The sequence below is a fragment of the Lichenostomus cassidix genome, chromosome Z (assembly GCF_008360975.1).
Source record: "Lichenostomus cassidix isolate B80296 chromosome Z, HeHo_3.0, whole genome shotgun sequence".
Lineage (NCBI taxonomy): Eukaryota > Metazoa > Chordata > Aves > Passeriformes > Meliphagidae > Lichenostomus > Lichenostomus cassidix.
Genome location: NC_139511.1, coordinates 18,820,722 through 18,957,064, shown reverse-complemented (window position 1 = coordinate 18,957,064; position 136,343 = coordinate 18,820,722). Strand labels below are relative to the sequence as shown.

The following is a 136,343-nucleotide window of genomic DNA, read 5'->3' as shown; positions in this document are numbered from 1 at the left end:
GAAGTATTAGATCTTCATTTTGGTACTGCTTGTTCAGTTTTGAAACTGTCATCTTCAATATCTTACAAAACTGTAAAGAAAAAAAGGATTCAAATCCAAGGCATGAAAACCGCCAAGAACTCTTTCACAGAGGATATAAATATTTCCTGGGAGAAAAATACCCAACAAATGAATTGTTCATGTTTCATATTTTGTGACTTCCATGTTAATTCTAAACTTGGTTTAGTTTTGACTTTTAATTTTTGGGGCTTCAACTTAAGTGTGATCACTGCATTCTTTTTTAGGAAGTTACATTTCATAAGGACCATAAAGGCATTTTAAATTTGGGAAATAGTGACTGTTATAAGGCCACTTTGCATAATAATATGCTAAATAAAATAATTGAATTGGAAGAAATGAAAAGTTTCATAAAAGAAGGAAAAATTAGTAGACTTGCTGTCCAATTATAGATTGCCCAGTGGTCTGATGATGGGAAGGAGAGTGGAAATTAAACTACAATGCAAATCATTAACTGAATGTATCAGCTTTTAGTTTTATAATATTTGGAGAAATCTAGTAAGAAAAATATCTACAAATAGCTTCATTCCTTCCTAAAACAAGTGATCTAATTTTGGCCGAATGTGCATTTTATTCACTGATAACAAGAAGGGGGAGATGGACCTGAAAATTCCCCAAACCCTTTTATAGATACTAAATATACAAAAAATAAGAAAAATGATCATGTTTTATGTAAATCAGAAAAGTGATATCTTACTTGGAGTGTGAAATTGATGGGTATAGAATTATATAAATATTGGTGGAATACTTTATCCCTCAATATATCTGGGCATTTGCCAATGGAGTGCTTTGAGAATCTCACTAGTGCCCCCTGAAGATGGCAATTGGTTGCCTGTCTATTGCAAATATTTGGCAATAGCCCCCCTAAGAGCCTTTCCCAAGAGAGAGCCAACAGGACTAAATTAACTGAGCAGAGAGGGAAGTGTGTCCCTTCTCATTCATTACCACTGTCAAATATGTGAGCCCTCTGCCTAAGATGCTTGGGACACTAAATTTATTCACAGGTGCCCTTATTAAGATCTAAGTATTTACAAACTTACCTTCTAGTGCTTTTCTGACAGGCGCCACTGCAGCAGCAGGCAGCTGCATAACCTGCCTGTCATATATGTTCAGGCTCATCTGCAGTTCCTTTTTTTGCTTCTTTCAATCTCCTTACAAATGTGCCTCGGGCACGGGAGAAATCTGGTTGTCTGTAGACTGAGACAAACCAGATTATTTTGCAGTTTGCTCTCCATTAAAAGCTGCCTTTTAACACTTCCATACCTCTGCATAAAGGAGTGCAAGGCACACGTTGAACATCTGAAGGTCATGTAAATACATGCCCCCAGTAATATGATTGCTCATTCGTACACTTCTCTGACTTTGCAGTGCACACATCACACAACAAAATTTCTACTTCAGTGTAGTAAACAAGCTGTGAGCAAATCAAGGTAACCTGAGGACAAACCCTTACAATCTACCTGTGGATTCATCACCTTTGTTCATATTGTACACACTTTTTCATATAGAGGTGGTTTTCATAATTTTACACCTGAGAAGGACACACAAAATTGACACACTACTGCTTTTTCTCTGCTTCATATGGTGGTAGCACCGTAACAAAGACCTTTGCTGCGCATAATCACACAGATACTCAACAGAAAAAACAGTGTCAGATGCAGCTCACGCCACATAAAATTCTGAAATGTGCAACTTTGTGTAATATTGTGCAGCCAAAAGCCATACTAATTGCAGTATCTGTGTCATTTGGCTGTTAAGTGGCTCTTCTTTCAGCATTGAATAGACAGAGTGCTGCTGCTTTCGTTGTTTGTTTTTTTTTCTTTTCATGAGGATGTCACCTTAGCTGGCCTGAACCTGCATGAGATATATTCCTTCCAGCCTATTTCCCACTTTTCACTGAAGTGAGCACTGATTTTTTTACTGTTCTCCGTAGGAAGACCATTGAGCCATCTTTTCCTATTATCTCACAGCAGTTCTCGTAGTCTGTGGGCTGCAGTGTTGCAACATGGGACTTTAAATTCCTCTATGCTTCAGACCATACATGTCATAGGAAAAGATAGGGTGTGATTATTTTAGCTCTGCTCAGCAAGGTGCTTCCAAGTCCTCAAATACATGTTGTGCTGGTTTCAGCAGTTAATCCATGACACAAGTTTATATATACACAGAATTAATACTATTACAAAAATACAGCTTTCTATGTTACTTTTATACATTGGATTCTCTCTTTTTTGCCCCACTGAATTTTCAGTCTTTACAAGAGGAATATAGGGGTCTTTCAAGTTCCTTAAGGGAGCCTGCCCATAGCTGACCTCTCAGTTCACATGGGACTGCTCACTCTACAGCAGGTGGGACAGACTCTCTGGAGGTGACCCAGGGAAGATGTGCCATGGGCTCCCAGCTCCATGCTCCGGTGCTGCCTGCAGTGGCTGGTGCACTGAGGTTGGTTCAGCCTGGACAAGGGAGCACCTGACAGCAGCTTTCAATACCTATGAGGCACTGTCAGCAGCTGGGATCTTCTCAGTGGGGCAGAGTGGGCAGGTGAGGGGCAGGAGAGACTGAGACTGGCCATTTAGAAAACTTTTCCCAGGAGAACAGAGGATCAGCAGCTCAGGCTGCCCGAGGGATGTGCAGGCTACCTCCCTCCCTGAGCAACCTGGTCTGACCCCACGGCTGACACTGCTAGGAACAATGCCTTGCACCAGGCACTGCCTGAGCTCTCTGCTCATCTGGATTATCCTGTGGCACCATGGTCCTTTGAACCTAGCTCTTGTTCACTCCTGATGAGGGTGAGCCTCTCCTTGACACTAAGACAAAGATATTTAACCTTGCATTTTCACATTACAATCTTTTATATTGCAAGAATTTTCAATATTAACCAACTTGAGGGTGCTGAGGAACTCTCTCAATATTTGTTTGGTGGAATAGATCTCTAAGAGGCATTTCATTCTCCTTTTTGCTTGCTGCAGCTGCTGACTCCTTTTCCCATGTGAGAGCTGGTAGAAACAGATTTCTACACCTGTTCCACTTACTGTTTACTTTGCTGTTACATGTTCTTCCTTCATCTCACCAATGAAGGACAAGGAGGAAATGGCAGGTTTTCCCTGAAACACTGTAATTAAAAAGCTTGTGTTTCACAGGAATATGAGTGGGTTCCTCAGTAGCAATACTGCGTGCAGTTGTGCATATATGTGTCATCTTAATGTTTTTCATTCACTTGGGTCAATTATGTTTTTTGCTGTCTTTGTTAAAGAAATCTTTCTGGCTACTATTTGATGTTAATTAACAGCTCTCCTAGGGATGGTCTATATTTCAAGGCACTGTTCAGCATACCCAAGCTGGGATCTCTTGTCCAAGGCTAAACTAAAGGGAAAACCTGTTTGCTCTTTTAGGATTGCACTTCCCAATAAACAGTGCAGTGGAGAGTATCTGGGAATGTATGTTTCCCAATTAACTATTTAAATCTCCACTTTTTTTTTTTTTTTAATCATGATCACCTACGATGAGCTGTTGGTAGGCACATGTATTATATGTATATTTTATCTATGAAAAATATAGATTTATTATACACTGTGACATGATTCACTATCAGAGTCTCTGCTAATGTGATTTCATCCTAAAGATACAATAGCATAACATCAGATTTTCTGGAATGTATACACTTTAAGGTTTGGCTTCTACATGTCCAAAACTGCGCTTGTCCACTTTACTAATCTTTACAGGTCTCATACTTCATATATTTTTCTTCTCTCTTTTACAAATTTCATACTTCATATATTTTTCTTCTCTCTTTTACAGTTGGTTATACCATGTGAGCTCCACATATTTTTATGAAGCCTGCAATAATACTTTCACTGACATAATTGTATTACCTTGAGTAGTAAGTCATCAGTGATATGTATCTCTGAATGAAGCTGGTAGTAAGGGGCTCAGCGTGTACATTCCTGGCTGCCTTACTGGGATGGACTTAATGAGTTTCTGCAATGACTTACCTTTTGCTGCAAATTTATTCCTCATTCTTTCTGAGACTGGATGATCAACAGAAATTACTTGGGTGTAAAAACCTATCATTTTCAAATACAATTGTCAAACAATTTTCAAAGCACTCATCAGATGCCTCATCAATCTTTATTTCCATGTTTGTATCCTTTTAATGAATCATACAGTAATATCTGGGGAGAAAAGACCCAGTCACTATAATTTGGGAGGCCTACCCAATTATTCCAGCCTTCCAATGGATGTTGTGAATTTCTAATTTGCTTCTGTCACAAAGAAAATCTCAAAAGGAATGTCATGTATTGGATTATCCCCAAGAACCACAGTGTACTTACTGTAGTTGTTATATCTTTTCTCTCTAACCTTTTATTTCCTGCCAATTACTTTATTTCAGCTAAGACACCAAGAAAATTTAATAAATGTTAGTCTGTATTTTCTACCAGTCTTTTCCACACTCTGTATCCTTGATTTCAATTATGCAAAAATATCAAGTATATATAATTAATAAAAATATGAATAATATAATGAAGTATGTTCGAATAATTATTTAAAATTCAGTTTAAAAAATTTTGCAGAGAATTCCCCTCCTTGCAGAAGTCTGGTGTGAAGTCTGCATTTTTTTCAAAAGAAGGTTTTCCCTGGAATGTAATGTACAACCCATCACGCCATTTAGCCTCTGCACAGCTTGCTGGCCTTACAGAGACTGTGTCAGGAAGAAATCAATCCACCATTCTTTTAAGAAAATCCCTGTTGCAACTTGTTGCAAAGGGAGTTTTGTAGACTAATAGAAGTCATGTTGAGGTTGCAAATGAAAGATAATACAAATGCCATGTCCTTGTCTGGGGACTGCCCTAGGAAGTACATTGCAGGGCCATTATGTCTACATTACGTCAAGGTTTCTACCGACATAATTATGTTAGGCATTGATCTTGCCTACTACATTATCTATCAAGCAGATGGTAGAGTAATACAAATATATCGACACTACCACAGCAATTTACTGTGCAAGGCCTCTCTGTCCAACTACAGATTCAGGTTATTTAGCTCTGTTCAAAACTTTCACTAGAAAGTCATTTTTTTTGGGAAAAAATGAATTCAGTTCAGTCTAAGGAAGAATTTGGTCAGGGTCTGGCAAAGCATTAAAATCAGGGTATTAAAAAGGAAACTGTCTGCTCAGCAAAAAATAAGTTTCCTAAAATTAATAAGGCAGTTTATTTTTACTTCCTCTGATTTGCCAGCTACTGGACAAAAGAGTATGTTTTGCCTGAAAGTATTTTTTATTATGTAAAACAACTCTTTGTAGGGGATACAAATCCATGAACTTCAATTTAACATCTTTACATGCCTGATGCCTTTAAGGATATTCCTAGCATTATGAAGGATTAGCAAGTATATGCCAGAGTAAGCAGAATGATGAGAACCAAAGCAAAAACGAAATCCCAGATCCCAAGATGCAGAGGTAACTTAGAGGGATAGTAATATGTCATGCACTGTTGCTAACATTTTGTCTAAAAATTATCCTAGTTGTTTATATGCATCCATTTAACAATGCAGGCTCAACCATTAGAATAAATATAACTAAAGATATGTCTGTGATAGCTGCAGTGTGTCTCAGAGTGTAAGACAGGGACCAGAAACCTAATGGCACCACATTTGGGACATCTACGTTGTTAGATGCAAAGCAAGAGAGCTCATCTGCCCTGTGACAGTGAGCTGGAAGCATTCAAGAGAGGTCCTGTGCAAGACCAGGAAGCACCCTGAATCAATGCACTTACTGCACCCTTGCTAGCACAGAGGTAAAAAAATCTCCTGTGCTGTATGCTTTGCTGTCTAAGGCACAGTTTTGTTCAAAGTTCCTTCTGCTGGAAGTATGCGTCTCATTTATGCACCTTTTTTCCATGTCACATGCAATTGTCGTCTCTCTCCCTACACAGGATGAACTTTTGTTTCCATAATTGTCCCCTCACATTTTACTGTGATCTGTATTCAAACTACAGTCTAGTCCTACAGTAGCATGGCAGATATCCAGATACACTGTTTAATACTGGTCTAGTGTTTGATCTATAAATCCAGGGCAATTGCGCTGCATGAATGCTGCTCTGGAAGAAGAGAGCTCTTCTGACTTATTGTATGCTTTCATATCTGTCAATAATTCTTATTAAGAGTCTAGAGACGAAACTTGAAATGTTCACATTTTACAGATTAATTTTCTTACTTGATTTTTACAGCTGAATCTCCTGTGTTATTGCTTTGACTTGAGATTTTTACTGCATTTGATGTAGTCTTGTCTGGAAAGCTGCATTTCCAGAACCAGAACAAGCAAATCCTATAGAATATATAGTGCATCCAGTCTCTGAAACTGGCCAAACTAAGAAATGGCAAGATATTACAAAGCCCATGGACATGAGTAAAGTTGTCCTGACATTTCCCCTTTGCATTGTCATGTTTTCCAAATGACCAAAACATACTGGATTTAAAGAGAGAGGTACTTCTCCTTTTCAGAGTGCAATTTTTTAGCCAGTAAATCGTCCCTGTTAGTTGCATAAATCTTTCTGATAGAAGACACAGAGCACAAGCTGAATGTTACATTGCAAGAGAAGTATAGTTTGGACTTCTTTCACCCACTCTTAAAGCTTTTTGCTTCGTTGTTTGTTAAGAGCAGAAGTTATTCAGTTACATGTATCGTGGGAGTTAATAACAGGCAACAGTTTACAGACATGTGGAACCTGCCTCCTTTGACCACCTAGGGTAGGGCATACCATTACTGACACTGGAGCAAGAAACACTAAAAAAATACTGTAATTATGCTGTTTGACCAGCTTTCCAACAGAGTTCTGTGAAAATTCACACTCAGGTCATAATTTTCTTATGGTTTTGAAATGACTTGCTGAATGCAAAGCTTCTAAATTGAGTGGAAAAAGTGGTTGGTTCTGACATCCCAAAATGCCCTGTAAAGGTAAAGCTGATTGGAACATTGACTTCTAGAGGCCTTTAACAAAAACTCACAGTTAGAGATTTCCATCAGTATTCTAAATTGTGCACCTTTTTTTCTCCTGGTAACAAGCCACATCTACATCAGCAGTACAAGTTGATAAAAATGAATTCTCTGCTGACATGCTCGTCAGCTTCCAAGAGGCATGTAACATACAGAAGTCTCCACTAGGTAGTCCAGGAAACAGAAACTTCATGGGTTAGCACTAACACTGTAAAACTGTGGAGGACATATTGACCCTTGCCTACAGTATTTTAGCAGATACCACTTCAAAGGCTATCTCTCAGCTACTTATTTTGATTTCCGTTACTGAATTTCACCTGTTTTTTTTTACACCCGCTCTTTGTATTTTCAACTGCATTTTATAGTTACAAAATGACATACATAGCATACCAAGCTTATACAACCAACTATGCTTGCCTCTATACAGTGCATAGATTTTGATTTTTGAATCTGGCTTTTAGTCAAGTGTTTTGAAATTAGCACGAAGGTCTCAGTCATCTATTACTGTAATGTGCTCCAAGTCATCAGAGTTGCAATCACAGGCTGCAATTATAGCTTAGTGATTGGGATTACCTCCTATTAGCCCAGTATTATAAATGAAGCCATGATGCCATCAGAAGCCATCAGTAGTTACCAAACTTTCAAATAAGGGATGAAATGGCTGTGTTTGCAAATATGTTTACACCTTACAAATGTTCACTTTTTTCTTCTATGAGAGAAGCAAAAGAATGTGAGTCCTCTGTCACAGGATATATTTCACTTACCTCAGATGTTAAGTCTAAGCTGTTTCAAAAAGGAGATGACATTTACATGTGACCTCCTAGAATAACTTTATGAAGCCCCACACGACTTTCTTATGCAACATGAGAGATCTACTTTCAACAGATAAAGCCAAAAGCGACTGAGAAGGCAGTTAGCTTTTCACTAGCATAAAAGCAATCAGACTCATGAACTGCATTAGTCAATGAAACTATACTTCAGTGTATTTTTCCAGGCTATGATCTCTTCACATGTTTTGCCACCAACCCATAACAGTGGAACAAAGAATTGAGTGCACAGAGATTTTCTATATCAGTGAAGCTGCGTAAGGAAGCCCAGCCCATGCAGCAGCTGGCAGGTTGTTTCACAGCACACCATGGCACGGGCAAGATGAACACTGCAGCAGCAGAGCAGCAGGAAGGGAAGAGTGGCAGTTTGCAAAAGAAAGGGTGACAGGAAAAAAACACAAGTGAAGCTGCCATGAACAGTTATTTTTATCCTGCAATACTTGCACATGTTGCCATATGCCATTCCAGTACATTATGACTGTACTCTGCACGGGGCTGGCCCACACCAAGACAGCAACTGCTGACCAAGGCCAAGCTCTGCAGGCAGCAGCACATGCCTAGGAAAGCAGTTTTTTTCCCCCAGCATTTGCATTTTTACTGGTCTTTCACTTTTTCACTGATGCTAGAAATATGAATGGAAAGCTGGGCATTTTTCTCCTCCTCCTTCTTCCCATCAGCGCAGTTATGCCAGCATAAGTGTCTGGCTGGCCACAGGCTAAACTCAGCTGGTCTGTCTGATTGGAAATAGAGAAAGAAATATGCAGGGTGGCTGTGTGGACACATGGGGACTTGCATTAGCACCAGACAATATGGGGAGTGTGGGAAGGCAGGCAAGACCATCACCTTCACCAGCTCTAACAACTTATGTGCACCTTCAAATTATTTGTTGCATTTAGAAATAAGCCTCAATTTTTAAAGATTGCTGCATATATGTAGGCTTAAACAAGAAGCTCTTTTGAGCTTGATGGAATTGGCTGGAGGCAGCCTGCAGCAGCATCGTCTAACACCTGCTACCCTGCCAGCACTCACCAGTTTCTGAACTGGAACAAGCAAACATTGTTTCATGAGAGTCCAATACGTGCATGCTTGTTTACAGTTCTCATTAGGAGAAGGAATTGCTAATCCAGCATTAAAAGTGACTGTTTTATCAGGAACAGATACCTGCAGAGCCATTGGCATCTGCCCACCAAATGCAGAGTGCTGAACTCCCAGCACAGATAGACTGAAAACAGCCATACAAGCACTGAAGCTTTTATTAAATAATTTGCAAACAGTAATCTTTCTGCATAACTAGGAGTATTTTATAGTAACAAAAGCAATCAAAATATTCAAGAACTGTCTCTTAATAATGTCTGCTGGTATAATTGTATCTATGCCAGAGGCTTAGGGCTCTGTTAGCTTACCTGTGTGAGATAAAATGTATTTGCAAGTGATGAACGGCACAAATGTGCCATTGCAGCTTGTTGCAACCTTTGGACTCCTTAGGGCTTCTTTCTTCAAAGTGAGGCTAATATAAGCCACTTAGGCTAACCTAGGTGAGACTTCAAAACCAAAGCTCCATTCTGCACCAATATTTGTCCTATCCCAGTACTTCCCATATTTCTGAAAAACATTACCACGTAAGTACCTTTACATAATGTTTTAAAATTAATGCCAAGGCAGACTCACTCAAAGGTTTCACTGTTTTAAGACCGAGTAAAGAAAAAAGGTTCTACCCACAGCATCATTGCCTTCACTATTATTTTTTCAAAATGGCTTGTAAATATCTTGAAGTGAAAGGAGAAGGAGAAAGAGACAGAACACTTGCTGGTATTAACAGTGTGTGAAAACATGCAAACCAATAGTTTTGAGATGCAGTAGTTACCTTAAAACATCAAACCCTGATTATTTCATTGTAACTCATTTGTGTAATTATGCCAAAAATAAAAGTGTATATACAGGACATAGCATGAGACAGTTGGGATGGAATGTTATTTTGAGATATTTCCTCACATGAAAATAGTTCCTAATAGGGTATTCTTACAGGGTATCTGCAAGCTGTGGGGAAAGATTTTGAATGGACAACCATTATTGTCCCTCAAATCCTGTGATTCTGGGAAGTAAACAATTCTATGTAAAGTATATATTTTTTTTGGAAAATACGTAGAAGAGAGGTGCTAAAGAACAAGCTCTGCAGAAGACTTTTCATCAGGCAGAATAATGGCATAATCACTGTTGCAAAGCATTTGGGACACAATTGCACAAATTTCAGTTCTTAGGTCAACAAAAAAATAATCACAACTGAAGATTAAGCGATAAACTGTGCGTTTCTATTGCTGCTGCTGTTTCTCTAGTTTATGTAAAGGACATTTCCAAGCTCTCAAAGGTAACTAAAATATGAGAAATGAATTTTGCATTTTTCAAGTCACTTGCTGTCAGTGTTTACAAAGCAGTGAGTTATCATGAGTGACAGACAGATCCAAAGACTTTAAATATAACGAGTAATGTCTGAAGCCCACAGGTTTAACAGATTGGGAGACAACATTATGCACTGAAAATAATTGTTACACAGTTTCTACCATTCAATCAGATTTTCAGTGCTGCATGGCTAAATCCTTGCCACTGGTTTTTTTCATTTGTTTGTTTTGTTCCATTTTTTTGTGTTTTTTTGTTTTTTTTGGTTTTTTTGTTTGTTTTGCTTTAGTTTCTCTTTTTGTTTTTTCCTTGAAATGTAATCCTTGGCTGCCTCAGGAAACAAATAAGATAGGGTGTTTTACTCCCATCCTTTGTGTTGCAAATCTGTTCTAGTATAGCACCTTCTAGCATAAAGACAGTCACAAGCAGTTTTTGCCCTTAAATCTCACAGTATCTCTGTGCATGTGGAAAAATACAGTGCCTCCAGCAATAGTCACCAAGTTCTTGGTGGGGAGTTGGACATGGGCAGCTATCTGGTCTCACTGAAACATTCATTTTTCTTTCAAAAAGACCTGTATTGAGAAACAAGTGGGCTGACAAATCAGGTCAGTACATGCTTCGGTCAAACAGAAAGCAAGCTCTTCCCCAGAACTCAACAGTTCCTAATTTTGAGTTCAGACGCCCCCACACTTCTCCTGCACTATTTCCACCCTGAGTGGTATTTACCAACATTGCTCTGGAGCTCCCTTGTCTAATATACTGGCTTCCATATTGCATGTGGACTTCTTTTCTCACACGTTGCCAGCTTAGAAGGTGCTTTGTTGATAGCATTCTGCTGTACAAACACCAAGATGTCTGTCTGTCTTCTGCTGTGAGGCAGTGAGGCAGAACCACACAACAAACAAAGCATCATCCTCCTTTTTCGTGGCAGCCTTTGTATGAGCATCTCCCAGCTCACCTGTCTCCAACCTTGCTGCCCTTGGCTTGTGTTTCTCAGTGCCAGTCAGTTCTCCAGGCTCATCCGTGGTGCCCTGAGGCAGCAGCTTAGACCAGCATGGCCTCGAAGCTCCCAGCTCCCACTGCACTTATGCAGTCTGTATCTCTTGCTAACACCAGTGACTGTGCATTATGACAGCTCGGGCAGCTCCTCCAGCTTAACTGCTGGCTTCTGGATCAATCACCTGAATGCATGGACAAGTATGGGGATGGACAGGAAACATGAACCATAGCTAGCCTGAATTCAACATTTGTGAAATGCCATGACGGAACCTGCCTGATGAGGATACGGCTTTTACAGAGAAAACAAAAGAAAAAGATATTATCCAGCAGGATTTCAAATTAGTTATGCTGGTATTTGAAATTGTGAGTCACCCAGGCAGTAGAAACATGGGACTTGGAATTAAACCAGCTATAGTTGCCAGGAAACTACACCTGCTGTTTGAATATGTTTCTTTGAAAACTGTCATCCTGACAGATTTTTCACATCTCTTACAAAAAATGTATATTAAAGTTGAACTTCTTGGCAAGAAAGGGCTTTTTTGGTGACTTTTAACAGCAGGAAATGTAACTTGTTCTTACTCAGTAAGGGCTAAACCTAGAATAAAACAAATAGTAAATCCTAGAACAAAGGGAAATGGTTTATATAAGGATGCAGAAGAGATTGGACGTGCAAAAGAATGGTGCTTTCCATAAAATTTAACAGACTTTCCATACTACAGTGAGTCTACAGCTAGTCACTAAACATGTGACCATTTATGATCCTGAAAAGGGAACAATGCATTACATCAAATGTATTAAATATGAGCAAGAAGATCGCAGTCACCCCATCATTTAGGTCTGTAAATTTACAAATTGGAAACACTGGTCCAAAGAGATGCTGTGAATTCCTCACGTTTCTAATATGATGGTAGAGGTGTTAATTTGGGTTCAAGCATGCACATCAAATACTCAAGATAATCATGCACTAAAAAGATAGTGCAAACATAAATACCTATTAGCCTGCAAAAGATAATCAAGATCTGCCATAAAATATATTTTACTTTGTGTCTCAAACTTCAATATTCAGGCATTTTCCCTCTTAAACAAGACTTTTTGGCCTAAAAATAAGGCTTCCAATTTTTAAAAATGGGTATTTAGTGTCAGATTTGTAGTATTTTGGCCTTCAGTGAGAGAAGTTTCTGGTCTGTTTGGCTTTGGAACAGCATAGGCACAGCAAACACTACCTCTGTTAAAAAAATATAAAAATGCTAGGGTTCAGCTGGATTTTAGTCCCTTCTGCTTTTGTTGGTAGTCCAGACCAGCAATGTTCTGCTAAAAGGAACCCTCTGTCCTCAAGTCTAGCTTTTAGTCATGGTCAGGTTATCCTAACCTCATCTTGTGCTTCCACTTTCCTTCAGTTTCAGCTGACTCACTTTGCTCTTCAGATGTACGCACACAGAGAACAGCATTCTCTCCCTGTTGAGCCTCTAGGTATTCACTGCCGCATTCACTGATTTCCTTGGCAACAAAATTACTTCAGGTCAAGTTATTGTTACATTTATTTTAGCCATTAGATCTGCAGATCTATTTTCTTCCTTTGCGCAGTCAGACCACAACGGTTTAGAATGGTTTACTTTCTTTTAGGCTGATGGCTGAAGCTGATTATACTCAGCAAAGCAGATGAAAACTCAAGTCTTCAATGACTTGTGTAAAGCTGTGAAGGCATGTCCAGGCTGCTGTTAGTAGCCCTCCATGGGGACTCTTCTCAGTAAGGTGGAAGTAGCAAAGTGACCCTGGACTAAGTCATCAATACTCCTTGTCCTGTCCACTACAACTCTGCTCCTTCTAAAAATGGGCCTAAATAAGCTGCTTGTAGATTATAACAACTTACCTTGTGATGAGGCTTTTGGAGTAGAAAAAAAGTTTCAGCTTTCCCTCTTCCCCATATGAGTCTCCCTGTCCTAAATTAGGTGGCCTGTAATACTTGCAATAGATAATTTCATAATTTAGAATTTGCATAGTGGTATTTTCCTTTTTACCTCCTTCTTTTTCTTATTCTTTTTTTATTTTACACTAAATAGTGTGTAAATACATAGCCAGCTTCGGAATCAGTGGTCTTTCTTTTTTTTTTAAATCTCGTGACTAAAATGAATGGCTATGCAAGAAAATTAATGCGTTTGTAGCTTGAGCTACATATACAAAAGAATAGTACAAAAATACAGAACCTAAAAGAAAAAAAACATGTTAATATTGTGTATGAATCTAATACCAGAAGCCTGAATTACATCAAATGGCTCTGATGATTGTAAATATATAAACACAATACAGTTTATTCTGGCTGCAGAACAGAAAACAGGAAATAACACAACTGGCCAACTCATCTGCAGCTGCTAATTTCAGGAGAGGATCTCGTGTGTGGAAATTTACTGACTGCTTTATTTCAGCAGAATTCTAATGTAAATGCAACAACTTTGTAATTGAATTTAATTGTATTGAACAGTGGACTCCAATAGAATCAGCTTATTAACATATCTGCTTTAATGGCCACAGTTTAACTTGCATTTATCCTGTGCTGCAGGAACTCTCCTAGAGTTATGTGAGCCCAGGAGGGAGAAAGGAGATCTACGGGCGTGGAAGTCCTAAACTCCTGCTCTGCAGCACTGGGAATAAAGTATCAATTAAAGCGGCCAGATACTTATTTAACGACTGGAAGACTGTGATTTAAAGAAAACAGTATCAGAAGTTCAATGTTCCACCGGAGCGTCACTGTAGCGCCAGGAGCTGTTATCCGCGCTGAGCGGGGCGCTGTCAGCCGCGGGCCTGGGCTGTTTTGTGGCTGTCTCTCGGCGGCGCGGGCGGTGTCGGTGCCGGGCAGGGGTTCCCGGTTCCAGGCTCCCGTCTCCCGTCTCCCGGGCCTCACGGCTCTCCCTGCAGCTCCGGGCAGCTCGGGGCAGCTCCCTGCAGCTCCGGGCAGCTCCCTGCAGCTCCGGGCAGCTCCCTGCAGCTCCCGGCAGCTCCCGGCAGCTCCGGGCAGCTCCGGGCAGCTCCCTGCAGCTCCGGGCAGCTCCCTGCAGCTCCCGGCAGCTCCCTGCAGCTCCCGGCAGCTCCGGGCAGCTCCGGGCAGCTCCGGGCAGCTCCCTGCAGCTCCGGGCAGCTCCCTGCAGCTCCCTGCAGCTCCGGGCAGCGCCCGGCCAGGCCCAGCGCCTCCCCGCCACGGCCGCGTGCCGACAGCGCCCCCTGCCGCCCGCGCCCCGCAGGGCAGAGCCGGCTGCTCCCATTGGCTCCACCCTGCTGGGCGGGGCTCCGCCGGCGCTCCGAGCGCTTCTATTGGGCGAGCCCCGGGAAGGGGCGGTACCGCCTCCTCACGTGAGCGCAGGTGGCGCGCTCTCCGGCCCGGCGGCGCCCCCTGGCGGTCGGCGGCCTCGCTACCGGAGGGGACCTGGCCGGCATGGAGGGGAGCGGCGGCGGGGCGGACCCGGGCCCGGCCACGGCCCCGGGCGGGGAGGGCGAGGGCTGCGAGGGGCTGTGGGAGCTGCCGGTGGAGCGCTGCGAGAGGCGGCCCGTGTGCGGGCGCTGCAGGTGACGCGGGCGCGGGGCCGCGGAGGTGCGGCGGGGCCGGTGGGCTCCGCCCCGCTCGCCGTGAGGCGGCGCTGAGGGCCTGGGCGGGTGCGGTGGGAGGCTCGGCGGGACGCAGTCGCCCTCAGGGTCAGCCGCACCGAGCGGGTCGGCGAGCGTGCGTCTCACTGGCCCTTCACCGCACAGTGACGGAACGGGTCAGGCTGGGAGGGACCGCACGGTCATCCGGCCCAACCTCCCTGCTCCGGCAGGGCCATCCCAAAGCACATGGCACGGGACTGTGTCCAGGTGGCTCTTGGGATGTCCCCAGTGAGGGACGCTCCGTAAGCTCTCTGGAAAATCTGGTCCAGGCACAGTAAAGAAGTTTTCCCTCATGTTTAGGTGGAACTTCCTGTGCATCAGTTTCTGCTTGCTGCCTCTTGTCCAGGAGGCATCATGTCCCAAAGGCATCATGTCCTAAAGGCATGTGCACACTTCTTGTGTAGAAATACCATGACATGAGTTAAATTTGTTGTCCAAGGAGTGGGTAAATGCGGTGGGCAATACGCTCAACAGACTGAGCGTGCTACACTTTTTCTCTGTATGCATACTTCTGAAAAGCAGAGGTGAACATGTGTCTCTCAGTGCCATGCAGTGTGGTACGTGAGGCTTCAGTACGCTGGGGCAGCCTTTGGCACTTCATCAAAAGAAAATGAGAAACAAGTTTTATCTAGCACCGTTACAGCTAATTTTGAAATCTATTCAAGCACTGGTTAATACAACTTGCTGTGAACTCAGGTATCTTTTTAAAGCAGACAATGACATGTGGTCTTACAGAAATACCTCAAAACCTGATTTTATGTTTCTGTATTATGTCTTTTTGGTAAAGTGAGTGCAGGTTGTCACGATCCTGAACTGAAATGCTTGAGCATAACTGCCAAAGAAAAAACGGTTCCCAGCCACTGTACTGATTGATCTATTCCTGTTCATTGGTAAAACAAGTGGAAAGGGCACACAGTTTTGCTAACAGTGTAGTTGTAGTCTCTTTTCAAGTGTCAGAGTTCAGAAGCCTCTTCCTGGTGAGCTTCCTGTTGTATTAAAAAATATGTAACATACCAGTCATAGTGTTTGTAAGTGTTCTCTGTTAAAAAAAGTAGTCATAGCAATAGTTGATGCTCAAAGATGAGAACCAAGCAGGTGAGTGACACTCGCCTTTTGCTGCCCTCTTTTTCTCCAATGACTTATAGTTCAAAGAGCCAATGACCTATAGATCAAAGAACTTCTTGAGCTGCATGTGGTTTCATATCTAATATTCCCCAGTAAATATTGGGTTTTTTTCTAATCTGAATTTCTGTGTAAATTTAATGTATCAACGGCATCTGGCTGGCAAGAAGACACCACAGGCCTACAAGCCACAGTGGGGGAGGAATTACCTTTTCATGTATTTTGACTGTGGCTTCCATCTGCCTTTATTGCACGTAGTATTCCAGGTGTGAGCAAGTCAGCCAGAGATTTATGCCTTGGGTGGTGTGTTTTGTTTATATTTGTAAGGACCTTTCCTCATGCTATGGCTAAGGTCCTTTTTGGACAACCTTTTGGGATGTCTTTTGGAAAGCCAAAGTTGATTTTTGTCAACTACAGCACCCTTACCCCTGTATTTACTGACTCTGTCAGAGATCTTAAATAGTTCTGAAAAGCAGGGTTTCCTTTTGCAAAAGCCATGCCAATTCTTTTAATGTAAATAATGTAATTTTTTGAGAGTCCAGTAACCATATTTTTATCTGTAGTTTCTGCTCACATTAACAGTCTTATTTGTTGAAGATTTCTTTTAGTTATTTGCTGCTCTACATTTCTAGTCCTGAAATGCCAAGGAATTGCTGAGTGAGAGTTAACCCACTGTCATTCCTTATGGAGCAGTTTGACCTTGAGTTCTTTTAAAGTACCTGTAGAGTACTGCTATTTATTTTGTCAGTGTGTTTCACAGAATTTACTCTAATTCCTTCAATTTTGAGTAGACTTTATGGTGAGTCACGTAGGAAAATGGTTTCTGGAACAGGGATTTCTGTTTTCTTTCACAGTAAACGTGATGCAATTTAGTCAGCTCCTGTTTACCATATAGTATTAAAGTATTAGCTTCCTGAAGAGTTGTGGATGAATGACTTTTTGATGAATCTGCTTTTGAGGAGCATGGGTGCAGTGAGTGCAGACACTGAAAGAAAGGTAGGGGCAGAGAAGCCAAGGAGAATGAAAAAGCTACAGAGCTGCTTACTTTTTAAGAAAAAAGGAAAGTCACAATTTTTTATTGTGACAATCATGCAAGACTGAACTGTGCATTCAGTGTATTTTCACAGTGTATCCTCTCCATCCTGTTTTTCAGGATTGTAGCTAAATTGTGCTTTTCATTGATCATGAGATTCTGTGTCTTCACTTGGAGTTGAAGTGGGTAAGGCTGTAATTTAGGGTGCCTCATGGGAAGAAATATTACCCTGAACATTATCATGCTGATTTGGGCCAGGTATGTTTAATTAAATTCCTCAGTTTTCTGAACTCTAGATTTTTATTGTAATGTACCTTAATGAATGTGATTTAGGTCCGAATTCAGTACAAAAGCATGGCAGAACAGATTCTCTTTAGCATCATCTGGTAATTCCTCAGGGGAGCTGATTTCAGGTTCTTTTTTTTTAGATATGGCAAGAAGCTGATTGACAACTTGCTAACAAGTGCTCAGTCAGTCAAGATGTGAAATAGAAACGTGGGAGTAAGGTAGATAAGTTTTCATGTCAGATAATGTGAATGTCACTTGAGTGTCCTGATGGAACAGGATGTTTTTAAGTGTTATGTGTTTGAGACTTTCTATTGCCCATGGTGGTGGTGGGAAAAATATTAGTATTTGCAATAGCTTGTGGTGGAGAATTTGAATGAAGTAATGTAATGTAAATTTACATTTTGAAGATTTTTGTGTGTTTAAGTGCCAGATAAGAAAAAAAAGTCTAAAATTACTCTGCTTGTAGTTGGTGTTTGAGATGGCAAGCAGCTGATGCAAATGAAGTATGTGCAGTTGACTGTTTTATTCTTGAGGTGAGAATTTAATACATAGGCTATCTGCCAAACTCAAAAGGTCAGTGGTGATAAACTTTGAATTGATAACTTCTTAAGGCTTTCATAGCTAACTTAAGTGTTCTACTTGCTTTCAGAAGTTGAAGCCCCCCATCAGAATATTTCAATAGGAGAATAAGCTTAATATAGTTTCCAAGTTGCTTTAGCTTGAAAAACAAAATGAGCAGGCCCAACAACTGAGGTAATGTAGAACTACAATTTGATTTTTGTGGTGTGACACTGATAGCAATTTAACATTTTGAAATAATGTCCTTCTGTGGGTCAAATTTCATTGTTCTGTAGATATATGGTGCTTTGTTAGGGAAAAAGCCTTTTGATAGTACAAGAGCCATGAATACACAATTGACTTCTTGCCACAAATCTTAACTGTACATTTGGAGAATGTCATTGTTGTAGGAGAACTTCTGAGGAAGAATTCTTCTCATGAAGAATTTGCAGGAGAAACTAAGATTTTAAACTCTGAGTATCATTTATTGTCTCTTGTAGGCCATCACAAATACCCACTGGTAACAGTCCTCTGTGTTTGCAGGACCCATTTATGTTGTAAAGTTAGGTTAACAACAATTTCTGTTTTCTCAGTTCTGCTATGGTATATGCTGCTATGCTGAATATATATTTCAGGGGTGGGGGGAAGAAAAGGAGTAATGTCAATCCTTTAATATAAATATGCCTTTTGCCTATATGTAAAATATTACAGATACTCTACTGAATTTGGGTGCTGTGAGGGTTCTTGATAGCATTGATAAATTGATAATGATTTGTGATGACATGGTGCTGCTGCATATTTTTAGGAAAAACGTAATGTTCTTACATAAGTATCACATATTTGTTAATAATTCGATCTGCAGCTCCTGGAGAACCCCACACCAGAGCAGGTGGATGCACAAAGGAGGCTATGGTCCTGTGGGAAGCATGGATGGAACATGCTCCTGGCAGGACCTGTGGACCTGTGGGGCAAGGAGCCCACATGGGAGCAGGTTTGTTGACAGGACTTGTGACCCCATGGAAGGGACCCAAACTGATGAAGCTCATGAAAAACTGCAGCCAGGGGAAGGAGTCGTGTTGGAGAAGTTCATGGAGGACTGTCTCTTGTGGGAGGGGACACTAATCACACTGTTGGGGAAGAGTAGGTAGAGGAACTGGGAACTGATGTTTGCGTAGTAATTGGTGAGTGATCTCTCCCTGTCCTTATCTCACCCCATGAGCCTTTCATTATATTTTCTGCCCCAATTCAGCTGAGGAGGGAAGTGAGAGAGGCTTCGGTGGACATGTGGCACCTGTCCAGGGTCAACCCACCAATGATAGTAAGGAGACAATGGCAAATGTGAGATCTGTCAGAAGATCACAAGTAGCTGGTAATAAAATTTAATTCTGAGATGAGACAGAAACTGCTAGAAATAGTAATCTTTTGTAAATATGAATCTGGCCCTCCAGTTTTTGACTACGACTTAATTGCAGTCAGAGGTTACATTATGAAGATGCTACGTACTGTAGTTTACATGACTATCTCTACAGCATCAGCATTTGCTGAGAAAGCTGTTTTGGTAGGTAAAATATTCAGTATTTTGCAGATAATATCTAAGAGAGCGTGTGTGAAAAGCGATTATGTTGACAAAATTACCTCTTAATTTTGCCTTTTGATTTTTGTAGAAGGACTTTGTAAGTGGCACAACTTCAGTCTGAGGTTAAGGAAGAGGGGAGTGCTTTGAAGGGAAGCACTGGAGAGAGGAACTAGGATTTTTAAAGGGGTTGTCTTCAGTTGTTGCTGTTAATAGAAGAGTGGGTATATTGTTCTATGTGTTGGGGTGTAACTGAAGGATTCAAATTATTTATCTCTAAGTAGATTTTTGGCCTATGGAACTGAATTTCTGTCCTTAATAATTTTCATTTATTACTTTTCAAAAAATATGATGCATTTGCAATTCTGTGTTGCAAACCTTGTGTTGACCCCATAATTGCTTGCAGAGGTTTTCCGAAGTGTTGTCCTGACCTGGGGACATAATTGCCTTAACTGGAATGACACTTTTGTAAGCTAATTTCAACACAGATAAGCCTGATAAAATGTTTGCAGGCCTTTTCACCTGTAGATTGTATTTCTTCAAAAAATAGCTAGAAGGATTTGACAAAGGTTTCTTATCTCCTTAATATGAATATAAAGTAAGTGTTTATTCCCAACATTCAGTGATTTTTATTTGAATAAGGTAATACATAACAGTAGATATGCAAACATATCTTGGTTTTTGTAAGTGTAGGTATATAGGCAGCTGAGAAAGTCAGAGACCGTGGTGTCAATCAGGTGTCTGACCCTTCGCTGGGGCTTTGTCAGCCCTGTAGCAAAAGTGAAGTGAGAAGGGCTGTGTTGCCATGACTGTATCCTTTTTGTCTGCTGATTTATGCATTCTTAGCCAGCTTGGGGAAATGTGTATTCACACAGAGAGATCAGAAGCAGTGCACTCAGAAGGCTAGAAGGTGAGTAAAGCTCTTAGGCAAGAAGGTGCTAAGTGGCCTCTTGCCCTAGACTTGGAGTTGGTTGTACTTCCCTGGCCAGCAGAGAATCCAGCCACAAGACTGCAGAACAAATTATTATTTTGACTTTTACACTGGAACACATTAAGAGAAGAACATTCCCAAATGATTTACAGCAGAATGCAGAATACTTTTAACAATAAGTGCATATTTTTGCAACAACCAAAAGTTATTCTACAAACTGAATTTTTTTTTCAGCATTAAGTGGCTATGTTGATTTTTCTGCCAGTGGGGAAGCAGAGATTTATACAGTAATATGTCAGCTCTTCCAAAAAGGCTAAGAAATTTTAATAGGGCTGGGGGCATGAAAAGCATGAATGTACAAATGGAAAGTCTCTTCCATTCAAGAACTACCCTTTCTTGATAGACACAAATGTCTTTTAGGTTTTGAATTTATTTTCAATAGAAGATTGTCAGGGAGTTTTGAGGAATGTTAAGAGGGTGTCTTGAAATTGTGTACTTGACAGTAAAAAAGATGTAGAATTTAGTAACTACAGATTTAGATGTAAACGGTTTGAAATTGATGAACTACAGTATATGTAATCTGTACCACATTTTAAGAATAGCTAAAGGTCAGGGGAAAAATTATCAAGCCTTAGTTTTGAAGTTCAGTACCTTTTATAATCTTAACATGCTTCTGGTAATGTTGCTTTAAAAGATTGTAGTTTGCTCACTAAATTCTGTATCTTCTATTGGATAGAATTGCAAATATCAAGCTGAACATGATTTATTTTTGTTCTCTTTTTAGCAGTTACTGTATGTGCCACAGTTTCTCATGCTGTTTCTTTTGTCCATATTAGTAATAATGAGGGTGCCAGAGCTGTTGGTGAATTAAAGGTTTTATGACTTCACTGTTACTTATTTCTGCTGTGCTAAATTTAAAAGGCAATTATTAGTTTCATATTATATTGGGATCAGATTAATGAGTAGGGACCTTTTCAGGCTTGTTTTGTGCCTCAGCTGATTTGGTTAGCATGCTTCTTGATCTGCTGGCATTAAAAAAAGGAAAAAGAATATGTTAGGCTGGCCGCTTGTGGACTGTGGGTAACTGTAGGCTAATAGGAGCACCAAAGACAAGAACTGCAGCAGAGAATAATCTTGTTAATTAAAACAACTGTAGTACCTTTGATTGGCTTCTGTTCTGTAATTACACCAAGTACAACTTTTCCTTGGGGATGGTAGTGTGTTGTGAAAGAGGTCAAAATGCTTCAACATTGATCAAGCCTTCCCAGTTTAATTGTAAGGAGTACTAAAATAGCAATGATTATTTTTCAAGATTTGCTTTTGATTTTTATAAACACAGCATAAAGCAAAACCTAAAAACAGGTTGAATTTTACTTTCCATTCTGTGGGAGTTACAGAAAGCGGTGACAGCTGAAGACTGTTACCCATATATCTAAATAAGAGTTGGTTTAAGTTCAGCAAATCCAGTGATTTTTCATGTAAATTCTGGGGCTTACATCTGACACTGGCATAGGTGAATTTCACCTGCGGTGCTATCTCGTTTTGAGGAGACCCAGCCCTGACATATCCCCCAGCTGTTTATGATGTAATGTACTATAGAGCTAGTCTGAGCATCCTGTGACTAATTGGTCTCAGTCAGATTCTTTTCAGTTACCTGTTTTTTTGGTTTTTTTAAATTTTTTAGTTTTCCCCTCTGTTTGAGTTTAATTTTTAAAAAAGAAGCTTTCCTGTCACTTCAGGTGCATCACTCAAACCTTCTTCCCTTCTTGAAAGTATGCCTAGAATTTCTGACTTTTTCCAGCTATTTTTTGTATGTCTTTCATTTGTGATTTTTGTTTTTGTTTTCCCTTTCAGCTGTGGTGTTTTTTGGAGTCTTCTCTCTTCCTTTTAGTGACTGTATGTCGTTCCACCGCCTGATGTCCCATCCACACTTGTTCGTTGCAATACACCTGTGTGTCCCTTTCCCATTTTTTTAAAGTCAAATGGTGCTCTGAGCACTGCATTCAGTTTTCAATTGGCACTTTTGTAACTTTACGAGGGTTGTACTTTTGCTTCACAAACTCTGCTGAAGTGTTTTTCAGGAAGTCCGTAATGCTTTTTGCTTGAAATAAATAATCCAGACTCCTGGATGTGTCAACTTAGTTATTGTCTGTGTTGTTACTAGAAGCATGCCTCTCCTTTGGTTTTTAAGACATAGTCAACAGCAATTTTTTTTTCTCCATCTTTCTACATACATTTTCTGAGTTACACAATTATGCCTATAATTTGTGGTAAGAATTTATTTTTAAGTTCTTGTACTCAGTTCCTAAATATATTGAGCATGTCAATATTGAAGACTGCAAACTGTCTCTAACAGATGATTTTTGTTTAATCTCAAATTTACTTTAATATAAATGTTCAGGTGTACTAGTTACATGAAGGGGAATGTGTCCTTTCTGTATGTAATTTTTGTCTTCCTGTGAACTATGTAAAGAAAATGGACCAAGTGAGTCCTGGAAACCTTGTCCTATGGCTCTTCTGGCACAAAATAGTAGATAGTAGATGATCTATGTTGTAAAGTTAACATGAATTTGTTTTTTATCTAATGAGTAGTCAGATACTTACTGTGGCTTATCTTTATTTCATTCAACATGTTTTCCTTAGTTTTTATATATTAATAATTGATAATACAATTTTCTGACAGTTTTCTTTCCCTTTTCCCCCCTTTTTTTTTAACAGTCAATCAACTATTGTCCAAAAGGCTAGAAATATTAAATAAAATTGAGTGTGCATGCATCCTACATTTGGAAGGAGCACTTTCAAATGCACACTTTTTGTGTGAATTGACAATATCAGCTTATACAACCTTGCAATATTTATTATAAAATGCTTCTATTTTCTTACGGTGTCATGGAATTGGCATTCTTGCCTATATGTCTGTTTAGCACTTCAACATTTCTATTTATTCCAGAAGTCCAGTTAATTGAAATTGAAAATAGGTGAATTGTGCACTAGGGAGAGAATAAATGAATCAAATTGGAATGAATGTGAAATGTTCAGGAATTCAATATTTTGATGCTTCTGTCAGACAGTGGAAAGAAAACACTTCTTCTCTAAAAAGCACGTACAGTTTATGGGTTTATTAAGGAAGCCAAATAGTCTGAGGAAATCTACTGCCTGAAAAGTTAATCAGAGACAAGGCTAGTTTTATTAACAATGGATTATATTCGTAACAGCTATAAAATGGTAAATAAAGACAGTGGTTTTTTATAAAAAAGGATGATCCAAAAAAAGGTAATTTGTGGGTTCTTGTAGTTTGCTTTGTGTATGATGACAACAGTGGTAGTCTAATTCAGTTTTATAATATATGGAACTTGTTTTTCCTGATAGTTCTGAATTCAGTATTACACTTAAGCAATTTAGGAGTTAGCCCCCGCCTCACTTTTCTTTTTCCCTTGGTTTATTAGAATTATTGGTTAGAATCTTTAGAAATTCTCTTTGGTAGAGTTTCTATCAGATGAAGTCTTGAGGCGGTAAAATCATTAGAGTTTGAATTTATTTTTTAGTGTTTAAATTTATTCTGTTGTCTTTAATAGAAGAGCTTGTTAATTGTACCTTCTAATGGAATTTTCTTCATTAAAATACCAAAGAAAGAGCAATGAAATCCAATTGTGCTAATTCTTTTGGAGACCTAAGTCAAATTCTCCTTGACCATCTAAGTTCTTTTTAAAACCCTAATGTATTAAAAGTAGGCAGCTAATACAGTGCATTAAGTAGATTGTAAGTGCCTTTTAGAATATGTCATCTCCAAGTAGATTAAAAGGTAACCCATAGTGTACAGTAAGCTTACTTACGTGTGTAGCCACTTCATGCCTTACAAAGTTGGAACAGGGATGCTGATAAGTATATGTTTTAAACTTAAGTAGGTTTAAAGGTATCTAGGCACCCAAGTATCTTGAAGCTTCAGTCTTTAAGTCTGCTGCAGTAATGTCTTTGACATTTATAATGGTACAGTGGATATAATCTGTCAGACTCTATTAAGTTAGTTATGCTTTAATATAATTCTGTTATGAGCCACTGCTTTCATTTTGTATTCTGTTCCTGTTTGCAAATGCAGATTTTGTAGCTGTTTAGAGAGGGACTGGGGAGAAATTTAGTAAGGGCACTATCAGATGACTAATGAAGTCATGTACCGCTAAAACAAGTGTGGGTAGGGGACAAATGGAAGAACAGCATGCCCACCTTCTTTGACAGACTGGTTAATGGATTTAACAGTATCCGCCCAGGATGAGGGGCTCTGGAGTAGGGGTGGTTACCTTTGTCTGAGGAGATAAGAGTACTAAGGGAGCATTTGAGAGCTTTCTGCAAAAGTCAAGCTGGGAAGATACAGACTAGTGGAATTGGTCTACAATATAAACTAAGAGAGTGTCCTGGGCTGTGGAGCTCAAACAATTGACATTTCAAAGCAGGAGAGGTTTTTGTGGGGGCTTATGCTGCATGCAGAACTGTTGAACATGCTCCCAGTGCCCAGGTGGGTGGGGTGAAAGGCATGCACAGCCAGCTTGCAGGTGACAGCCAGGTGGAGGGAGAAATTGCTGTACTGCAGGAGGTTAGAGCTGCCATTCAGAGAGACACTGACAGCTGTCTAGTTATGAGGAACCTCACAAAATTCAGCACATTTAGCCCTTAGTGCACAGGGCTAAACAAGCCAGATATCACGGTCAGGCTGCATACTGGCCTGCAAGGGAACCACCTGCAGCAGGGTGGGCAGCAGGGTAAGTGTGGGCCAGCAGCATCCCCTGGTGGTAGAAGAGGCCCTGTCCCATCTTAATCAGAGTGTAGATGGATTTTCAGTTTCAGAAAAAACGAATTACACTTTGTGAGAGCAGTTAAATGCTAGAGCGGTTTGCCTGGTGAGACTCTGGCAGGCTGAGATCAGTTGGCTCGAGGCCTTTGGAGTTATGCCTGCTTTGAGTCCAAAGCTGTCCAGGTCTGAATTATTTTATGAGTCGGTTTATAGCTTTGCTCTGTTTAAGTTAATACCAGCGGCCTCTCAGACCAAGCAATAATACGTTTATGAGTGCAAAATCTTAACTATGGTAGTTCACTTATTCCTGTCAGTCTCTTAATGAGGTACTCAAGTGCAGTCTAACCTTCTTTTTGTTAACTTTTATAAACATGCTTGCTAAAAAAGTACTACATCAGTTATAAAACTAGTGTTTCCAAGTTACACAAGAAAGTTTCATCTACGCAACAGACTTCTAACTTTCTTATTTAAAAGAGCATTGTTGTAAGGAATTTTTTCCCAAGACATGAAGCCTGCAAAGCACCTTGAGTGGTAAAAATCAGTGTGGTTCTGAGGTTTGATGTGGTGACTGCTATATTAAGCATTTAAAAAGCACTTGTACTGCACTGATCGTTTACCTTAAAAGCAGCATCTTCTGGTATCCCAAAAAGGCTTTAAAATGGCTTGATGAGCTTGATGCCTGGTTAAATAAAGTAAATATTCTGTATTCAGTAAAAATCAACATATTTTAAAGAAATACCTTTAAATAACAGGTGTACTGTTTTAAAGTACATTAATTTGTTGCATTATATCAGAAAACTGACTGCTTTTTAATAACATTGCCGCAAGATCAGAATCAGTGTCTTTGACAGAAGTGCTGCTATGCAGAAAAAGGACACTAGAGCGCAGTGTAACATTTAAAGTGCTCCTACAGCTAAGTGGCATCCGGAAGTCTGAACAGAACATTGCTTGCGTAGTGCCTTTTTTGTATGGTTTTATAATGTTGAGTTATACTGAAGTTTTCTAAGTGTATAAACGCAACTTCATTCTGCTACCATCTATGGCAAAAATGAATGCTATACTACAATACTTTAATTGAAGATTATTTTCCATATTTAACCATTTTCCTAATACATGTTATTCATCATATGAAGCTCCATTAACTCTTTTTTTTACTTGTATTCAGTTGAAGATAAACTACAGAGAATGGTAGATCTTTCTTTTAGCAGGAGTGTTTATTCTTTAACATTATAAAAGATACTATTCTTTATGTCTTTGTCTGATAGAACTTATCTACTTTTGTGTTAATGCCGAATATAGTTTAGAAAGGGAATGCTCTTGTATGCTGTTTTACCATAATAAATTATAATAATACCTTCATTTCACAGATATTTTTTAATTTTTGAAAGGAAGAAGGGTAAATTCATAGCTGGAAGTGACAGGATATAGCATCGTGAGGATATAGCATTCTTGAGAGACACAAGAACTTAACTCTTCTGAAAGGTGTGTGGGTACTGAGCCTGCATTCATTAACAATCAATGGCAGAATTCCCTTGAGTTCATTTGCTGCAGAAGTGAGCTTTTAATGTAACTCCCTTTTCTCATCTGCTTGTTTCTAACTAGGAAGCAGGCTTGCTTTTGTTATTAAAAAATAAGTATACATTTCAATAGGTTCTATGTTTAAAATACTATATTAGATAAGATGAAGTTGCATAGGAGACCTAAACTTCAAATGTCAAAAGACCTATTGCTTTTGTGGAGATAGAAGGGTTGTTTTACTGAAACTTGGTCAGTGTTTTTTGAATAGACTGTCATGCATGTAATTCAAACATAAAACTGAAAAAAACCAATAAACTGGGATATAGAAATTTAGTGTTAGAAGTTTTTATTCTTGCTTGCATAGATTTTTGCAATGTTACCCCTAATGACAAATTGTAATCTTTTTTTTTTTTTTTTTAATCAGGAAACAAGCAGTAGCAAAACAACAGTGCAGGAAACTTCTAGGTAGTTTAACTTTAGATTTGTAGACTGCATTTACACAGCTTCAGTTGCTGTTTGAACCCCTCACTGCACCTGAAATGTGTTCTCAGTAGCTCCTGTTAGCAGCGTCTTGATCTCAGCTTTCCTGTCTCACTGCAGTGTTAACTGTGAACCTTTCTTGTACATGGGGTACTAAAGAGCCTGTGTTCCCTCACACCAAGCTACCAGAGTGAGAACAAGAGGGGGAGAATGACTGGTTAGCCACATGGAAAGGCTCTTTGTGCAGGCATGCAACGGGCTACCCAGCCTACCAGACCCAAGATGCTGATGCTGTATTGTTGGAAATTTTTCTTTTTTTTTTCTTTTTTTTTCTTTTTTTTTTTTTTTTCTCCTTTTCTCCTTTCTTGCTTAGATTGGTAGGTTCCTCTCTTCCCTGGAAAATTCTGAATGTTTTCATGAGGCGTTTTGGTTACACAATTTTCCTGCTTTGTCTTTTCTTGTGATAGCATCTAAACTTGTGAAACTGATTGGGTATTATAAGATGGCAATGTAATACTTGAGCTTAGCTTCTTAATGTCTCAGTGGCTCACTTTAAATGCCATTACTGCTTCACCTTCTTCAACAAATTTAAAGCTCTGCTAGCTGTCTGGCATCAAGCTTGTCAGGGTGCCAGCTATTTTGCCAGACTATAGAGCCAAGATGCATGAAAATGTCAACAATCTCAGGCTCATTAGTTTTTGGCTTTCCTGGCCTTTCTGTAATGACTGCAGTGCTGCATAAGCTAAATGCTATTTTATTTATTTACTCCTATTAGTTCCAGTGAAAACCACAGCCAACTTTAATGTAAACAGTTAAGCTGTTGAAAGAATGTTCTTCTATTGATTTGTTAATTTAAGTTATTTACAAGGAAAGCTGCCTGCCAAAGTCTGCTTACATGTAATAAGTTCAGAAAATTATGCAGTGTGGATATTTTGTTATTTTCTTCTTCGTACCTTTGCTCTTTTAAAGCACTAGAAGATATTTGTTGTTTTGGATATGTTCTGATTAGATTTGTAAAGCTGCCATGAACATTCCAGGCTGAAAGAAAAAATCCCCAAACTATCTTGTTTGTCCTTTATTTATGATTTAATTGGTCAGGCAGAAAGGTTATTTGCTTTGGGAAATGGACACATGAGAACACTGCACAACTTAAAAGCCTTTAATAACGTCCATGCTGCCTTTGTCCTCATTTTTGAAATATATTGATTTTTGTCTGTATACTTTCAGCATGAAAATATGCGAAAGATCACTCATTAAGGATAGCATACTCTTACAGCATTCATATACATGCTGTACTGAAGAATCTACTAATTTTGTTGAGTAACCTGTTGCTTTCTATTGTAGTGTCAAAGTCTAAAGGAAATGTCCAAATTAATTCAAAGTTCTTCTAATATAATTGTCTGTCACTGTAGTGTTACAAACTTCTACATAAAAGCCACCTTACCTGTAATTGTTAATTCTCTAGATACTATGTCTTCAATATGTGCTGCTACTACTATTGATGATGAGGATAAAATCTCTTACACTATTTACTTAGTGTTGAAAACTGCTGTGAAAAATATGGTAATGCAGAATAGAAGAGAAGTTTGGAATCATACCGAAGCTACCAGTTACTTGGAAGGAAAGATTTTTTTCTTCATTAATTTTAGATATTTCTACAAATACACATTTTATAAGGAGAAATACATACATATATGTATGTATGCATGTTCACTTATTTGCCTAATTTTTGGAGAACTGCACTAAGAGATGTAATTTCCCAAAAGATATGAAGGTTTTCCTTAATGAGAACTCAGTGATTGTAATGAACTAAGTGACTGCTTCTGTCCCTTACCTCTGAAGGGTTGCTTTTTTAGTCCAGTTTTAGTCTTAAATCTAGGATGAATAAGATCTTGTAATCTTTGTAAGTAAGGCTTTTCAAATGTATTGCTACAGTTGTTCAAATCCAGACCAGTTGAACTTTGACTGAAAATCATTACATACTGATTGTTGTTTGGTGCTGAAGAAGAAATGAGTTTGTGATATAAATCCCATTTCTAGTAGCTGGCTGTCAACAGCTGAAAACTCTGAGCTGAAAATCAGCAGTAGCACAACATCTTCTTTAAGACTTGCAAGTACTTGTGGATACTTTTTATGATTCTTATTTTTGAGATAGATTTGTTTCTTTTTTTTTCCCCAGTAAGAGCTGAGGACATAATCCCTGAAATATATTGGGTTGCTCTGAAAGTAAATGTTAAAATGGAACCACATATAGTCTGTACTCTTGTTTTCAACACTTGCTGAACTTTATTTTTTCCTGCTGACTGTAGGAGCTGGATCATGGTCTGTAGCTTATTTTTTTTAAATGGCGATTTGTGCCAGGAAACCACACTCAGAACAAATGGGTCAGACGTGAGGTTCGTGTGATGGAGAGCTAAACAATGAATAACAGGTGCTTGGGAATCAGAGTGGTATTTGTGGCTGATAGGAATAGTGGTTTTGTGACTTTTTGACCTAAAAAGTGTATCTTCATGCTTTAGTAACTTTTGATGATAGATACGTTTCTTATTGCTGTGAATATCTTCCCCATCCATTATGTGATACAACGTAACTGTTCATGAAACAGATGTAAATAGGTGTTTCTTGTTGAACTTGGTCTCTGCTGGTATTCCCTGATGCCTCTGTCACGTGACAACCTTATTCTTTCTTTGGGTTTTCTGAAGTCCAATGTTCTGGGCAGAGGCCCAGGATTGTTTGAAATATGCAAGAAGGCAAAGTTATAAAATTGATGGAGAAATCTTGACTATGACGGAAAATCAGGGTTTTGCACAGAAGGCTGTAGTGGTGAGAGTGGAAAACAAAGAATGGCAAGGGATGTGTCTTCTCACCATACCATGTAGGAGCAGCTGAGGGTTGGTGCCAAGGAATCTGAGTGCTAGCAAATATTTCTGTGATCTCCTAGCTGCTCACTTGTAGTGCATGCCTTGTTAAGAGGCAGGGGGATGAGTCTGTCTCCCTGTGCCCCTTCTGAACCTCTTTCTGTACCTCTTCTCTGAAGTATCTGTGACCCCATCCCATTGCCTTTTCCCATTGCTGCACCCCTTGTCCCTGCTAGTTCTAGTGGGATACTAGATCAATTCAAAGGCAGTTTTTGTCTAAAAATACTGCATTGCTTTTTGAATACCTCTGTTGTATATCATGCCTCTTTGTACTGTGACCAGGCTTGCTGTGTTGATAGTGCCTTGTGGCAAGGAGAACAGATGCTGTTTTATCAACTGTGCAACTATCAGGAAAATGCCCTGGAAATGAACTTGTTTAATACAATGGTAACCTCTATTTAATTGGTCAATTTTATGGTTTTATTAGTTTGGAAATTTGTGGTACTGCCTTGATTGTCTTCTGGTACAAAAACTAAACTTAATTTGGCATATTTTAATGAATTTAGTATTTAATACTGCAGTGGCTTGTCCTGGAACTAGAGAAAAAATTTTGGAACTTATAGTACATTGCAGGTTTGAATTGTAAAAAAGGCAATATCTGTGATATGAAAGAGATAAAATTAGGTTTAAAGTAGATATTAGGAATAGATTCTTTGCTATAAGGGTAGTGAGGTACTGGAGCAGCTGTCCCAGAGAAGCTGTGGGTGACCCATCTCTGGAAGCATTCAAGGCCAGAAAGGGGCTTTGAGCAGCCTGATGTACTGGAAGTTGTCCCTGATCATGTCAGGGGAGTTGGAATGAGATGATTCTGAAAATCCTGAAAATCCCTTCCAACTCAGCCCATTCTGCTGTTGATTCACTTATACTGTTGGTCTAAATGAATGTTTCTAAGAGGATGCTTTTTTTTCTGGCTGGGACTCTGGAGCAGTAGAAGGAGGAAGCTGATACTGAGATGGTATTATATGAAGTCCTGACATTCAAACTTGAAGTCTGTAGCTCTTTAGCCCACTTCACATTTTTGTGATTTGGAAAATGATCTGCAAAATGGAGAGATACCAAATGACTCCATAGCTCTTTTCATGATACCATGAGAGCTTGTGGTAGAACTTTTCATATGAATTAAGAGCAAATATTCTAGATTTTAGATTGGTTGAGTTACGTTAATTCTGTGTTCTGTTGCTTAAAGTTGCTGTCCTTAATTGTGTTGAAAAAGTTACCAAAACTTTTAGGATAACTAAATTTTCTTGTTACCTTTTTTGCACCTGAAGGCAATTTGTTTGCAAGGTAGTTGATTCATATTGTTGGGTAGCATGGAAACAAGCTTTTTCCTATTGTGTGTGATCTTTTCTTTGAAAAGAGATTTTTCACTTTGATTTGTATAAGATGCTTTTCCTGTGCATACACATTTAAGTGTATGTTTTTACTCAGGAAACTAAAATATGTTCCATTAAATAAACTGGTTGCACCATTAAAAACCTAAAACTTCGAAACAAAACAAACCCATACACCTGTTTTGTTTATTTATAACTCCTTGTGGGTAGCAGAACTTTAGCAATATGGCTTTTTTTTTTCCCTTTTTCCTTTTCTCTTTGTCAGGAAGCTGGTGTTATACAGATTACCACATGGAAAAGGAAGTGCTCTGTTATTATTCTTGCTACTCCCTCCACCTGTGTTTCTGGTGCTGTGTTTTTATGTGGCTATTGACTCCTAATTAAGTTTGTAAGGATTTAATTTTACATTTTAATGCCGCATGACCAGTGAGTTTCTAAGTCTTTTGAAAAAGATTGGAGGAAAAAATGGGAGCTGGAGCACAGTAAAGTTGGAGTAATCTTCTATGCCTGATTTTTCTCAGAAAAGCACATTAAAACTAAGGCTTGAAATTTTGTTTAAGTAAAGAATGTCCAAAATAAACCTAGAAGAAACCTAGACATGATGACATGAGAAATTACTCTGGGTATTTTTAATCTGCCTTCTCCAGCACTCAGAGTGCACACCAGAGGTTTATGTAGTGTCATGATAATGTTCTGTGTTTAATTATTTCATCCTTTCTTACTAACACTTTACGACACTGATCTGCATTTTTGAGATATGCCAGGCATTGAACTTCTGTTTCCAGAGGATTATTTATTGAAAGTTAATACTATTGAATGTTATGTCATACTAACTATAGACCCTGTTTTTTTCTAAATGTCAGGTTAGGATTGTTTCTTCCTAAATGCATAACTTAATACTTAGCTACGTTTAACTTAGTCCATTCTTTCCTTTATGTTCCTTCTGTTGCTGTTATTGTTAAGGTGGAGAATGCCAAATGTATTTTAAATACACTTTTAGTTTGTGTTTGTCCTCTAACATAAAAGTAGTGAAAATAAAAGTATTCTCAAATTTTTTAAAATAAATGGGCTTCTCCTTTTCAACTTCCCACACACGCAGCTTTGTAAAACTCCTGAATGTTGTTTTAATGCGTGGGTGTAATGGACTTGTGTCAGCATAAAACATATATTAAAGCATTAGTATAAAAAACATATGGTAACATTGTGGCTTTTCTTCAGAGTTCTCAGGTGGGTTTTGACCTTGAAACCCTTGGTGTTTTGACGAAAACACTAGAGAAATCTAATATACTTGAAGCAGCCATTTCTGTTTTGGCAGGCATGTTTTTTTGCAAGTACAGTCTGGGGCCTGACCTTGGCAATATGTGTTGGAACATGAATATGTTGCTACAAGTGTTAGTAGTTAAAAAACATCAGCCTTTTCCTTATTTTAATATTGGAAGCATTGTTTCTAGGACATGTGCTTGGCTCACTCAGCCTCTGTATGTTTCCATACAAATGTCTACAAATGCTGAGCATAAAATTGTATCTTTCTCAGTCTTTGCTTACTTTGGGTTTAAATCCTTGAATTACCTACCTGTAGTTTTCTGAATATGGGTATAAGAGCACACAGGGTGATGCTTGTTCTCAGATGAAGCTTTTGGACATGTAGCAAGGTAAATTTTAGTTCTGGAGCAAGTGAGGACATATTTGCAGTGAAATAATACAGAGACTTGGAAGGAGCTTCAGAATTAGCTCACTATTTTCCAGACTACTGCATATTTACTTTTAGAGTATCTCTGCCCAGAAGCTAGTAATCACACTAAACCTGACACCACAATCCACTGTCCAGATTCAGTTCTGCTGGGAAGATAGACTTAATATTATTCTGTATATCATTAATTTAGATACAAATAATGGAAAGAAAGCTGTGAAGTAAATACATGTATGTGGCTGTCTTTTTCACATGGACCACTCTTTCAAGATATTTTATGATTATTTTTTTCTTTCAGTCATGCCATTGTGATAGGTTACTTCATCATAAGTTTTTAAACTAGAAATACTGTATTGAAAAACGGGTGAGAATCTACCTGGTAGCTTCTAGTTGTACTGAAATTGCATATAGGTGAATAATAAACAAAAGTTGTCCTTCAAATCCTAATCCCCATCCACAAGCCTTGTCCTTAATATTCGGAATGGTACTGCTCCCACCAAGAGTTGATTGCTATTTTGATTTCCAGAAATGAGAGAAAACTGATGTTCTCTGTTAAAGAAGTTCCTGGTGCTGGTCCTTCTCTTCTGTATCAGCTGTGTATGTAGGGCAAGACTAAAACAGAATCTTTAAACAAAAGAAAAGGACAAAATGCCTTTTCTGCCTAGGTGGCCTTTCTCAGAGCAAAGGCTGCTTTTGTGGTGGTGGAACAGAACTTGGTTTGTTCTGCAGTGCTTCCTGTCCCACAGATGTCTACTGGTAATATTGGTTTCATGTAGGAATAAAGTTGGGGGTTTTTTTGTCTCACAAATAACTGTTAGACTCCAAAGTAAAATTACAGAAATAAGTCTTTTGCCCTCAGGATGGGGTTGTAAAAGTATGTATTCAACATAATTAGGTACCTAATTGAGTGCTTAAAGTTAAGTGACAGATATGCATATGTGTGTGATTAAATTATATTGGGAAATACTTCATTTGTCATAGTCTGTACTCTGCTCCCTACAAATCAAAATATAGGTAGAGTTTATTTTGCAACTATTTGAAAATACTTACTTTCCAAGTAATTTCCTTCTTTTTACTCGGGTTTGTTTATATGTTTTTCTGTGAGGTTAACAAAGCTTAAAAAACTAGCTGTGAAAAATCCAAACCAGTGTGGAAAATACAAAAACCATATACCAAAGGGAGACTTGAAAGTACGTAAGTTATATCTAGTGAAATTTGTTATAATTAAACACCCTGAGGTCAGAAATCACCGGAAGCTCTTTTTGTTTGCTTATACAAGCTAATGAACAGTGTAGCTCATTGGATTGAAGTCACCAGCTAACTGTTTGGAGCAGCTTACTGTAGCAGATCTTCATGCCCTAATCTCTGTTCAGCAGAAAATGCCATTATGGGGAGAACTTCAACAACTAACCTTGTTAGTGAAACCAGCTGTTGGACTAACTGCTGTTAGAGTGAGCCAGCTATTGGGGAGAAACCAAGGAATCACACTTGGTACACACACCTGAGTTTCTGATAAACCTGACAATCAAAAAGAGGATGAACTTTGACTTAACAGTCAGGGCACAGGCAACAAACAGTTTCCACAGTATTTGCTGCTCCTAGGTTGTTAACAAAACAGATTATTGTTTTTTTTTAATCAGAGATTTCTGTTTAAGTTGCTTGCATGTGGGAAAATTTGGAAAAGCAATGGGATTGCAGTGGAGAGCAACCTACCAGACCCGGGAGTGAGGTTGATTTCAGCTCATTCATGATGATGGTCCCTTGGGTAGCCCAATGAATAGTCAAATTACTGAGTGCTTAATTGTAGGCCCAAAGCCTGTCCATTAATACAACAGAGTGTGCCAAACTTATTCATCATTAGCAGCAGGAAAATGCCAGCACTAGAAGTGTGAAGGAAAAACAGCATGCTACTAGAACAGTATACCAGAAGAGTGTATCAGAATAACTGACAGTTTGTCATTAGGCTGATTTATTGTCTGTGGGCCTTTTAGTCTAAATATTTTAAATCAGTTTTCCTGGCGTTTATTTTGGTAAGTACTAATTCCTTGTTTTGCATCAACATTCCCCTCATCCTCACTTTCAATTTAGCCTGGTATTGGGTAACCTTTAACTGTACATCCTGTGGAGAAGGGAAAACCCATTAGAAATATGGGTTTTAAATCAGCACAGCCTATGAACTGATAAAGAGGAGCTTATCTGTTGTTGCTGCCTTTTTATAATGCTGCCATTTACTCATATACTAATGTTTGAATGGGGAGCAGTTGTACTGGCTTGGATGGCTGTAACATTATTTAGGCCACCTGTGTGGGTGTGTGCTCTTATGAATAAGCAAATTCATTCTCAGAAAGGCTCATAATGAGTTTAATCTGAACCTGTTTTCAGAATTCATTTCTTTGAATCAAATCTGCTGCAGTGATTCATTGCTTACTGTCTCTCCTGTGTGATCAATGTATGAACTGTTAATAATGGTTACCAGGAGGGTGCAGGTGAGATTGTGCTCCAAGTGCCTATCACTGCTGAAAATACTTTGTACTTTTTAAGCTTAGAGAGCTTTGTTTGCAAAGATGGTGTGTTTTTAGTTGGTCAATATGGGTACTAGTTTCACTGTTAAGAAAATTCTTCATTTTTCTGAGTGGTTGAATAACGTGTGCAAGGAGCTAGAGCATGTGCATGTGAATGTGTGTTTTCTGGAGTGACAACTTCAGTTACTTGTGAATAACTTCAAATTTACTTCCTTGCTTCTGTTTATTCTTGATCATTCAGCACATCAGTTTCATACTAAGCATAAGTTAATTTCTTTAGTTATTGTTCTTCAGCTAGTAATTTCAGCAGTTTCATGCAGTACACCAAAGAATTTTAAATAATTTTTATTTTCTTTTTTTTCTGACTTAGATTAAAAATTCCTGGTAAGGATATTTCTATTTTCATTCTACATGTCTTCTATGTATTTCAGCGTAGATGGAATTACAAAAAATTAAAATACGGCATGTCTGGAGTTTCATATGTGTATACTTCTAGACTGTTATATTCTAATCAATCTGTTATAAATATACACACTATAAATATTGTATGTTCTATTATAGTTCATAAAATTGTTGAGACTAACTTGGTAGGAAAGCAGTAACAGATTTCCCAAATAAGGGTATGGATACTAGTAAGATGCTCATCTTGAAGATGACCAAAGAATTTTTACAGTACTTTAACCCTAACCAAACCACAGGAAGGGTCTGAACACTGTTCTCAAAATGCTGCTTCAATGAAAGCCTTGCCTTGTTATTTTCAGAAGTGAAAGGAGTTTCAAACATAAAATTACCTCAGGTTTAATAGAATATGGTTAGAGGAAGTTCTTAGGCAATGAAATATGTATTTGTGCAATGTATCTATATCCTCTTCCACAAACTGCTGATTGCTTTTATTGTTCTCTCACTCCCTTTCACCATGTAGCCGTCCTCAGAAGGTGTGTTTGTGTCCATTCCTGCCTGTACATCCGCTAAAGGTCTCCACCTGCTTGTATATAATTCAGCATCCAGCAGAGGTGAGTATGGCTGTGGTAATTGTGGGATTTCAGCTAGAATCCTAATGCAGCAAATGGTAGGCAGAAGGAAACAGCTGTGCTGTCAACATCGTTGTCATGCATTGACCCCAGCCATCAGCTGAGCACCATGCAGCACTACAGTACTTTCCCCTCTGCCAGATGGGATGGGGGTGAGAATCAGGGAGAGAAAAGGTAAAACTTTATATGAGAGAGATAAGAACAGTTTAATAAATGAAATGAAGTGAGATAGTAGTACTAACAATACTACTAATACTAGCAAGTTATGCAGAATTCAGTGCTCACCACCCACTGAGCGATGCCCAGCCCATCCCTGAGCAGCAGTTGGCAAATCCTGACCATCCCCAATTTTAATACTGGGCATGATATTCTGTGGTATGAAATAACCGTGTTTAGCTAGTTCAAGTCATCTGACCGGGACATGTTCCCTTAAGGTTTCTTGTGCAGCTCCTCCCTGGCAGAGTGTGAGATGTTTGAAGAGTCTTTGGCTTAGGGTAAACACTACTTAACACACTGATGTTTTCGTTGTTGCTATCAACATTATTCTCATCCTGGATCCAAAACACAGCATTGTATCAGCTACTGGGAAAAAAATTAATTCTGTCCCAGCCAAAACCAGAGCAATCATACAATGATTTTTCCTTTTAAACTTTGTGACTGAATGCCAGTTCATCTGAGTTGCTATATTTTTTGTTCAGTTCTTCTGAGATCACATGGTATTTCTGCAATTCTATTCATTCAAGATATCTCAACTGTATAGTCTTACTAGAATTCAAATCTACTTGCCTTTGTACAAATTGTAAGATTGAAATAGCTATTATTAAATAACATAAGGGCACATGGTGTGATTTGTGGGGTATCCTGTGCAGGACCAGGAGCTGGACTCAATAATCCTCATGGGTCCCTTCCAACTCAGCACATTCTGTGATTCTGTAGTTCTGTGAACACAGTGTCTCACAGAGATGCTTAGAGTTGATCCATGGAGAAATGTATTTTCATTATAGCAGTGATCTTTTATTGATGTTAGTGTTCTTTTAAAAATAGGAATTAAGCAATTAATCTTAAATGATGACCTTAGCTATTTATCCAATGAAAAACTACAGTTCAGGTTCAGAACAGTATGTTTTAGTTTACCAACAGGAAAACATATATTGATGTTTTTCTCTTTGGTTGACAGTGGCCTGTGGAGATGGATCATAAGGCTTTTAGAAATTATACCACAGTTGGGTAGATGGTGGGTCTGCAAATAAGACTGTGGGATTCAGAAAACTCTACTCTCATGGTCCAGCTGTTTGCTTGACATTATACAGTAGCTCAATCAATATGCAAAGGAAGTCTTCTCTCACAGGGAAACAAAACAGAAGCCATGACATGTTTGGGCCCTAAATGGGAAAACTTGGTTTTAATGGTCTGCTTAAAATAGGAATACTCTTCTGTGTTACTTCTTATTTCAAAAGTACCTAAATATGTGCTGAAGTCAGTTGCTGGGAAAAAGAAGTTTAAAAATATGGTAGAGATATTGAACTGGCAGTTTAATTGTGTTCAATTGCCTGTTCATGGTGGTGGGTATTAAAAAAAGTTTGCAGATTTTTCTAGATTTCATACACCATTCCTATGTCCATCTGGAAAGCTATCTACAGTTTTTATTAATCAGCAATCCCAACAGCTGTCTGGTAAAAAGGGATGCAAATTTTCTGTTAGTCTATATTACATACATAATATAGTTATTTCTGTTAGTCTATATTACATACGTAATTCATACAATAAACTATCATTGAAGACCACTATATGGCAATTATCCAGCTATATGAGGGCCCTTGGTTTATCAAAGGTAAGTCCTATGAAATGGTGGGAAGCTAAGAATATCTTACAGTCATCTTTGGAACTGTTTTCATAGCGAGTCACAGGTGATGCTTTTGATTGCATAACTGAGGCATATCTGAGAAAAGGTAAGGTCCCTTTGCTTTAGGTGCTTGTACTTAAAGCACAGTCTTGAAGGCAGATAGGTCTTTTGGACTGTATATGGTCCTTCAGTCTGCCATTTCATTACAGTCTGTTTCAAAAATGTCCTGTTAAACTACACAGGTAGGGAAAGTCCCCTGCTCCACATCAGTCCTGACTGTCATCCCCCATGTGTTCCATTACTGGCTTTGGAAGTGTTCAGTGCATTAGACTTAACCTTCAGCTATGGTCAAATAATGCTGTTGAGGCTGGTATTGAGGAAAGATAGTAATGTTGAAAGTCACAAAAAGCATTTCATGTGCTCTGATTATTGTGTCTAATGCCTTCACATTCACACCATGCAGAGGCCAAGCTGCCAGATAGACCTGTGCAGGTATCTGGTATTGTGAAAGAGAGAGGAATCACTTACTGTGGAACAGCGGATCACAAATGAAAAATCCTACCATCAAGCTTTCATTTTGCATAATATGTACATGAATTATTTAGATTTTTATTTGTGAATGAATCCAAGGAGAATTCAGTATTCCATGTCAAAGTGTAAATACCTGTTTTCAGATCAGTGTTATTGTACCATTGTTCATGAGAATAATTAAAAAGCTAAATATATAGCAACCCAGCATCAGGACTAGTGCAAAGGTGATGGAGTTATCTGCTCAGTCTGATTTATTTTTCTTGTTTGCATATAGATAAATGTATATATATGTATATAAGTAAATAGTTTTATCATTTTTCTTCTTTCATGCCTCCTCTTATGATCCATAGGACAGGTCAGTGGCATAGCAATGTGTACAAATCCCTTTTTGTCTTACCTTTTCCTTTGATCATTCTTGAAGTGATTGCCACTAGGATGTAGGTCACTGTGTGCTTCGCAAAACCTAAGTAATGGGTATAACTCAGGACAGAACTCTGACGCATAGCAGAAAGTATCTCTTGAAGCTGTTCTCATTCCCTGCCTTCTTTCTTTCTGTAAGAATTTTCCATGTTAAGCATCCAAGAAGAACATTTAGACTGTGTGTATTTCATGACTTTGTATATTGATCTAATACCAGTAATTAGATTTGAGTTGCTCATTATAATACTTCTTCTGTATGGTATTTCTTATTGAGCAGTTAGAATCAAATGTGAGGGGGAAATTCTTTCTGCTTGTCCTAAAAATTTGTGAGCAAACATGAAGGAAATATATATCCTCTGGCTTTAATAAATATTTCTATTAGTTTGAACTGTTGTTTCATTGTGGATGGATAGTGCTTATAACTAAAGTTACCTCAAATTCCCAGAAAACAAAAAAAACAATGCAAAAGTAAATTGCATTGAGTCTGGCAGGAATGGTGTTAGCTTTTTATACTGCAGCTCTCAGAGAGCTGTGCCCCCAGTGTTTGGACTACTTCTGAGCCGTGCTCACACAGCATTAGAGCTGCCTTTCCAAAACTGCCTTCAAAGGCTGGTAGCCTGGGGGCAGGCAGGAGGTTGGAGGGCACATAGCCAGAACAGCTAAACCAGGCTGCCCAGGGGGATATTCCATAGCTTATGACGCAGTAGGAGCTGGGGGGAGTGGGAATGGCATCTCTTATTGAGGCATGTGTAGGAACTCCAACATATGCTGAGGCCCTGCTTCCCAGGTAGTGGCTGCACTTTGCCTGCTGATAGGAAATGGAGAATAAAATATTTTTATTTTCCTTTGCTCCTGCCTGTGGCCTTCCCAAAACTTCATTTACATCTTGTTTCCTCACCCTGTCCTGCTGAGAAGGGAGAATGATGGAGTGGCTGGTGGGCACCTGGAGGCCAACCAAGGTCAGCCCACCACATAAGTCCTTCAGTCCTATTTCTATCTGTGTACTTCAGTGGTCAAATAATGAATAAAGAGTTGCAAATGACTGTTAGAACACTGAGAAGAACAACGGAGAGTAACTGCTCGCTTTCAAACCAGTAAACAGAAAATTGCTGGTATGATAATAAATGGGTTATATATAAACTAGATAAATAAAATTTTTTAATGAGGAAAATTATAAACAAACAAAATATTTTTTTTAATGTTTGACTTAGCTCTTCTTAAGCTTCTATTCTCAATTCCTTGTGGCTTTGCATTTTATGTTTTAGCTTCCTATTTATTTAGCTTCCGTTGTTTTTAGCTTGGAAAATTTCATTTCCTGTGTTGGGAAGAGAATGTATTTATTTGACATGAAAGGTAGTTCTGAAGTAAGGATATGACATTGGAGGGAGCAGTTGAATAACTTTCACCTGACTGATGACAGCTCTTTTTGTTTCGCTTATCAGAGACAAATAATTGATTTTCTTCCAGTTCCTTTTATTGCCACTTCTTACATTGTTCTGAAGAAGGGAGGCTTCTGACTAGTGAATTGGAATGTTATTTAATTATGATAAAATAAAGACAAATAATACTGTACCACTGTTGATGGTTTATTCTGCTTTGCTGAGTTAGAAGAAATTGATGGCAGTTTGATGGATATTTCTCCCTCTGTTGCTGGCACCTCACACCCAAGGTACTTTGATCTTCATCTGTCCCTAGGAGTCATCATGCTGCTGGTGCCATGAAAAATGGTGGTGATGTAGCAGGACAACTACTTCTTCAACTCCATGATGTTTAATTCATAGAGGATCAGTAGATAAGCTTCAGAAAAAGCAAAATTAATAAAAGTTTTAGGCAACAGTTATAAGTCTTCACAAAACTATTTTGACGGCAGTTTGTTAGCAAGACAATGTGAGAGGTCAGGCAGCTGCACATTGATATTTGATAAAGTAACATCTACCCAGAATGAGTTAATTGGGGCCTCACATGTTCACAAATACTGCGTTGTTGAGATGTGGCTCTTTAATCAAAAGGCAGACCAAAACCTTCCCCACTCCTCTAGGTTTCATAAATTAATCCCATGGTTTAGGGACTGGTGTTTGGATGTTCATTGTCTGAATCATGAGACATTCAGGCTGAGAATATTTTAAAAACTCATTTCTTTACTGGGTTTAGGATATTCATGATCCTTACCTGACATCTAATGTCCTGTCTCCTGCTAGCTTCAGCTAAAAACCTTCCTTTTATCTTATGATAAATAAAGAAACTGAAACTTCCATTGAGTTTTTGGTGTTGGCATGCTGTCTTCATTACGTGCAAGATCAAACTATGCTTTCACTTCCTTGATGGGAAAACAAAACTTTACATCCTACAAACTGAAGCTCAGTTTGTACTAATGCTTGTCTAGATTCAAAGTTCATTGCCAGCTGTGCTACATGAAGCACAGAAGTATATTGCAGTGCTTGAGGAGTAGATGATTTGCTTCAGCTACTTCCTTCCATTACTTCCTTCTTCCTTCACTTTCTGAGGTACTGCTTTGACACAGCTGTTTTTAATGCTCTTTGAGAAATGAAGAGTCCCTGCTCCCCATCCAGGCATGGTGGTCACCTTCCTCATCTATGGCACAAAGATGTGGATAGGTGCCTGGTCACCAAAGCGTGAATGGCATAAGACAGAATCTTCATGGCAATGTAGGTATCACTGCCCAGGTTACTCTGAAATGAAGTGACAGCAGAGTGGAGATGTTTGCATTTCACACGGTCTGTTCTCAAATAAACCATGCTTTTATTTTTAGCATCTCTTTGTGGAAATTGAGCCTGGCCCTAGTTTTATTCTGATACTGATACTATTACATTATTGCTAGTGCTTTTTTTTTACCTATTGTTTATTATTCTGTGATTTTCTGGGAAGTTGTGTTACTGTTTTTGATACTGATAGTCTAGTTCAAATTGATGCTGATGATCATAGATTAGTTGAGACTAAGTTTGATACTGTCAATCAAGACAATACAATTTGAACCATCAAATATTTGGATATTTTTCTTGAAGATTTTTTGTCCTGTTATCTGGTAAAATTTTTTCTGTATCCATAGTCAGCAAAATTTGATAGAAAATGAAAATATTAACAATTTATAGAAGCCTTTTCTGATTTTATTTGGAAGTAACTTTTCTTTTTTTACAGGAAAGTCGAGTTTTAAGAACGGTGCCTTTGCTAGCAGCTTGTCTCCCTCCAGACAAATGTAAAATTTTGGTTGGTCGACGTTTTAATGAAGACAGGTGAGCAGGATTGCCTGTGCATTTTCTGGTTCTCTGTAAATTATAGGAATATATCTTTCAGCATCTTTATTAATAGCCAACACTATTCTTAATTTTTATTTCAAATGTGCACATTCACTTTTGATATAAGCTTCTGATTTCCAAAGATAGTCAGAAACACTAGATATTCTTCCTCTAGTTTGTAGTCTCTGTTTTTTGCACTTGGAATGTTCAGATGATTACTCTCAAACTCTTAGCTGTTTCCAGTTCTGTTCTTTCCTAGTACTACGTCTGTCTTGCTATTCTGTTTTGTTCTTTTTTGATTTGCTTTGTCTGACTAACCATTTGGTGTCACTGAAATAAAACTAATAGTTTTTAGCCAAGTGTCGGAAATTAAGAAATGAGAATGGTGAGAAACACGTAGTATTTGAAAAAATATATTCACTTTCTTCTTGCTCTTAAAATTAATCATAAGAAAATAGCTTTCAGATTTTTTTAATTATTTTTTTTCTAATATTTGGAGACCTTGGAAAAGATTGCTTTTCCATATAGCATCTTTAATCTTCATTAGATGAAGCTAAATTTTAGAAACCAGGTCTTGGAACAAATGCCAGTGAAGTTTAACTGCATACATTTTCAGTAAAGCAAATAGAAATCATGAATAGTTACAAAGGAAATTAATTTTCAAATTGAGTTGAATCCTTAGAGGAAACTTTCTGTAGAGTTCAGTGTAGAAAAATGTTGGAAGGTAATACAGAATGAGGATTTCACATCTTTCTGCTGCATGTGTATCAACTACAAAACATTAAAAATACATTGCTTTTCTTTAGTCTTCTATGATAATAACTCTAATAATTATCTAAAAAGTTCTAGGCTAGAGGGAAATTTTACTCTCTTCCTATTAAAGCTGAAAATGAACTTTTCAAACTGATATGCATCAGGTTGAACTCTGTCAATTCAGTTTGTGCCTAGTAAATCTTCTTTCAATTCTTTTAGAATTGATGATTGCCATGTTAAAGCTTCAAGTTTGAATCCAGAGGTGTTTCTCTAAACTAGAGGATCTTCTTTAGGTCAGAACCTGCTGTGGAATATCTCAGCCTCAAAGTAGTTTAAATAGATTCATAATTACTTAGTTTCTGATAGATTTTTTGCCATGAACTGTACTTCAGGTGGTGATAAAAATGAAAATGTTCACTAGGTTAATATGAATTTTGGTGATCTGGCTTACTTAGGTGTGGTGCTAAAACTAGCAGGTTCAGCATGTGCAGTGTACCTGCTTTGTACTGTGGATGTGAGACTGCAGAAATTAGGAGTGCTGAGTCATTGAGTTTATGCCCACCTTCTTGGGAAGAGGAAGAAAGAGTAATGGTAGAAATTTATTTTCCAGCTTTGCAATGTGTTATTTTTACATGTTTTTTCTTCTTAGTTGTGAATGCATTCCATCAGTGTTTTAAGCAATATTCCTTCCTTGTAACAACAAAGGAACAGGCATTTTGCAGACTTGCAGAAACATCTCTATGTTTATTGTAAATGGGAAGGACTGTACTGTCCCTGATCTTCTCTTAGGGTGAAAGTCTCTGCTAATGGGACTTCTAAAGCCTCAAAAATTGCAGTGCTTCATCTTACATTTTATGACATATTAAACTAAACTGGACTTGTTTCTTTTCTGGATTTCTTAAAAGCTATGCTGTCTGTAAGCAATTTGGTTGCTACTGTACAAGCAACTTAATCAACCTTGCCCTGCAAGACCTCTGTCATTGTTTCTTTGAAGAAATAAATTATTGCAGAATGCTTGCTGATACATTTTAGAAGTATCATTGTTTTGAAGCACATTAAGGCCATACCTTTGCTTTTTGTGATGTTGTCTGATAATATTTGTGTCTTTTGCTGCTTCCATCAGAAGTGTGTGGTTTGGAAGAGTCTAAACCAGTATAAGTCAAAATCTCTGCTGTCACTGACCTTGGATGTGGACAGTGCCTGCAGATGGAGGCGTGAGGGGGTGCACACATTCTTTCTTGGCATACATGTAGAAACCATGCAGCAGACCTGGCAAAGTGATGACCTGGATGGTTGCCCATACTCTTGTAAATAATCATAATAGAGTGGTGGTGGACATAATTGTATCATCACAGGATCCAGTGGCTCTTGGCAATAGCTCTGAAAACTTAGAACAGTTCAAGGCAACTTTTGTGAACGTAAGTAGTTGTCATAGATTTGAGTGAAAACTCAGCCATACGCAGCAGCTGATTTTCTTTGGAGGTCTCCATCACAGCAGCTCTAGCAGTGGCATGCTGACCAGCAAACTGACAGCTGTGAATCCCTAGCTGGCAGAGGAGATCTGCTTTCAGTGGGAAATGTACATACCATCCCAGCTGAGTAGCTCTCAGTGCCCCTCTCTTGAAGGGGAAGGCAAGTTTGCTATCCTGGGGTATCTTGGTTAGTTTTCCTATGCTTTGTAATCAGCATCCAAAATGTATGAGGAGAACAAAGGGATTTTATAAGAAGTTCTAGAATTGCATCCTGCAGAATAATATGACCTGAATGAAAGCGTAGCATTTAGATGTCTGATGTTTATGACAGTAAAACTGAAAGTCAGAATTTTAACTTTTACTTGGTGTTTGGATGAAACACTAAACATAAAGAACTTTTTTTTCCTTTTTTTTTTTTTTTTTAAAGAATTTCCTCTACTAAGTTGCTTCTTGGATACTCTTTTTTTGTGTGGTTGAAAGTATATACAAATTATGTAGCTTACATTTACCTTATTCTTGATTGGCCTATATTGCAGAAAAGCTGAAGAACCAACTTCGAGAATTTTTTCCATAATTTGATAACTTCAGTGTATATTTGACACTGTAATGGTAAAGATGAGAGGGGATTAATCCAGTTTTTAAAGAGCTACTGTGTGATTTTTCTTGGTTTTCTCTAGTATTCCTGCATTTTAATTCTACTGAAAATATGCAGTGTTTGCATGGTGACTCAGCTCATCAGATAGCATTTCTGAATTAAAAGATCAGTTCTGTTGCTTACCTGGATTTTTTACCCCAAATACTCAAACACTTGAACTCTGAACTCCTTTTTTTTTGGTATTGATTACATTAATGTCAGATACTGGGATTAATCTTCGATGTGCGAAAATGATTAAGCTAAAAGTGAACAGTTTGGCATGAGTACTTAGAGCATGGTGGTATTGTAAAAATAACACTTTTGTGAGTTGTTAATATTTGCTGCTTTTGTCTCCTTCAGTGAAAATGGAATGTTACTGTCAGCACACATGATATGGTGAGGGAGGGCAATTGAAATGTACAGAACTCTGGGGGAGGACAGAGGGCATCTGTTGTCTCTATTTGTTAAGGTAGTTGCTCATTCCGGAATACAAATCTAAGGTATAATTTATATAGCTGGACATACACTGTGCAGTATTGTTTCCTGAAACTGCGATTATAAAAGCATTCACATTTGAAGGCTATCTATTAAAATGCTCTCTATAAAGACATGAAACTTGAAAAAAGTGGAATGTAGAGGGTGGGCAAAAAAATGTGCTAATGTCTTTTCCCTGCATTGTTCATAACAATTGCAGTATATTTGGGCAGTAGACTTGCCATTCACTATGGAAAGGTTAGGGCAAAAATAACTGTAGTCTCATATGCATGAATAAAATATAATTTATTGGATTCATGTTTTTAGGCTACTAATAAAATGTTGTAGGCAATTGTTTTTTAATAATAATACTGTTCCACTCAACAGTGATTTTGGGCGTATATTGAACAGATATAACAACTGTATCTAAAGTCCAACGTCAAGAATTTGAATTACTTTAATTTGATACCATAGTTTTATAAACAATCTTGTCACTATTGCTTTTAAGTTTCATTTTATATTTTGTGACAGTTTGGATGTGGTGGTTTTGACTTTATTTTATTTTATTTTATTTTATTTTATTTTATTTTTCTGAAAAGGCAATCTAATTCTCAAGCCTTCCCTCTATGCAAATATTGACACTTTGGTGATTCTGGATGCTATAATTATAGATTCTAATGAATGAACATTTACAAGAAAACAGATGCAAGTATTTCTGCATCTACCACCCTGTTATTTAGGACAGTATGGGATCAATTACAAATTTATCTACATTGCTCTCTGAAATCAAACTATGCAAAGTGCCGGATTCTGCACCTGTGTAGGGGCAGCCTTGGTTGTGTGTATAGACTGGGGAGCAAGGTGCTGGAGCGCAGTGCCACGGAAAGGGACCTGGGGGTCCTGGTTTGTGACAAGCTGAACATGAGTCAGCAGTGCCCTGGCAGCCAGGAGGGCCAACTGTGTCCTGACATCAGGCACAGCATTGCCAGCAGGGCAAGGGAGGGGATTGTCCTGCTCTGCTCTGCACTGGGGCAGCTTCACCTCCAGTGCTGGGGGCAGTTTTGGGTGCCACAACACAGAAAAGACACTGAGCTGTTAGAGAGTGTCCAAAGGAGGCCACAGGGATGGTGCAGAGACTTAAGGGGAAGCTGTGTGAGGAATTGCTGAGGTCACTTGGTCTGTTCAGCCTGGAGAAGAGGAAACTGAGGGGAGACCTCCTTGCAGTTACAACTTCCTTGTGACAGGATGAGGAGGGGCAGACCCTGATGTCTTCTCTGTGGTGACAGTGACAGGACCCAAGGGAATGGCCTGAAGTTGTGTCAGGGGAGGTTTAGGTTGGATATGAGGAGAAAGTTCTTCACCCACAGGGTAGTTGGGCACTGGAACAGGCTCGCCAGGGTAGTGGTCACAGCACCAAGCCTGTTGTGAGTTTGTTAAGCGTTTGGACAACACTCTCAGGCATATGGTGTGACTCTTGGTGCCTCCTGAGCAGGGCCGGGAGTTGAGTCAAGTATTCTTATGGGTGCCTAGCAACTCAGCATGTTCTGCGATTCTGTGGTTCTATGATTCTATGAAATCTCATTATATTTGCCAGCCCTGCTACAGTTCAATAGTTCAGATCAGAAATTAAATGGACCACTTGGGAAAATTTGTAGCTTCGCTTCCACAGTAATAAAATGCAACTTATTTCTGTTTGATTTTATAAAGCTCTTTAAGGTACTTATATACAGTAGGTATGGCACTTCCTAGTGCTTGTTCACAAAAATTCTTACTATGTCAAATATCAACTAATTGAGTTTTGCCTCCTATCAAATAATGTAAAACTGTTTACAAGTTATGATTATTTATTGAGGTAACTTTCTTGTGAGGATTTTTTGTGTGCTTTGGTGTCACTATGTTATCAAACAAAATTCACATATTTTTGCTCCTTACCTCAACCAAAAATGGCTAGATGCAGGCAGAGATCATCAACCTGTCACAGCATTTTTACGTTCTATGTATGAAAGTAATCAATTCTGGCTAACTAAATGTGCTACTTTGCATCTGAAACCATACTTTACTGTATCAAATTTATGATTTCTCAATGTAATTTGGACAACATTCTCTCTGGCTATTTTTTCTTTGACTACTATAGCCTTCGGCCTTGCTTTCAGTTCCTTTCTGCCACTCCTTCCTCCTCACCCTTTGCCTCTGCCTTAGTGTGTATGCACTCCACAAGCTGGAGCTCCCTTCTGGGCATGTTCACAGGGAACACACAGCAACTCTTGCAGCTTATTCTCTACCAAAACCTTGACATGAACCCAACATAGCATATGTCACTTATGGGGAGACCTTCTCACTCTCTACAACTACCTGAAAAGACGTTATGGTGAGGTGGGTGTTGGCAACAAACAGGACAAGGGGAGATGGCCTCAAGGTGTACTTGAATGAAAGGTGTATATTGGTTATTAGGAAAATTTCTTCACCAAAAGGACTGTCAGGCACTGCAATGGGCTGCCCAGGGAAGTGTTTGAGTCACCATCCCCAGAGGTATTTAAAACACCTCTAGATAGGGAGCTTGGGGCTATGGTGTCATGGTGGACTTGGCAGTGTTAAGCGTCCAGTTGGACTTGATTGTCTTTGACTTCCTTTCCCATGTAAATAATTCTATGATGATCCTTCTGCTAGTGTTTCTATTCTTAAAGATTACTCTTCACATACTGAAAAGTAGAAAAATGATAAAAATGTAGATAAAACAAAGGCACTCTTGCTGAGTATCTCTTATGCTTCAGTCCTGATCCTAAGGGCCTCTTTCTGAACATGGAAATGTCAGAGTGTTTCCTTTATTTATATCTATTTCCTAATCTGATGGAAATTACTACATTATGGGAATTATGGCAGTCAGCAGTCTTCCAGCATGGGAGTATTGAGAGAGGCAAAGGCACATGCTTAAAACTAAGGTGAAGTAATAGAAATGATGAGAAAAACTAAGAAGTTCCCATTAACCTGACCGTTTTCTACAGATAAGAAGTTAACATCTGTTCTTTATTATTAGTATTGTTTGCTACTTAATGGCAGTGTTGTATTTTTGAAATTTGAGTGCTTGCCTTTCATGCTGGCAAAGTTTAATAGATCTATGTTCAATGAAAACCACTTACAGAACTTGAGAGCAACTGAGTATAGATGTATAATGAAAATGCTTATGGTACAAAAATGGGAATATGTTTAAATTACACATCTCAAGAGCATACATTCCAGAAATAATGAAATGCTACTTAACTACGATCATATAAATATATAAATCTCCTGTGACAAAGTGGTTGGATATTCAGGCATGAATGAAACATCTGAACAGTTCTGCTTAGCAGAGATTGTTGTCATACTAAATGGATTATAAAAGCCTGCAATACCTGCTGCATACCAAAACTAAAGCTGAGCAGTGGTTTGCAAGAAAAGCAAGTATCACAAATATTTCTCTTACTGAGTTCAAGACCATAGTTGTATCTTACAGGCTAACTTCTGAATTGTGCCATCAGTTAGAGCTTTACGTTAGCCGCTGGCCATGTCTATCAGATAAGAAATTTTGTATTGATATATTTATAGAAAGAGAAGATGATTATCTTTAAACTAATATTATTTTTCATTATTGCTATAAAATCATACCTGGATTGAAGTGGATTTCTACAACTGTAAATGATACAAATTGATTTCTCTTGGGAATTCCAGCATTTTCTAAAGTCTGCAAATTGCTAATGAAAATGCTGGAAACGTCATGATGTCTGTATAAATGATTTTCCTTCAGCATAGTCTGTGTAGAGGATATTCTTTCAATTACTTGAAATCATTCTGTTTTAAGAATAAGAGCAACTAAATATTATCGTTGGCTGTTGATATTCATTACATATGTACTACAGAATCACAGAATACCAGTGTGGAGGAGGATCTCAAGGGTCATCTGGTCCCAGCTTTGTTGGCAAAAACACAGTCTAGACAACATGGCTAACCCTATTCAATCAAATCTTAAGTGTCCAGTGTTGGAAGTAACACTTGGTGGGAATTAAAGGGATGGAAGAGGAAAGACTAGGAGAGTTGAGATTGTTCATGCTGGAAAAGAGAAGGCTTTGAGATGATGTTATTGCAGCTTTCCAGTACATGGGGGAAGCTTAGAAGAAAGATGGAGAGAGACTATTTACAAGGGCATGTAGTGACAGAATATGGGGGAATGGATTCAAACTGAAAGAGATTAGGTTTAGACTAGATACTAGGAAGAAATTCTGTGTTATGGGAGTGGTGAGGCACTGGAACAGATTGCCCAGGGAAACTGTGGACACCCTGTCTCTGGCGGTGTTCAACACCAGGTTGGACGGGGCTGTGAGCAGCTGGGTCTAGTGGGAGGTGTCACTGCTTCTGGCAGGGAGATTGGAACTACATGATGTTTAAGGTCCCTTCCAACCCAAGCCATTCTATGATTCTGCAATGATTCTATGATCCTTTTATGAGTATGCATTGAAAACCATTGTTTTCAACTGAATAGTATTTTGAAGACTACAATTCAGTTGTGGTGATCATAATATGGACTTAAAGCTCTTCGTAATCAATATGGGTTTGGATTAGCTTTAAGGATTCCTGTTTTTTTTTAAAACTTCTGAGATTGTTAATGATTTAAAATCTCTTCTATCCCAAAATTAGGATAGTATTGCTCTTTGAAGACTTGTGTTCTCAAGGCAAACGTGAAAATAATGACCAGTTTTCTAGATTTAAGCCTCGAGTGCTAGATGCCCTGTAATGATGACCCGTTGCTTTTGATTCTTGCAAGATTCTTGGTTAAACTAAAGGGGTTGCAAATTACTATATTGTAAGTAAAGTTTAAAAACATAGTGGGCATAGAAGTTTCCAAGTACTTCTGTTTGCCACAGGCTTCTCTGACAGATTCCCTGTTTTGATTTACAATTCTTTTCCCATTCATTTTGGAATGAAAGATCATTATGTTTTGGTTTTGGTGTTTTAGTTTTGCTTGTTTGTTTGTGTGTTTGTTTTTTGTTGTAAATGATGTTGACAGTAGTGAAACGTAGTGTTAAATCAGTCTGGACTGTTTGCTGGAGGGAGGGGGCTGGCAGTGAGGGTGGTCAGATATTGGAATACTGTTGCTGGGCTTATTGGTACACTGAATTCCATTCCACTTTCATTTCACATTCATCCTGTATGGTCCTATCTGAGTCTTAATATCAGGATCTCAATGTCTTTGGCACTGCAATCCTGCCTGAACTTAACATTCTTAAAACTATTTTCACGTATTTCCTCAGAGTGATAATGGAAGTGCAGGTTTAAGTACACCTTGTATGTACCAACTCAAAATACACTATGAACCATTACTTTCTTCTCTAGCCCTCCCTGCCACTGCTTCCCCCTACAAATAATACATTCCTGTTTGATTTTTGGAGAAGTGGTGCGGGTGCTCAGTTCCTGGAAATTAAAAGCTCCAGATGACAATGATAATAGTAATTCCTCAGTGTGAGCTTAGAGTGTGCCTGTGTCCATGTCCATGATCTTGCACCTAGTGGACGGATATGTAGCATGAAGAGCCCACTTAGTGTGCTGGCTGTTGTTAATCCCATTCTGATACACCTAAGATATACTGGCTTCTCTTTCCACTTCACATGGTGTTTCAACTGCATATTGCTCTTCTCATCCTATCAAATCAGTTACTCCTTATAACCTCTGAAGTACTATGCAGAATTAGTTTCTTATTCTATGTCACATGCTTCAGACAGTCCACCTTTGCTTTGTATTTCTTCATGCATTCTGATTGAGGTGGTTCTGAAGTCTACGTGGTGATACTGCTGAAATGAGTTTCAGTCAAGTAAAGCAGTCTTTGTTACAAGCCTAGCCTTTTCTTGCATTCTGCCATACCAGTCTGCTTGACTGCTCCACTCTGGTGAGACCCCACCTGGAGTACTGTGTCCAGCTCTGGAGCCCTTAGCACAGAGAAAATGTGGACTGTGGACCTGTTGGAATGAGTCCAGAGGAAGGCCATTAAGATGGTCAGAGGGCTGGAACACACCTCTTATGGGAAAGGCTGAGAGAGTAGGAATTGTTCACCCTGGAGGAGAGAAGGCTTCAAGGGAACCTAACTTATAAAAGCCATTCAGTACCTAAAGGGATTTCAAGAAAGCTGGAGAAGGACTTTTACAAGGGCTTGTAGTGACAGGACAAGGAGAATGGTTTTAAACAGGAATAGAGTAGGTTTTGATTAGATATTAGGAATAACTTCTTTACTTTGATGGCGGTGAGGCACTGAAACAGGTTGCCTACAGAAACTGGGGCTGCCCCATCCCTGGAGTGTTCAATGGAAGACTGACTTGAGCTTGGTTTTTGATACTTGGAATACTATTTAAATGACAATGTCTTTCAAAGATTTTTATAGGCTAACATACAGTGGTGTCCTGCAAAAATTTCTGGAGCTTCAATGTACACTAACTGTACAGTAAATAGACAGTAGTTATTTCTGTGGTACCATTGCCATATGTAGAAGCCAACAGGAGGGAAGAAGAGAATATAAAAGTATGGGAGCTATAACTGCAGCAGTTAGTGGAAGTAGTAATTAAAAAAAATTGAGATGATAACATTTTCAAAAGTGTCATGTAGGTGTGGACTTCAAAAGTGAGATGTAGGTGTGGACTTCTTCATGTTAGACAAGAACATGCTAATGTTCTCTACGTATACAAGGTTAAAAATGGGATGATTGCAGTAATTTTATGCCAAGGGTTTGAACAAATCTTGCTAGAATCCGTATATTAAATGTTGGTAAACAATTCAAAATATCTTTGGTACCAATAGACATTAGACTAGTGATTAAACACCAGAAAATATATGATATATTGCTTTATGAAGCTTTCACTGATTACTTTTGTGGGTGTTATTTGACTGCCCCTACTTAGAGAGTGAAAACCAACAACTTCTGAGGTGTTGAAAGGAGAAAATGATAGCTGAAAAAGGGGCATTTGAAGTAAAATTTGGTGGAGATGAGTGGGAGCTGGTATCTGAAAGTATGTGTATGTCATGAAAACTTCCAATAATTATTTTAATTTTGCATTTCTTTGCATTGAAGGTATCCTGAATTAGCAACTGTGTGCAGAAATCCCAATACTCTAATTCTGTATCCTGGAGCTGAAGCAACCAATTTGGAAGAAGTTGCAGTGATGTCTTCTAGTCCATCTGTTATGATCATCATTGATGGAACATGGAGTCAGGCTAAAGATATATTTTACAAAAATTCTCTCTTCCGCCTTCCCAAGCAGGTGAGTTATAATATGTAAAATAAAAATTGTAAGTTTGACTAATAGGTTCTTGCTTCTGATTAACTATAAGGGAGTGGTTTTCTGACATTGTAACCAGCTAACAAGAAAAAGACAGCTCGAGCAATTATGTAAAGCAATTTTTTATGGTTTTAAGGAAGATGACAGTAAATGTTGAGGGTTTCCACTTTCTCACTTGAATTTTTTTTATTGTTTTTGAGTTAGTGTATGTAACTTCATGGCAAATCATTGTTTTGAAAAATTGAAAACTAATTTATGTAGAAAATTTTAATGTCTCATTTAAGCTGTTAGAAGACATAGATTGAAATAAGTGCTTTGTGATTAAAAGAAGCGTTCCTTTCCCCTGCATAAATATTTTACATTGCGGAAACTGGAAAGCTGAAAGTTGAATTTTGTAGTGTCTTATGAAAATGTCACACTCTTCTCACATTTGTGGTCTCCACCATATTAAACACTCTGTCTCAGCAAATGTGTGGCAAATAGTGCCCACGTGGTTGTATGAACAATAATTTTGTGTCTATTTCTTAAGTATTTCCATAAGACTAGGATTATTTGTCCAGGTGTAATTTTTTGACAAAGCTGTCATTTTCATTCAGGGACATTATTGAAAGTATATTTTAGAAAAAGTATTAATTAAGAACCAATGGTTCTGCTAGTGGAAAAAATAATTCTCTTCATAGGATCATAGTTAATATTTCTGAGGCTGTTAAAGTGTTTATTTTAATAAAATAAGTACTGTACTACACACTTATGGATCATCTTACATAGATATAATGCTTTTAAAATTATTAAATCCAGCATAAGGCGAATTGGAACTGATAAAGACTTTGAAGTGATGAAACAAGTAAAAATAATATAACGAAAATATACTAAGACACTACAGCAAAACACTCTGGGCAAATTGAGCACTAATACTGACTATGATGCATGAAACCTTATTTAACACAATTATTAAATATGTAAATAATTAATATGTATATTAAAAATTCAGTAAAACCCAGTTTGTTACTTTATTTTAGATTTATTTAGTTATTGCATTAGATTTCACCAAGGTATTAAAATGTATGTGTGTAGTACAGGACATGAAAAAAAAATTCATGTTTACAGACAAATGTGTTGCTACCATAGGAGGTTATTGCACCAGAAAGACTAGATATAAATCACATCTTCATGTGATTTTATGGACACGTAATTTGCCCACAATTGTTTTCTGTATTTTAAGATGTTTCATACAAAATTTCAAAGCTATAGGAGCAATCATGGGTGTGGGTTGTTAATCTGTATCCCTCTGTATGTGAACATGGATAGAAACGTAGCAACGTGACAGCCTGGAGAGCCAGTTTTCCAGATGGAAATTGTTAGCGGGGCACTGTGTACCTTCACTCCCTGCAGTGGGCACCTCTCTGCAGGGTTTAAGACTTTTCAGAAGTGAGCTATTGGATATGGTTTGTCACTGGGGTGAGTCACAGACTTCCTTTCTGAGAAAGTTCAGAGGCATTGATTTATGAAACTGTGATGCAAAGGATCATACTTCAAGCTCTAGGGAAAAACGTCAGCAGACAGTAGGAAAATAAAAAACCTTTTTAGGAGATTTGCTTCTTTGTGCATAGTTGAACTCTGTATTGCATCGATTACAGTCTTTAACAGCTGCCGTTATTAATCAATGCTCTGTACTTTTTATCTGGCTTTTTTTTTTAAGGAAAGGTTTATTCTGCCATCCCTACCCTTCTTTTTTATTGGAATTGCATTGCCACTCTTGTTTTAAAGGATGGGAGAAGGTTGTAATGAAACTATCTGCAAGTAAACACCAGCACTGCTTAGGGACTAAATTTTTTTCATTCTGTGACAGTGTTCTGTTTCATTTTTCTCACCGAGCTAGACACTGTGGCAAATACTGTAGGGTTTTTCTGGCTTTTTATTGTATCTATGTTATTTCTTGTTTTCTGTGTCATAGTTCTTATTTTAATAGTCTGTAAATGGTTCTCTATTTGAATAGAGGTTTTGGTCATCATGTCTTGAAACTTTGGGCTGCTAATGCAATTTTGTGAGACTAAAGTGATTAGAGTATCACTGTATTTTTCATTTGAGGAGGTGGGCTTTGGCCCCAGAGAGGGAATCAAATGGATATGACAACAGCTAAACAGAGGTAATATTAAAGGAGAAGAGGATGTGATTCCTGTGGGCATTATCTGTAATATAAAAATAAACTAAAACTATTCAGTAAATGGTGATTTGAGCTTTTAGTCAATATTCTGGAGGCAGAAGAGAGCTATTTTAGTAATGAAGAGGTTAGCAATTCTTAATTGCAAGATGTACTACAAAGTCACAATAGATTGGAGGCATTGAAAGGAATTGTATTACTTTACAGCTTTGCTGATTTTGGGTAATACAAACTGCTATGTTGAGTGATTTTCAAGATACTATAGGATATTTTAATACACTTCGTTGTTTTAAATTAGCATTAAAATCTTGAGATCTTCAATTAAAAACTCTTTTAATTAACAGCTCAGTCAGCAGAGCATTTTTCTTTGAACAAAATTCTTGAAATTTAAATTGCGCTCTTCCAGGAGGCCTCAAAGGAAACATATTTCTGAATCTAATGTATTTAATTTTTTAAGAAAGATGTTAATTTATATCTTGATTCAGAATAATTCTTATTGTCTGGAATTTTTTCATAAATTTCAAAGCATGAGTTTGGACAAACTTTATAGCAGAAACTTATGAGACACTGGCCCTAAGGTGACTTCACAGAATCATGGTATCTAGGTTGGAAAAGATCTTGGAGATCATCAAGTCCAACCTATGACAGAACACCACCATGTCAACTTGGTGGCACTGACACCAAGTACCACATCCAGTCTTTTCTTAAACACCTTCAGGGTCGGTGCCTTCACCACCTCCCTTTGCAGCCCATTCCAATGGGCCCGGTCGACCCCTTTTGTGAAGAAATTCCTTCTAATGTCCAGCCCAAACCTCCCCTGGGGCAACTTAAGACTGTGTCCTCTTGTCATACTGTTAATTGCATGTGACAGGACACCGACCCCCACCTGGCTACAGTCTCCCTTCAGGGAGTTGTAGAGAGTGATAAAGTCTGCCCTGAGTCTCCTCAGCTCCCCCAGCCACTCGTCATAGGACTTTAATAGTCTTTAATATGATTACATTGATTACATATGGTACTCCATGAACTGGCACCCTCTGGAGAATCACATTATCCCAGGATGTTTTGCATAGCCACAACTGAGGAAGAGGCCACAAGTATTAGGGCACACAATGCAGGCTTTTTTGCAACAGCTGCTGTTGCAAAGGTGATACAGGGAAGGTATTCAGGTACCTTGGAGGAGTTGATGCAATTAGTTTGAGAGAAGAACTAGCTGGTTGGTGTATTATATGAAGCAACCACAGACCAGTCTGGGTGAAGCTACATCTGTTTATGAGGAGGTAAGTACAGCATAGTAGGAAGAGATGGGTAAACCCCACTTTTGGCCTTCTCCTCTTTCAGCACCAAATAAGAATTAAAAAAGTTAACCTACTGACAACCTCATGCATAAAAAATAGACAATCTATTGCAAGTACTTACTATTTTATCAGAAGTAGGTAACACTTAAATTGCTTGTATTTATGAGTAAGTATTTCTGGGCCACTGTTGTAAATTCAGGAATCTGCTGTCCAAAACCTGATTGAATTATTTCTATCACCTGATATTATTTTCCTTTTTTAAAGACCCACTGAAAATCTTGAGGTCATCATGCTTATGCTGGATAATTGTCGACAATAAATATTCATCCCTTAAAAATATTGGAAAATGCTACACAGCTGGCTGTTGGCTTTGTTGGTCCTTTTTTTTGGAGGGGTCAGAAAGGGGCAATAAAGAGAGAAAGTTTACAGGCACTTTCTGGATAGTGTGGTTACTTCTTTCTTACTATTTTTGCCCCCTTCCTGGTTGCCAAAGGTGCAGCCAGATCAGAACAGGAGGGTCCCTGCCTGGCCTGCAACTCTCTCCTTCCCCACTCTTGGGGTGTTTTGGAGTTATCTTGCTGTGGCACTGAGGCAAAGCTGGATTCCAGAGCTGAACATGGTGAGACCTTAGGAAGAGTGTGACTGTTCTGTGGCTCTGAAGGGCCTTGCACTGAGCCCTGTACCCACTGGAGGGGAGATTGGTCATCTTTTAGATGAAGGCTTTGAAGCCCTTGTTTGCTGCATGTGTTTGCCCCCCACCCTGGACCCCCAAGATCCATGCTTGTTGAAGGGGTACTGTGCTGCTTTCTGTGTGAGGCCATGTCTGTGAATCCTAAAGGCACACATCTGTCCTGGCTCACTTGTTATCTCATCTGGCTCACCCCTGGGTTGGGGATAATGGAGTCCTCCCCTAGCCACTGTCTGCCCTTCTGGCTGCCCTGGGGGGAACTTGATGCCCTTCAGGGCTCACTAACTCTGATCTGGGGTTCAGCAGAGCTTTTGCACCTCTTTGATCCTGTTTTCTGCTGCCCCGTATGCTCCCTCCTCACAGGATAGGGTTTTGGGAAGAATGATGCACATCAGTGTGTGAGGTGAGACTGAGCAGCAGTGACACTGGGAGCTGCACCATGCCATGCTGATGCTGAGGGGACTGTCACTGCCCATGTTCTGGTGCAGCTCACCATAGCAGTGGCATCACATTTCATTTTGAGAATTTTGGAGGAGGGAGCAGAATTTGTATTCTGTTATTCAGGTATCAGTAAATAGTTTTAAGTGAATGTAGAATGGTGTGTGAAGACACTATTTCCCTCTAATTTTAAGCTTACATTAGTCTAGCTAACAGTCAAGAAAAAATCCATTTTAGATAGTTGGGAATGGGGCATGAAGCGTACTTTACTGTTAATTATTTTGCTTTTTCTTCCTATGTTGTTATGCACAGTTTTTATACCTAATAATCTGACCTTTTGTAGTGACAAAATACAACAGTTACACAAAAGTGTTTTTAGACCTTTTGTAGTGACAAAATACTCTGTAAATATCTCAGAAGACTATAGAATATTTTCATGAAGTTACAGTGTACCAGTTTTAATGTTACCATTTGCACAGATTGTTTAACTTATTTCCACCTTAATTCACTGTTGGTCTGAATGGTGTGCCTGCTTGAGCATGAGTGGGCTCAGTTAGAGTTTGGGGGAAGCTTTGTATTCACTGTGACTATAATTCTTTGTTGATGCACCCTTCTGCTACTTAATGGGCATAATAATGTCAGCAGCACAGTGCCAACAAGTCATCATATTCATGCATTCATCACAGCGTTGCTGTTACTCATATATTCAACACCTCATTGTCTTTTCCCATTATGCCTTCACAATTTCTCTTGTTTTCCTTATATTTTCTTTGTTACGTGAATGTTGGTATCATCAGTTGAAATCTGGTTTCTTACAGTGGATTTTTAACCTTGGTGGTTTACTGTTCAGTTGAGCTTGCTCTGTATGCTTAAGTCTGCTTGACTAGTCGTGAGCATTTGTGAATGTGTGCTTGTACTGTCAAGCACTGGTCCTCAAGCAAGTTGATATTTTTATATCCAACTTAAGACTATGTTCTTGAGCTCTCTTGCTCTTCCTCTCTCTCTGTTCTCACCCTTCCATTCCTGAGGTGGAGTTTATTTTCTAACCAGCTTTCTTGGAGCCTAAGATGTCACTTTTCAAGACTTCTAACAGATCTGTCTGCAGTCTTACTTGAGCTTTTAAAAAATAAGATGTAGCTTTGGGATCAGAGAATCGTCAGTAAATCTGACTTACGGTAACTACTGTTTTAACAGTTGAAAATAATTTGTATATTTCTTCTCATGCAAGAGAATGCAGAGTTCCAAATACCATATTGGGAATATATTGTAGAACCACCCAGAAATTGCGAGAATGTATGTGTACAGACTTTGATTGTTGTTCAGAGGTGTTAACAAACACTGTCTACACAGTCATTTTAGTGAACATTTAGAGATTTGGAGCTGGAGTTTTTTATCAACATCAAGGGCATCTTTTTGCAGTAACCCTTGGAGAAAAACAACCTTCAATAGTCAGGAACTATTTTAACTGATGCAAAGCAGGCTCTCTATATGAGCATTTTTAGTGAGGGCCATGTAATTTAAAATTGTAATTAAAATTTTGTTGATCTGTTCACATATCTGGGTCAGAAAAGGTCTAATCTCCTGTGTGTTAGCCTGCATGATGTGTATATAAGGGTATACATCCGTTTCTAAGGAGGAAAAGTCATACCTCCAATGCTCTAAACTTCCAGGACACTTGATAACAAGGAGGTTCTTGAAATAAGGATGAAGTATCCAGAATGGTCTTTTGGCCACAAAAATTATGTTTGGCTCTAGAATTGCCTGTTTTCTGAGGGCAGTTGTGTCTCATTGCCTTTTCACCCTGAAGACTCAGGGAGTCTGAACATCCCAGTCTAAGATTATCACAGTCCCTGATTTTTGCTTGAGTACTGCATACTATTGGCTATGTTTCTGCTTATGCTTTCACATATCTAGGTAGCAGTAGTAATGCAGTAATACTTGTAGGAAATAACTTCGTGGACAATCTGATAAAGAACAGGATTAGGAGAACCTGGGATATATATGAAGTATTGGGCTAGCTCAGCGCAGCTGTTGAAAATAGGTGACATATCTCACAAGTTTACTAGAGCTGCTTACCCACCCACCTCATGGCTCCTTCAGAAGCAATCTGACTGAAGCAGTGTGCAGAGATCACTCTTGGCAGGTCCTTGACCAAACGCCCTTAATAAAACCATGTGTCATAAGAAGAAACACTGTCTCCAGTAAAAAATGCTAAACAAGGCATCAGTATCTAGTCTGTTTTCATAGTGATTGTAATTTTATTTTACAATTACTATGAGTAAGTTTGTGGAGAAGTTGTAGAGAAGTTAGTGGAGCCTGCAGTGAATCCATGTTATTCAGCATGTGAAGTGAAATTGAAGGTATACTAGTTAAGTGGCAAAATACCATCATGACTTTTAATTATTTAAAATGGTAGTGACAAGTTTGTGGAGAGTTGTACAAGGAGTATGAAGTTCAGTGACTGGACATAAGAAATTCTATAAATAAATGTTACTGAAAGCATATTGTAAACCCCCCCACACTTCTTTTTTTTGTTTTTGTTTTGTTTTATTTTTTTAAAAACTTTTAACTGGACGCTTTACTTGTCAGCAATGAGATTTTGGGATTTTAACAAATTTGATGAAAATCTCAATTCAGTGCCCAAGAGCTGGATGCACATCTGCTTGCTTGCGTCCCTTTCAGTCCCAGAGGCCTCCTGTTAAAAAGAAGTGCACAAAATTTCACAAACAACTAGGAGATAACTCAGGCATCTAACTACATTATCTGTGTATGTTTCGGACTTTACATGCACAGAAGACAATATTTCAAATCCTGAACCAGATCTGGAATTGTTAAATTGTCATGCACCTAGGCAATACCATTGATGATGAGATTTTTTCTGCTTTGAAGTCTTTGCACCAAATACACTTTGAACACTTATTGTAGTAATACAAAGTGAAAAACTATTTGTCAGTCCATTACAGAAATTCTTTTGTTAGTTGGAAGAGGGATTCCAATTTGTTGACACTCTGTTTAGTAGGAGTAAACAAATACGATGATAGATTAACTTAATACAAGACTCTCAACATTCAGTCTTTGTGGACTTACTTCCATGACATGTAAAGTAATACCAGCCCCAAAAAGCTGTCTCAACAAGCCTCTTAAAAGGGCTTATTGTTTTTCATGTACTCAGAATTAGACTGATGGGAGAAATACTGCAAAGATAGCCTCCAGAGGTCAAACAACAAAAAAAACTGTAACATCAGCTTCAGAAAACCTGAGGGCTGTGGCAAAAGTTTAGAGCAACATATAATAGCATAAAACACTACACAAAACATTAACTTACACCCTATTCAACTTAGCAGGCTCCAAGCCCATACAATTTTGAGTTACTCAAAACTCCAAGCAGAGTAAATTAGAAGAAAGAGAGAAAGACACAAAAGCTGTAGAAAAGAACAAACATAACTACCCCTCCTGGTTCCAGTGGTGTTTAGCTGACAGACATTCCAATAGGAGATAGAACCCCTTGAATACCCTCTCCAGCATTATTTCTACCTGAGTGCATTGCAGCTCAACTTACCTGCCTTTTAGTGCCTTGGCGATTAGTTCAAGGTCTTCAGTAGTGTATACAAAAATTTCTCTTGCAAACTGTAGAACAATAGGATGGTTTGGATTGGAAGGGACATTAAAAATCATCTAGTTCCAACCAATTCTACAGTGGAGGGACTACATCAGTGGACAAGGAAAGAGCTGCATATGTTGTCTACCAGGACTCCTGTAGAGCTTTGACAGGGTCCTCCACAACATCCTTTTCTCCAAATTTGAGAGAGATGGATTGGATAGGTATTCTGATGGATGAGGAGGCGGGTGGACAGTCACATCTAGAGGGTAATGGTTAATAGTTTAGTGTTCCAGTGGGGATCAGTGGCAAGTGGTGCCCTCAGTGGTCTATACTGGGAGCAGTGTTATTTAATATCTTCAGTAATGACACAGACAAAGGGATCAAGTGCACCCTTGGCAAATTTGCAGGTGACACCAAGCTGTGTGGTGGGATGACACTCCTGAAGGATGGCATGTCATTCAGAGGGACCTGGACAAGCTCAAGAAGTGGATATATGGGAACCTCATGAGGTTCTATAAGGCCAAGTGGAAGTGGGGTGGACTAAATGACCCTTAAAAAGTCTGTTCCAATTAAAGTATTCCATGATTCCTTAAAAATAAATAAATAAACCCCCCTGAGGTTTTTATGTACTCCTATGTGTGCTGGGCTTTCAGCTCAGGTATCCTAGCCAATTTTTTCCCAGAGTACTTCAACATTATCTCAAATTCAGTTTCCCCCATTTTTCCAATTGAATTTAGGTGTTCTTTGTTACACAGTTTGATGGGCTTGAAATGAACTGGAAAAAAATGTGATCTACTAGTAGGTGAGGTAAATGCTACCATATGCTTGCTTTCTTAAGCATTTTTGTTTGCTCATAGTTCTATGAGATCTCAGGAATCCTGTGGTAAAATGCCTCATCATAAAGCTGTTAAAATAGGCTGTATGTTTGCAGCCTGTTAAAGGTAAACATAATTGTTTTGAGGCAAGACCTTCAGGGTGATTTATGAACTTGTTTGTGGCAATAAACTGCAAAGTTTCAAGGTACCGCACGAATGTTCTTACTCAGCACTGCATTTGTCAAAGGGTCATTCCTGCTGAGTTTATTTACTCCCTTCTCTCCGACCTTTTTGTGACATTGACACTCAATGCATAAGATGGGTACAGTTTGCTAAACACACTTCTGTTTGCAAACAGTATAATCAGGTTGTAAGAAGTCTTACTGGTAAATTAAAATACTCTAGTACTCCAAAAATACCCCTCAAAGTACTTCATTGTCTTCAATGCAAAGGAAAAATGTACAAAAGGTGTTATTGATGACAAGAAACTGTGGTCTTTGACCTCATAAACTGATTAATTAAAAGCATTGCTGCCGCTTCATAGCTGATGTGCTGTCTTCTAAAAAGGCCCTATAAATTTGAAATGTCAAGGTTGTATGCTGTCTGGAACTCCAGTCAATAGAAAAGAACTTCAGCAATTTGGCAGGCAGGGGGAGCTTTTCTTATTCTCTGCTTCTGAGAAACGTGGCCCAAATCTGTTACAGTATGGAAGATGGTGTGATGAAATATTTATGAAACACTTAAAGCATTTCTGTTTCTTTTCCATTGTTCACTGACCATCTTGTAATATGCCTGAGCAGTTGTCAACCCAAACTATCTCTGAGATTCTAGACTTTTGATCTTTTGCCAAAGTCAGTCACATCAACATCTGCTTTAAGAATTCTTTGCCAGTTTACCTTGTTGCTCATGTCAAAACTTCATGCTGTGCAAAGTGACTAGCACTTACTGGATTGTGTTTGTGGTTTCTGTGTTGCCTCTGCTGGGTGAGCCTGGGTTCACAGATGGTATGGGATGCCTGAGAGTAAGTCTTATCAAGCAGTTTGCTTGAAATGCTGTCATCACAGGGGCGCTTTGGGAGAGCATTCTTTTCCCTCTTCTGTAGGAGTCAGTGAAGGGGCATGCAAACTGTTCTCAGGACCTCACTGAGCACTAAGGAAGGAACTGCTGATGGAATATAAAAAGAAAGGTACAAACATGCCTGCTCAAAGCACTCTTGCCACTCTTTTTGTTTAAAAGAAAACAAAGTTAGAAAACCCCATTCCTCTAGGGGTCCACCTGTTTTTCAAGTCAAGTGGTGCTACTGGAATTACTAGGTAGGAGTGTCCCATGGGCTTCCCCTGAAGGATTAAATGCTTGACAGGAAGTCATAAAATGCCATCTGGTTTAAAGCAAACTGTATGGCTGATGTGATAAAATACAAAAGTGTCAAAAGGTGTAGGACATTGAGTTGTATTTGGCTGTAGGGTCTTCTGTCAGCAGTTCAACTTGCAAGAGTAGCAGAACTATCACTGCAAAATTGGCACTGTGCATAGCTGAGCAAATTAGCTGAATTTGATTTTGTTGTTTTTCTGTTAATGGTGGGTAATATCATGAATGAGGTGGTGGAGAAACTGAAATGGTTCGAGGTGCATGAATAGTTCTATCATACTTTTTAAGAGAAAGTGGGGCTTGTGATCCTGCTCTCTGGTGTGTCCAGATAATAAAACTTTATTTGGGAATTTGCCATTTTCAAGCCTAGAGCATTAAAGAATGAGCAGGACTTAGTTTCTGAAAGCATGTCCAAAAATTAGAAGAATTTAATTGCTGGGGCAATTAAAGCAGCTATTCTAAAGTGTAATCTGCCATTTTAGATACATTCGCTCTAGAGAAAGTTAAAACTTCCTTCTAATGTAGTTAGTGCTCACAGACAGAAGTGTAATACAGTTCATGTTGTATAGCCAACTGTCTGAACACCTTGAGAGAGGATTACAATTTATGTAAAAGTAGAAATGTAGAAGCATTCATTCATCTTCACACAGAAAACACCCAGAACAGAAGAAAAAGACAAATTTCAAGAGTCACTGTCATCATCTGGCTGTATCTTAGTTGACTCTTCTGATGTCTGCTCTCTGAATTAATTTTTATAAAATCTCCTTTTCAGTGAGCTCAGAAGGTGCAGAGAAAAATACTCTCTTTAATCTCCATGGTTATGAGACTTAGGCAAGTGATTTTATGAGGACCAAATAATAAATAGTGCCAAGTAGTAAATAATTTTTATATGGTCCCCTTTTATTTTTATGCTTTTCTCTCTCTGGTTTTTTTACAGTTTACAATTTGCACGAGAGAGATTCAATACTAAATTTTGCCATAGAACCTAAATAAATGAACAATGCTCAGTTTAATTCTGCAGGGGAAAGAAGTATTGTCATGAATAAAGGGTGCAGATGGGTAGGAGACAAATCAGAACCCAAGGCAATGAAGGCCAGCCACAATAGTTGGAGCAAAAAAACTGTAGTAAGGCTGGTCCTAGAAACTATGCATTCAACCATCCATCCATACTTATGTAAGAAAAATACTCCATTTTCACTAATTCTAACATATTTCTTACCCTTCTGTGTATGACACTGGTGATTTTACTAATAATCCCCCAAGACCACCCAGTTATCCTTGGAGTGAAGGAGTCTTTGTGAGCCTTGATAGTAAATTTTTTTGTGCATTATATTAGTTTTTTTCCAATTGCACAATTTTTGGTGTAGCAAGAAAACTTGTTTTCATTGAGTAAGTAGCTCATAACCTTTCCTGTGTATATGATGATTTGTAAGATAAATATAATCATTAACAGCTGTTACATATCATGAAATGTTTGATGTGTTCAGTTTTTAGCTGCTGTCTTATTACAACCAAAACATTAAAAAAATATTTTGAACTCTAGAGAACAACATGTTTCATGATAGGACTGGCAGAAATTGCTGTTTGAGAAGACTGAGATCAGAGGGAGAGAACTGGAAGTTATTTTGGGTCAAGATCACAGGCAGAGCTGTGATATGATGCTGAGTGATCAACAGTGTTCTGTCCTTCTGACATTTAGGTTAATTTGAATGACATTGGTAATTTGGTCATCGACATTTTTCTGATCATAAGTATATATTTATTACCTCTCACTACAGTGACACTTTCTTTGTGATTGAAAGGTGTGAGATGGTTTGCCAGATGCCAGAAGTTTATGCTTTTTTCACTTTTGGGCAGAAGCTTTGCTTTTATTTTTTTTCCATTTCTTTCATAATTGTTGTCAAACCCTTCAACAAATATCTGAACATCCCGCTACTAGAACAATTCAGGAGCGGTTGCAAATTTTATACCATTGTACCCATGCTGATATTCTCATGGGACAGGAACATTTTGTAAAAAGTAAACTAGAAATATGTTTCATTTTGATTGAACTTGTTTTCAAACAGCTAGATTAATTGAAGGCTTTTTATCCTTTTAGTCTTTCTTTTCATGTTGCATTGTGCCTTTGCCAAAATAACTCTCAGGAGCTTCTTCCACTTCTTTTCTCCTGTCCAGGGAAGTGCCTACTGCTATTCACCTACAGTAAGGAAACAAGAAATCACACAAAGCAAAAATAATTAGTAGGTTCCAAAGAACAGTGTCACTGTGATGCTGCATTTGACAGTGAGGTATTTAATTTGCCTTTTCAATTTTCTCATATTTGCAGGTAATTATAGTTAAATGGCTGTGACAATACACGTAATTAATTTTTCTTCCTTCATTTCATGACCCCATTCTCTAGATTTGTACTCTGCTCACTGACTGAATTTACTTGCAGCACTCTCCTGTTTTATTAATTATTAAAAGAATAGCGCTGCATAAAATATTGAATTGTTGGCTGACATTAATTTTTTAAATGTAAGCAGAGCAAGAGAGATATTACCAGAAATAATTTCTAGATTTTTTCTTCTCTAAAAAAAAAAAAAAAGTACAATTCATGAAAATTAACTGGAAATGCATAGTCATTTTATGAAGTGCCAGGTACAGCCTGTATGACTTGCTCTCAAATAGAATTCTTCTTACATAATTCAGTGGCAATATTAAATTATTTTATTCCTTAGTTATAGGTAAAATCATACTATTTCAGAAACTGAGACCATAACCAGATGGTATTTCAATTGTTTGTGCAGAATACATAGTCCAGCTATTCCTAGGTCAGTCCTATCTTCTGTAATGTCTTAGCTGTGAAGATTTTCATTTCCTTACAGTTTCATGGTCTGTTAGCTCTTAGTTTTTAGGACATTTGGATCTGGCTCATGCTGCCTTCTTTTACGGGAATTAGAACTGTTACTTTTAGGTTAGAACTACAGCTTGTCTGCACTTGGACTTTATTTCAGTTACCTATTTTAACTGAAGACCAATCTATTTTGCTTTCTTTATAGGATCGTAAGGCCTCCTGGTTGGTTTTTTCTTTTTTTTTTTTTTTTTTTTTTGGCTTCTTGTGCTTGTAAATATTCATACAAGAAACAAAGGGGATTATACGTGTCCCTCAGGGTTGGTACGGCAGCTGATACTATTCAGCACGTTGTCGGTGATAGGGACAGTGGCATTAAGAGCACCCTCAGCAGGCTGACTCCAGGCTGTGTGGGGCAGGTGACAAACTGGAGGGAAGGGATGACATCCAGAAGGACATGGACAGGCTGGAAAAGTGGGACTGTGTGAACATCAAGAAGTTCAACAAAGCAAAGTGCAAGGTCCTACACCTGGATCATGGTTGGCCAGAGAAGTGATTGAGAGCAGCCCTGTGGGGAAGGAAGGACTGGGGGGTGATGGAAAACTCAGCATGAGTCAGCAGTGTGTGCTCAGAGCCCAGAAAGCCAATCGTGTCCTGGGCTGCACCAAAAGCAGCATGGCCAGCAGGGCCAGGAGGGGATTCTGCCCCTCTCCTCTCCTCTCCTCTGCTCTGATAAGACCCCACCTGCAATGCTGTGTCCAGTGCTGGTGTCCCCAACACAAGGAGGACACAGAACTGTTGGAGAGAATCCAGAGGAGGGTCGTGAAATTGATAAAGGGACAGGAGTACATCTCCTAAAAAGCCAGGCTGAGAGAGCTGGGGCTGTTCAGTCTGGAGAAGGGAAGGCTGTGTGGAGACCTCATGGCAACCTTGTAGCATCTGAAGGGACCTGCAGGAAATCTGGAGAGAGACTCTTACATTAAGAAGTGTAGTGATGGGATAAAGGGGAATGGGTACAAACTGAAAGAGGGGAAATTTAGTTTAGATATTGGGAAGAAATTCTTTACTGTGACAGTGGTGAGACACTGCAACAGGTTTCCCAGGAAGGCTATGGATGCCTCAACAATGGAGTGTTCAAGGATAGATTGGATAAGGCCTTGTGCATCCTGGTCTAATGGGAGGTATCACTTCCCATCGCAGTGGCATCTGGGACCACATGAACTTTAAGGTCCTTTCCAGCCCTTAACATTCCATGATTCTATAGTTAAGGATTCAAAGTATGCAGATGGACATAAGCATCTGAAGTAACTTTCAAAACCATTGTTTACTTTGGTGATATTTTACCTTACGTAAAAATTGAAAGGGAAGATTTGACTTTGCCAGAAATGACAAGTGCTAAACTGTTGGATTCTCTTAGCACCCTTGAGAAGATGACAAAAATTGGAGTTTTTACAAAAACTGTAATATGGCTTCTCAAGTAAACATATTTCAGAAATCGTTTCATAAGCAGAAAAAAAAAGTCTGTTGTAAATGGTTTTTAAAAGAACTTATGTGCTAAGGTCACTGAAAACTATCTAAAAACTGTTTGGCGACAGTGGTGTGGTTAAAGGTCATGTACATGTGTTTGAGGGGGTTTTTGTTTCTCAAATTTCATCTTTTCTTTTGCTTTGTTTTGGTGTTTTGTTTTTGGTTTGGTTATTATTTTAAAATCTGTAGGAATGTGATGTAAGAATTTCTGTCTGTGAAGGACACATTCCTTTTGCAATTTATTTTCTTGTCAATCAACTACATCTGAGAGTGAAAGCAAGGAACATAAGTACTCAGTACAATCTAAGTTACCCTCATTGGAAAAGATGTTTTAAAAGAAAAGTCAGAATATCTGGAAACACTAAAACTTGTTTTTTCCCAGAATGCATTTATGGCATTCTAATATTTTTCTCTATGCCAAATTACAGGATACTTATTTTATTTTGAACTTGTTTATATGGAAAAGAAACATAATGGAATATGAGAAATAATGTTTTTAAAAATAGCTGTCATTTGACATAGTCATGAAACAAAGAGACATTGTGTAGGATTATATTCACATTATGAGCATTTAGTCATTCACTGAGCAGCTCTCCTGGATTTCTTCCAGATGATTTATCTTTATCACATAGTAGCCCACAGTAAATTTGGTTCTTAAATAATTTTGATTCCAGAAGCAAAGGGCATTCTGAAAGCACATAGTGGTTTAATGTATTTTCATACATGAACAATATATGATGAAAGCAAATCTGAGATCTATTCTTATGCAGATGTGTTCTATAAGAGTGTAGGAAAGCTTCTGGTTTTGACCTTCAAAAGAGCTAATCTGAATTAATGTTCTTCTGCAAAGGTTAAAAGGAGTGTACATAGGGATAATATGCACACAACCACTGCTCAGCAGAAGCAATTGGGTTTTTCTTTCACAGACAGAATATTGTATATTTACCACATTTTTCACCACAGCAATGAGATGTCCTGAGGCTGGTTGTAGTGATAGGGCTCTGGAGTCTAACCTGACACCATGAATGGCCTGAGAAAAAGACTTTGTGGGATACATAATGAGAAAAGTTCATGGGAAATTGTCAAGGACAATGTGCTAAGTATGTTGTCATTTCCTAGAAATTGAAAAGATTACTTCAGGTTTACCTGAAAGGCATGATGTAACCTGTGACTTATTTGCCATTTTACATGGATATGCCTAAATGTTCATTCAAAAGACATATAATCATACAGTGTTAAGGGTTTGAAGGGACCTTATACTTGCCATGCCAAGGATGGGGTTACCTCGCACTAGACCAAGTATCTGAAGACCTTCTCCAAACTAGCCTGTAGGCTCCAGGCTTGGGACATCCATAACCTCCCTAACCAGTATCTCACTGACCCTGTCCAGTATCTCACCCTGTTCCAGTATCCCTCCACTGTTACAGTAAAAATTTTTTCTAATATATTGACTACATTTCCTCTCTTTCACTTTGTACCCATTACTCCTTTTCCTGTCCCTACAGTTCCTAATGAAGAGTCTCTCTCCAGATTTCCTGCAGGTCCCTTCAGATGCTACAAGGTTGCCATGAGGTCTCCACACAACCTTCCCTTCTCCAGACTGAACAGCCCCAGCTCTCTCAGCCTGGCTTTTTAGGAGATGTACTCCTGTCCCTTTTTCAGCTTCATGACCCTCCTCTGGATTTGGTCCAGCACTTAAATGTCCTCCTTGTGTTGGGGACACCAGAATTGGACACAGCATTGCAGGTGGGGTCTTATCAGAGCAGAGGAGAGGAGAGGAGAGGAGAGGAGAGGAGAGGAGAGGAGAGGAGAGGAGAGGGGCAGAATCCCCTCCTGGCCCTGCTGGCCATGCTGCTTTTGGTGCAGCCCAGGACACAATTGGCTTTCTGGGCTCTGAGCACACACTGCTGACTCATGCTGAGTTTTCCATCACCCCCAAGTCCTTCTTTTCCCACAGGGCTGCTCTCAATCACTTCTCTGGCCAACCATGATCCAGGTGTAGGACCTTGCACTTTGCTTTGTTGAACTTCTTGATGTTCACACAGTCCCGCTTTTCCAGCCTGTCCATGTCCTTCTGGATGTCATCCCTTCCCTCCAGTTTGTCACCAGCCCCACACAGCCTGGTGTCATCAGAGAACTTGCTGAGGGTGCTCTTGATGCCACTGTCCCTGTCACTGACAGAGGTGTTGAGCAGTCTTGGCCACAGCACTGACCCTGAGGGGGTCAGTACACTGGTCACTGATCTCTGTGGGACAAGGAACCTTTGACCACAACTCTTCCTGTGCAGACATCCAGACAGTTGTTTATCCACCAAGTTCATCCACCAAATCTGTATCTCCAGTTTAGAGACAAGGATACCATGTGGATCAGTGTCCAAAGCTTTGCATGGCTCCAGGTAGGCAATGTCAGTAGCTCTGCTCTGCTCTTGTGCCTTGTGTCAGTTGCTGTGCTGTAGCTCCAGCATAGCTGCTCACCAGGCATGATTTCTGCTTTGTAAAGCCACGTTGGCTCTTTCCCATCACCTCTTTGTTTTCCATGTGCCTTAGCATGGTTTCCAGGAGAATCTGCTCCATGATTTTGCCTGGCATAGAGGTGAGACCGACCTCTCTGTAGATCCCTGGATCTTCTGCTTTCCCCGTTTCTAAAAATGGGGGTTTATTTTTCCCTTTTTCCAGTCATCAAATTCTTTGAAGTCATGCCCTCGTGGACAGAGGGTTTTGTGACAGCTATCTACTTTTTCAGGCTGTCCATTTGTGACAGTTGCATGGCAATTATTCCCTCCAGTATTTTAGAAACAGAGTGCTCTTAAGATGTCACTTTAAATTAAAGCCAAGGTTTTGAACAAAATAACTTATTTATAATCTTGATTTAAATTTCAGTAGCGTGCTGAGACTAAATTTACTCAGCCTGTCTTCTCTGGTACAAAGGTAATTTTATTTAACTGCATGAAATTTCTAGAAGATACAGAAAACTGTTTTGGCTTACAGGTAAAAGGTGCTTGTGCAAACTGGATACTGAGTGAAAGATCTCCCCATGCCTGTAACCCATCTTCTGTCAGAGGTTGTTTGTGCAGTAGCTTGCAGAGAATGCTCTTACTCCCCAGCACCTTAAAAGCAATTTTTTCTTAGTTTCTAGAAGGATGGGCAAGATAGCAGGATGTGGTAGTACTCTTTCTGAGATTTTTTTGGTGCTTTTTGAGTTAGTTTTTCTGAAAGGTATTTATTAAAGAAATAGAACTTATGAACAGTAACTACTGTCTGTGTTAAGTAGGAGCACAGATGGTACTTTCTTCCTTCATTCTTGCAACATTAAGAAAATTAATTCCCAAACTGGCATTCAAATTTTCAAAAGACACTATCAACATAAACAGGAAGGGATCTTAAATACTAGGTTTTTCATAGAAGCCACAGGAAAATATATTGTGTCTCTACCTGTTTTGAGATGCCTGTAGTGTTATTGCAGAAAACAGAACAGGCAAGGGTTGTTTAGTGTGCCCTGTGAGACAGGTGTACTAACTTTTATGAGTTGTTTGCGATATTTTATTTTCCAAGTATAATTTTTCATAATGCTGGGTTCTCTCTGGTGAGTGAAACTAACAAGAGTAATGAAGAAGAAATTGGTGTAGAAATGGTAAAAAGATATTGATATTAAGGAGAGGACTGAGGAGAGCACTTAAAGCTTTTGGCTAGAGCTCTAGTTCTATTACTTAAAATAAAAGCAGAAATCAGTTTTCTGTCTTTACTGACTTAAATTTTTAAAATTTCAAACAGCAGGTCTTTGACCCCATCAAGGCAACAGTTTTCTCCCCAGTTTTGAACAGATGAACAAGATTAGCTGGGTCTTCACTTGCCTGCGGTATGTCCAAGGAAGGCTCTGGAAGGAAAACTAAGCCCTAAGAAACACTGAAGGGTCACTGTTTTTGCTGTGGTTTAAATCCTTTGTAAATGCTCAAAGGCTGTAGCATTTGCTAAGGGAATGGTGCGTTGGCAGATAAGCCAATGTTCATTAAATTGGTGTAACAGTTTTTGAGAATTGCTGAAATTAAGACTTTTGAAAACAGCAGTATTGAGTTACAGATAGAAATGAAACTTTATTTTATGTGTTTCTTCGTGCTTCTGAAGGTTTGGAAACGAAGTACCCAATCTCCTTCCCACTTATAAGCAATAGATACACTAATTTCACTGTCTTGGCTAAATTCCAGTAAGTAATTGCATTCAGTTTATCTAAATTCCTCTCTAGTTTGAGTTGGTTGAGATAGTTTCCATCTTCTTTCTAGTGTTTTTATTTTGGTGCGTGGAATTAAATTTGCTATTGTTTTTTCAACTTGGCATTTCTATATTTTGTTGGAAACTGATATTATTCCAAAGTGTGCATATGATTTCCAAGTTACTTGGAAGCCAAACCAAACAAACAAGTAAATTGTTGTTGTGTGGTATCTATAATTTTATGGAGAAATGCTGGTAAAATATCATAATTGTTGTTTTGAAATGTACTTAAACAGGGTATTTTTGTATACTCAGTTTTTAAAGTCTTTTGTAGGAGGTAAGCAATGTGATTTTGTTTAAATTAACTGTACATGAACGTTTCTGTAAGTTTGAATTAAACTCGTTCAGCTGGATTTGAGATTTGCAGGTGACAGATAAAGAATTAATTCACATAGCTAATGCAGAAACTTGGATGAGATTGTGGCAATATGCTATCAGAAATTATTAATTGCACAAAATGCAAAGCAAATTTAGACCTGTTGGTGGAAAATGACAGAAGTCACCTTCTACCCAATCAAGTCTGAGGACAAGTAAATATTTCATCTATCTAGGCATTTTTTTCCAATTAGTTATTCTTCCCATGTCTGAAATATCTATTAACTGTACTAATTTGTTTTGGTTTCTGTGTTATTTTGGCTTTGTTTTACTATTCAGTTTATGCTGAGTTGGTATTGTGTGTTTTATTGGTCCAGCAAATGTTCCTAATTTTGGACAGGAACTTGGGTGAGTCTGTCCAATTTGCAATAGATAAAGGCTACTCTGACTGTATTTCAGATGAGTAGGGATCATTTATTTAGATTCTGTGCTGCTTTAAAGAGTAGGGTAAAATACATGCTGAAAGAAGCCTAAGAGACAAAGTATAGCAGGCAGTTGTCCTGATCAGGTATTCTTCCTCTGATCTCCACCATTCTCTGTTGTATTTTAATCTTATCCCAGGGAATATATAATTTTTCAGAAAAATGGAGGGGTACTGCTTGTTTCCATGCTTTCTCTTTCTTCTCAGGAAAGAAGAAACTTTGTTGCTGCTGCTGTTGCTATTAGAGCTAGAAAGTTGCCCTTTCGTGCGTTGTTAGTTGTTTCAGAGCTGCGATTGCAGCGGAGACATTTTGGCTCCACAGTGTGGCAGAGTGCAAGCCCCTTTTCTTTACAGAAGTTGTTGTGCAATCGTTAATAAGTTTTCTTTCTCTGGAATGTTGACTATCTTAAATGTTCTTCAGCATGTGGCACAAGGAATGAAGTATATAAACCAGCAGACAGAACTATTCCCAACTCCTACCAAAAAAAAAGCAGTAAGGCACTGTCCAAGGAGAGGTAAGCCAGTGGGCCTGTAGGTCAGGCAGTTTCAACCTCTGGAGAGATGCTCCATGAAAAATGTGTCTGTCAGCTGTTGACAGAAGGCGTGGATATATTTCTGCTTTGCCACTCAGGACATGTGTTAAAGAAGTGATGGACTGAGTTTATCCTGGCTTTTGATACCTATCTAGGAGTTTCTAAATAGGGACTATAAGTTTCTTCCAGCATAGACTTCTGTATACTTCAAATAACTAGGCTTCCTACTCTGTTGTGATGAAGATCTATACAAGGTCACAGGAGAGGAAGCATAAAACCAAAGAACACCTTGAGGAATAACAAATGAAAATACTTTTTTTCTTTTAATTACTTACACTGAAGTCCAAATTCTACATTTTGTCTCCTAAATAATTATATTCTTTTCTGGTTTCTTGAAACCACATTGAAGAAGGTAGTTGAGCATGGCTTAATTTTTCTGTCTTTTGCTATACTTGAATAAATTGAACTTTTATAGCTAACTTGCATGTCCTTTCCAGAATGCCTTTCCTCTTTTCTTGTTGCCTTCTTTTTTTTAATTATTTTTAATTTCTATTAAATTGGAATAGGTAAAGCAGTGGAATTTCATCTTATTCATTCATGTCTCTCCAGCAGTCTTGAGTTTTCCTTTTATAAGTGAGTTACCTTGAACTTTAAAGGAGGGTAATTGCATGTAAGAGAGATGAAAGAAAATGAAATATTACAATTAAAAGGAAAAATGAGAAAAATGAAGGAGGAAAGTATTGAATGAAGTGAGGAATGGCGAAAGATTTCTGGCTGGCAAAATGGAAACTTCCTTGTCATGCCATGGGGATCACTCACTCATTTTTTCAAGACAAAAAAAAAAGACAATTGATAGGATGAGTTTTAAAAAAAGAACATTAACTTGCTCTTTTATAAGAATTTGTGTGGGTTTTTTGTATTGCAGTACAATATTTTTTTGAAAGGAACTGAGAATTTGTGCTCAAGAATACTGACAATGTTGCTAAAACCTTACTTGTTTTGCAAATTACACCTTAGATATATGTGGAGATGGAAATCCTGAAAATGAAGGAATAATACCTGAATTTTCACACAGAGTCTAATGGTGTAAATTCATTGTTGTATCAACCGCTGTTTATAAACTTGGTAAAAGCTTTTGGAACTGGTAGTTGAATTAAATTTCTTTTTTTAAAAAACCTTTAATTTACAAGATAGTATAAAGTCTTTATCTCTTGAGGCAGAGCCATTAAATCATTTTCAGACATGGTTTTGTTAAGCAAATAGTTCTAATCAGTGACATAGTTCATTGTATGAATAAGCACAGTTTCTAGACATCTTACATTCAGAACTTTGACAAATAATATTTAGCCAAGGTATATAGTGTTTGTGACTATATGGCAATGGGATACCTTGGACCTTTCATGGGATTGTGTGTGTGTTTAGAGTGTGAGATAAAACAAGTATAAGTGAATAATTTTATTTTTGTTATAACATATCTATGGTAACTGAAATCAGTTGCTAAAATTTCACTTAGTCTTTCTTTCATTTGCATGTTTGTACAGTAACAAATGTGCAGTTTTTGTTTGCAATGGTGACTCACATGTATTACACTTAACAGTAGAATGTCTTTGGCTCCTAGGAGACAAAATAGCAAAAAGGAAAGAAGGCAAGTGAGCACAGAGGGAAAGGGGATGTGTTTTGCTTCGTGTAGAGAGTAGGTATCGTGTTTGCTATCCTGACATGTTTTTTTTTACTAGAGTTTGCTATTTTTTCAGGTGCAATTAAAACCCAGTATTTCAAGTCAATATGTAATTCGTACACAACCAACAAACACCTGTCTGTCTACTCTTGAATGTGCAGCTGTTGCTCTTTCTATCATGGAAAAAAATAAGAGTATACAAGAGGTATGTAACTTTGAATACTTGAATTTTTCTTTTATGAATGGTAGAGGTGCCGTGAAAGTACTTAGCTGTTAACGTAATGTGACAACTAAAATCTTAATGACATTTGTAATGGTTTTGTTTCATAGCAAACTAAAACAAGAGTGCCCCAATGGAAACCATTTTTCTTCAGATATTTATTAACTCTAGCATGTTCAGATTGCTGTGACTCTTTCATGTTGTGCTCCAAAAGTGAACACAACAAGGTGGTCTTTGACTCTCAAACACATGATTCATTTTGTGATAAGACATTGAGTATGTTACTGCATGAAGAAAAAGTAAGTTGTTTTCTGCAAAAACTAGACAGCAGAGATGATCTGAATACTCCCTCACAACTGTCTTGAAGATTAAATGCTTTTTAAAGCTAGGTCCCCTATCTCCTGCACTCCTCAGCCATGGAATGCAACCCACTGGGTTATGTCTGCCTGCCAGCCAGTTCACAACTCCTACATGTCACTGGAGGAATTTGGGACTTAATAGTTCTTCAGTTTAAGTTTGTCCCAGGTCAAAGAATACTAATTGGACATTAGCCTTTCCTTTTGAGTTTTGATCCCACTAGTCTGTGATGGAGGAGGTCATTAAGAAAATGTCCTTATTGTTGCTGACCTTAGTAATATCAATTTAATAAGCCCTCTGAAAAACACCTACAAGTAGTTTTGCACCACAGAGCAAGATCTGCAATTCAACTGTGTACTGAGAATGTAATAGAGAATGGTCTGTGAAAAAGAGATTTAAATCTCATCCATGTATTCACTACATACTAGTGTATTTCCTGGAGTGCTCCTACCGCTTTCCATCTGCTAGTTAATATTTTGATACTCAACCTCTGCCTACTGAAAAAGGTTCCCAGGTCAAAAATGGCTCCTGCTGTTGGCATAATATATAGTATGCCACTTCCATGTCTGCCTCTGTGACACTAGACTCACCTTAACATTAAATCAATTGGATTTAAACCCAGACTTTGACAAAGTGTGTGGGCACACAAGAAAATATGGCTCAGAAATTGCAACTCCATGTAAGGAGCATTTTCAAAAAACTTGTATCTATATGTGGGGTTTTATATTTACCTTTTTCTTTGTTGTGCTAGCACAACATATTTTTCCTTCATGAGGACTTCTGTCTGTAGTGAATATTTAGTTAATGTCTGTAGTTACCAATCCTGTATTCTGATTCACCCCTACCACTTGGTCCAGCCAACTTTTCAAAGCTACTGTTTTCTCTAAGCACTACACTAGCCAAGAGCTGCATTCATACATTTTTTTATACCCTCTCTGAACTGAGTGCTATTCTCAGTATATAAGATGGTGAACTGAAGTTGAGAGCCATAGAAGTTAAAAGTGGGCACTTGGTTTGATGCCCAGTGTGTAATTTGATTTTCCTGTGTGCTCATAAGAGTTGTATTTTTCTCAGTAGAATCTCAGCTCCTGCTGCCTGCACTTACATATGTGATTGCTTTACACATCTGCATGAAGCCCCTGTGACTCAGTCAGGCAACCAGAAAATGAAGAGTCTACAATTAGGAACCACTTGAGATGAATTTGGTTTGTGAGGCTTCGTTAGTCCTACACAATACCTCTGGGCGGAAGCGTGGACACAGATGAGCCTCCAGAATAGCAGTCGGGCTGCCTTGATCTCTCTTTCTAAAACCCTGCCTCAAGGGATTTTTGTGCAAGCACAAACAGCTTGGTTATTGTGACTTATTTTATTGCAGCTTGTTGACTGAGCCACAGTAATTGATTGTAGTCCATTGCTAAGGTCAAGTCAAAGCCGTAACTTATAGTAATGTGGCTGGGGCTGAAGTCAGGATTGAGTTCCAGCAAAGGAGTGAGGGATGGCACCAGGTAGGTGGGTCTATGACTTCTCTGTGGTTCTTTTCAGTACATCTTTTATTCAGCGGCGCCCTCTGTGTCTCCAAAGGTTATATTTTAACAACATTTATCACCCAAATTGTATTTTATTAGCATTTTTAAGTAGTCAGTGAAGAAAACCCTCTGGAATAGTTGATGTCTCTAAAATATCTTACTAAAAGCTTGGTTTTTTTGTCCCCCACCCTGTTATCTTTCTGCAGACTATACTCCATCCTCTGCAAGCTTTATGCTCTTTCCAACTTCAGCATGGTGCCCAGATCCATCACAGCAAGGAACATCTTCTCAAAAATGGCTTATATGACAAGCCCATGCCAAAGAATAAACGCAAACTCAGAAGAATGGAGCTTTTGGTGAATAATGTTAAAATATAAGAAAACTGTACTGACAGTACAGTGGGATTTATTTGCAGCTAGCAAATGAAAATTAATCTGGATTTGATCCAAACAATTGACTATACTGTAATAAAACAACTTTTGGGCCCTTCTTAGGCAAGAGTTTATCTACCAATTTGACAAACAGTAATGGACAAGCTTTTTCATTTTTGCAGTAGGCCAGGTGCCTTTGTTCGGATGATAGAAGAGCATTCTCATTTCCTGTAGAGAAGAGGAAGAAAACTGAACATAATTTAGACTTATGTTATTGCTTGGGTGTCAAATAAGATCCTCAGTATGACTGGATGAATTTATTTTGGAGAGGCTTTTATCAGTACAAAAAGACAAGAAAAATGAATATGAATGTGATGGAATTGTAAGGCTTCAGCAGTTAGAATTATATTGAATTTCTACTGAGCTTTTTATCCTCAGTATCTAATTACAGTAGGCTTTCAAACCATAATTGCTTATATTACTTAGTTCAGTTGAACATAAGGCATGTTATTTGGATAGTTCTTTCTGTCTTTGTGATTTTTATTGTTTGTATTATTAGAACTCCTTTTTGTAAATTTACATATATTTTACAATGCAGTCAGGTTTAGTTTCTTTCAGACTTAATTTTTAAATTAAGTCTCCGTATGTTTTTATGAGAAACCGAACAATTCTGACTTACAAAAAGAAAAGTAGAAAAATGATTTTTGGAATTATAACTCAGGTGCTTTTCTTTCACTTGAGCAAAAGCTAGTCTTCTGCACATGGGAAGAGCTCATAAATACATCATACCCAGACCCTGACATACAATGATTATGCTACTAAAGGAATTAAACAAGCCTGGTGTAAACTGCTCTGTGAGAAGTATGATGCAATGACAAATGATTATGTCTGGTTACAACCACCTAACGTGATTACAGGTCCTCTAGACTTCATGTGTTTAGTTTTTCACTTCTAACGTGTGTTTAGTTTTTCACTTAAACTGTATTTCTTTCTAATGGGAGTTGGTGGAAGCGGAAGAATTGGGTGTTTTTACAAGCTTTCTGAAATAATATTGTATGATCTGGAGGGAAAAGTAAAGTGAAATAAAGGTTCTGATAATCCTTTCTTCTAGATAAATGCCTCGTGTATTTAAGAGATTAAAATGCTTAATGTTTGTCTTTACTGTCAGATCCACTCTAGGTAACAACATGAATCTAATTGGGTACTAATTAGGCTTAGAAAAAGATATTTTGTCTTTAATTTATGAGCTGTAACACAAGAAATTACAGAAGCGGGGGGGATGTGCAAACACAACTAACCAATATTTTAACTGAAAGCTTTTCTGCAATTAACAAGAGAGGTCAAAATTAGGTCAGAGATTAGCTAAGAAGTTTTAGTTAACCCTGAGCCCTTTAGTGACCTTTTGTTTAGGCATGGATAAACAATATAATTTGTCTGGCTATGCTAGCAAAGCTTACATAACCTTTTTCTCTTCTCCCAGTCTAGATAAATCTGGTATCTGTCGCTAAATTCGGCAAAGCAGAATTAGTTTTGACAAATCTGAAGCAAACCAGTCTCATATGATTAATGATGGTATAGATGCACTTTTGTTCACATTGCAACAGAGAAAGGGCATGTTTATTCCTGTAGCACACCCGTCTCCAGGCTAACTTGGAGTCTGAAGTTGCAATCTTGTGCAATTTGCGTGTGCAGCCTCGTGTGTGTTGCTGCCTCCAGTTCTGGGGTTGGTATGGATCCTGCTGGGCTGGGAATCTTCCTTCCCTGTGCTTTGGGACATTGTCAATAATTCCTTGAGGAAACATGGGTATCAATTAAGTTTTATTGTTAATGTCATATTTACATGTATGGATGATGTCCACATTTAGTGTTGTACATGTTAATTTAATTTACGTTATTTTCAATTAATCTAAAACAGTAGTGTTTCTTTTGACCTACATAGTGAAGATTATTTTCCTAGGCAGAAGATTAAGTGTGTCTTTACATAATATGTGAGTATATATTATAGAGAACAGAAAGAAATTTGTATTACAGCCTGGGATTCATAGCCATCTGCAAAATGCCTTAGAATTACAGGATCAGAGAAATAGTTGCCTTAATTGAGTTATAATCCTACATTAAATACTCTTGTGCATGCAATCTGTGCAGAGTTTTCATGTTTTTCAGCAAAGGACAAATTCTGCACAGCTTACAGTAACCACTTTTTAGCTTTGTTGATTCCTCTTGTTCTTTTAATTTTGCTCCTGTGGATAACAGGATTTGTAGGATCTCATGCTGGATACATGGAAGCCTTTAATTGCTAATTTCCTGTGTTGTACAATACTAGATCAATCAATATGCAGCAGTTGCTGAAGAAATTAAAACCAATTCATTGCAAACCTCCAGGCATTTTATTTTTTGAATTTTTTGTATGTCCCAGCTCAGCTATAACGTAGTGAACATTTAGTTTCAGCACAGCAGTCACATGAAGTTCAGTTTCAGATTTGTTTGAAGCTATTAAACACAAACCAAAATACTTCAAAAAACTTTTTTGGGTAGAATTTACGTGATTTAAAAAATACACTCAGTGTAAGAGGAACAATTTAGAAAGTTTGTTTTCAGGTCTTTTGGATTCAGTATTTGCTTGTAAATACATTACCTCAAAGAAATGAGTACTCTGAAGTCCAAACTCTTTTGACAGAAGCTGTGTGTGATCAGGTAGCATTCTTTATAAGCAGTTTCATTAGAATAAATTTAATTTGCAATTTTACTTTGCTGTAATGGTAAAACCATTTCATTTTTCACTTACCGAAAGATTAACGAGTGAAACCCAACAGTCTAACAAGATATTGATTAAAAAGGAAGGAATGTGTTTGCTTCTACTGTTTGGTCCTTTGTCCTTGTCCACTTTGTGCTTCCCAATATTGCTACCAAAATAAAATCTGCCTTCTGTGTGCCCCAATATCATGTATTGGGAAACTGGTGACATGGATAGCAGGCTTTTGAGCAGATAAAAGTATTTTTCAAAGATGAGTGCTGTTAATTCACTATATTTTCGTAATCTGTAAGACAAAGTCTCTGAAAAAAGATGAAGCTGGAAATCTTTTAAATAGGAACACAAAGCACCCCTCTGCTTTTGTTTAGGAAGCTTTCATATTAAAGAGACTCTCAGGACAAACACAAATGTATTTTTCTTCAAGATTCTACTTTTGTTTCTTCATAACCCCATACTACCAATAAATTACTCTTTTATTAGTTTTCCTTGAGATAAAAAGAAAACTTTTCCACTGACTTCAAAAGAGGCAAAAATTATTTTAAGGCAAAGGGTTTTCTTCTCAACTGCTACATTAGATAAAAAATTGCTTATTCTGCATTATTTTCTACAACTTCCCTGCTTGTTTTGAAATTTAATTAAAAACTGAACTTTTAGAAAGAGATAGCGGTTCATGCTTTTTTCATGATGTTTGTGTGCTTTATGTCCTATATACATGAATGCACATAAATTATATATTTGTTTCTGCCTCAAAACAATAAAATACCTAATTTACTGTGGTATGTTCCACTACATTTGTACAGAACTGAATTTTTTCACATGTGCTGATATTACAGAACCTAGTGCTTTTTTGTGCCTTTTTAACACCATTCAATCAGTTAATGAAGAAATGTGGCTTTGCTTATGCTGTTTAAAAAAAAAGGATTCCTCTATTATCCATTCAAACCTGCAGGAAGACTAAATTGCTGACACAGTTTCTCAAGCATTTCAGTTTCAGAGCTGTCTTCTCTCTTTCTGCTGCGCTGGATGACTCCAGTTTGGTACCACACAGACATGCACATCTTCCCACACTGAAACATCACCCAAGTGCTGCATCTCCAGCTCCGTGCCTTAGCAGGTGCAGTGAGATAAACATTCTGTTTCTCATCCACTGTTTGTCCATCCTCAAATTGCTATACTCAAAAAACAAAGCAAAACTCCAAACAACAGAACTGTTTCTGTTCTTATGCAGCCATTTATTATCTCCCTTCTACAGAACTTGCACTTCAGGGACTTCTGTATTGCTTTGGTTACAAGGTTTGTTCCTTGTACTCCAATTCAATCCTTTGAGAATCCCAGCCCTGAGAACTGCTGCTTTTGTCTCGTAGGGACAGATAACAGGGGGAGAGTCTGTGTTTTAAGAAGTGAATAAGAGACTATTGTCGTTTAACCCCAGCCCCAGGCAGCCAAGCCCCAGGCAGCCACTCATTCAGTCCCCCACCAGCAGGGCCGAGAAGATACTTGGAATAGTAAAAGTGAAAAAACTCTTGGATTGAGATAAAGATGGTTAAACAGGAAAAGGAAAAGTGCACACAAGCAAAGCAGAACAAGAAATTAATTCACTCCTTCCCATGGGCAGACAAGTGTTCAGCCATCCCCAGGAGAGCTGGGCCCATAACATGTAACAGTGACTTGGGAAGACAAATGACATCACTCTGAGCATCCCTCTCTTCCTTCCAGCAGCTTTATGTGTTGAGCATGACACCATGCGGTCTGGAATGTCCCCTTGGTCAGTTGGGGTCACCTGTCCCATCTTTGTCTCCTCCCAACCTCCCAGGCACCCCCAACTGCCTCACCAGCATGGTAGCATGAACAGAAAAGGCCTTGGCTTTCTGTAAGCCCTGCTCACCACCAACAAAAACATCTGTATTATCAACCCTGTGTCCAGCACAAATCCAAAATGCAGACCCATATTTGCCACTTGGGAAGAAAATTACCACAGCCAAAACAAATACAGAGACTTAGATAAAAGTTTCTGTTGCTAGGGTATGTCTTCTATAAAACTTGGTACTTGTCACTGTGGCTTGATGTTCACATAATACCAGGATTGTCCTAACTGTTTATGAAGTATATCCTAGAGCAGCTGCATTGTTTTAGTGGTTTAAGAGCCATTAAATATCTCTTTGACGCCCTTTGTATTTCCTAAAAGATGCTAACTACTTTTCTACATGAGAAGGTACTTCTATCACTAAGCAGTGGAAGAATTGCTGTACCTGTGAGACAGCAATGCTTGCAGTACAGCTATGGCTTAGGTTGAAGTTCATACATCACTTAGTCTGGTTGTACCATGAATACTGCACATTTTCTGTCCTGGAGCTAAGAGGCAGCAGATGCTGTTGAACGTAGGCTTGAACTGTTCCCTCTGCCAATGAAGCCTCAACAGCTGTAACAGAAAGATTCTTTTGGACTTGAATACTAGGATTTGTTCTCAATAAAGAGAGCTTTCAAAGAGTATATACAAAAATTTTAACGCACATGAAGACACACCTACTCGATGTGTTAGTGCAAGAGAACAGCAAAAAATATTGGCAAATTAATAATATGTAAACCATTTACTGTTTGTATAAATGCATGTAAGTATAAAAAAATGTGTTTACAAAATACGAGTTATTATTAGAATTTTATCACCATTTTTAAAGGTGCTTTAAAAGGAAAATTTAATTTCTGTGAAAGAAAAGTCTTGCTTCTAGTTACCTGTTTTCCTTTTATTGCTGAAAGACTTACATATAAAATGTGTAGATAAAAGTAACAATACATTTCTAGTGGGATTTTTGTATGTTCTTTTTAAAGATATTTTAAGGTTGGTATATTGAGAAATGGGTCATATACTGGTAGTGATTAAGCATTTGCAGAATTGAGGTCACATACATTACATTTGATTTTTGTTCCATAATTACCAGCAGAAGGCAATGAGGAAAAAATTATACTGTTCTATATTAATGTTTCAGCTTGTGGTGCTTTATTATACTTGAAGTAATCCTTTAAAGGATTTTAAGTTCATCCAAAATCAAGTTCCCTATTTTTTCAGGGATTAGATAGGATGTCTTCGGTCAGTGCTAGATGTGCTGGTGTATGCCAAGTGTGGAGTCAGTATTGTGGAGAATACTAGGTCTAGATGAAACTGTCATTCATGTAATTTTCCCTAGAAAGATTATGTGGATTTTCTTTTTCACAGCAAATGAAAGTCCACAGAGTAGTGTCCATTTCTGGTTTAGTTTCTTGATTTCATTTTCATGGCAGTGTAGTAGAGCTATAAACGACTGGACTCTTACTGGTCATTCTGTTTCATTCTGAAATGTATGAGTAATGGATTTGTTAATGAAAAGTGCTGGTAGTCAGGTATTTGCCAAAAAAATTGAACAGCTATGGTCTGTGGCCCTTGCCTTATTGTCTTTCTGTTCTTCTTTGAGCAGGCATTTGTAGTAGATAAAATATGTACTTCAGTTATCTTGAAAAGGTTGTGAGATTCTTGTTCTCTTGGCTTTGTTCACCTGTCTCCCCCCAGACAGACAGCAGTTATCCCCTCTGGGATTCGAGGCACTTGCCTCCCTGTGATCAGTAAGAGCTTCTTTAGCTGAGCCGGCTGAACCTACACCTCTGCCTGCATAACTAAATCCTCCCTGCCTCTCTGTTCCGACAGCAGTCATGTTTCCTTTTGACCCTGTCGTCACTGTGGAATCGCAGATGATATTTTGCAGGGCTATTCTGGCACTGTCAGGGCACTTCGTGCTTTTGATATGAGAAAGCAGAACACTGGGAACATCAGTTTCTGTTGCAGTTACTGTTTACTAGGGATTTATCTGAAATGGAAAAAATAAAATGTCAGTATTGTCTGATAATAAAGGGCAAAATATGAAAGCAAACTTTTAAGAGCCAGATTTTACACTTTACCTAAAAGCTCCTAACAGGAGGTCCTTACTTATGTGCCCTTCACAAGATGCAAAGAAAACCACAGCTCTTCTGTTCCAGGGAATAGAACAGAATTGTTCTGTCTTTCTATCTCTAGAGACATGTATCACTTCAAAGATGGGGGAAAGGGGCATGACTGTTGTGTAGCTCCAAACTGTAATGCTGAATATGACTGCTATGAAAGTGAATCTGTGCCTGGATGCAGCCTCTTCTTTAGGATGTGTCCTCTTTAAAGTTTTTAAGGACATCAAGAGAAATGTAAGTGTACTGAAAAATCAAACAACAAACATTCACTTTTTTGTCAGCATTGTTGACCTCAGACATAAATTGCTCAAAATTATTGTTGTTTTCACAGTGTGTGTATATAAGAAGATGGTACTAATTCAAAGTGATGATATATTTTGAGCACAGGGAATTAGTTTCTGATTCTGTTTTTAAGAGCAGTTCTAAAATGCAGGAGCACAGGAGAAACTATTAGAGGAATTGAATTAGATGTGGAAAGCTGCATGAATTATGGAATCAGAGATTTTTTGACTTAATTTGCATCTGCTCTGACGTCCTAGCACTCTGAAGTCAGAAAAAATTGTAATGTGACTTTGATAACCTTTCCGATTACTAACTCAGTCTTAATCTTTGTATTCTGTTGAAATATTTTTTTTTTAAAATGGGTCCTGTGCTGCCCTTTCCAGAGGTATGAACTTTTCCTTTGTGAGGTTTTGGATTATATTCTAGTGATTTGGATTAAATTCCCTGCAAGTTTTACAGTTAACAGATTTTTACAGTTTACAGATGCTTTTTGCCTGTAAAATACTGATTATATTTTGTCCCTAAAATCACAGAGGCAACCAGGGAAGATGGAAACCTAGTTGCACCCTGTATATTTTCAGCTTTCATGATGAAATATCATCCTCCTGAAATAATTGTACAAGGTGTGTCTATTCAATACCAACAATCATTTCCATTGTGAGTTCATCTAAAGTTACAATCATATCAGTGCCTTTATCTTGAGACAATTACTAGTTCCTAAAAGTAGATGTTTGGCAAGCATGCCAAGGTTATGCCAAACTTTATTTATATCAAAATGTTACTAATATCTACCTACTTGCATTTCTTCAGGGATTCTTAGGAACCTTGTCATCTGCACAACAGATTTTCCATCTTTCAGTCCTAGGTGCTATTTCTGATGTGTGGCAGGTAATGCACAATTGTGAATAAATGCTTCATACACTACTTCTTTCTTTGGGGAGAAATGCAATGCTTTTGATTAACAATAGAACTTAATAAAGGGGAAGAAATAAAATTTGACAGGGGTGTTCTGTTGAGTGATTCTTCCAGTTAAGTTGATGATTTCTACAGGGGCATGCTTAATGAATAATTCAGGTAAGATAGAAGCAAGTGCTTTGCTGGCCAATGACTCAATGAGGAAATAATGTTGGAACCAAGGCATCCTATGTAAAATGCATGATACACTTAATGCTTATGTTTAAGTATTAATAAGTTTTGTCCTATAGGATATCCAGGGTGCAGTAGGGTTGAAGTCCAAACAGGATTCGTGTATATCACTCCTGAAGCTGTCACAAATGCTCTGTTTTAAAATGACACCAAGTGGAGGGTCACTGTTATTTAATGTAGCAGCAGGCTCCGGTTCTCAGGCAAGCTGGACTGGTTTTCAAAAGAGAGCCTGGTGACAAAATTTTACAGATGGCTATGGAAGCTATAGTGAGGAAGCAGGTACTCTGCTATGTTGCTCTGCTTCCTGAAGAGTTAAATTTCTTTGAGTAAATAATCTGAACAGCAACACAAGCAGACTTTAATAGAAACATCTTTTAAAAATGATCTATGGTAGCTCATGTAAGAAATGCACTGTAAATACCAACTGTTGTGTTTTAATTTCCATATTCATTAAGCAAATATATTTGTTGTGCAAATATGCCTTGTTGTGAATGCAGCCAGTAGATGCTGGAGTTACACAGAGGATAATGACTTTTATTTAAGAATATTTGAAGACTTAAAGAGGTTTCTAAATTTCTGCATTTCCACTTTGGCACCAAACTTGCTTGCTTTATGCTTAAAAGGAGTTTTTGAAAAGCTAATGGATTGATTGTGCCATTCCTATTTCTTTGTTTCATTTGTTTGGTAAGGCTGGAGTTCATGCTGCAGCAACTGTGTGTGTTGGAGGCCTCCCTGAGGAATGTACAGCTGGAGAGTGTGCCTTACCTTCAATGTGGCATTGCACCCTGGCATAAGGACTTCACTGCAGCATGTAAAATTTGTTTAAACATCCCAGAGCTGAAAATGTGTCATAATGTGCAGTGGCATTCAAAAGCTCACTGCAGTATCTGGAAAGCTCCTGCAGAAGTTCTTTTCCCCTTCTTAGCTATGTTATTCCTGAGGTCCTGCCACCATCACTGCCAGCTTCAGTTTTGGCCAGCAGGGTGTCTCTCTTGGAGCCAGCTGGAACTGACCCTCTCTGACATGGGGGAAGCTTCTGGCACCTTCCTATAGAAGCCAACCCTGCAGCCTCTCACTTTTCCCCCTTAAGCTTGCCCCAGAACTGCAGTTCTGTGGACTTGCACTTCTGACAGCGCAGCTGCAGGACAAGGTTCCCTGGCCCAGAGCAGCACACACATGACACAAACTGCAGCTTTATGGAGTGCAGGGACAGCTGAAAAATGACAGCTGTGGTGGCATTCAGGCCACCCGTGGTGTCTTTGTTCTGCAAGAACAGTGGATAAACCCTTACTCAAAGTGGCCCACAGCTGCTCTAGCAAAGATTCCATGCTTAGTACTGGAAGACAAAAAATACCCAAGACCCTGGAACCATGTCATCTGACCCAAGGGAAAAAACCTTTCTGATTGCAGAGACAGGGCACCAGTGGTGGTGTGGTGCTGCAAGAGCAGCAGGCAGGAAATTGCCCACAAAGGCCATGAACCCACATGCTTAATGCTCCAGAGGAAAGAGAAAAATTCCTGGCAACTGGTGCCAATTCACCTCAAGGCAAAATTCCTTCCTAACATCAGAGCTGCCCTTTCCCTGAGCATGTGAGCAAGACCTGACCAGGAGCTTCTCCTGCTGAGCCACAGCAGCCAGTTAGCTCATGAGCTGAGGACAATGTTGCCTGTGCTCTCAGCCTGGAGGAGTCCAGCAGAGCCCTTCTTCCCCATCAGGACCTCGGGAGAACCCCTCAGCACAGGGCTGGGCACTCCTGCCAGGCACACTCCCTTCCCCATGGCTCCTGTGAGCAGAGGACATCACCCAGGACTTGTGAACTCTCAGTCCTTGCAGTCATCTCCTGCTCATAAAGCTCAGGAGTGGAGAAACACCCTGTCCAGCCTGGTACCTCTGGAGAATCAGCTTCTCAAACAATGGCCATGGCTTCTGCAGGACAGGGCAGGCAGTGCCTTGTGCACATGGAGGGGTGCTATACTTCAGCGCAATGCTTCAAGCAACTGACCGTGGCACATTCAAGACCGACATGAGAAGTATGTGGAACTGTTGGAGTGAGTCCAGAGGAGCAACATGAGGATTATTGGAAGGCTGGAGCACCTCTGCTATAAAGACAGACTGAGAGTTGGGGTTGTTCAGCCTTAGGAGGCAAACCTTCAAGTACCTGAAATGGGCCTACAACAGCAGGCAATAACCTGGAAAAGCCTGACAGCATCAGGCACTGCACCAGGCACAGCATCACCAGCTGGGTGAGGGACAGGATTGTCCCACTCTACTCTGCACTGGGGATGCCTCACCCTGAGTGCTGGGGGCAGTTCTGGGTGCCACAATGTAAGAAAGACATTGAACTGTTAGAGAGTCTGGAGAAGTGTATGATTGTGAAAATCTTGAGGGCAAGACTTACAAGGAGGAGCTGGGGTCACTTGGCATGCTCCGCCTGGAGAAGGCTGCAGGGAGATTTCATTGTGATTTACAACTTTTGCAAGGGGGGCAGTGGAGGGGAGGTGCTAATCTCCCCTATCTGATGACCAGTGATACGAGAGAAGGACATGGAATGAAGCTGCAGACTGGACTTTAGGAGAAGGTCCTTCACTGAGAAGGTGGTTGGTCACAGGAACAGGGAAGTGGTCATCATGTCACCAAGCCTGACAGAGTTCAAGGAGAGTCTGGATAACACAGTTACGTGGTTTAGTTTTAGGAAGTCCTGCAAAGACCACCTATTTGGACCCAATGATCCTTAAGGGTCCCTTCCAACTTGAGATACACTACAGTTACATTATTGTACTACTCATCAGAGGTAGTTGGTTGAAATATCACTATACACTATTTCCCCACTACTTGGCAATGTAACAGCTTTCTGTTTTGAAACAAGTTGACAATTTCTACTTGGCAGCTTTTGTTAGGAATAGAATTAATTGTGTATAGCTCTTGCATACTGTCCTTGTCTTTTGCAGTGTGCCTTCTAGGATATAATGGGTTTAATTAAACCTACTCATTTGACAAAACATATTTTAATGATGCTCTGTAATGCCGGAGATTTTGCATTTAATGGCACTTAGAGCATATTGACACACAAAACAGTTGTGACATGTTTATATTTCAGTGTTCCTGGAATGAAAACTGTGTTTTAATAAAAAATGACACAGTATTTGTGATACATAGGTAATTGATTCTTAAGGATGACATCATTTCAGGAAAATAGATGTGCTCACTCTGAAATGTAAGGACAGTTTGGGAAAGATTATCTGTACTTCATGCTCCCTGTGGCTTTTGATTTCCTTTCAGTTAATTAACTTTAAAAATAGTAATTCCAGATAGCAAGTGAGATTCAACTGCAGCAAATAAAACCTTGGAAATATGGGTTAAACCAAAATAGGTCAATATATTTCAGTCTTTAAATCTCAAATTGTACCTGGTTGTGTTGGGGTACCTTGTGCAGGGCCAGAAGTTGGACTCAATGATCCTGGTGTTTCCTGTCCAGCTCAGCATATTCTATAATTCTATGATTGCATGATTTTTAGTTAATGATGTAGACAAAAATATTTCAGGAAATATTGTAGAGTAGTAGTATTTTTTGATGAGTGAGGCGCAGTAACTGGTCATGCATGCACAAGCTGCAACGTAGAGTAGTTAATGTTAAACATGGTTACAGTGTTTTCATCCTGTGGTTGTGCTTTTCAACTCAGTGAGTTGTCCAGATAGCCTCAAATGCTCAGTGGAGCAGCCTTTAAGCTTGTTCCTGCAAAAGTACAACAAGCTAATTCCAGCATTAAAAACTGGTGTTTTTACTGGTGCCTTTTCCTGTTCTCTTAATAGATTTTTATCTCCCTGTGGAACAGAAATCAGGTCTGCAGTCTTGCTAGAGGTTTATCACTCAAACCACAATTTATCCTTGGCAAAATTTTAATTCTCATAAGTTGCAAACGTAGTTTATGCTTTACAAACATGTGAGATACTACAGACAGCCCTTCAGGAGCACTTGGATTTTGCAACTCTTTGATATTCCTTTGTTGTCTTTTCCTTGATTTTTGACATCTGCTTTATGCTAGGAATTACATTCTATCCTCCTTTGTGTGTCTCTTGACTTGTCCTCTTCCCAAATTGGAGCATATGCCAACCCACCTCTCCGAAAGGCTGCATTTAAATATCTTTCCTTTAGCTTTTGTCTGACAAATTGCCAAAAAAGAGAATATCAGTTTTCCCCAACTAATAAATTAACAGATTCATTCTCTTTTTTTTTAATATGCCTAGTTTTCAATTGGACAGGCTTGAGAATGACTTCTCTGAGTCTCTGTAGTTTAATTGCATGTAAATTAATTCTTTCATTTGCCTGACTCTGCTGACCACTTTCTATTAACGTTGCTTTCAAAGATCTATGTTCTTTGCTCCAAAGACTTCATATCTCAAAAAAGGATTACAATATTTTCTGGTTCATAAGACTTTATCTTAAACGAAAACTACAAAATACAATTGATGCTGCCATGGCATCAGTTTTGTATAAACTGCTATGTTTTAAATTTGCTCTTCAGGAAGTTCTCCATAATTTTCCCATCTGGGACCTCTTTGACCTTCATATATCTTAACTGACAATTTATCAGAGGATAATTTTCTATATAGCACTTACCAGACTGCAAAATACAAGAGCCAGCTCCAAGTTTGTGAAGTGCACTATAGATGACGCCTGTGGGTGAGTGTGTAAGGTCATGTTAGTGCTGTTTTGTCTTCTCATGTAAACCATGTCCCCTGGTTATCTGTACACAGCAGGCCTTGCCTTTGGGTTGTGCTGCTTCCCTTGGTGAGGAAGCTCAAGCATTGGACACAAGCTCTACACAAGCTGGAAACAAACCTTTCCTTTCCCAGTGGGACAAACTGGTGTGTTCTGCAGGAGCCCAAATCTGCCATGGCGCAGATGCAGTGTGTGCACAGTGCTCTGTGCACTTAGGCATGGAGGTGTAGACATTCACCAAAGCCTTGCAGAGGCTGTTGTGTCTGATCAGTCTGGTCAGAGGAAGCCTCAGCCCTTCTGGTGTCACCTCCCTGAGCTCAGTGAGCTCTGTGCAAAGCACAACTGCTGTCATAGGAAATACCTGATCCTGCTGACATGTGCCACAGGACCCAGGTACTGGCAGGCACAAACGGTGTGTGAGGACAACAACTTCTCCTCTCCCCCTAATTTTCCTCCTGCATCTTTGTAAAACCTCTTTGACAATGACACAAAACACTGTGATGGCCAGAGGAAAGACATTTTAAGACATTCTCTGGAACACAATTTCATTTTAAATAAAATCTTACTGCATCAGAAGTGATTGTAGTGTCCCCAAACCAATGTTGTTCCTTCCTTGGTAAGGAGTTTAAACACAGATAATATTTAGTAATGAATGAAGATGTATTTCTTTTTCTAGTTTGCTTTAGTGTTCGTTAACATTCTGCCTGGTACAAACATACCATCTTTCATTAAAAGGAAACTTGGACTCTGATTTCTGAAGGATCCCAAGGGAAACTCATACTTTTGAACACTAATCCTACTAAAAGTAATGTAAACTAGTAATTTGATTTAATTTGTAGCTGTGGGTAATAGGCATGCAACCTTCTGATGTTTGCTTAGTTTTTGTTGATGTTATCGTATAAGCAATTTTTCAGATGAATGGAAATATTTATGTAAAATTTGACCATGCATGACAGCACTAATGTTATCAGACTGGTGCATTAAACTATGTAGGAGTTAGCTCAACAGAAGGTTTAAAATTTGTTAAAAGTCCCTCAGACCCGTCAGTGGATCTGTCTAAAACTAAATGGACCTCTAGACTGTACTAAATTGGATCAACAGGAGATGTAAAGTCTACTTATTTTCCCTTTTTCTCTATTTGCTTCTAAAATGTTTCTCTTTGTGGTAGTTCATGAATGTAATAGGCTCTTGTCAGTGACTAAAGGAATTCCATTTTCCTTGGCTTTTTTCTGTAGATCTAGATGGCCTTAAGTGGCAACATAAAGTATTGTTTTAATACTCTTTGGAAGCTGTGGCTGCTTGCTTCTGGATGTACGTGAGCACTTGAAGTATTGTTTAAAAAACTAGGGTTCATGGTGTGTATTTTAAGTGTGCTGCTCTTAGGAATGTTGAAACTAAATTTTGATTTTTCAAATGAGTTGGCTGTTGGTAAAAGGAGAGAGAAATAGCAAATAAATTGATTTGCCTCTTAGGGAATGACTCTTGTGTGGTGAGAGAATGCACTGTTTTGTCTAGAAATAGCAATATGACACTGGGGGCAGAGGGGTGGTTGAGAAGCAAAATCAGTTCAAGGGAAATGTGTTAGTGAGGCATCAATAAATGTGCAGCTGGGAGGGAAGGAAAGTAGCTAGAAAATTTCCCAGGAAAAGAGAGAACATTGAAATAATGTTGTTAGAGGTTTAGAGAGAGAAAGTACTAATATAAGAATGGGAACCTGAATGAATTCGGAACTTGATGTTCTAAATTGTATGGTGTATTTGCATATGTAAAACTGTGTAAACATTTTTGTGTTTGTGTAAAATACTCTGTGTGGTTAGAGAAAGAAAGGGGGAGTGTTTATACTTTCTCTCCAAACTATGCATAAATGAAGGCTAAAATTTGGCTTTGAGTTTTCAAGGATGTTCTTTTCAATCTCTTTCTTGGTCTATAGTTTCTGGTTCAGAAAATTCCCTTTGTAGGAGCTGCACTTTGGTACACTGTTGGATGAACTCTGTTTTTAATATATTTTCAAACGGAATGTATTAGTGAAAGCCCTAGAGAAAGCTTTGTCCAAAGCAGAAACTCCTTGATTTTGTTGTGAATGTATAGGGAGTTATACACAGAAGTAAAATTTTGGAGTTTTTCTCAATTTTTATTCTCTCTCTTTTTAATAATTATTTTTAATGATATCTGTCTTCTTACACTGAAAGTGATATAATAGTGGAGTTTGATAGTTTCTTTCCATTTTCTAGCTTCAGTGAGGTTAGTTGGAGGGGAAGAGAGTCATAGGGCCTTGAGTAAAAGTAAACCTACTGGGCCTTTCATGTCCCGCTACTTTTTTCACTGAACCATGGCCAGAAACCTGTGAGATTTCTTCTGGTTTGGGTTCAGATTTTGTTAGATACCAGCTCTTGCAGGACATTTGGGTGTGCAGGATTCCTCTGAAAATCCAAGTGTCAAAAAGTACTTGCAGCCAGTGAACAGCTCTATTTCAGTTAAAGCTCAGCAGTAGGATCTAAGCTAAAATGCACACATAAATGTCTTGGCCAAAGGAGGGGCCATGAAGCAGCAACAGCAGTTGCAGCTGCTTCTCAGTGTAGAGCAATGTCTGAGACCTTTCCTCTGAAGGCCATTTAAGGTGGGCTCAAAATATATAGGAAATGTGTGGGGAAAAACCCTGTCTTTAAAATCTTGAAGCTGTGTACAGGTTTTTAAAGGGTCTGAATAGTTATGTGGATAATTCACAGAGTCGAGGGGGGAAAACATATCTGTAAGGCTACTTAGGATTTTGAATTATTCTGGGGAATGAATCAGGAAAATTTTTACACCTTAGTATTTCAAGAAAACTAACAATGTTATTTTTTCATGTCTAACAGAAAGAATACATCTTGTCTGAGGAAAGCATTAGGTTTTTTTTACCTCTGTTTATAATTCAATTCTTGTTCTTCACACAAGAGCTGTTTTGCTATAGCAACTTTACTAGCACCCAGTAGAGTTCATATACAGCTTGTAAACAACTTTTTTGTCTTTGTAAACACCTTCAAAGTGAAAATTTGGCATGGTTGGATAGAACTGCACATTGCAGGATCGACCATTAGACCTGAAGACAGACTAATTAGATGTTTGCCTTTTGCTACGTGATATTAAGACTTAAATTCTATCACACCTAAAGTTCATGCAATTCTAGGCATCAGTCAATTAGACAAAGGAAAAACAGGTCAATTTTATTAAACCCCATGACTCAGGCGGTTGATTATACTGAGAAAACCCAGGACTTGGTGCTTTAGTGGAGGGTTTGCTTTTGTAATTGACAAACTGCTGCCTCCTGCTCTGTTGACCTTCACTAATTTGTAGTATTGTCTGTCATTCCTTATCTGCAGTCGAGTGGGGAGGTTCATATGTAAACATCAACATTGTTAAGGTCAGGGGGGACTGCATCTGTCTCTGTAGCCAGTTCATTTTAATTGTGTGTACAGCCAGGCTGCAGGCTTTATGCCACTTGGTTCTGCATATCTGTCTGAAAATCTGCAGCTTTTGTCAGACTGTCACTGTTTTAATAATAATGAAATGAATAATGTAAATAGCTAAGAATCACTTAAAACCTTCTAGAGTGTCTTCTGGTGTAGTGTCTGCACTGCCACAGCACTGCAGGAGGGTGTCATCCCTTGGGAATTGGCTCCTTTCAAAAGGATAAGACACCCTGCTGTGCCCTGGGTGGTGTGGTGGTGGTACTTTCTGCCTTTGGAGTATCAGTGTGGGGTCTGAAACTGAGAAAAAATTGCCCACAACTTTTACTCCAACAGGTTGCATAAATACTCTCATGTATTTCCCAGTGTTTCCCAATATGTCTACATGAAGTGGAAAAGTGTGTAAATTATTTCAACGACCTGGAAAATTTCCAAATTTTTCAGAAAAATGTTTATTTAGTCTTATTATCAATGCAGCATTTACATGTTTGCAATTTTAAAATAGATTGTCAATCCTGTTAGTTAGAAACACCAGGACAAAAGTGCTGCAGGATCGCTTTTGTTTGATGCTTTCTATAACATCGCATTTCTACTGCAGATTTCTTGTCTTTTTCTACATCTTGTCTTTTTATTACCTCTAAATAGTTATGAAGTTTCCTTTCTGTTGTGATATATTCCATATTCTGATGTATTTTACCACAAGCTATTTTTGGAAGCAACCATATTAAATGTTCTTATTTTAATTTCATCTCTTTGTTCAATATAGCGAATTTCCCATTTCAGCAAATGATTCTTCTTCCTTTGATGTTTCTTTCCTTTAGATGTTTGCATCCACTTACTTTCTTTTCCCCTTACTTCACCTTGGCTAAGCTGGCATACATGATAGTCTTTAAGAATTTGTCTCAAATTCGTCCTCAAATTCATCCTCTAGCCTCTTATGCTGATACTGCTTAGCCTAAAGCTATTTTTTTCAGTTGTCTAGCTAAATACCAGAAGTCTTGGTGCTATCACTTTGCTAGCAGATGACTGTTCCTTCTCTGCCCTGTAATGAAATGGAGGACCCATACATAATCTTCTACTTGCCTGCTCTATATTCTTGTGAGCTGTCCCATCAAAGTCTTCATTTAAGTATCAGTATTCTGACTTATTTTGTATGCAGAGATTCTAGTTTGACTTTTTTTTTTCATGTTGATTTGCAATGTAATTTGTTTTTATCCCAAAGCTTCCTTGTTTTTTAAACAGTACATGTATGCATTCATAACCCCCATTGGCATTGTATCAGTCAGGAATAAAATTGATGCATTTTATTCCTCCTAAAGATTATTAATGAGAATACTAAATGAATATGTTCTTTTTCTAGCTGTGATTTGAGCAGAAAGCACAAAAACAAGGGGAATAGATGCTTCAAGGTCTGGTTGTGAAGCAGTTTTGAATGTATGGAAAGAAGATGGGTGCATTAATGAACAATCAGCAGCATTTTTAATGACAGTGACCTACCTGATCCTCCCTCCAGCACTGCTTCTTCAAAATGATCTTCAGAAAACAATGCTAACATGTACAGAATGCTGAGAAGAATTAAAACCCATCCTGCATGTCATGATGACTAATTGAAAGGAACAGCTTGATGAATTTTCTAGTTCAGTAGTCCGGCTTTTGCAAAGAAACTGCATTTCTGAAACACGGCAAGCTGAGACCAAAAAGTTATTGCCTCTAGCAGTGGATCTTTGATCTGGCTCTGACTGATGTTGCATAGTTGTGAATTCCTCAAGGTCATGAAACATCAGTTCTGGGCTGTATTAGTCGCAGATCTGGATGATGAAGCAGAAAAATTATCTGTGTACACATTTAACCCTGCAGCTGTGTTACATTGCGTTTCCTTGAGCACATACTCATGTTTTCTTCTTGCATTGCTTTCTTCAGAGCAGTGCTGTTTGTGTGTTTGGAGCCCTAACCATGGTGTCTCTTCTTCACTCTGACCAAGTGTCACTCCTGCCTACCAAGCAAGTGTAGATGAAAGGAAGGAAACTAATTGGTGCCCTTGGGAAACTGCAGTAGAATACTGTCCTCCTGTGTCAAACTTGTACATTGTAAGAGTGCTAAAAAGGAGAAAGCATTCCAGAGTTCTCTGTGAGCTCAGGAGATGGTGTTAAGATCACCAATGAAGGATGTTGTAAATTCTTTGTGCAGCTAGTGGAGAGAAGGAAAATCCTCAAAAGGTTTGTGTCCTGACAGTTGTGTATAAATTGCTTGTACTTTCTTGGATGTTATTTTTCTACAACAGCCAGATATTTATCTCCCTGCCTTAGTAACATTGCTGTGGTGATGTGCAGATTAAGAGTGAAAGGAAATGAAAGCAAGGTCAGCCCCCAAATGAAAAGCATTCTGTTCCAACAAGCCCTTTTTTTCCCAGACAGAAGGGGAAGCTTTTTTTCCTTTGAACTATGCTTCATCATAGTGACAAGTGACTGAAACACAGAGTGAAGCAGAAAGAGATATGGATAATGGGGTTAGTTCAATCTGGCCTGTATTTCCAAGTTTCGATCAAAAACTGACTAAATAATTTGAGGGGAAGTGGTTTGTTGTTTTGTTTTGTTTAATGTTTAAAAAATAGTAATTACAATTTACGAGAACCTTGTCACAGTACCCTAAACTTAGGAAATATTGTGGCAGATCTGGGTACAGCATTTAGTACAGTTTATAAAGAAATAATACATTATTTATACAGTTCATATAATCAAGAATAATTTCAAAGTGCTTTGCAAATAACTGTGGCTTGTATGCAAACCTAAATAGTGCATGGCATAGGCCAAAAGAGTGCAATACCATCTTTGGAAATCACTTTGGATTTGCTGATAAACAAAATTGCCTTTATTAGATCATGGGGCAAAGGTGGCGGGTAGCTAGGGAAAGAGCTCAGCTGGAATTGGAGGGTCAGGAGTTCCTTGAGAGACTGATATCAGGACTGGGAGGAAGGAATTTGTGAGTGTGGACTAGTGGGGAATAAATATGAGATGGGAATGAAAGGCTGATATTTACTACTAGAAACCTGAGGGCATGTGATGTTGGCGTGAGTAAGCGACTGTGCTCTTCTCAGATAAACCTTCTAAAGCCATTTTTCTGATTCTTATCATGTTGATTTGTTGGTGCTGATTTTCCCATCTTCTCTTATTGCCTAAGATATTCAGAATTTCTGGAGAGAATATTCGTATTTTAACAATCTTTATGTTTTTATGCCAGAGATCCCCAGACTCTTTTACACAAAAGCCAATGCTGAGCATTGGATAAGTCAACATCGTTACTCAGAAAAGAAAAAAGCCACAACGACTGAAAATTTGAAGGGAGATTATGAGTTTAAAAGGGAAACTTCAAACACACAAGCAATTTTTGTTGTAGTGTACTGTTTTCATGTAAGTGTTGTCCGGCTTGGCTGCAAGTCAATGTGATATGGTACAAGGAAATAGTGCTGCATCTTTATAAACCCAATGATTAACCCTACTGCTCTGCTTCTCTGGCCTTCTCATCCATGGGCAGAGGTTTTGAACAGGGCAAGCCACGGCCTTGCCAGAGGTATTTGTATTTTCTGAGAGTGTGATATATTTTTTTCACAGTGCCAGAATATGCCAAGCTGCTGAAGACTTGTGTTGAGGAGATATTAGATACTACTGGTGGCTGTAGTCGTACATGGAGTTGTATCTGTGACTTTCCACTCTCTGTAGGCCTGTTTTTAGCTAAGAATGGTGCTTTCTTTAGGTCAAACGTTCAAATATTATCTGTGTCTTGTCCAACAGAGTCAAGTGGGGCTAATATGTAGGGAGATCTGCTATCATGTTCTCAGTTGCTGTTGACTGTTGTGGTACAAATGTGCCATGAAAAATAATGTCTTAGGAGGTCCATGACAGGGTTTTCTGTTTATTCCAGTTTTATTAGTAGAATCTTGCAATTCTTAGTTTTAGTCTGAGTTACCAATATGAAATACCTGTATTTATCATAAGCATTTTCTCTGCAGTTTACTTTGGGTGTTTCAGCAGATAGGTAAATGAAGCAACCTCACAAATTCCTGTTCAAAGAGGCTACAAATCCTTTTTGTTTCTACTTTAGGGTCATAGTCCACGTAAACAAGATGCAGAATTTCAAAGGCTCCAATTTCTCTGCTGTAATGTGTTGGTCATCAGAAGACATTTACTTCATTCTTACCACCTCTCTTCAGACTGGCTATGGTATATTGGCTTACCTGGAAGCTGAGGTCATGACAGTAATCAAATGAAAAAATATGTATGTAAATATCCTTCTCTTCCTCATCACAAGCCTGTATCTGACCTGTGTTATTTAATGACCAGTTTTATCCCATCGTGTTGGTAAAATCATCAGTGATTTCTCTTTTTATCTCCTTGACCTTCCCCATGAAGGATAGACCTGACAGGGCATGGCAGATTTTGGCAGAACAGAGATCCCTCTAGTTCAGTATGTCTGCAGCACCTGTCCCATCCTTCACTGGACCTGCCATCCTTCTGTGTTGCATCCAAACTCCTAGTGTTTTGCTCTGAATTCAAACTTCAGAGATCGAGACTGAAAATACAGTGTTGTTTTTCCGTCTTTACTACGGATGACAAATATGGTTAGTAAAGTACCTGTTTGTATAAGGATAAGGGGAAGCTGTTTGGTCTCTGTTTGCAGGATTGAGGGAGGTGGATGGGAAACCAGCCTGGTGTGGTGCAGTAGGATTGATTAGCCAGGAGGTGGCAGCTGGAGAACTACTTTGCACTTCGAGCAAAAACCAGCAGTAAGAGGGAAAAACAGCCTGTAAATAGAGCAGATCCTGCCCCTCTGCATGGGAAAATGCTGCACTTCATTAACGCTGTGCTAAACAGAAAATTTCTAATGGATGTGTGTTTTTATCCAATCACCTCAAGCAGCCCTCCCAGACTTTGCATTAATTCTAAGTATTCTTGTGTAGTTGCATTCAGAATTAATTCAAAGCTTGGAAAAAAGTACTTCTGTGCCATTTCATGGCTGTGTCTTTTCTGGCTGAATTGAAAATTGCTAGATAAGTTCTGAGCTTTGAAGGATGGAGAGCCTGTTTTAATTTCTTTGGTTCTTTTCAGAGGCTAATGTCCAAATTTGTTGCCCTTGGAGTGCTGTGAGTAGTCAGAATATAATGTTCTGAATGACAATGATTTTAAGGTTGCCAGTTGGATTTAAGTGGTGTCAACACAGCTTCCACATGACTAACAACCTAGTCTATATATAAATAAATAGGCCCCAAATGTCCATTAAATTTGTGAGGTAACATGAGTAAGGAGCAATCAAAACACAACTCCCCAGGTAGCCCCTGGCTATTTTATCCCTTACAGAGCAGAACCTTTATATTAGAGGGCTTTGTCAACTGTCCAGTTAATCTTACAGAGGAGATGGCTCTTTCAGACACTTGGGTTAAGTGGTTAGAAAACAACAAGCTACAGCTGGCCTGGCTTCTGTTTGTGGAAAGAAATTACACAGACAGCTGGAATCATAGGTGTTTGCAGCATTTTTGACTCTTACTAAGATGCAACAGCTAGCTGAGAATTCCTAGTTTTGACTAAATGTTCAGAGTGACCAGCCCTTCAGTTGTACAATTTCTAAAATGACAGGTTTTACAACAAGTGAAAAATACACTTTTATTCCAAATTAAACTCAAACTGACCAAAACCAACCTACTCAAAAAAGCAAAACTCAAAAAAATAAACAAGCAACTCCCTACTCCAAAATACCAAACCAAAACTACCAAAACCGCCAGAACCAAAAACAAAATTTAAAAAAAAACACACAAAAAAACCAAAACCAAAAACAAAAAAACCCCAAACCCCAACCAAAGAACAATCAACCAAAACCCAAACACCAAAAAAAAATCCTAATTCTTCATGGAATGGAATCTGTATTTCTCCAATGGTCTGAAGGATATTACACAGCTTATAGGGTAAAGGACTTTTGTCCTGTAAGGTCCTGAGCACTTGCAGCTTCAATGCCTGTCCCTGCATCCAGACCTGAAGATGTGTTTAAATCTTTTATATGCTGGATTAAGATCTCTTGCTGGTGTACTTGCATACCAGCCACACACATGTGCTACCTTGTTGTACAGGACTATAAGTCACTGAAATGTATGCAACAACAGCAATGCACTCTTGGAGAGCTCCAGTACTCAGCCAGGCATTTTTCAATGGTAAGGTCTTGGGGGTGACCACAGGAGTGTTTCAGTTATTGAATGATGAGGTGGGTGCATAGCAAATGTTATCACTCCACACTGTGCTTCGCAGTCAGCATACTTTTTAAAGTATCTTTCTACTTGGTGAATATTGGTAGCAGAATAAATGTTTTTATGTGAAACATCTGTTGAGGATGTACAGAACAGCACCTGTGGAACACTGTAGCAAATTCATGAGACTTGCTTTCAGTACATATTTCTTTGAAGTGTCCTCCTCTCCACTTGAGCTCAGCCCTTGTTTCCTCCACTCTCTTGTCTGGAGAAAACCCCCAAAAAGTCTGCTCCAAACCATCCTCCTTGCCCTTAGTCTAGCTGAGAATGTCCTGATGTCCCAGCAGGATGAGGGTTCAGTGCAACATCCATCAGCTGTGCCTCACGCAGAAGAAGCTGATTTCTTTTCCCATCAAACCCACTGGACTGGGAAAGAGACAAATCTGGACCAATCCACACATCCCCTACAGTCTGCTCTTTTCTGGTGCTGCAGTGGGACATGTATTTGTATTTGCACCACAGACTTTCCAGGGGATGATCCACAGCTCCAAGGTCTAGTCCTAGTCCTAAACACCAGTCCTAAACAGCTCCAGACAGTCCCTCCCTCCCAGTGCTGCTGCAGCACTGATGCACCGGAAAAGCTCTCTGAAGCAAGGGTGTCACCTGGGGGCACTATTGTCTCCGGATACTTGCCTCGTGTCATTTGCTTCTGAAAGTTTATAGCAGCAGAATATATTTCTGGTGAAGCTGCTCTTTGTTGGAGGATTTCTTTTGGCTCGACTACTGGATATAATTTTAAATGATCTGTGCCACTGAGTGGGAAAGCAACAGCAAAAATAATAATAAAGAAACTTAATTTCCTGGGTTGCTTACTGTTGAAGTTTAGTGCACTTTCTTTGATTAGCCAAACCTTATTTTATCTTTAAAAATTTCCTGCAAAACAGTAACCAGTTCCATGTGAGTTCTGCCAAAGCAAATATTCACATAATTTTATCTTGTGAGGTAAGCTGATGTTCCATACACTTTGTTTCTAAATATGCTTTTTATGGCAAAAAGATAGTTGGTATCCAAAATGAACTTTCAATATCCATGCCTTGTTGCAAGAGACAAAAAATGCTTTGAGAGCATTTATTGCACTCATTTCTGGGTTTAACCCTTACACAACACAGATGTATTGGTTAATAAAACTCTGATTTTATTTTGAAGGGGGTAAGGGGAAATAACAGAGAAGAAACCCAGTTCTCAGGCTCTTTTATAGTTGTAAAAGCCCCAACTCAACAATGAAAATGTACCAAATAGTATGCCACAGAAAACCACTTTGTAAAGGAAGGTACTGAAAGAGTTAGCTAAACAGGGGCAACCACTGTTCCTGCAAGCAATTTTGCCATTCTGTGAAGGACTTTCAGAGTGTTAATATTAGTGAGTAAATTTTTCCTGCATGACTAATTACTTGTGGCCTTTTGTAGTATCCCTTCAGCAATTGCTGCATGACATGACCTTTTCAGCATATTTATCAGTCTCAGACTTATGGATGATGCAGTTACAAATGTGGCTGCTGGGGGAGAAATGACCAATTCAAGGGGACTGTTCCAAAATCAGATTTTGATACGGGTGCTTTGAAATGCATCTGATATTGACTAGTGTATTTTATTTGAGGGATATGTTGACTTATTGCAGTGGTTTTCTGATATTCCCCCGTGGCTTTTGTTGCATGCATCTGTGAAGCTTCAGATATTACAGTATACCATCATATCATTGGATCTGTGACAGAACTTTTGTTAATTTCAGTGGTACAAGGTGAAGACCTGGGTACCTCACTGAATTTCCATACTGATTTAGCATTCTGCTTTTTACCATTGAAGGCTCATGGACAAAAAACCAAACCAAACCAAACCAAACCAAACCAAATCAAACCAAATGAAACTAAATGAAATGAAATAAAACCAACAAAATAAAACTGAACAAAACCAAAACCAAATGAAAACCAACCTAAAAAACCAACAAGAATGCCCTCCAACCCACGCCCCCTAAAAAAAAAAACCAACAAAACTCTCTTTCTGCATTTATCCATTTACATAAAATCTCCCCAGATTTTCAGCTATTTCCCTGGCAGATATGAACAAGAAAAGATTATAAACCATAGGCAGATTGGGAAGAGATAAGAGAATGTTGTGATACAGTGTATGTGATACTGGAAGAAGGAAGAATAATATGCTTAATCAATCACCTCACTTCAGTCTCTAATTTCTAAGAGAACAAGGTTTGTATATGGTGTCAGTGACCTAAGTGCTGCTTTCTGATCCTGTTTTAAGTAGTTTTTTGGCTAAAGTTGATAAATTTCTGATAAATTATATAGTTTCTTAGTCTATTTTTCCCCTAATTTTCTGTTTTGTGACTACCCTGCAGGACTTCAGATTTCCACTGTGACTCAGTTACTGTCATTAGCACCTGTTTTAGAGCCTGGAGCCTGTCCAGGGCAGGATTTTATTTCATGGCAGGTGCTCCATCACATGGCTCTGAAATCTGGGATGTGAACAGTGAAGAAATTCTCTTTGAGTGTGTTTCTAAATCTTTGACTTTGACATTTGTGTAGATAAATGTCACTCCTCTTTACTCACTGACTTCAAATCACTCAACTCATCTCATCTCATCTCACAGGTCTGTTAAGGCTCTTCCTGACCAACAAGGTGGTTCCTTGGCTGAGGCCTGTCTGTCCCTGCTTGGTGTTGGGACTTACTCCTTTGGGAAATAAGACACACCAAGAAATGAAATGAGGTTCATTTGAGTTTCACAGTCTAGGGAATACAGTGACTCAGTTCTACCCGAGGTCTAGTTTTACTCATATTGATCACTCATAACTGATGCCACCTGTGACTGACTCATTGTTTACAGAAGGGAATTCCCAGTTATTGTTATCTCCTTCTGCACTGACTTATGCAAAGCCATGTAAAAATGAGCAAAACTGCTCTTGTTTTGTTTTTATACTCTGCCAGCAATATGAAAAGGAACAGGCCTGCAATGAGTTTGTGTTCTGCTGTCCAAAATACCTGAGACTCCCCAGTCCCAGTTTACAAGACAAGTTCAAGTGAAAAAAAATCCATGAATACCTGACAAATTTCTGTCTTCATGAGGTGAAGCCCATGGAGAGGGAGTCATGCATTACTGAAAATGTATAAAATGATCAAGTACAGCATAAGATGTGTTTAAAGAATGACTTCTTGTAAACTTTTATAGACAATTCCTCTACTTGTCCAGAGCTGCTGCCTGAGGTCACTTGCAAAAGTCTTGCCAGAAGCAGCAGATTTGAAAAGCAGACATCTGATTCAAACATTTTGCAGCTCATAAATGGAGGTATCTCCTTAAGCAGAAAATAATTTCTGTAGAGACATGCCATAGCTTGTGATGTTATTTGAATTGTGACAATGTTGTGATGCTTGATAGTCTTTAGCTCCTCCCTGTTTCAGTGATGCACAGAGAGCAATTCATCCTACAGCAATCATCAACACTTTCACTTGGACACACAGTGATAGACATGAACCAGAAGTCTAGGAGGCCACATCCAGATGAAGTCCCCACATTCCAAATGTTTTGGGAATCTGCATTCTAGTTAATCTTATGGTGAGCTTTCCTGCCTGTTTTCTCCACTTTTTGCTATGCTGAAATGAGTTCTGCAGTTCTGGTAGGTGGTGGTCTGGACTGGAGACAGAAACACTGCTGAAGTGCGGTGAAGAGAAGTGAGGAGGCTGGGGAAGGACTAGAGGAAGAGTGAGAGGAGGTACAGAGTACAGAGGTGAATTGAGGTACAGTACAGAGGTGAATTGAGGGAGAAAGACTACAGAAAGACACAGAAAAAAATAAAGCAAGTCGATCTATGAACTTCCAACATGGTAGCAAGAGCAGATTCAAACAGACTTATTAAAAAAACAAACAAACCAACCAAGACCAAAGAACTTTGCCATAAAAAATTATCTTTTCCCTTAGTTTTTCTTTGTTTTTTCTTTCTTTTTCATTGAGTTTTGTTCATAACTCTGTGATTATATCCTCAAGTTTTGGATTTGAGATTCTAATTTTGCAAATCTATCTCTCAGCTATGCATTAAGTACTCAATGAATTATCTTTAAAGAAATCCACAAGTGCAGATAGGACTGTAAAAAAAGTTCCAGAAGAAAAGGATGTCAATGGGATAAAATGTTTTAATTCCTAGATCACGTTATATAGGAAAGAAAATGAAACACTTGGACAAGCTTCTGAATTTATAATGAATCTATGTATTTTATAACACCATTAGTAGTTTGTTGTGAGGTTTTCATTTATTTCTTATCACACACCATAGAATAAAATTATAAAATATCCTGAGTTAGAGGGGACCTGCAAGGATAATTGAATACAAATCCTTGTTCTACAGAGGACACCCCAAAAGTCACACCATGTGCCTGAGAACACTGTCCAAAGGCTTATTTGAGCTCTGCCAGGCTGGTGCTGTGACCACTTCCCTGGCGAGCTTGTTCAGTGCCCAACCACCTCTGGGTGAAGAACCTTTTCCTGACATCCAGCCTAAATCTCTTCTGACACAACTTCAGGCCATTCCCTTGGGTCCTGTCACTGTCACCACAGAGAAGAGATCAGTGTCTGCCCCTCCTCATCCCCTCACAGGGAAGCTGTAAACTGCAGTGAGGTTTCCCCTCTATCTCCTCTTCCCGAGGCTGAACAGACCAAGTGACCTCAGCCATTCCTCATGAGGCTTCCCCTCAAGGCCCTTCACTATCTTTATTGCCCTCCTTTGGACAATTTGTCATAGCTTTAGATCCTCTTTATATTGTGGCACCCAAAACTGCCCCCAGCACTGGAGGTGAGGCTGCCCCAGCTCAAAGCAGAGCAGGATCGACCAGGACCCCCAGGTCCCTTTCCATGTAGTTTCAACTCTTTTAAAAAGAAGAGTGGCAATGTTTTAAGGAATTTAAGAAAAGTAAGACTATACTCCTTCACTAACTGGAAAAAATTGTAGATCATGCTAGATTGAAAAACCTGCCTGAGAGCAGCTGTCAGAGTGGTCAGATGCAAATTTTCAACTAGCTTTTTCCCTTTCCCATGAGACTGAGACAGGGGAAATGAAATGAATATAAATTAAATTGTGTTCAGTTGAAAACAAATGACTTAACTGTGGACAGAGTACCAGTCTAAAAAACTCATGCTTTTTCCATACCCTAAAGCTTGAAAGAAAAATATACAGCTGGGGCCTCTGTATATGTAGATGAAGCTGAAAATGTGATAAGTGGAAGTAATGAAATTAGTCTATCATGTCCTACTATGTGTTAGTGTCAATATGGCCATTGACATTTTTATTGAAATGTTTTTGACTTTTTCTGATTTTAGTCCATTTGTTGTTAACAAGCATATTTTGTGATCTGTATTTTTAAAGACAGTACAAAGATTGAAGAAGACAAAAAATAAAACTGAGTTTGAGATGATTGTGGCTATGGCTGATGGATGCTTCTGATGGGTAGAGAAGATTATATAGCAGTTTTTTGTTTAAACATGGAGAAGCCACAGCCTTCAGTGATTTTATGCAGGTATTTTGCAGAATTTATGAAATTCAATAGCTCTTATGCCAGCTTCACAGTCTGTTCCAGTGAAGCTCCAGTCCAACTACAGGAATGAGGCAATAGAGCTCAATTTAATTGAGCAGTTGAGTAACTTTCTATTTTGAAAAGGGTTTTGCCAGCATCAGTCCATTTGTCTAAAACATCATCTAATCCGAACAGTTTCCAAGTACCTGAGGATTCTCTTTTATGTAATATGACTACTGGTGGTTGTAATCCTAGATACCTCTGGCTGCTTCATATTTTTTACTCAAAATACAGGAATTTTGAGCAGTTAAAACACTTCACAAACACAAAATGAACACAAAATTCCCCCAGTCACAAATACTGCATTATTTGTACACTGGTAGAAGGCAACCATCCTTTTTCCCACAAGGGAAAAGAGATCAGGCAGATATGAAGGATCCTCACCAAACTCTGTGGTACCAAATCTGGGTAACAAGACTCTAAACTTTGTGTTTCCCTGCTGCTGCTTAGTACTAGCCCTGTGTTTGTGCTGGGGATGTCACCCTGTGAGCCCTGAAGGGCTGGTGCTCAGCGTTACACCTGCTGTGTGTTGCAGGATGCTCCAGACCTGAACACCTGAGTCACAACCAGGCACAGGCAGCAAAGCACAAGCTTGTGATTGCTGTTTCCTCATGCATAGTCCTGTGAGAGTCTGGGCACAGAGTAACTGATTGACAGATTGCTTTCCTGATCTTGATGCAAGTCTTTTCCCATGGGTAGTTCTGCTTTCTTGGAAGAAGTACCTGAAATCTGTCTGAAAATTTTCATAGGGGGTTTGGTTTTGGTGTGGTAAGATTTAAAATGGTGCATGAGAGCAAAGTTTTGTTTGTTTTATTTCATGACATCTCCCTGTGGGAATTGCTATGAATGCAGCTCATTATACTAAACCATATTTTCCTGCCCCAGCTAAGACCCTTTGGTAGGTTGTGTCTAATTCACATTGTGAATGCTGCCTTTACCCACATCTCTTTTTGAGGTTTCCCCTTTATACCCCTCTTTCTTTACAGTCTTGTTGGGCTTGCTAACCTTTTTCATTCTTAAGGTAACCTAGATAGAGAGAATGATTTCTGGCTTTGAGCCCCTAGAAAACAATTTCTGATCTTTTCAGCATGAATGTGAGGAAGTGGAACAGCAGCATATGAAACCCTTTATGGGCTGGATCTTGACAGATAGTATTATCTTTCAGAAAGAAATGAGTGTGCTCGCTACCATGATGTGCTGCTGTCTCTGCCCCAAATTCTATTTTTATTTCTGTTCTCCTTAGCAGAACAGAACAATAATAAAACATTCATTTTACTCTTTTTTCCCTTTTTTTTTTTCTTTTGTTATTTGAATTATTTTCTAGCCTAACTCCAAAGAGCAGGCTGCAAGTAGAGATGAAGTCTTTGTAGAACAGTACCTGCTGATCTTCTGTGGGACAGCCTTACCTGCCCTGAATCTGCTAGATCTCTTGGCAGTGCCACATTATTCCTGCCAGGTGAGAAGTGGGCTGTTTGCCATCACACTTGACTTATAGGCTAGCCTAAACTTTTATTTTGTTAAGTCTTCAGTTTTCTTGGTTAGGCTTGACTCAGAGATTATTTTTTAAAAAAAGCTGAATCACGGTTGAATTTTACTGCTCAAACCATTGAAGGGGTTGCCCCTGCCTGAGCCATGGCCACAGAGAAGATGGGAGCAGAGCACCTGGGGATGCTCCTACTGCCTCTAGACTGGAAAGGGAGATGGGAGTAGCAGGAGGTGTCAGTGCACAAACACAGCAGCTCTCACTCTGTTGGTGCCCTGCAGTCAGAGAGAACCAGAGGTGTTTCTTCACTTGTGCAGGATTGCTGTCTCTGTCCTCAAAGTGCCAAACAGCCATTACTGTAAAGGCTTTTTTTGTTTTCACACGAGTGGAACAGTTTGCAGTGATAGGAGACATCTTTCCATGGACAGATCACAGGCAATCACACACACATCTATACCCACATCCTTCACAGAATCACAGAATCACAGAGTCACAGAGTCACAGAATGGGTCAGGTCAGAAGGGACCATGGTGTGTCATTTGGTCCAACCTCCCTGCTCAAGCAGGGTCACTGCAGAGCACATGGCACAGGATTGTGTCCAGAGGGTTCTTGGATTTCCCCAGAGAGGGAAACTCCGCAGCCTCTCTGGGCAGCCTGTTCCAGTGCTTGGTCACTCTCACAAATAAAGTCTTAGAAGTGTTCAAGGAGGTCCTGAGCACTAAGGGGCCAAATGCCACTAAACTCCTGTTCAGTTAAGCAAAGTTCATGTCCTTACACAAATGGTTTAAGCTTCCTGATCTAAGTTAGGCCTAGCTAAGCTAAGGAGTCATGATTATATTATGATTATACAAGATGAAAACCATGAGGAAATGAGGTGGGAAAAGGAGAAGTATTTCTGTGCAAAAACAGATATATAGAGACAAAGTTCAGTTGGAAGCTGTTTTGCTTTTTATGCACAAGGGAAGGAATAGGATAAATTGCATCTAATTTTTTTTCCTTAAGGATAATAACTGAATTTTAGCATCAGATAGCACCATATTATATGCAATAAAAAAACTTTTCTTCCAGTACAAAAGTAATGAATTCATTAGAATTGCATTTTAATCGAGAATGCGTTAGTTCATTATCAAGAATTTCCCTTCCTGGTTTGTGTATTCTAAAAGCATTCTTGCTCTAGAATTTATCTTTTCAGATTCAGGCAAGCTTTTTGAAAAGCTGTGTGCTAAAGGTGCTCTCTTTCACTTTGATCTGTCCCTATTTCTTCCATCTAGCTAGCAGTCTCTACTGAGGAGGCCACAGTGTACAATGGGATCTCCTATTGTCAAATACCTGGAGTCCAGTATTGCTAAATGTAGGTAAGGAAGAGAATTTTATTTTTTTTCCCTTTTTTTCTTTTTTTTTTCTTTTTTTTCTTTTTTTCTTTTTTTTTCTTCTTTCTTTTTTTTTTTCTTTTTCTTCCTTTAAAAATTTTTCTTTTCTTTTCTTTATTTTTTTTCTTTTTTCTTTTTATCTATCAAATGATAAGTAATGATAAATAATTGCTCTATGGATAGTAAAGCCAGTCCCAACAGAATAGGAATTTTGTTGATAATGGAGAAGGACTCAGGAGACTGGAATGTTTCTTGAGCAGTGGATAGAATTGCATTAAGGATGTACTTCATCACCAGATAATGATGTGGAATTAACAGGTATGTGAGAAAAAGGAGAGCTAAATACCCCCAAACTTATCTTTAACTGAACTTCTATTACTTCTACTTCTTAACTAATGTAGTTATGATATTTATTGACTCTGCATATTAAATTAATCTCTATGAATTTCAGTTATCTTTCATAATATCCTACAATTTGGCCTCAAATTCACAGATTAAATTTGTTGTTTTGTCCATACATTGGTCCACAACTTGCTTTCTATCACTGAAATTTTGCAGATCAATATAGCAACTGTAGGATACCTGCAAGTGAATAAAAAATAATGCAATGCACCAGCTGTTAAGGATGTTTAACAGCTGCTTGGGCCAAAGTGTGATCAGGAAAAGTAACTGACTTAGTCTAGGGTAGTGAGGTAGAGACAACATAAGTATTTAGCCTGAATTATACATCAGGATTGATCTGTCTATCTACCTGTTTATCTATCTATCTATCTTTCAAAGTTTTGCCTGGCTCAGGATATTGATTAGAGTAATGAAAGAATTATCCCTTAGCCATTCTTTCAATAAAACACTGGCTGTAGTTGAGCAGGGATGATTTTCATCCGAAACTGTGCTAGAAAATTTTATAGTGTCTGATATGTTACACTTATGTATTACTGACCTCTTTCATTGAATTAGTTTAAGAGTTGCTGAATTTTGTGACTGATCTATTTTTATTGTATTTTGATTCCTTCTTATTTAGGCAGCTTTTGTCCATGTCATTTGTCTATTCCTTTCCACTTGCTCTGTGAAGATTTAAAGAAGAAAAAATAAACAAACATGAGAAGGAAACTGTCCTTGGCATGAACTTCCTAGCGTTACTGAGAGCTGTAGGTATTAGTTTTACCAGTGGAAAAAGGGTGCCCATTTACAAATCCTATGAGTCTCAGGCAGGATTCTGAGGCAGAATGAACATGTGTCCTCCTTGGGAGACAAACACTCCCTGTCCTGCCAAAGGCCATGGGATCAGCTCAGGTGGTCTGTGTGGAAAACCACCTGTTAATCCCTTTGATGTGAGGGAGGGCTGTTCTGTGTCCAAAATGAAATAAAATTGTTTCAAGGGAAATGAAGGGGAAAACTGAGAGAATTAGCTCCCTTGAAGAGTTTAAATGAGCCCTAGGGCCCTGTTACTCTTTTTGTTTACATAGAAAGAGAGGGTAGTATTGTCTGGAGAGCTGTGCTGTTCACCTCTGAAGGATCTGGTCTCATGATCTGAAAGATGAAAGTTCCGTGGCTTGCTTGGCCCTTAAGACTCTTGCTTCCTGCCTCTGATTTTCTGGCAGCTGAAGGTGCAGGGGAGTAAAGCTTTCTGAAGAATGCTGTTCTTTTCAAGAGAGAAACTTGTAATTATTTCTGATGGAAGGATTTTAAAAGCTTATGTTATTATGGGACCACTGCAGAGTAGTTCTGAGTCTTAAGACAGAGGTTATTCTCTGATGTTCTTTACATTTGTCTGATTCCTTTTTGTTTTTCTTTTGTTTGTTTGTTTTGTGTTGTACTTGCCTTATTGGGAAAACTTCAAAGAGTGTGATCTCTCTGAGGAGGAAAGGGGAGAGGAGTATTTATTTCTATGCTCACAGGCCAGCACTTTGTTTTGAAACAGCTTTGTACAAATACAGGAAAAGGACTTCAAGAACTGCCTTCAGAGAGAGATGGCTGAAGATGAAGGAGTGATCTTCTCTGGGACAAATATTACTGAGGAGTAATTATTAGCAGCATGCCCATCAAGCTGAAACTGATGCTGGGCTTCCATATCCAGTATAAAACTTCTACTGCTATCTAGTTCAAATAGACTGGGTATATCTAATATAATGTTGGTGTTGTTAAAATCCCATAAAAAATACTCCAGACAGACATGCTCTCTTTGAGGAGAAGATAGGGGATGAATTATATTTTACTCAGCAGATAAAATCTTCAATTTCTTCTAAGAGAAAATATTTGTTTCTATGGAAAAAATGGAAGATACTTTTCTTTTCCTGTTATAAAGTGCCTACAGAGCAAGCAGAAGCCAGTCTGTCCGGTACAGATCATCCTGCTTACAGAAGGAAAGTAGGCTGGGGGGACTTTGAAAAGAAAGATAAACAAGAAAACAAAACTACAACAACATCCCTTTTGGAAGAAAATTCAGTTATTGCCCCGTTGAAAATGTTCATCATTAGCCACAACTGATTTTCATGGTGACATTTAAATGACTCTCTAATATACATCCATCTTTTGTCCAGTTCACTGTTTTGTGTCATAATTCCTTGGGAGAAACCACCTGTTTACACAGCTATAGTGACAATATCATTCATTGTTTGGATTGTGTCTGGGGTAAAACACTATCTTGACCTAAACCATTTATAAGCAATTCAACAGTAATTATGTGATAATTTTGGTTCACTGCAGAAAATAATCAAAGAGCAGTTACTAGAAAGGAAATCAATTTAACATCTTCTTCAGCAACCCATTTTTGGATTTGTTCTAATTAAAATAATAGAAATATTAAACATGTAAGGGCAAATCCCAATTTTGAATACTACTATCTTTACACCTTAAAAGTGAGAGAAGATTCTTTGGATTTATGCCAATGTCACTGAATTTGATCCTGTCTTTGATTGAGTCTTCTTGTTTGTCACGATTTATAACCTTCCAGTAGAGAGATGAAAGAAGATGGATATTTTCTTCTGATGTCAGCCAGAAGAGTACATTTACCATGATTACAAAGTTCCCCTAAAATTCACAATGCTTTGTGAGTTGAAATGGAGCTTCAAAGTCCCTGGCAATCCACAATTGTGTATTTGGGAGCCAGGGTCCTCAGGACTCCCAGATCTGTCATCTCTGGAAGCCAATTAAGTTGTCCAAGTAGAATATGTAACATTCATACGTATAAAGTAAGACATCTAGAAAAGCTAAAAAACCCAATATCATAAATGATAAAGAGAAATCATTATTTGTTTTTCCTTGGTAAAATCTTTCATGGTCAAGAATTAAAAATAGAAATTATTGCTTCACAATGGTTTAAAGAAATAAGCTAACTTGTCCAAATTATTAATTTAATAATTTAAATTAATTTAATTTTTAAATGTAATTTCTTAGTTTAAAACAACCAAAAAGTGCTTTTTCCCCCACGTACTCAAAAATTTCACTGTAACCATCAGTGCACAACACTTGGTACAGTGTAGCTTTTTAGTGGAGAGAATATAAAATTCATCTTGAAGGAGTTTCAACAAGTAATTTCCTTAGTTCTTCTCTGAAGTATTCTTCATATCCATGAATATTATTATGAACCACAAGACTAACATTTTAATTTTTGTCCATTACTGCACCCCTGAGACAAAATGCCATAGCAAGAAGGACAGTGGCAGTGAGGTTATTAATACCATGCTTGGCTGTGGGATGCTGTAGTATACCAATATTCATGACTAGAGCTTACTACTGTTTATCTCTGGCCTTGAAACTGAAAAAATCCTGCTTTTGGCAAGTGGCAAGTCTAGTCACTTCACACCTAAGATGTAGTGTTAATAAAGAACTAGCAATCTTTTTTTAAAACTTTATGCAAATGATTCAAATTAGATTTATTTAAAATTATGAAGGAAAGCAGTGAAGTTTTAATGAGCAGCTATGCTGTGCATTATCTGTGCACAAAGCAGATGTAATGATGCATTATAAATGCTGAGAAAATTTAATCAGTGTAGAAAAAAATATAATGAAATGGTTGTTTAAACACTGCAAAGCTAATGTTATAGTAATTAGTTCCCATTGAGCAAGACATGGTGCATATTATCTGGGCTGTGTTTGATTAGTGATCCTGCATATGACATCTTGCCTTTTCTTAATTTTACTTCAATATCATTTAAAAAATCTTCAATCTAAACCCCAGTTAAAAATACAAAAGCAAGCCTGGCATCAAATTTAGTTCTTCTTCCTTTCCCTTTCTAACATAATCTGCATAAAAGTCTGCTTTGATTTACTGTGGCTATATATGAGGAGGCTGAACACTTGTGCTTACAGCAAACATGGTTCTGTGCAGGTTGTGTTTTTCCTTCCCCCTGAAAAGTAATATCAGTAGTATTACTTGTAATGATAGTCATATTTTTCAAAATGTCCTTGTAGAAGGTGGTTTGGAATATATCAAAGTTTTGCTGTGCATTTTTTTAAGATTTCTTTTCAGTAAGTAAAACATAGATTTCATCACCAGTTTGTCTCTGCTCTTCAGAGCCTCTAGGGACACTTTTTTTAATAGCTGTATGCCAGTCCCTAAAACAAAGCATATGGAAATTTCTAATCATCAGTTCTTTTACAGATACAAAGCTTGGATACTGATAAACAAGGAATTCTTATTCATCTTTTCTACCGGTAATTAATTATTTGTAGGAGATGATTAGGGCTTTTGCATCAGGAACTGTCTTAAAGTCATAGAGATTCTGAATTGTGGCTGATGGTCTTTTAGTCATGTTGCATTATAAATGATAGGAATGGAATTATTTTTGTAACTTTTAGTCAATGGGACTTACTCCAGGTTTTAAGATGTGTTCAGCTCTTACTGAGCACAGTAAGTAAGGACTTAGAAGAGTTGAATTAAAAGCCATTAATGGAAAGTTTAGAATCCACTATCTCATAATACTGAAATTCATCACAGGAGAAAACTGTTTGCAAATGTGAACAACAGCTATCTGTAGGGAAAACAGATGTTTGAGAAGAAAGAGTAGACTTTAAAAATAATTTAAAAAAATATTCTCCTGGTAAATATAATTGACAAAATAAAAGTATAAGTGGACTACAAACAGCTACAATGCAAACTCTGCATATTTTGGTCTTCACAAATACTGAAGAGTAAAGGAAAGATTTATTTCCTGATTTTCAGTTAGAAGCAAGAAACCATCTGCCTTCTTTCTCTTCCTGAACAAAAGAATTTAATTGTTATAAAAATGAAACTTAACTGTAATTTAAAATGATAATTTATGTATAAGTCCTAAATTTATATTGTCAAAGTAAAGTTTATAGATGGCTTTGGAGTCAGTAAGAACTTTACATGATAAAAAAATGTTAAAAAGAGGAAAGGTGTGCATTGGAATATTCCAGTTTTTACTTGTTTGAGTACTTGAAAGCTTTAACAACTCTGTAAGAGTTTTACTGTGGATTTTGGAGGCAGACCATTTCTAATTAATCTAACCACATTTTTTGTGTTTTTGTTTGATCACTCAGTTTCGTGGAGCTGATATTATATACTTCTTTGATCCTAAGACACATAGTAGCATATATTTGTACACTGCATATATATTGCTCAGGAAAAATGTCCATTCTGTTTCAATCTTTGGGATAATTTTGCAAACCTTTGAATCCACTCAAAGAGATTAAGGACTGACTATTTCAGATGGGAGTGGCCCACTGATCCCAGGCCTAGGTACCAGTTGGTACAAAATTATTGCTGTTGGCATAAACCTATAAATGAAAAATGATTTGGGGCTAATTTGAGAAAGGAACAGGTGAAGCTGAAATAATTTAGGAGCAAGGAGAAAAGGAACAAGTGTCAGCTGCTCCAAGAATCATTGGCTTGTATCAGTGCAGCATATGGAAGGGCAAATCACAAGCTCATGATTTCATCATCTCTGGGATGAAGGCTTTGCCTTCAGAACAACAGTACACAATTTTTGTTGTGGTTTTTGGTTTTTCTTGTTTTTGGTAATAAAGATTGGATTATGGCTCCTCCAGGAGAATACTGCAGCATCAGAAAAGAAGCCAAGACACAGCTTTCCTCCAGAAATGCTCTTTATGTTGTGTAGATTCTTAAATCAATCGTCTCAAAGTTAAACTGAGCTGACAGTGAATCTATCCAGTATTAATTTAAAGAGAAAAAAAGAACAGCAGAAAAAAATCTGCATGCACTAACCTAGGAAATCTATATACACTTACATGGTTAAAGTGTTTGGTTTTCCTTAATTAGTTCTCATGTTCTGTTTAAAACTTTTCTAAAATCTTCAAGTAGCTTAATGCCTTCTATCTTTGTGAAAGTAAATATTGTGTCACTGTGATGCATCCTACTTTGTTCAGAGACTACACTTTGGACTCACATCTGTAGTTGTAGCCCTGACATGAAGACACAGGGCAAACCTTACAGGCTGATTTATCTTTGTCAGAGAGGCAGCAACGCTCAGCACTGAAATCCAGGATATACGTGACTCTAAATAGAGCAATTTGTCAAGTATTTCATTGACACAAATTGAAATGAAACTGAGTTCTCAGACTCTAGAGGTCACTTTGCAACAGGAAGAATTCATTATCTACGTATACACAGAGGAAAACTATTTCACAATTGAAGTTGATTTGTGAGAGATGGATGTACACACATAAACCTGAAAACTCATAGGTCACACTTTCAAAGTAAACTAAAAGAACCTACAGGCTCCACTATTCCCTGGCTAATAGCCCATCAGTTCCTCTGAAAAAAAAAAAAAAAAGCAACTGTCATCACAGTGAGGTCTATTGAGTGTTTCAGACTCTTTTCGTGTACAGAATCACACAAATTACCTGCTTCAAGTCTTAGATGAGGTAAATGTCTTTTCACCCTGAATGTGAGTTAGAGTACTATACACATATATAAATGGCATCCCAGCCTAAGATGAAACATCTTTTTAAAGTTCATGTATTTTATTTCACCTATGGTCTACTTTCAAAATTTGTTAGAGATGTGCTCCTCTCTTTAAAGTGTGCTCACTTTCAATCTTATTGCTTAAGAAACCTGATTAAAATCTTTGCTGGGTTGAACCACAACTGTCAAGGAAGAAGGAGACTGCTATGCAGAAACAAGCTTCAGTTCTCTAATTTGCTCAGATGTGGTTGGGAGGTGAAAAAGGAGCGAGAAAAGACAAGGAGAAAGAAGAAGTAATGATAAAATTACTAGGGGTTGAAATACATTCTTAGAGCTGCAGTGAAATTTACTTTTTATGTGTAGTGTTTTGTGGCAGGGGAACATAACCCTGCTGGCAGACTAAAGTGGTCATAATGGGTGTCACTGCTCAGCAGTAACATCAGTGTGGTCCCAGCAGTGGAGATTTTCCAGAGTGGGGGGAATATTTCTTTCCATTGCAGAGTTTCAGCATTATTTAGGCTCTTTTCTCAAAGGCTGCAGGTTGTCTCTTATTTTGCTGTGTGGCCACTGTCTCTGGATGAGTGTGGCAGTACTTCATGTCCACTTTGCACATGTGTGAAAGATTGCAGCCAAGGAGGCAAAGAAGAACCAATATGCAGGATTTTATTTCCTGCAGTGGCATCTCTTAAAGGCTGCTGCAATGAATGTCCAGATTTGACTCTTCTGGGATGAAAAAGAAAGAGACAGATTAGGCAATTAATAGTTGAAAGCAATGAAAACGAAAGCCCAAAATTCACCCTGAAAGTTGGAGATATGTTTACCATCTTCTCTATCTAGAAAATGTTTGGTTGAGGCATCTAGCAGAGAGATAACTACAGATGTGTGGTACCCAGATGTTTCAGACAAATTGAAAACCTTAAAATATTAGGACCAGCATGTATCCTTCCCTATGCTTTGTTCCCCCCCAACCCCTTTTTAAATAAGTTTCAGAGATGACAATATTTCAGACAGTACTTTGATAAAGATTAGTTTAATGTATTTGGAAAATTGAGAATGAATTCAGAAGGACCATTCACTGCTCTCAATAGGGGTATTTTCAAGAAAAAATGTCTCTTCTATTATGCTTTTATGTATCAGAACTTCACTAATACCAGAGACACTTGTTCTGCAACTTTGCTGTTTGCCTGGATGAAGGGTGTCATGCTCTGGACACCTTAGTCCCCTGGAAAACAAGGCAGGCCCCACTGATAGCTTTTCTTTCTTGCACGTGTTCCCAGCAGTCTTAGTGATCTACTAAATAGCAGGTGTTGGTTGGGACTATTTATGTTTGGCATCTGTATGGTGTATAACCTATTATCTTGTAATTTATCTCAAATTTATTTCTCTACTAATTCTTTACTTGCAGAAAGCCTGTTTAACTGAAGCCTTTTCCACCAGAAACATGCTTCCTGGTTGATGTTTGCCACTGGCAAGAAAACTTCCTTTGCCTGCTCTTTTCCTGCTCTGATCCTGCAGATGTCTCTCAATATGCTCCTAGAGGGTCTCCTAAAGTTTTTGTGGTGTTCTTTGTTCTGAAACACAGACAGACCAAAGCTCTGGTTTGCAAAGAGCAAATTGTGCCACAAATTGCAGGAGACAATGTTTATTATGGAAATGAAAATTCCAGTGCTATGCAGTATTCAAGAAAACAAAGGTTAAAGAGACATTGCCATGTGTAGCTTGAAAAAAAAAATTGTACTAAAGTGACAGCAAAGAGTTAAGATTAAATTAATAGGCTTGAGATTTCTGATGATGAAAATGACAACCAGAATTTGCTCAGCTTGGCTTGGAATATTTATTCTGGTAAATGCACTGTGACTTAACCTCTGGGAAAAAATAAATACCTGATAAAACAACAAACATATTAATATTGAGATGCCTGACGATTTGTTACTAAAAATACTGAAAATTCAGAAGACTACTTTAATGCAGTAGGAATATGAATTTCTCTTCAGTGGAAGTCTTATATTATACTTCCACAATTAGGCCAAATTACAGAGTGTTCAGCAAATTTCACCAAATTGATTATTTAAACAGGAGAAAATTACATGATAGTTGCACACTGCTCTCTGCAGATAGCTTTGAAATTGCAAAGGGCAGCAGAAAAGAAAGTGGCCAACTTTTTTCCCTGAAAAAAGAGAAGGTAGGAAACACTGAGTTTAAGTGTTCATTCTGACAAGTATTCTTGAAGACTTGTGATTATGATTTTAGAGTGACCTAGGTCATCTGGAGACTACTTGAAACAACCTTAATGATCTTAGAAGAAAGAGTGCTAGAGCAGCAAGTCTGACATAGAGCAGGAGGCAAACCAATTTGTTAAGTGAAAAAAGAATTCAATTAGTGGAAAAAATGTTGTCCATAAATTCTTAAATAATTTTGACTAATTGCAAATAATGAAAATAATATGTGTATACAAAAAATAAAATAAATAAAAATACCATAACAACAGGCAAGAGGAAGTTGTAAATCCAACTGATGAGAAAATTTTTCCTAGTACCTCTTTAGAACTCTTTTTCAGTACTGAGACATTAAAAACCAGTCAAGTTTGTTGGTTAAATTCTATTTAGGACATTTGGGGTATTTTAGAGATACACTTAGGGGAATGTGGTGTTGCAATAAAATACCACTGCTTGTTTACAAGTAAACAATATAACAATAAAAATATAATGTAGAACTGTAATAATTATGATTAAATATTATAGTCTAAATTTTGGAATTCTGGAGATTCTTAATGAATGTTGAATCAGAACAATGAAGGAAAGTTCCTCTTCAAGCACTGTTTTGAATACTTAAAAATGTGACATTTTTGTTACTGTGAAGTTTCAGTTTGGAGGAGAGATGCAAACAGTCATTGTATAAAGTCACTGAAGTCTAGAACAATTACTGATGATGTTTTTCTTTCTCTAATGATAAAACATGAACATGTTTGTCACATTGAGAGCCTAAATTGATGGATTAAGATAATGTTATGACTGGATTGGAATTTGGCTGGTAGTTTGTAAATCAATCATTATTATCTCTTTGTTTTTATTATAAGGAAAAGGGAAGACACCAAGCAGTCAAATATTTACTTTAACTTATAAAAGCCTTATTTAACAAAGATAAGTCCAGCTATAAATAAAACCCAGATGGAAAAATGTGAATAAAAATTTTGATCTTACATTTTATGAGGAAGAGAAAAACTGCAATAACATGTCTTTGAGAAAGAGCCCAGCTTTTATGGAGACCTTCTGTTTCAGTGCAGAAATAAAATTTCCAATTAAAACAATCAAAGCAATATCGAAGGAGGGAAATATGAATGACTATAAAACATTAAAAATTAGGGTTGTATAGAACACTCTTGAGGAAGTCTAGAGAATCATTGTTTTAAAAAGGACAAGCACAGTGAAATATTTAAAATTTCTTGTATATAATAGACAGAGGCTGGCAAAGTTTATTTATTTATGGCAGTGCTAAAAAGACTGCAGGGAACAGACAAGTATTCATAACCATTTCTTTTCTGCATCTGAAAATAAATTAGCTGATGTGCCACTATCACATGAGGATGACATACTGCCTTCTCGGCCACTAAGGAGGATATTAATTAACAGTGTTTAAAGATAAACACATCAGACAGAAAGCCTGGACAATTTGCACAGTCTAATATCACTGGTTAAGATGTCTTTCTTGATAACATTAATATCTAATAAATGTGGAAGATTAGAACACTTCTGAGAAGTATTTGAAGCAGACAAGCCTCGCATGGGAAACTTGTTAAGCTGATCTGAGCTTTAGGCACTGTAATAGAAAAGGCCTGATATTGGATTTGATTAAACAAAACTGTACTGCAGCAAATTCTGCATTTTTGTGTGGAAAACAGGTCTTCTCAATCAGATTGTAACCTTGTTTGCTTGAGGTAACCTCATAATAGCTATCTGAGTGGCGTTCATTCAATGAGATTTCATTTTTAAAAAGAGACTAAAATAATATTAGTAAATCAAATGCGTGTTTAATAAATTCAAAACAAGATAATGGATGTCTCATAAAATCACCTTGAATAGTGGCATTTCTAGTAGATTTGTTGGATTAAGCACTAAATTGGTTAAAGCATTAGGTAGGATTTATTACCTGAAAATTTAAAGAAGTTATGGTTAAAAAATTGTTGATGATAAGATTATAGAGACTATAGAAGAGTAAAAACTGGATTTAATGACTCTTCTTTGTATTATTTCAGCATATTTGATTTAAATACAGATAATTCTTGTATTCCAAAGGAAAAAAGAAAGAACAAAAAACCAAACTGAGTTTGTTTTGAAAAAAATCTGGATGTCATAGACAACAAGAAATTGGAAGAAATGATCAGTGAGTAATTCCATCCCTAAAACATCTGTAAATGCTTTTCTGAAATGAGTAACCTTGAGTGGGAGAAAATGGGAAGTGTATGTCTGGTTACTGAACACTGTGTATTGTACACAGTTCTGTAGCTCTGTTCTGAAAAAGGAATTAAGGAATAAGGAGCAATAAAACAAAACCCCATCAGAATGTGGTGAAGTGTGTAATGTAAAATGCCTTCATGTGAGAGGCCTTTACCTCAATACATCTATATCATCAAAGAAAACAACTTAATGAGAGGGAACAGCAGCTTCCTGGGCAGGAAAGGCAGAGTACTTAGCCCAAATGAGACAGACCAGAAGGAAGAGCTAATGTCTGGAACTGAAAGTCAGACAAATCCAAGTAGGAAGTAAGGGGAATTTGTGTCTTCTTTGAGTGAGGGGGGGTGAGTCACTGGGAGAAGCTGTCGAAGGAAGTGGTGTTTTTTTCTAATATTCCCCATCTTGCTGTTCTTGGCTCTCGACTGAAACACTGTTTAGAAAATATGCTTTAGTCAGATACCGCTTAGACTTTAACATCCCTCATTTTAGACCTCATACAAGGTCAGCAAGGTAAAATTTAATGGTCTTTCATTCAAAGGAGTGAGCTGGATGTTGAAACAATCTTTATCTGCATCGATAACTGAAACAGAAAGAACACTGTTCCTTGTGCTGTTAACGCCTCTGCTCCTACAAAAATAACAGAGGACGCTCTATCAATACTCCAGAAATTAGAAGAATTGGGTATAATAGTTACTTGAGGTTCTCACAAAATGCAGTTCTCTTTCTTCATTACTTACCATTGTTTGAAATCTTGTCTGGTCTCAGGAGCACACAGGCTACAAGCCAGCCTGAGGGACAAGCTATAAAATGTGTATATCCATCTCTGAGCTTTGCTGTCTATTCCTTCTGCTTGATTGTGGTTTAATGTCTTGCACATAACAAGTGCTAAAGATATTTTGGACAATTTCTTCTATCTATTCTGCTTGAAGTAATACATGAGCACAAAAATTTCTATAGTGGTGGATGACTCATGCTTTAGCCAGAGTTAACTTAATCAACAGTGACTAAATAGTGAAGATGCTGCACATTGATTTCAGAAAAGCAGAGATTTCAAAATTGCCTTCCTATTCCCTATTAAAAAAGGAGTAAAGAAAATTGCTCTCCTACTTTGACTAAAATGGTCAAATGCTAAACAAGAATTTGCATTTATTGTATTTGTTATCTTGAAATGGAAGAAAAAGCAGTTGTAATTTTCCTGAATTATCTCATTTATTCCTATGCTAGCTACAATTTATTCAATATTACCAATGGTAGGAAAGAAAATGAAATGCTTCTGTAAATTTTAAGTCATCAGAAATTCAAGGCTCAGAGGGTCAATAATAGAATCCTGTGTGTTTTGAAGCCATAAACATGTCTAATCAGTTAATACAATTTCTTCATTGTTAACAATAAACATAATTTTCTTCTTGCAGTCCTACTGTTTTGCAAATACCTTTCCTAAATAGCTTCAAGAATGAAAGCAGATATTTTTTTAAGCCATAGGAAGTGTATGTCAAAAATGCACAAGAAATAAGGACGGGGGTAGCATATTGCCAGTTTATCTGCAGACTTTTTGGGGCTGATTTTTTTTTGCTTGCTTGCTTGCTTAGCAAGTTAAGAGCAATTTTGCAAACATATTGAGTAGCATTGGTGTTCAGTATGTTAGTATTTGGTATGGTAGGTACCCTCCAGGGTGTATAAAATGTGGGATTTTTCTGATTGAAATGGTGGAAAGCAAAAGAGGACAATGGGATTTGGACAGCTGGAAAGCAAATTACCTAAGTAATGTGAGCAGGGCTTCACAGTGGTTAGTGTCCTGATAATTCTAGCTTTATCTTTTTCTTGAATTATTGTAGATCTTGTGGAAGGTTTGGAATTATGTAGATGAAGAGTTGACTCACTGTGACTGGGCTGCTAATGGGAAAGAAGGCATGCATAATTCTCTTTGTGAATGGAATCCTAGTTGTATAATGAAAGATTCACCAAGAACAAGAAAAGGAGAAGCAGCACAGACCTCTGAACACCACCATGCTCAGAGAGCAGATTCCTTACTCTCTGGTAACTGGTTTGCACCACAGGCTTTCACATTCAGGGTGTTTTCCATGCACTTCTTTTGCATTACAGCCATGAACTGACCCCATTTTTATCTTGGAGACTGTTACTCCACAGATGTTGAGTGGGTACTACTGACCTAATGTCTGTTGTCTGTGTCACTGTGTGATACATTACTTACCACAGAACTCACAAGGCAGAGCTTTCACTAATAAACAGCTAACTGCCTGGAATGTAAGTGAAAACTTGTTTATATTCAGACAGAAAAAAAGTGTATGTTCTCAGAGGAAAAAAGCTTTGTGAGAGGAAACCACTTTGAGGCTCTTTAGACATGTATGGAGGTATTGCTCCAGTAACCCTATGGAGGCTTGAACCCAAATTATGGTGCAGACTCAGAGATGCAAAAACTTGCTAAATAAACTGGAGGCTGCGTTTATCTGCTCAGTCTTGGAATTCATAATTTTACACAGCTCTGCTTCCAACATCCTTTTCCAATCTCTGGAATGATTGATTTGTCTTTGTTCAAGTCCCAACAGGATTGCTTATGTAGGAAGCTTATTTCCCAGTAGTAAACACAGCTCCAGGCATATATGAAATGAAGCACCTATCCCTGAAGAACCTGAGAGAACTCCCATCAGTACTGCAGGATAAAAAGGAAACAATCAGCCCAAATAAAAAGCCCATGTTACAAGCCCCCATAAAAACTGAGCATTCCTATTCCAGCATGACTGAGATATCCTACCACACCACACCAACAAGGACAGCAGAAGTAAAATGGCAGCATGTGCCTTAGATGCCCCTTGTAGAAGAAAATCCAGTGGAAATACTGAATGTTTTTTGAAATATGATCAAGCTGATAGCTGGTTGCAATGATAGTTATAGCTTTGGGTGTTGTAGAGCTGTGGCTCACCAAAATGGCCCACTGCTTGCTGATATTTGGGATGCTTTTTTTCCAGAGGTCCTGTTTTTTCACAGTAACACAGAGCATGGTACTGTGTTCAGGCTCTGACTTCTGGTTTAGGGTGCTCAGAATGGAAAGCTGTGTATTGAATATGGGAACAATAAAAGACTTCCTCTCTTTTTCTCATCTTTCTTGTAACATCTGTATGAATATTTTAAAATTCCTCTTTTTGGCTGAAGGGGATTTGTACTAAGGAAGTGCTGAATGATTCCTCATATCATTGCTTCTAGTTCAACCCAAACACTTTTAAATAATTTTGACCAAAAATCAGTTTAAGATTGATATCCTCTTACTGTTAGCACATGGTGGTAGATATGAAAAGGCCAGGAAAATCAGTGAAACAGAAATGCAGGATTTATTCAAAGGCTCCAGGATAGGGAGGTGATCTAATGCACTGTGGAGCCAAGGGGTGCAATGGCAGGAGAAGGGGGAAAGCTGCTCATAGAAGCATGAGAGGAGTCACAGACAGCATTACCCATTGCTGCAGTCACTGATGTGTGCCTGTTGAAAGGGATGCTTCCTTTAGGTCAGTGCTTTTGGTACTCTAATAAACACCTGAGTAGAATCAGACTTTCGATGCAGAGCACTAAGCAGTGGTGTGTGACATAAAGAATATTTAGGCTGAGCCCTTTCTCAGGCCACATCAGGGGTTGAAAACGGAAAATTTATGAGCTGCAGGAAGGACTTCGAATGGCTGTTTTAATTAAGATGAGCCAATGTACAGAGAGTATGTAGCTAAAACATTTGTTTCATGCAGGAGTCTCATGCCCCTTGCTGCAGAGTCAGGTTGTGCAATGGCTCAGGGAAGGAAAGAAGCCTTTCACAGTAAGCACTGCAATAGAGATGTGGTTATTTCAGCTTTTGCCACGGGGACCTAGATTGTATTTTTCACAGATGATTGGCACCTGTTCCCTGTGCTTGACAGAGACCTTTAAATTGCAGGAGGATCCTTGAACCGTGCTTTCAACTGGAAGCTCTATAGAACACTAAGCACTTTCTGAAATAAGGTTTCAGTTGTCTTATATTGAGCATTCACATAAAATGGAACATTTTGACCTTGTTATTTCAGTAAAAGGAGAAAAACAGCACCAGTCACCTCACAGTACTAGAATGTTTGGGAGATGTGCTGAATACTGTTTGCAAGTTATTTGACAGCCTAAAAAAATCTGGACAATAAATGCACACATGTTGAACTGCATTTTGTTGTGTGGTTGTAAGTGTTATGTAGTGAGTTTGTGGCTGTATTTGAGCATTCAGGATGCCCACACAAAATCCTCTGAAAGCTATCCCTTCTTTCAGAACACTTATTTTATAAACAGATAGATCAGGACTTTACTATAAAAGATTTTGCTCTTAATAGACTATAAAATCAGCTATTCCCGTGTAGACTGCTGACTCTTCTAATTACCTTGTTTAAATCAAGCATTGTTTTGTGACTAGAATATTTTTTCTGAAGGGGAGATACACAGAGGTGGCAGTAACAAGGACTAGTTCAACTAAAAATATAAAATACAGCTTAATTAATGTGTAAAGCTCACAGAGAAAATCACTTCTTCTAACTGCTGTATCATTAAGATTAGAGGCTGAAAAATCTTCCTTCCTGAAATTTCTCAAGATAAAAATAAATCTGTGAGCTTTACATCTTTCATTTTTCATTTTTATTTCCATTCAGTTTTACTGATTGAGCACAAACTGTAGGAACCCCAAGTGTGTGCGCACAAATGAAAAAATAAAGTACCTTTTTTTATAAGCCTCAGAAGCTTCAGAGGGACTGTATTGCTTTCACTCAGCAAAAACTACTTAAAAAAAAGGAAGATAAAACCGTATTTGATAGCTGCTGAAAGAGGGAATAATCCAGATACTGACATTATGGCACAACATGCCATGCAGTTTCAATCTGCTACACTTTAGTAGCACATCAGTCACAATGAGCCTATTGTGAAAGGCTTTCTCCTATTTTTATAATTTTCAGGAGGCCCCTGGAGGCAGTGGGAAATATGTATATTTTTGTGTGAGGGAGCGTGAACAAACTGCCTTTGCGATAATCTGAACAGTTGTTGACTGATAATTCTTATATGGATCCTAAAATGGAGATTTCCCAGCTGTGCTTGATGAGACTTATCATCTCATCTAACACCTATAGCTCCTGAGAGGCTGTTCCAAATCTCTTCAGACCTGAAACATGAGATGGGTGGACTGGACCATGCAACTGCACACTCCACAGAGCCCCCATTCAGGCATTGTGTGTCAGCATTTGCCAGCAGACAGCATTTGGAGTCAAGGCAGAGACAGACAATGACAGATTTAGCATCCTGCTCTGGTCGTGGAGGCAGCCCAGTGCACATGCAAGGATCTGCAGTATGAGGAGCATGCCAAGGAGCTGCCAGTGCCTCCCTGCCACACACAGCACCTGTGCTGCCAAATGGTGGTGCCACTCCTTGGACAGCCCCTCCACGCTGCCTCCAATTCATGAAGCCAGCTCCCAGGACCCCTTTTCCTCTGGGGGTGATTGGGTGGCAGAATTAAAAATTAAGATCCTAGTTCCCACTTTAGTGTGAGCAATTTTCTTGGCCACATGGCTGTGTGATCAGTTAGGGTGTCAGCTCAGTAAATAAAGCCATTTCATCCAAGCAGTGTGACTAAGAGCACACAATGTTGTGTGGATCAGCCCCCAGAGCCTGGCTTACCTAGAGATTCAGGATAAAGGTTTTTCTAACCTTATCTGTCTGCTACTCTGAATTGCCTTCAATCAAATCTTGCCAGTGGTGCAAGACTGAGAAGCTGCTCACATCCCTCAAGTGCAAAGACCTGTACTTTTCTCATGTCACATTTTTTTGAGATCAAGTCAAACTCATTTGCAAACAACAGATTCATTTCTCCTCATCTTGCCAAAACTCACTTCTTCTCAATATTCTACATGAACATTAAGTTAATTTCCATGGCTTGCTGTTGTGTGAGATGTTCTGCTTTTTTTTTATCCTGAGACATAATGAACAACAAATGGCAGTGAGATTTTCTACAATTTCCTACCCATGCTGCTGTGGGACAAAATGCCCTTCAGAAAAACCCCACCAAAACTGCCATTATGCCAGCTGAAGCTGTTGAAGCAGCCTGCCCAAGACACTGTATTTGCTGAAGTGTAGCTATGAATTTCAAACTGGCCTTTGTATGTTGATTTACTGTGCACTAGCAGTCTATTAAGACTTCAAATCCAAATATAAACCTCCAGCAGTGAGTTAGCCAATCCCCCAAGCCTCCAATCACTTATAAATACACCACTGCTTTGAGAAAACTGTAAGGAGAAGTACCCTATGCTAAACATTGTGTATGTGTTTCATACTTTGCTGTCTCAGAGGGAATTAAGGGAAAAATAAGTGGGAAACTGGGTTAGAAAATGCCAAAGTGGTGGTTGCCTGGGGAACTTGAATTCAGCTATTTTTGCAGTACAGTCATGTCAGTCTTTGAGCACACTAATAGATACTGTTATTTTTTAAATTTATTTTGTTTCAGCGTGGACAAAGCAATTGGTCTTTTACTGTTATTCTCTACTTAGAAAATATGACTGGTGATTCTGGAGCTGAAATGAAGTTTTAGAAATTACATAGGAAATTTCATCCTAAGCATATGTAGGCATAGTGTTAAGCAACAAGGAGAGGCCTATAAGGAGAAGTCCAAGGTGACCTTAATGAATGAGCAAACTGTGAACTATTTTACTAATAATTTTGAGAAAATTACAGAACTTTTTAGATCTTACCTGCTTTTTTTTTCTTCAGAACCCCATATAATGATTTTATTCTTGATCATAATATAGAAAAAGATCTTAATATTGAAAAATAAAAGATGCTCCAGAGCCCATTCATTTTCCAGCTTCAAGGCGGTGGCCCAGACAAGCAGAAGAGAACAAAAATAAAGAGGCACCTAAGACAGATGCATTTTTTGAGTAAATAAATGATCAGCAATATTACACCACCTTATTTTGTTTTAAATTTCAGACATGTCAGACATGTTCAGACATGTCTTTACATTAATGATCTATTTTGGATTGGTGAAACAAACAGCTGAATTTTTTGAAAGTTAAAGCACAGAGAATTACTCTGAGATCACCTTGTCCTTCCTGCCTAGCTTTTACAAGCAATACATGATAATGGTTAAAAAAACAACCAAACCACTTTGGGTTTTGTTATTTTCCCCCTCTACTTATCCTCCCGCAGGGTCTGCTGAACCCCACTATTCTTCTTTTACCACCAGCAGAAATAGCTGTGGAGCAGTGTGTAACATCTTTCCCAGAACAGTCTCACAGGGAGATTGTGTGGGTAGGTGAAATATTTTTTGAGATATTTTCTGATGGTTGTGTTCTGCCAACTGATTCATCACTATAACTATTTTCAACATATTTTGCAATCCAAGGTTCATAATTTTTAATTGTCAAAGAAGGTCATGTGTGTCACATGACAGAACCATGTTCACTGGCATGAAAGAGCAAAAAAGTGCTCTTTTAGTAAGAGTCACCATAAGGGACTAGTTAGAAATATTTTTCTAAAAAGGAAAAAAAAGGACATTTTATGACAAGTAGTACCTCTGTCTGCCATCCAGAACACATCTGTGATGAGCTGCTCCCAATTGCCTCTCCAAGCAGACAAGGTCCTTGTTTATGGCATTTCCTGTTCAAACATCTGGTGTTTTTAAGGTATTTTTTGAGAAAAGTAGCTTTCTTCTCCTGTGCCCAGAGACCACGGGGAGTTTCTGCCCCAGTGAAAGCTGTCATCCAGGTTGTTCTGCATAAAAGGAAATTAAATGGGATAACTTTTGCCTGAATGGCATAAAGCCAAGTGCACCAAATATGGTTCTGTGACCCCTGGGTGAATCACAGAATTGCTTCTGCCCTGGTTCTGAAACTCTGTCATAGACCTTGAAAGAAATCTCTTTATAAACCCTTACTCCTCTGCCTTCACCACGAATAATATTCTTCCTGAAGCAGTTTCATGTTGAAAAAAACCTGTGAGTACTCCTTTATGGGAGATCATTTCACAGGTGCAGGTGTACAGTGTCCCTTGTGTGGCATCTGAATGCCCTTTACTAACTAGAATCATGTTTTAATGCATTATCTAACAGGCAGCAAATGGCATGTTCTCCCACAAGGCTGTTACATTCTGCCAGCTTGTGTGTAATGAGCAAGGTGGCCATTAGCTTAGGATTCTGCTCATTGCTCTGCATTGATGAATGCAAACTGCCTGTGTTCCTCAAGAACATTGCAAGTGTTTGGGAATTGAACATTGTTTATATTAGGAGCACTTGAAAAACCTAAAGATGGCAATATATGAAATCAGTTTTTTTTTACCAGTCAGGCCAGCTAGCTGGGAAAGTGAGTGGGAAAAGATAAAATGAAGAAAAGGATAGGGCAAGCTGGAGCAAAAACAATACTTCCTTTGTGGAGATGGTTTTTATGAGTATTACTGTTCAAACTTGGCCTTTGTTCAGCTTTAACTCTCTGATGCTTTTCTAGTCGTGAAAGACAGAAATTAGATCTTAAATCAGGAAAACATCTTCTTTTAGAATGTTTCATAAGACTAGGTTTACGTGCAACCTTTTCAAAAGAGCTGAAACCTATTCTTACAGACAAATAAATAAATATCTAAGTCACACTCTCAATTGGATGGATCTTAAGCACTTACTGAACTGTTTTCACTAATTGCATAGCCAGTCACTGGCCCAGGCTATGCAGCAAAATAATTGAAGTTATCTAGACCATATGGTTGAGTGCACTCATCCTTTTCAGTGAGCAAACCAGTATTATATGCAAAAGGAGGCAGAAATAAATTGGACAAGAAAAAGGAATTTCACACTTTGCTTGTGAAACATATATGAAAAAGGAATCCATTAATTCCTATATTTCACAGACCAGACAACCCCACTCTTACCCTGAAAGTTTTGGTGTCAAGGTCACTTCCAGCATTCAAAGTGACTTTCTGAGGCATGCCTGCTGTAGGGCAGCTTCATATCATCCTTGTATGAGAAGCTATCCTTTATTTATGCAAGCTGAGGCAGGACAATTTTTGCAGACTGTCTGACTTTTGGATGCTGCCCATACAAGCGAGAAGTTTTCACCATTTTTTCAAGTTTTAACAATAAAATTCACAGTGTGTACATGAAAGAGTTGATTATTAAATCCTGTATTTGCTTTCCTTTACCTGAAGCCAAATCACAGACCTCTTAAGACAGATGTGGGTGTGTGTACACACAGAGAAGAAATTGAATCCCACACTTGTTGCTCTTCTGTTCTTATTGATCCTACCTCTGATTTTTGTGAGGAAGCAAATCTAAAAGTGATTAAAAGAGGATAAAGTTTGGCCTCAAGACAGCTGTGAAGAAGAAGAAATCCCAACTAACAGACTTCCAGGTTGATTTTGTCCTGTCTCCCAAAGAGGTTACTTTCTTGGCTACTGCAAGATCTCGGAGTCTAAATCTGCAGCCATCAGAAATCACTGTTTCCTGAGAGAGCAGTGCAGTCCTGCATTCTTGACATGGTTTGCTCTGGGCATGCTGTAAAGGAAGCCTGGAGAATGCCATGTGCTGCAGTGAGCCTCCTCACTCCACCACGCCTGCTGGGGACTCCATGCTATGCACCTTTGCAGATTGTAATTATAATTTCAGAAACATCCTTTAAAAATATGTCACATGTAATCAGGAACAAAATTGAATTTTGGAATGCATCCAGCTGTTCTGCACAGAGAAGACACATTTTAAGCAAAAAGAAAACCCTGAAGAGAACAGTCTCAATTTTTGTATCTGTGTATATATATATATATATATTTTCCATGAATATGATGGCATCTCTCTCTCTCTCTCTCTCTTTCTCTCTCTCTCTCTCTCTATATATATATATATGCACATGTATGGGTCTATCTCCATGTGAACATTTGAGAAAGAACAAAGCTGGGGATAATAAAGGAGGCAAAAAGTGACCAAAGACCAACTGTCTCTGTTCCTCTGTTCAGGCCTTGTTTGTAGTTTTACATTTTGGCTATTTGTAATTAGTCTTGCTAATTAGTTTACGCCTGCCATATTTTAGATGATAGTTCAGGGATTAGCATGGGAAAAAAAGTATTATGAAGTATAATATGGAGTGGCCAGGAACCAGATTTAGCTGATCCATGTAGTCTAAAAGATTATGCAACAAAATATTCTTAGTAACAAGGGTTTTCTGGTGACTTGAGAGAGACCTCTGCCCCTCACACCACTGCAGTTTCTATACCTGTGCAAAACTAGAAGTTTTATATGCTAAGTAAAAGGAAACAGGAAGAAAAGGAAAGAGGAAGAAACAGCTTAGTTGAAGGCTTTTCTAATTTTCCTTATCTCCTCTGAGCATTTGTGGACCTATTGCTTTGTAATAAATACCATTTTACAGCATATTAAGGCCATTTCAGACATTGGCTTCGCTGATTGAGGAGTCCATTGCTGCAGTGCCTGCACAAGGACACTTTGTCCAGGGTGTAAGTTTTATCTTAGTGCTTCCACAGGCATTCACATTTCTCAAAGCAAATGTGTAGAAGATCTTTTTCCACCATTGGTTGACACCATTAATATTGCCAGCATCTTTGGAGTCAGCTTGAAGTAAATTTGGGGAATTTGTTTACAGTGATATTAATCGTCAGAGTAACAGGAATAGGAACAGCATGTTCAGAAGGGGATGTTACCAGATATCTAGAAGGTAATTTCAGATGGATGAGCGATCTTCACCTATGAGGCAAGGGGTGGTAAATCAGCACCTTGTCCATTAAATATTTTAGCTAAGTATTTAAAGGTAGTGAAAAAGCCTGTTGAGGTACAATTTCAGAAATGGAAAGCTAGATCTCAGAGGAAGATAAAAGGCCCATTTTTCAGTGGTGTTTGGATGACTGTGAGTTGTAGAGAAGGTGAATTGGATGAAGATCCACACTTTGTCCTGCATTAGACTGAGTAAACTTCTCAGAGCTGTTGACTAATCTCTGTCAGCTTATTTTTGATGGAGGCTATGGGAACAGTCAAAGGAGAACTCACTGATGGTATAAAATAGCTCTGGATATAGGAAAAGCTTTATACTGTTCTATTAGTGTTTGTTAGTGTTGACATATGAACAAATGTATTCAGGTTTGGATCTTTGTGTAGCTGACTGAGTTTTTCGCCTTGGGGGCAATTATGAAAATTCTAAATATTCCCTTATGTAATAGTTTAAACATGTTTAAAACAGTCAGAAAAATGTGAATGCTTTCAAGAAACTCCCCTCCAAAAGGGTACCCATATGAGTTTCAACTCAAACAGCATCAAAGTCTTCTAATCTTGATGCTATTTTTATTCACTATTAGTATAAGTATTTGCGTGAATCTGACTGAAAGTATCACTGCAGTCAGGGAAATAGAAAAACTAATTAAACATAGTTTCAAATAGCCTTTTTCAGACAATATTGCAATCAACAACAAAAAAAAAAATACAAACCCCCCTCCCCCCCAAAAAAAACACCAACCCAAATGATTAGGGGAGACAGTAGGAGCATTTTAGGTAACTTGCAGATTGATGAAGTGCTTGAATTTTTATTCCTTAATGTGTACAGTATTACACTGTGGGGCAAACAATCAGCATTTACTTTTGATAGACATAAAGGAAAAGCAAAAAGAATGAGAAGATCAAACTGCAGCCAGAGCTAGAAGGTACAGTCAAAAAGCTTGTTAATTTAGATTGCTCTGCGGTGGTTCACCATCCTCAAAATTATTTTTGAGGAGGAAACAAAGGACAATGCAACGCCTTTTGAAGTCAGAATCCCTTTTTTCTTCTGGTAATGAAGTCTGACAGACTGTCTTTGATCTTTGAAACAATCTACAAACTTGTATATCTTTGATCGCGAACATAATGGATGTGGTGTTATTTTCTGTGTATGTTGAAAGTGGGTCTTAACCAGCCCAGTTAGTAAGGGTGCTAATTGAGATACAAAGAAGCCTTACCTTAAGCACAGAAGCAAGGTCTTGCTAACAGAAAACACACTTGCATTTAAATTCTGTCTCTTCAGAGTGAAAACCTGCAGTGAAGAATCACAGACTGCAGTGCTCCGTAGCGCTGCCTCCTCTTGTCATATACTTGTGGTTTTACAGGATTAACACAAGTAGGTTGTGTTTATGCCTCTCAGTTGGTATAAGCTTTATCTCTCTGTGTCATATTTCTGGAGAGCCTACTGGTGTTTGCCAGCAAACACTCTATTAGTACAGTGCAGTAACTCGATGACAGAATTGCCCTTTCCCTGGTGGAGCACTGCAGTGAGCACTGCCAGGCAGACACAGCAAATGTGCTTGGGGAGAGCTGCTTCTCCGTGCTTGGCTCTCTCAGGAAAGCCAATATTTTGTTAGAGAAACAGAGCTCAGGTTTAGGCCAGACACTGCAATTTGATGCACTGTTTCTGAAATAAAGGTGGAGGAGAAATATATAACTCCATGGCATATTCAGGTTCAAAAGTCCTGCAATGGGTTCACATAGGTAGAGCTGGTTTAATTATTAGCCACTGGTATCAGTTATGTTACTTTAGAAGGAAAAATCTTTTCTCTGTCTTATTTATGATAGCATTTTAAATGCATGGCTCTTCTCTGAAAGCACAAAGTAGAGGAAGGCTGGGGAAAGAGGATGAGTACAGCTCAGCTACCCTTGGCAATGGGCATCTTACCTCTCTGCATGTGCTAATAAACCACCCTGGCTGGTGCTTTTGTACAGTGCTAAAGTGTGACAAGAGTAAATGGGATGGCAAAATGTTTATGGGATTAAGGGTGTACGACAAGTGTTACGAAAATGTTTTTGAACCACCATATTCTGAGAGGGATAACTGAGACCACCACACCAGAATAATTTGCTTGTGAGTGTGTAGTGCTCACTTTTAAAGAAGCCACATGCTGGAGCTCAGGACATACTGAAGGCTGCTGTTTTCAAAAGAATCCATCTAGTGATGAGTCTAAGCAGAAATAAATGTACCTGGAAGTCACAAAAAGGAGCATAGACTGATGCTTCAGGAAGAGTCTTGACCCCATATACTAGGATATCAAGTCTTGGCCTGCTCTTCTGTAAACTCCCCCTGCTTTTGGGGAGTGTCACAGCACAGGGTGATTTGTACCCTGATGGTACAAAGATCTGCTGTTGAGCACCCAGTCATCCAGTCCAGTCTTGACAATCATAAGCAGACCTGGAAATGTAAGCTTTCAGTTTAGCCATCAATACTAAGGGAAGAGAGAATGCTTTTATGATTTTATGTGCTACTGGTCTTGCTGAAATGTGTCAGAAGAGTGTTGTCTGAAAACTGGCTTCTTTTGTGCATTGGTGGAATCAGTGAAGCTTAAACTGAAATCTTCTGTGTTGAACTTTATTGTTGTACTCACCTTCGTCAGCAAAGGGATCCCAAGTTCAGCCATAAGACACCAAAATCATACTAGAAAGGAGATTCTAGAGAGGAGCAAACACAATCCCATCTTCAGAGATGGCTTTAACAATGTTCTGTCTGTCCAGACAGCAACAAAAACTCTCTTACCTTGGGCTGGCATGGGCTTATTTCAATTGCAAACATCACTTTTTTATGCTGTTAATTCTTGCTGTGATTAATTCTAATATGGAGGCTTTATAGTTCCATGTTGTTAACTTTTTTTTCAATTACTTTGTGAGATATTTAGTAGTGAGAGATAAAAATTATCAATATAATGATGGTGAGTATGTTTGTTATTCATTAAAATGTCAATATTACACTTTTAAGGAAGCTGAGGGAAAAGGAATACCTCCACTTCTTTAGCCCTCACACGCCTGCTAGGTTGGTTGCATTTGATCCTGAATCACTGGGCATGTACCTATTACACAAGCAAGAGTAATGACAGAGCTCTGAAGGACAATTCATGTAGCTGCTATAGATTTCCAAATCAATAGAGCGCTGCAGAAAATAATGGAAACCATAAATGTCATGATAAGGAAAGGCATTAATGTCAACCAATGGTCAGGAGACATGACTGACTGAGATCATGGGAAACTGAGGTGAATGTACAGTGAAGGAGCAGTGGTACTTCATTTATCTTGCAACAGAAGTCTTGTTATGTTACAGTGCCTTGAATAAGGGATATATCCAGAATCATACGTGGGGCTTTTTGTGTTATATAAAATGGATGGATTTATGAAATGGGGCAGAGTACCATCTTTCACTACATTAGAACAGACTGAATAAAACATGGAGATGTGGCTGATGACAAAAGCTGGTCTGTTTCACTGCTATTGAGAGGTTTCAAGTCATTCTGTTTTGAGAGATTTTCTTCCCATGTTTTGCACAGGAAACTGTAGGTTCAGGAGCTACAGTTTGTGCATGGTCCCCACCAGAGCAATGCTTGGAAGGCCAAGAGAGTAAGGCAGTGAGATACTCTCTAGGAGGAAGTAAAGTTGTCTTCAGGACCTCATTAGCAAAGATGGAATATTAATTGCCTCCTGCCTGGTTTTCAGTAGGGATTTCTAACTCTAACAGCCACCATCTGATAGTAAAACACACAGTCTTTCTACTGAGGTTCATATTGAAATACTAACTATGTTCTACCCCAAAAAATCCTGTATACTGGACACCAGCCAGATTCTTGTCTTATTCTCCTGGATTTTGAGATGTGTCTGAATTCTGCTATTTGACCTTATAGCTGTATCAGAACACCTTCTAATTTTTCTTTGCTATAGAAGAGTTTTAGGGAAAGTAGCAGTAAGGAAAATAAACAGAAAAAAGGGAAAAGCAAACTGAAAATACAGACAAAAAAAATCCACCTGAGGACAGAAATGAAATCAGGATTTTTTTTCTTTTTTTTGTAAGAGGGCCTCTGTTATCCAGTAAGAATATCTGCTCTCTTATTTAAAAGAATGTGGGTTTTACTTAAAGATTTACCATGGGATGCTCCTTGCTCTCCTGTTGGGTAGCACTCATTTAAGTAGTTGAGTATTAAAAAAAACCAAAAACACCAGAGGGAAGATTTTCAGTTATAATGTAAGCTTTGAATCAGTGGCATCAGAGAAAAAACAGGATTAATATAAATCCTTCAAGGGATAAAACACATTTGCAGATTAACCCTGGCCTCTGCTTAAAAACTCCCAAACTCTGTTTTCTCTATTGATTTATCTAAACAGTGCTGCCTGGCTGCACACAATGAAATGCATCCTTTGCAGGTCAATTAGCAGGCACCTGGATAAGATTCAGGCTTCTGCTAAAATCCCATTAGATGCTACTACAGGCAGTTGCTGCATGTTTTCAACCAACATGAGTATTGCATTTAGAAATGCAGAGTAGGTGGTATGAAAATTCTGACAGTTATAAATCTTGCCTTTGAAGTGGATGGCTTTATTCACTGCTGCTATCTCTGAGATGGAGAAAAGGGGAAATCTGTTCTAGCCTTTTGATTTAAAGTGAGAGACCACTATTTAGGGATGATTGATGGTTGAAAAGTGCTCCACAGGATTATATTACCCTAGATAATAGGTTGAATAGGAAAGAGAAGCTTCTGAATTTAAAGGCACTAAACATAATTTTATTGCAAATGAGAAAAATCAGTGCAGGTATGACATGGATATGTTCATTTATATTCTAGACTGAACTAAAAGATCATTCTGTAAATTATTAATTCCAGTCTAAATGTGCACCACCCTGAACTAGTGTCTGTGTCATGCTACATTTCATAATTTTCACATCCTGAAAAGAGGTGTTTTGAATCCATCCTGAAGCTGTTCCACGTCCACTCACCCCAGAAATTTGATGTTGCCATAGAAAAACTGAGATTATATCAACCTGTTCACTACCGTATGTTGGGTTGCATCTGTCTTGTACCCAGTGGAGTTGTAATTGGGAAGGTCACCAGATTCTTTTTTAATGTCAGGAAATTTCTTGTGAATTGAGGATAAAATTATGTCTCTGTTGAGTCAAGGAACAAAAATTACTTTGCTTTCTGTGGAGCTAGCATTTTACTCGAACTTTACCACATGTCTACATTTAGGTTATGCTCCAAAGCACACAGAGAACAGATGGGAAAATCATTCAACCTGCCCAAATCTCAAGTTTCCAATCTATACAACTGGGTGGATAACACACACATCAGGTATATTAATAGTTATCAATGTTAAAACATTTGACAACTTGAAATTG

The 136,343-nt window shown here is 38.4% G+C and overlaps 1 protein-coding gene across 3 annotated transcripts; it reads left to right on the top strand.

Moving 5' to 3' along the window:
• Positions 1-14,664: 14,664 nt before the first annotated feature.
• Positions 14,665-78,946, top strand: DTWD2 (DTW motif tRNA-uridine aminocarboxypropyltransferase 2). 3 transcript variants are annotated; one of them, XM_085041979.1, is made up of 7 exons: positions 17,945-18,097; positions 18,765-18,893; positions 36,574-36,664; positions 42,633-42,727; positions 53,151-53,340; positions 75,433-75,561; positions 77,666-78,946. In XM_085041979.1, exons 2-7 carry the CDS (start codon positions 18,796-18,798, stop codon positions 77,834-77,836), a joined length of 774 nt encoding a protein of 257 aa, XP_084898105.1. In that variant the 5' UTR covers positions 17,945-18,097; positions 18,765-18,795; the 3' UTR covers positions 77,837-78,946. The 3 variants fall into 3 exon arrangements, with proteins under 3 accessions (XP_084898104.1, XP_084898105.1, XP_084898106.1); XM_085041978.1 differs by lacking the exons at positions 17,945-18,097; positions 18,765-18,893 and adding an exon at positions 14,665-14,823; XM_085041980.1 differs by lacking the exons at positions 17,945-18,097; positions 18,765-18,893 and adding an exon at positions 25,332-25,375.
• The last annotated feature ends 57,397 nt before the right edge of the window (positions 78,947-136,343 follow it).

What these genes read in the sequence shown, in the direction of transcription:
- DTWD2 (XM_085041978.1), top strand. Translation starts at nt 14,693, where the DNA reads ATGGAGGGGAGCGGCGGCGGGGCGGACCCGGGCCCGGCCACGGCCCCG. An exon ending in CGACGTTTTAATGAAGACAG is followed by an intron (nt 42,728 to 53,150) that starts GTGAGCAGGATT and finishes TTTGCATTGAAG; the next exon opens with GTATCCTGAATTAGCAACTG. An exon ending in AAAATAAGAGTATACAAGAG is followed by an intron (nt 75,562 to 77,665) that starts GTATGTAACTTT and finishes ATCTTTCTGCAG; the next exon opens with ACTATACTCCATCCTCTGCA.